The 144,179-nt window shown below is 42.0% G+C and overlaps 5 protein-coding genes and 1 long non-coding RNA gene across 12 annotated transcripts in view; 3 read left to right on the top strand and 3 right to left on the bottom strand.

Annotated features, from left to right (window-relative positions):
* The first annotated feature begins 8,020 nt into the window (after positions 1-8,020).
* cnih3 (cornichon family AMPA receptor auxiliary protein 3) lies at positions 8,021-24,363 on the top strand. Its single transcript, XM_063222270.1, has 7 exons — positions 8,021-8,152; positions 11,027-11,095; positions 19,123-19,170; positions 21,798-21,910; positions 22,592-22,735; positions 22,855-22,943; positions 23,865-24,363. The coding sequence occupies exons 1-6, from the start codon at positions 8,066-8,068 to the stop codon at positions 22,907-22,909; spliced, it is 516 nt and encodes a 171-aa protein (XP_063078340.1). The 5' UTR covers positions 8,021-8,065; the 3' UTR covers positions 22,910-22,943; positions 23,865-24,363.
* Positions 17,520-19,135, bottom strand: LOC134468330 (uncharacterized). The gene is made up of 3 exons (XR_010038756.1): positions 19,051-19,135; positions 18,638-18,772; positions 17,520-17,642 (listed from the first exon to the last, which is right to left on the bottom strand). It is a non-coding gene; the product is annotated as an uncharacterized LOC134468330 (long non-coding RNA).
* Positions 24,364-31,485: 7,122 nt separating the features above from the next.
* si:dkey-1j5.4 (leucine-rich repeat-containing protein 15) lies at positions 31,486-33,390 on the top strand. Its single transcript, XM_063222271.1, has 3 exons — positions 31,486-31,762; positions 32,117-32,815; positions 33,015-33,390. Exons 1-3 carry the CDS (start codon positions 31,579-31,581, stop codon positions 33,203-33,205), a joined length of 1,074 nt encoding a protein of 357 aa, XP_063078341.1. The 5' UTR covers positions 31,486-31,578; the 3' UTR covers positions 33,206-33,390.
* Positions 33,391-37,974: 4,584 nt separating this feature from the next.
* lbr (lamin B receptor) lies at positions 37,975-57,891 on the bottom strand. The gene is made up of 14 exons (XM_063222741.1): positions 57,743-57,891; positions 50,687-50,857; positions 50,176-50,370; positions 49,057-49,116; positions 47,339-47,513; positions 45,151-45,347; positions 43,909-43,963; positions 42,548-42,742; positions 41,812-41,915; positions 41,103-41,228; positions 40,796-40,964; positions 40,187-40,267; positions 38,935-39,057; positions 37,975-38,319 (listed from the first exon to the last, which is right to left on the bottom strand). Exons 2-14 carry the CDS (start codon positions 50,846-50,848, stop codon positions 38,159-38,161), a joined length of 1,803 nt encoding a protein of 600 aa, XP_063078811.1. The 5' UTR covers positions 50,849-50,857; positions 57,743-57,891; the 3' UTR covers positions 37,975-38,158.
* A 5,705-nt stretch (positions 57,892-63,596) lies between these two features.
* On the bottom strand, positions 63,597-105,481 carry enah (ENAH actin regulator). Of its 5 annotated transcripts, none has more exons than XM_063222745.1 (14): positions 105,366-105,481; positions 90,232-90,397; positions 87,273-87,450; positions 82,663-82,735; positions 81,680-82,023; positions 77,993-78,112; positions 75,713-76,023; positions 71,076-71,215; positions 70,100-70,148; positions 68,661-68,712; positions 68,442-68,508; positions 68,109-68,184; positions 67,205-67,262; positions 63,597-66,227 (listed from the first exon to the last, which is right to left on the bottom strand). In XM_063222745.1, exons 1-14 carry the CDS (start codon positions 105,368-105,370, stop codon positions 66,190-66,192), a joined length of 1,677 nt encoding a protein of 558 aa, XP_063078815.1. In that variant the 5' UTR covers positions 105,371-105,481; the 3' UTR covers positions 63,597-66,189. The 5 variants fall into 5 exon arrangements, with proteins under 5 accessions (XP_063078815.1, XP_063078814.1, XP_063078812.1 ...); XM_063222744.1 differs by lacking the exon at positions 105,366-105,481 and adding an exon at positions 98,624-98,825; XM_063222742.1 differs by lacking the exon at positions 105,366-105,481 and adding an exon at positions 92,670-92,924 and having other exon boundaries at positions 77,993-78,853.
* A 29,382-nt stretch (positions 105,482-134,863) lies between these two features.
* hivep2a (HIVEP zinc finger 2a) overlaps positions 134,864-144,179 on the top strand; it is a 39,266-nt gene continuing 29,950 nt past the window's right edge. The window contains exon 1 of one of the 3 annotated variants that reach the window (XM_063222751.1): positions 134,864-135,122. The gene's annotated coding sequence lies outside the window, so the exon portion shown is untranslated. Of the gene's footprint in view, positions 135,123-136,102; positions 141,387-144,179 lie in introns of those variants that run through there. The other 2 variants (XM_063222753.1, XM_063222752.1) reach the window with 2 other exon arrangements.

Genomic DNA, 144,179 nt, shown 5'->3' on the forward strand with positions numbered 1-144,179 from the left:
AAAATCTCAGGCTCTGACAAGTCCAGGGTAGTGTGAGCATTACAACTGCATGTTGAAATTGACCAAACTGTCCCTTTAAAGGACCAGTTCAGTCAATTTCAACATGCAGTTGTAATGCTCACGCTACCTGGACTTGTCAGTACCTGAGGGTTTTTTTCCCTTCTTCAGCCTTTTCCGAGATCTTGGTCATTGTAATGGGGGCAGCGCTTTGTTTACATTTCAAAAAAACATTTTTATTTATTCTCAAAAACATCTGAAATGTTATACAACATCAGCAGACAACTAGTAAACAGCGGTACCTTTTGGAAAAATATTTGGAGTAGGGCTATGTTAATTTTTTTAAAAATGTAAACAAACGCTGCCCCCATTAGAATAGTTCATATCTCGGAATGGGCTTAGCCAAAAATGTAGCATCACCGGGTACTGACAAGTCAAGGGTAGCGTGAGCAATACAACAGCATATTGAAATTGACTGAGCTGGTCCTTTAAGACTGCTTGGCGCAGGTCCATTATGGGGCTGCAGATGTTTCAGCTGAATAGTCAACTGAATTAAATGTTATGTAGTGTTAACTGGGCAGAGGCACTGTGGTCCAGGTCACTTTGTTTTCCCCCTCTACAGAGCAAGAAATGTGTGCAAGCAACACAATTTTTGGCTTGCACACAAAGATTTAAAAATGACCCTTGGAAGTTTATCTGAAGAAGTCTATTACATTGTAATTGCAGATTGCGCATTTAATTTGATGGTGCCATTACTGCCTCTGCTGTTTTGTTTGGTGTCCCATCCCTACTCCCCAGTGCACCCATAATCTGATTGCAGACAATACACATTCATTTGGATTTACATTGGCTCCTAAGCCCAGCATTGTTTTGCTTTCCATCTGGATGAGCAAGTTACTGTTTTCACTACTGAGCAACACACTGGAGTCAATTAGTATTACCAGTAGATCAACATGTGCTTGCTTTGTATCAAATGTTGCATTGTGTGCTCGGGGCAGTCCCTGGTTGATATAGCCAAGCCGTCGGCAACAGTAGCGGCTGCCCACGGACCTCTTCCCACGGAGCCCTATCTCACGCCTCTCGTAAAGTCTTCACGAAAAAAATAGATTAATTTTCGTGGTGCATTCACGTTATTGCCCGTTTTTCGTGGTAGGGCAACGAAACGCTGCCTATTCACTTGAATTGCCCCACTGCTGCTATGGTTATCCAAGCGTCTGTAGGGGCGGGAAGGGGGTGCTGACAGAACACTGCTGATACACTCGGGACTAACCCTAATTCGACGCACTTTCGGTACTTACGCCTTATGTCCCCTAAACCTAAACCTAAACCTAAACCTAACCCTAACCCTAACCCTAACCTTAACCCTACTTAACCCTAAACCTAACCCTAACCCTAACCTTAACCCTAACCTTGACCCTAAACCTAACCCTAAATTGCTTGTTTGAAATGTTTGATTATCATGTGACGGTAGGCTACCGAAAGGGCATCAAACTAGTGGGTCGCTAGGCAACAGTCGGGCAATTCGAGTGAATAGGCAGCGTTTCGTTGCCCTACCATGAAAAACGGGCAATAACGTGAATGCACCACGAAAATTAATCTATTGTTTTCGTGAATACTTCACGAAATGAGTGAGATATGGTTGTTCCACAGCCTGTTCTGCTGGTCCAACTGGGCCCTGGCATGGCACCCGACACCCTGTGCACACTGAGTGGGGTGATTGTCGGTGTGGATGAAGACACCACTTACTCCTGGCCGGTGTGCAGCCTGTGTAAGAGCGATTGCCTCGAAAGAGTTCTGGCTATCTTCATAATTTGTGGATCAGAAGTCATCGAACCCATAATCCAGATGCAACTTCCAGTGTTTCTGAACTGTCTTTCCATGACTGACTACGCCATTAAAATAAAGGTGAAGATTTTCATTTCCAATTACCTTTGTATGTAGCTTGTATGTATCATAATTACATTTGTATTACCTTTATAACGCGCGTAAGAGTAAGAGTAACCCAAATTACACCATGCATAACCAAGGGACTTTGGCAGCATCATTTCAGAGATGAATAACACAAATAACATCATAGTTATCTTCATTTCCTCAACTTTTTCATTTATCTACGATAAGACTGTGGACTTAATGCTGCTGTGGGCTTGGTCCTGGGAGTAGACTATGGTTGAGCTTTCATTGCATGGTTTTTTTGGAGACACATTCCAACTTTGTAAGCATTGTTGCTACACTATTCCGAAATGTTGCTACACTTCAAAGACATGGCTGCTCTGTGATGAGCGTGCGAAGAATATTTTGTGACACTCACAACCTCATGAGATGGTTGCGTATAGATATCCATAGCGCAAATATGCATGCAAGTGCCCCATTGAGTAGGGGGCCCTTTGAGAGGGAGCACTGCAGAATATCAATTTACTGAATTTAACATATCAACCAATTTCACCCTCACAACGATATTTCATTACATTGCATTTGACAGACACTTTACAAGCAAAACGACTTACAAACGAGGACATAATCGTTAGCCAACATCACAAGCAGATACAAAGTGCACAGGAAATATGCAGAACAACAAGAACAGATGCAAAGAAGGTTTAGGGTTTTTTAGGGGAAAGTAGAGTACGCACACGCACACACACACACGCACACACACACACATACATACACATCATGTCACGAGTCTAACCTGGGGCTAGGGCAGCTCAAACAGTCTAGTAGACAGTCACGAAAGAGGAGAGTCTTTACTTGCTTCTTGAAGGCTGCAAGAGATGTGCTTACTGCTTAGTCTTGCTGCCTCTGGGAGACCGTCCCACCACTTGGGTACAACAACAGAGAACAGTCTTGACTGGGAGTACCTAGAGCGAGCGGATGGCATAGCCAGACGGCTTTTGCTGGAGGAACGCAGTTCTCTTCCAACAACATAAGTTTTTAGTAAGTCCTTCAGATAAACTGAATCTGTTCCTGCGATGGTTTTGTAGGCAAGGGTCAAGGCCTTGCGCTTGATCCGGGCGGCGATCGGTAGCCAGTGCAACTCAATAAACAGAGGAGTAATATCCTTTCCTTTTGGGTTGATTGAATACCAAACCTCCTGCCGCATTTTGGACCATCTGCAGTGGTTTTAGCGCACAAGCAAGTAGACCTGTCATGAGTGAGTTGCAGTTGTCAACGCTGGACAGGACCGTGGCCTGAACCAGTCGTTGTGTAGAATATTGGGCCCAAGCACTGATCCTTGGGATACGCCTGAGAGGGTGAGAGTCGTTGACAGTTTCCCTTACCATGACACACATTGAAGGTGCGACCAGATAGGTAGGAGTTGAACCATGAGTGGACAACGCCAGAAATTCCCATGGCCGTGAGTATCCTCAGCAGTATCTTGTGGTTGACTGTGTCAAAGGCTGCAGACAGGTCTAGTAGGATGAGGGCCGAGGATAGTACTTCCGTTCTTGCAGTCCTTAGAGCTTCAGTTACTGAGAATAACGTAGTTTCAGTTGAGTGTCCACTTCTGAAACCAGATTGTTTTGTGTCCAGTAGTCTGTTCTGGTTTAGGAAGTTGGTGACCTGCTTTGCAACTGCCCTTTCCGGTGTCTTGGATAGGAAGTGAAGCAGTGAGACAGGTCGGTAGTTTTCTACGTGAGGCTTCTTCAGTAGTGGTGTCACTCTTGCTTGTTTGAAGGTGGAGGGGGCAGTGCTGGAGGACAGTGAAGAGTTCATGATGGATGTGACCGCTCGGACCACTGTTTGCTTTGCAACGTTTTTTTTTTCTTATATGTGTGACAATCTTTATTTAAGACTTTTAAGATTTCCATAGGCAACTTTATGTGGTTGTTTGAGCCTTGCAGCTCTGCAGGAGTAGACTCCGTCTACGCTACCAGGAGTCAATCTGCTGATTGATTAGTCTGTTTGACTATCTTGTGTGCAATGCTGCTAGGTTCTCTTCTTGCCCTGTAGCTGGCCCTATAGCTGGCCAAAACATGTTGGCAGTATTTTTTCTTTAAGTTGAACTAGCCTTTACATTAAAACGGATTTATCCTATATAACTTAACAACCTGCCTCAATGAAATTAGTAATTGGATGACCCAAAACTTTCTTAAACTTAATCAAAAGAAAACCGAAGCCATCATCATCGCCACCCCATCATTACTTAAAAAGATAAACCTTTCTCAGTTCTCTATCCCTGACTATTTTACCTCCACTTCCTCTGAAGTAAAAAATCTGGGCGTCATCATCGACTCTTCTCTCTCCTTTGAATCCCATATTAAACACCTCACCAAAACTGCGTTTTTCCACCTTAAAACCATCTCCCGACTCCGCCCTTCTCTTACCCCTACCTTAGACCCTCATTCACGCTTTCGTAACCTCCAGATTAGATTATTGCAATTCCCTTCTCACTGGTCTCCCTACTAAATTGATTAACCGTCTACAATACATTCAAAACTCAGCAGATAGATTACTTACACACACCAGACCCTGGCATCACATTACCCCTATCCTCTATCAATTACACTGGCTTCCTATCCATTCACGTATCCATTTCAAAATTCTCCTCCTCGTATACAAGGCCCAGCACAACCTTGCACCCTCCTACATCACAAGTCTCCTCACCCCATACAATCCCACCCGCACACTACGCTCCACTGACTCACTCCTCCTTACAGTTCCCTCCACACACCTGCGCACCATGGGCAACAGGGCATTTAGTGTTGTTGGTGTTGTTGGCCCCAAACTTTGTCCCCAAATTCTGTCACACTGTCTATTTTCAAATCGGGGCTCAAAATAAAATGTAGGCCTATTATTATTATTATTATTATAGGGTGCCTTGGTGCCGTGTTTTTTTGTAAGCCCTTTTCTTTGTGTCTCCAGAAAATACGTTCAGATGAAACAGTAGGCCAGAGGGTTCTCTCATCTGGCCAGTGATGGATCGTTTATGTATCGCAGGACCTCCATTGACACATCCACGGTGGAATTTCTTGCCATTCTCGCCTCAGAAGCATCTCGATCCAGGCTTTCCCAAAGGTCAATATCTGAAATATAAACATCACAGCAATGAGTAGGGTACTAAATGTCATTTTACAGTACATCACCTTTTAGTGTTCTCAACATTACTTGTAGCTGAGGGAATCTCAACATGTCTAGGAGCAGGTGGTGCAGATGAGGTGGAGGGTTGTTCCTGAGTGGCAGTGGATTGCATGAATAGCTGCAAACATTGAACAGTGAGCCTGTTAAAGTGCTGCGTATGCATTTGATTGGTTGTAAAATCCAATTGTCTTGGGTCAGTGCTGTCTGTTTTTCTCTATTGTGTCGAATTTGTTTTACATCATGAGGATCACATTTTTGCCCAGGGTGTAGGGTGTTTTTGCCCATTGTTTCAAATAAATAGAGCATCAGCATCTTGGTCATGGGAATTATCTTGGAGCCCGATGCTCTCTTTTCCTCTGACGGCTTTACTGTTGCTTGGTAAAAGGGAGCAAGCAATTTGAGGCAGGCTGTGATGGTATCAAAGTCCTGGGAAGACAAGTGCATCACATCAGTCCTCAGGCTGGGAAGAGCTGCTCTCACTGTCTCTCTTTCATCAAAAAAGCACTGCAGCATGTTATAAGCACTGCTCCATCGATACAATTACAAAGTAAATACTATGTAATACACATATCTCAAGAATTACTGTGTATTTTGCAACCATCTAGTCATCTAACCTCTCTCTGTTACCTTGTTGTTACCAAATTAATGGTTTTCACTTTTGTAATTAGCCTACCCCCTTTTTACCCATTAGAAACCATGTTATACCCTGTTGTTACCCAATACACAGTAATTACGTATGGTAACTGTACTGTAAAAGAAAGCGTAACCTGTTGGGATAACTTTTCCCTCCCACTGTAAATACTGAATATGAAATGAAAGTGCGGAAGCATATCTACATCATTCATTTAAAAGCACTAAATGATTTCAATCTCCAATGCTCTCTCAAAGAAGAGAAAATCATAGACTCAACATCATAGACAATGGACATCATAGGCTACAATAGATTCAAAGATATCCCTTGTCTCCTCTCTCACTGTCAAGGATGGATTACTGCACAGGCCTACCAGGGCCAGGTCCAGGGGCCCAAGAGTCCAGGGGTCCAAGAGTCAAGCCAAGCCTCTATATTTCCTTGTTCATATTGTTTTGTTGCAGGACACACCCCCAAACCCCCAACAACATCTGGCCTAAATCCCTGAATCCTTTTATAGAGCAATACCCATGGAGGGGGGCCTTTCTTGTTGTCCAGCCTAGGGGCCCACGGAGTCATAATCCATCCCTGCTGTGCTGACTGTTACATTTAGTGGAGCAAGAGAAGCAGCCGTACTCTATTTGATATCCAGCATTTGAAAGAGAAGAAGAAGAAGCTATATACTCATTTGGATGGCACAGTCCACTTCAAAAGCCCATTCACAAATTTGGTCTTTTGGTGAATTTTGAAGAATAATTACCAAGTAATAAACTAAACTACCGGTATTTTCAATTAAAACATTAAACTATATTATTACATCCAGTGCTCTGGGCCTATGTAGCCTATACGATGTCAACATGTTCTATGAATGCATTGCATTTCACAAGACACAACACTCTTTTCAAACACAATGATGATCCTAAAAATGTCTGATGGGTGATGCCAAATGGAGAGAGTTGAAGTGACATTCTCAACAGAGCCGGCTCAGTTGTCATAGAACTTTTCCTAATCCAACCCTCTGGCGGGGGATGGAGAAGTGTGACATCAGAGCCGTTTTTCACCAATAAGCAGACTGTAATTCAAAAGGGCCCCATGTTTATTTTGCCTAGGGCCCCCAAAGGGGTAGAACCACTGCTGTTTGACATGCAGAAACACTGAAGCAAGAGAACATTTTTAACCAACTGTCTTGTCATTATAGGGTCTTTGAATCGGTCAGATGCACAGCATTGTGCGTTTGATATTAATGATGCATTTTTTGGAGTCATTCATGCATTCATGCATATATTTTACAATGCTCTCTGTGTGTATGAGTGTGTGTTGGGGACGTGGGTGTATGAATTGTCTGCATGTTAGATGCAGTTGGATAAATAGACGGGGGTAAAAGCTATTGTTCAAGCTTGATTGCAGCTGTTAAAAAATAAAAAGGCCTACAATAAAATACATAATTATAAATATAATTATAATAATAATAATAATAATAATAATAATAATAGGAGTCCTAGTGGACTGGTCTACCAAAGCAATAGTATTGTCAGAGACGGTTTAAATGCATAGAATAGAGAATCTTTGGTATTGTATAGACTGGAATGAGTATTCTCATTCTATACAAAAAAGAGGCAACTGGGTTTGAATGGGGGTTTCTGCGTGGCTTTTAGATTTGAGCATAGGCTATACATCGTCATACTTTGATCTAAATTCACACAGAACATCAAGTTAATCCAATGGCACAGCTTCAGGCTACACAATGCCAGGCTCACAACAATCTGAATTAGCTGACATTGGCATTTCCTCGCCAGGCTGGCGCAATTCAGCTATGGAAGTTGATTGCGATTGTGTGTTATGCCTTATTTTAGCGTTATAATATATCGCTTCAACACAATGACATCGTCTGGATTCAAAATATTTCCCCGGTAGGCTATTTTGTAATAGCCTATGGACCAACTAGGTCCAGGTTTTGGTAGTAAAAAAAAAATTAGGTCGCAAGACCTGGGCTATTCATAATTATGTTGCCGTCTGCTCTATTTACAACCCATCTGAGCAGACCCTTGCGATATATAGCCCTTGGTAAAATAAAACTTCCACCAACATTTATGGTTATTGGTCATGTCAGCATGAATGCAGCATTATTGTTTAATGTTCAGCATATTATTCCCTGTGTCGTCGTGGTCCACCACCCAATAGGATTACACGCAGGTCAGAAAGAGACGGATCAGACAGGAGACTGTGCAGCGATGCTTTAGACGTGTGCTCTCCTCATCAAAGGGATCCGAGGTCCTATTTGGCCACCCCTGTCCCTTTTGCGTTCTACCTGCGCGTTCATTTGCAACGTTCCCCATTTCGGGGAGTCCTTCAGCCGGGTTGAAAATGTTACATGTGTTCACTTTCGCTGCATTCTGCTATCTGCTGTCACTGGTCCTATGTGCTTCATTGATCTTCTTCGCCATCTGGCACGTAAGTGTTTAAATTCGCCGTCAACTTTGTTGAATGACCGACGCTAAACAAAAAAAATATATATTGCGCAAAAATACGCACAAAACAGGATAAACGGTGATGCTTGTATATATGCCCATACACTGTCGTGTTGTGCTCCGTAGCCTACGTAGAAAAAGAGAGTTGCTGACACTCATTGTCGCCTTGACCAGCCAACCAGCCAACCCTGAAATACTGTAGGCTACTGAAAAGGATGTGGTGAAAAGTTCGTGTTAGATGCGTTGCAATTACTTTAAATGCCATCGTTGCGCATTAGATAAACCGAACACAGGCATTCTTAAACTTGTCTGTCTCTGTGCTGTCTCAGGTGTTGGGCTGAAAATCGCAGACTGAAGAATGACTGCGCAAGTGTTGGTTGTTGCTTCATTTTGCATCATCTCCTACTGCTGATGAATGCTTGATTATGTGTCCATGACTGTCTCATAATTAAAAGTTCAAACTTCTTGTAAGGTGAAGAGTCTGGCATGAGGAACTCCTATTGCCTATTGATTGATTTTGTCCAACTGTGAATGGTGCCCTGATGGCAACCTGGTGCCATGCAGTAGATCTACCTGTGAACTTCACGAACTCCCCTGCCAAGGCATCTGTCTGGTTGAAGAAACACCGGTCTCCAAACTTTAGTTGAGGGTGACCCGAAACATTAAGTCTAGAAATCTCTTTTCAAATGAAACTAATAGTCTCACATTATGGGTGCATGATGGTTTGCTTTTTATTGTTGTTCATGTTTGTCAGGCTAATCTTGAATTTAGCATGGAAAGAAAGGACAACATTATTATAACAGCCAACATTCCTTTCAGCATCAGTTCAGTCCTTCAGGTATGATGTCGAGGAAACCCAGGAGTTATATCTCTGGAGGTGATCCAGTAGACCTCCATATTGTCTTTCTAAACGATGAGGCTACCGCAAAAACGGACAAAAGATTATCAAAAGTCTACATGCCTGCAAATTCCTTCATATAGGCTAATCTTAAAGGTGCAATGTGTAGGATAGAGTAAGTAGTGCAACTATGCTGCTCATTGAATCTGTGCTGCCTATTGCAAAATGTAATCTTTTCATGAATATTTACTAAATAATGACCTAATATTTAGTAGTAGGACCAAAATATAGTAAGCTTCGCAGCTTAAGGTGTCTCTTTCTGGAAATTCAGTCATGTAGTTTTCACAAGGAAGAGCGTGACAATGCCTCTTCACGGTTCATGACCTTGTTGCTGAAACGTCAGCACCAAGAAAAATGTAAAAAGTGGTGAAGCGTGAAGAGCCAGTCTAGCGGTTCTTTGAGTTTAAGACCACAAATTTGCCAAACTGGTCGAGTTTGGCGATAGAACATCCCTCCCAAATGTTCCCTCTCGAAGCCTCATACAAATGTGATAGTGACTGAGATCTTGGCCTAGACCTTTAGCTCACTGCTGTCACACTTGTGGTCCATGCAGAAGAGCTGCTGTGGGGTCACAAGTTCAAGCCCTGGGATGACCTCTGTCACAATGGTGTAGGTCCAATGAGGTTTAGGGGGGTAAATGTGATGATGCCAACTATCAGTTCAGCAGTAGAATGTTAGTAAACCTCCTTCCCTGAAGACTTACTACACTACAGGTCAAAAGTTTAGGGTCACCACGCTCTCCTCCTATGATACTTTTTTCTTGCCATTTTGCTTTTCCCATTTAAATTTCGGTTTTAAAATCAGTGTATTGTGTCATTGTTCTCTTAAATTAATGCATTCAACAAATAAGCAATTTGATATTGAAAAAAGTCACTGAGGAATGAATTTATGGAAGATACATTACAATAAATTAAATTTAGCATTATTCAAAGCTGCATGTGGTATGCACAGAATAGACCAAAATGTAGCCTATCCTTAACTTTTGACCAATCATAAGTGTAGACAATTATTTAGTTTTGGGAGGGAGGTTTACTAACATTCCACGCCACACCCCGCTAGTTGGCCTCCGTTACACTTGGCTGTTCCGTGCTTATACCATTTCAAGCTATTCAATAGATATCTACAACTTGAATTGCAAAAAAATAACTGGAAAAATTAGGGTGACAAACTTTTAAATGGTAGTCTATCCAGATGTTATCGCGACTGAGCTCTCAGACTTGGCCTGATGGAGCTCGGTGGTTTCACACCTGTGTTCCTGCCAGAGCGGTGTTGTGTGTACGTAGTTCAAGTCCCAAGTGCCACACTGCGCGGCATGAGCTCTGTCAGGAGTACTGACTCCTCCATCAATGCAGTTTTTTGTGCCCTATCTAGTGATCTGTCCTACTGCTCTCCACTGAGACCTCACCTTGTCCAGAGAAGTCCTTCACCCATCGACCCTGTGCGCACAAACAGTTCGACCACCAAAACCACTTGTTCATGTTTCCTCAGATTTCAGATGGTGAACTAATGAAACCTGATAAGCCAGGAAAGTGTTTTTTGGAGGTGTCCGTGGTATGAAATGAGTTGCAACCAATTGGAATGCCTACCTGTCCAAATGTAGAAGTTTCCAGTAGCAGAGGTGCTATAGGTGTGGAACATTGCATAGCCTCCCTCCCAAAGCTTGTAGAGCCCCTGTTGAGTAACATTAGTGTAATGTGTGCGCTGACCTGCACAGCAACACGTGGTAATACAAAAGACTTGACTGTTTTAATCTCACTATACCCTGAAGAAGGCCCAACATACTATGCGTGGGCGATTTTAAAGTCCTCTGTGGACAATTCATCATAAATACATACATGTTTAACTTTATTAAGTACCCTGGTCTTTTCATTGGATTAATGCTTATTTTGTTTTTTGTTTTGTTTTTTTCTGATCGAAAGCAGTAATGCACATAACTTTGCAAATCTTGATTTCTTTCAGATAACAGCATTTGGTGAGCTACATTCTGATTTCAAAGTCCCCGTTGACCAGGACAACCCACTCCATGCGGTGAGCTAAGGGAACAGTCATTTTACAAAATGTTTACTTGGTGTTTGCATGTCTATAAGAGGCTGTAGAAAAGCAATATTTACCAGGCCTACTGAGCCAGGTGCTTGGAATACTCTCCTGGTTTTATGAGTTGGTTAGAACATGGGGTGCCTGGGCCCTGGGGTACCCCTTTCTTAACTAAACGACATCAGGTTTATCATGTTGTAGGTAAATTTAGCCAGGTTTATCACTTAATCATGTTTTTGGAAAGGTCCCCTGTACTCTTGTGTTTTACCTTGTGTGTGAGAGGGGGAGTGGCTAATGTCCGGAGTGGCAAAGCGACAAAACACAATGAACGTTTATTTAACTGATATCTTGGCCATTTTCTGCCCTAACAATGTCCTCACACTACACATACTGTACACCCGTGCCATCGTGATACCCTCCAATTTTGAGAGTAGTTTGCCGAGTGGTTAGAGAGTTATGTGTGGAACAAACAGAGCCACAAACAAACCAGCAAACCAACAGGAGGAGACACACACAGGCGTTCTCTGCATTATTAGATAGATAGACGATAGAGAGATGAATTAGATGAATAACAACTAGTCATGAAACACTGACTTTGAGTGGCAGTGTTCTTGCTTTCAATAAAACACAAACATCCAGGGCTCTAAATTAACACCAGCCAACGGGCCAAATGCTGGTGAAATTTTAGTTAGGCTGGTAGAAAACACCAACTTACTAGGCAATTTGACCCATTGGTTAGTGTATGTTTGGCTAGTGAGATGAACATCCATTAGCCATTTTGGCCGGTAATGAAAAAAGTTAATTCAGGGCCCTGCAAACATCCCTCTATTAGGCAGCCTATCTACAAACGTACTAAGCCTGTCATTAAGGTGCACTGTGTAAGGTAGTAGAGTAGAGTAGATTGATTGGATAGATTGTCCTGGATTATTGTTGTATGTAAAGAGTCTCAGTGCCGTTCAAAAGTCCAAGGTACAGAGCGGCTATCCCAGGGTATGAGGAGTTAGGGTATAGTGGGTAAAATGACTTTTGTAGTACTGTTCTGTTGTTAGGCAATGCTCAGTGCAGTAAGGAGTGTGCGTGTGCGTGTGCGTGTGCGTGTGTGTGCGCGTGCGCGCATGCTCGCGTGAGTGCATGTGTGTGTGTGCACGTGCATGGGGAGGGGGGGGGGTGGTTGTTGGTTCATGCAGTTCAGTCACCAATGATGAGCTCTTCCAGTGTATCTTTCTTCTTCTTCTGTGTGGTGTTGAACTGAATGGCCCTGGGGACAAAGGACTTCCGCAGTCTGTCTGTCCGGCAGGGGATGGCATGGAATCCGTAGCTGAACAGACTCCTCTGACTGGCCAGAAACGGGTGACTGTCATTGTCAAGTATGGAGTCCAATCCTCCCAGGGTCCTCTTTTTGCCTGTTGGGTTGACAGCCTCCAGTTCCATGCCCACCACAGACCCAGCTTTCTTCACCAGCCTGTCTAGGTGTCCAGCATCCCTTTTCCTAATGCTACCACCCCAGCAGGCAATAGCATAGGACAGGACACTAGCCATGACAGACTGGTAAAACATCAGCAGAAGTCTGTTGAAGACATTAAAGGATCTCAGCTTCCTGAGGAAGTACAGCCTGCTTTGTCCTTTCCTGTAGAGTGCATCTGAATTAGCAGCCCATTCCAGTTTATTGTCCAGGGTAGGTACTTGTAGGTGCAGACTGTCTCCACTGTCTCCCCCTCGATAGAGACAGGCACCAATGGTGGGGTGGTCCTTCTGAAATCAATCACCATCTCCTTGGTTTTGGTGGTATTCAGCTGTAGCTGGTTGTTCCAGCACCATTTGACTAAGTTCTCCACCAGTCCCCTGTACTCTCCTTCTGGGCCATCCTTAATGCACCCCACTATATCAGTGTCGTCAGAGAACTTTTGCATGTGACAGGTCTCCGTGTTGTAATTGAAGTCAGTGGTGTATAGAGTGAACAGTATCTTGACTAGCTTATTCAGTCAAAGCTTTCAAACCTCTAACATCCTCCGAATCTTACAAAAGAGCCTCTAAAAGTTCAAGGATGAGAAAATAATAGAGGGTGTGAATAAAACGAGCTCACGTAACAAAGACTGCTGTCGATTTATTAAACTCTGTGTTTCTGTAAACAGAGTGTGCACATCTTTACCTAAATCATGGGCTTTAGTTTCTAAAACTGTTTGCTCATTGTGGTCTCGTGTGGGCACAATGTATTATAGGATGGCCACGATTTTTCAAAACGTTTTTTTAACATTATGGCTCCTTCTTCCCGGCCTTGGTGCCTGTTTCTATTGGGGGAGAGAATGTGGAGACTGTCTGTACTTACAAGTACTTAGGAGTGCACCTCGACAATAAACTGGACTGGTCCACAAATTCAGATGCACTTTACAGGAAAGGCCAAAGCAGGCTCTATTTCCTCAGAAGGCTGAGGTCCTTTAATGTCTCCAGCCAACTTCTGCTTATGTTCTACCAGTCTGTCATGGCCGGCGTGCTCTTCTATGCTGTGACTTGCTGGGGTGGAAGCATTAGGAAGAGAGATGCGGGACGCCTTGACAGACTGGTGAGGAAGGCAGGGTCAGTGGTGGGCATGGAGCTGGAGACTCTCACCTCAACAGCTGAGAGCAGAGCCCTGAACAGACTGGACTGTATTATGGATAATCAGCTACACCCCCTTCACACCACCTTCAATAACCAGCTGAGTCTGTTCAGCCACAGACTCCGTGCTCTCACTTGCAGGACAGACAGGCTAAGGAGGTCCTTTGTCCCATGGGCCATTCAACTGTTTAACAGTATACAGAAGGACACTAAGAAGGACATCATTATTGGGGATTGGACTGAGATGCCACAGCTGGCCCAGATCGGGAAACCTCTTGGTGTGTGTGTGTCTGTGTCTGTGTCTGTGTGTCTGTGTGTTTATTTATGTAGCTACTTGACACCTGAATTTCCCCCTGGGGATCAATAAAGTTTCTCTACTCTCTACTCTACTCTTCTTTGCATTCAAAATGATGTTAACAGATTTTATAAAGCGTGGACACGCTTTAGTAAATTAGTAAATTGTGCTCAGGAGGTAGGTATACAACATGGTTGCGTAGCAGTTAGCGTTTTCATAAGACGAGTCGATAATTTAGTCAAACATATACACTCTTTATTTAGACGAGCACACGACAAAATGAAATGAGAGGATGATTTACAAACTCAAAGTGAGAGAACGCTTTCTTGACACCCCACCCTAAAAATGATATTACCTGCTCTGTCCCGGGCTCCGTAGAATCCTACAACTGTGAGTGAACTATCTCTCAAGATGGTCAGTCATATGGTTATTGTAAAACAAATATTATGTACAAATACATAATTTTTATTTGGATAGGATAGTGAAGAATAGGACAAGAAACAAGTGTGAGAGGTTTGGGAAATGACCTCAGATCGGGAATCGAACGCAAGTCCCTGGCGTAACAGTGTAGTGCCCTAGCAATTGAGCCATGGCAGGGTCACGAGGACTAATCAAAATGAAAACATGGTAGAAAATCAGTGGCTCCGTATGTGCTTACATAATGAAGAAATGTCTCTTTTAACACTTCCGTCTCTTTTTATATACGTACAGGCAGCTATATGTTTCTAGGTCAATTTGTCCTCTGGCCTTTTTTCATTATTAATAGCTAATCAATATGACCTCCCCCAACCACTCACCATTTCAATCAATATCTAGTGCGACGGTAACCTTTTGCCTTATGGCCTTATTTTTCAATAATAATTTATTGTAACTGAAGAGAGAGAGAGAGACAGAGAGAGAGAGAGAGAGAGAGAGAGAGAGAGAGAGAGAGAGAGAGAGAGAGAGAGAGAGAGAGAGAGAGAGAGAGAGATGATGGTTGTGTCTGTGGGATAATGCCATAAAAAGCTTCAGATAATCATAAGTGTCCAGGACAGGATGTTCAGAGTGAGAGAGTAGATCCTGAAGTGAAGTGAAACGTCTTTTTGTACATGGGACATCAAGTTGATGCATTTGGGTCGTGTGCAACCTTCTTCAGGTGTGATGGCATGTGGCTCTCCAGTTCACATTCATCTTCTATAGCATTGATTCCCAACCTGTGGGTCCGTAGCCCCTTAATGCACGCCGTACCTCCAGTGGAACGCTGTAATAGTCATTGAAAAGTTAACTACCATAGTACTACAATACTATGACATAACACAGGGCCTTTAGTAATGCACTACGACTTGGTCATTGCCATTCTGGTAACAGCAAACTTATAAAGATGTGTCTTACTGGGTTAAGAAGGTACTGCAAGTGGGCCATGAAATCATATGCTAAAAATCTAAATAATATTTGTGTTTGTGTGAAAGTAAAACAAAGTTCTCTCCTGATTAATGTGCATTAATTAATTTGCCTTTCAAAGCAGAGGGATAGCCTGAATGTTGCAACTAGGGGCCTATACTAAGGTTCAGGAGTAATTTATAAACCAGGTTAAGAGTTAAATAATCTAATAGAAGAGCCTGGTTACATCTTAGCTTAACTTGTTTTACTCCTGAACTAGCTTCTCAGTACACCCCCCCAGGGCAGGCGGAGGGATAGGCAGATAAGGCGGTCGTCTAGGGCGCCAAAGGTCTTGGGGACACTGGTTACACCCGAAAGTCCCTCAAAATCAAGAATATCAATTGAAATAAAACATTACAACTTTACATGGCTTATGATTATTCATAGTCACTCAGTATATATTTAAGGTCAGAGTGTTTCCCATAAATCACCTTTACACCAATTAGGAGTCCACCTCAGATTAGCCATTTGATCTGTACCAATTGGACAGTCAAGACTCAATTGATTGCAATGGAGAGACGATGTATCCAAAAGTTAAATTGTAAAATAAGTCCATTTTATGCATACAATCCCTTCATGTTGAGTAGTCCGGTCTTAGCAAGAACCTTAAAAGGGTTTTATTAACGCTGACACTTGCTTTGTTCCTGGAAAATTGGGTACTTTGACATGTGTCCATTATCGTGGATATTCCTGTAGTGGGGAAATATGTATTGGGAGTGTGCTGTGGGGTGTGTGTGTGTGTGTGTGTGTGTGTGTGTGTGTGTGTGTGTGTGTGTGTGTGTGTGTGTGTGTGTGTGTGTGTGTGTGTGTGTGTGTGTGTGTGTGTGTGTTGGGGGGGGTAGGAGGTCAGAATGTGTTGGTCAGCAATCCTCAAGAGAGGACATCAGACACCATGCAGCGGTTCTACGCACTTGGAGGCCCCAGGCGGACTGTAGATATGGGGCCCTTTCGAATGTTTTTTGCTGGTATTTGAGGTACTGACAGTTGCGGGGGCTACCGAGGGCCGATTTGATGGGGCCCTAGGCAATTGCCTGGTCTGCCAATTGGTAAAACCGGCCCTGTCACACACCATGCAGTGATTTTCTAATGGCAAGCATTCCTCAAGCCTCCTTTTTGTAGTGGAACACATGACCTCATTTACCTCAGGCAACAGTCATATAGTTACGGCTCGCTTAAACTACTGTTTGAAATGACAAATCTGCAATTATTTTTATCGTCAGCAAAATAGCACATTATGTGAGAGTTGTTACTGTTCTTTTGATAAACTTGCCTGTACCGTTCTGCGTTCGCCACATCAGAGTGCATTATTTAGAGGCACAGCAAAGCAACAAAGACTATCTGTAATGAATAATGCACTATCTTGGCTTAAGGGCCGCGCTGGCAAAGGTCTGCTGCTGTGGCCCCTCCAATATGCGTGCAGCTAAGGAATAGTGTTGCAGTATTTAAAAGGACTTAAAGGTGCATTGTGTAATATTTTTAGTAGTTCACTTCCATAATTCATGCTGCCCATTCCCAAATGTTACCTTTTCACGAATACTTGCAAAGGAAAACATGTTTTCCAAGAAGACGATTCAAGCTGCTCGAAATTCCTTGAGCATTACAGAAAACAGTATATGGTCGTCCTTGATACTCTCTTGGATCAGCTTTAATATTTTTTTAACTGGGAATTGTTTGAGCGTCTTCAATGCAGGACTATTTAGTATAGCGAAAGTATTTCCAGTAACTGGGCTTTCAAAATATCACATTCCCGTAGATGTAGTATGTAGACTCACATCGCAGATGTGTGGAATCTCCATTCATGACATCCTTCATTAAATTTGCTGACGATACAGCATTGGTTAATGGGACAAGGAGGACCGATTCCTTTACTCCTACAAGCTTTTCTTGGCTGGTGTAAGAAGTCTGACTTGCTTCTCAACACTTTAAAGCAGATGTGCTTTGGTTCCCAGGAGGCTATCAACCAAGTCTACTATCACTAGTTTCCAGCCCATAGTCACTGAGTACAAGTATCTGTCAACACATTACTGTTCAATATGTAGTATACTGCCAATCTATTGGATAGAACTGGAATTTGTTGTATTGTTTTATTAGTTTGATAGAGTTCAGTTTGAGGTGAGTTTGATTAGACTGTCCTATCCAAACATCTGTCGTTGTCTCGGGACAAATGTGTGATAAACTAGTGTGGGGTTTGTGAGCCTTTGCTTCCTGTCGCCACATTTGGTTTGGCCATACCTGTAGGAAGATAACAACATGCCTTCTGTTATATGCCTTATTATCTGGAAAAAAGTCCCCAAAGGGACAATAAAGTTTCTAATTAACTAGAGCAAAGAGATAAACCAGGCTGGTGGAAATTGCACACCAGCAGTTAGATAATACAAAAATGGACCCCACGAGGCCAGGGTACATGAAAGACAGGGAGAGGTTTAATTATTATAAGGTTGGTTTAAGTGAGGCTCAATTATCATTTCACACAGCCAATTAAACATTGTATGATGGCTGTAATGGACCCATTCCATACACACTATTGTGCATAGTGAGGAGGTAATGGGTAATTGGGTCATTGTCTTTTAGTAGCAGATGTAAGATGGTGCAATCACAGCTCATGCCACTTTAGTGTTTTAATTATAATTATATTTTACTGGATCTTAAAAAAACTCTCATTCCATGTAAATGAAACATTATTTACAATTAATTAATTAATTTTGAAGTGGTTCATGCGATCATGGGCATGTACCAGTCGTATTGTGGGAGGGGTGCGTTGTTTTCCCATTCACTTTAGATTTTATGACATCACTTGCTGTTGTAGGCTACTCTATACATAGGTATCCCGGTTATAAACACCCTGGCTGTGCAGAGCATCCAGTCCTTCACTCACCTGCTGAACCGGTGCTTCAGTCATTGCCTTAAACGCCTCGGCAAGCCATTGTTAATACACCAAATTGATTGTTTCCTTATCTAGTTGGAATTTGAAATGCTCTTGATTGTATGTTAGGCCTGCAAGAAGGGAAACTTTGTGCAGTGTCACAGTTATGGATGGGCCCAGTAAGAGCCATGGGATTCAGAGTTGTGACAACCGGGGTACAGAGTCGGCACGATTCATGCAGACATGATTCATGCAGATTCAAATAATTCTAAGCAGCGACTTCCTGTTCGTCAGAGACTCACACAGAATCACTTTACAACAAGCAAAGATGAAGTAAAAATAAATGAAAATGAATGACATTTACCTTTACTGCACTTTCTGTGCAAAAATTGACTAAGGTCCATGGGATTAGCCTAACTCTTATTTCCATGGCTCTCTACCCAGGTCCTTTCTCCTCTCTCCGCACTTCCCACCCCTCACTGTGATTGTCCATGAAAGACTGCGAGACAGGGAAAGGTTTTTGTTATATTACTCAATTATCGTTTCACTTTAACACAACACAATGAAATATCAATAACTCAATGAAATGAACATTTATTTATACAGCACAATATTACAACTGTGCAGCTCACCCAAATCCTTTCAAATACACACACTCATACATGCATACTGATGTTTACACACCAGCAGGAGGCTGCCACGAAGGCGCCAATTGTCCGAGGTTCACCTGAGTAAGTGCTCACACACGCACACGCACACGCACACGCACATGCACACCTTAGCAAAGGTTTGGGAACCACTGGTGTAGGCTGTATGTGTTGGATCATTGGTTTTTCTCTTTTTTTCCAGCGTGAAAGGCTGCGGAACATCGAGAGAATCTGTAGTCTCCTGCGAAAAGTGAGTAAAGAAGAAATCACATTTTTGTGTCATTTTCACTTTTTATTCACTCACCACAGAATTGACACTTATGATTGTGAATGCATGGCAAATGCACAGAGGTTGGTCGGTAAAGAAATCTACTTTACGGGTTTTACCTATCCAGTCCGAATAATATCTGCTATAGGCTGAATCCCATTTCACCCCTTAGCCCTTCGCCTTTCCCCTTCCTCTCAGTTTTGCACGTTCATGTGTAGGGGAAGTGCTTTCTCAATTCACGTTAAGACAGAGGGGAAGGGCTAAGGGTTCTACCCCTTCAAACAGTGATTGAGGCACACTTCAAACAGAGGGGTAGACCAATTTCCCCGAATGCACTGCGAATCCATTTAAAAAGAGGCAGCACTCAAAAGCACACAAATATCAGAATTTTTGCCATTATTTGTGGCTGTACAGTTGTAATAAATTTTGTACCAAGTTTAACATTGTCCCAATCTTGAATGGTCATTTTCTCCATGAAACGCACATGAAGAAAATCGCTATTAATGTCCACCTAATGCATGAAAGATGTGAAGGAACTGCGAGGGTCTTGCAACACTGTTGTCCTTTTTAAAATTGTCGCACAAGTAATTGCAAGCAATATCGACGGTTTTACTATGAGAAGCTGTTTTTTGCATGTCATTTGTGTCCTTCCTTGATTGTTGAAGGGGTGTCTCAATTCGCAGGGGTTGCATTTCAACCCTTCCCCTTACTGCTCCGTTTGAAGAGACAAGGGGAAGGGGAAGGCGCAAGGGTCGGGGTACAAGTTAGAAATGCGATTGGACCTTATAGTTTCTGTAGATATCTGTCTCTGTGCAAAACCCTGCCGAGTTTTCTGCATATCCATCACACCATAACACTATGAACTTGATGTCAAGTTGCTTTGTTGGTATTGGTGGTTGAAAGTAGGGCTGGGACGATTAATCGACTAAGTCGACAAGAGTTTTCATAGTCGACTAATCGTTTAATTTAATTCAGTGCTTTTTTACTTACTTTACTAATGCTTTATTACTTTATTGAAACCTAAAATTGCCCAGCACGTATGAATTGGACGTTGTATCTCGGAGTAAATAAGCTACTATCATGATTTAAAGCTCATTGAGAGCTCAGGGACCTAATTTTAACGGTTTCTTTCTTTTTTCCCCATTTTCTTTTAAGATTAAAGTGCAAGAGTACTTGAAAAATGTATCGTTTGACTAATCGACTATTCGAAAAAAAAAAATAGTTGATAGATTAATCGGGAGAAAAATAATCGTTTAGGACAGCCCTAGTTGAAAGTCGTTTCACATAGCATACATGTCCAAAAAGGTGAATGACGTTGTAAATTCGTGGGTGGGAAGGGTCATAGACTTTAGGGGAAGCTGGGATGCATGAAAAACATTCTGTCTGAACTTTCTTCTCACCACCATGCATTTGAGAACACAAAAGCTTGTTTGATCTCCTTTGTCTATGAAACACTTTGAAAAGTGATTTTTGGAGGGCTATTAGCCCACTAAGTTGAGACATTTGCAACCAAGATATATTTGTCATGCAGTTTTGTTAGCTACAGATATGACTGACTGATGAACTGACTGGCCCACTGAAAGACTTGGGACTGTCTCTGACTGTGTTTGACAGGCATTATACTGTATTTACCTTTGAGACAGACTGAATATTTCCCTCAATATTAGTGTTATATAACTTAACATGTGTGAAGACGGCATTGTGCATTTATGAAGAATGTTTGGCAGGTATATGCATATACAATCAAATGTGCCTGCTTTTCAACTTGAAATGGTGATGGCCATTTTCCAGGATATTAAGTATTTTTGAATATTAGCTGGATTTCGGTATATTAGCTTTTAGTACAAGTTAAGGATGGCCTCTCCAACCATCTGATTCTAATCCAGTACAAGTACAATAAGAAGTACAAGTAGAAGTTATTTGTAAGACCATGTTGAGTAAGATAATAGGGTGCAAGAAAGAGTCACGTGACAAAGCCATGTTACACACAGTTTGGGTAATGTCAAAGTGAGGACGTAAACGTATTGCCTTTCATTTCATCTTTGTACAACACAAAGAGAATGCTGCTTATGTGATAAAGCAGCCGTAGCTGTGTACATTGATTTCAGCTCAGGATTCAACACCATCATTCCTGTCTCTGAAAACAGAACGGAAACTGAGAGGGATATCAAATTCCTGTAGTCTAGTTGGGTTCCCTCTTACTGAAAACAGTGAGTCAGTATCTGCAACACTCTGCTTCATATCACAATTGCTTTGCTCGAGTCGACAGAGAATTGTGCCGGTGCATCTGTGCCCGTACCTAAAATTGAACTGACTGAAGTGTTCATGCTGAAAATCAGAGCGGTTAATGCTGACCAACAGCTGTGGTTAATTTGGTCCCTATCTCAGCATTACAACTGGACATCCTCTTTCGACCGGAGCTGGAACTCGCAGCAGCCACTCACACCCACAATGCAATTCAAATTCCAGAGTGACTTCGGAGTCACATTTTTTATCTGTCATGGCGTCACACCCACTGTCCATGCGCACCACATCCTCAGGCTATGCGGTTTTGTGTTCATATCATACCATTTTGCTCACAAGACAATTCTGTTGTTTGTTGGTTCCAGCTCGTCCTCCCAGAATTTGCAATCCACAGCTTCTTCTGCATCATGTTCCTGTGTGCCCAGGAATGGCTGACAGTGGGACTAAATGCCCCTCTCTTGGTCTACAACACATGGAGGTATAATCACACCTGACGCTGTATCATTCTCTTGCTTACACCTTAAAGTCACCATACTGGATTTTTGTGCCAAAGTGCAAAGGGTATATACAGAACAATAAGTGCAGATGCTAAGTAAGGTTAGTATTTTTATTTTTTTTTATTTTTTTTAGTACATTAGTGTGAGGATATACATCATGTCCATCATCAAAAAATATGTATAGCCCCACAGACATTTAAAGGAACAGTACTGTCCACCTCATTTCAGGAAATTGCTAATGTAGTTAGCACGGATTCTGGAAATAAACAAAAAAAAATATTACACATTGTACCTTTAACTAAGTAGGTAATTTGATGTTATAAACATAAATATAGAGGGTGGCCTGCACACCACATTTTTTCTTTGCTGCTTAATCACTTTTCGGATGTGGAAAAGGACAACACTGCTACAACCAGTCAAACCAAACTCGTAATAATAATTGTAGAAATGTTGCACTTTTACCCATTTTAAAATATGTTATAACAAGGGCCGCTGACAGCTTTGTCCATGCCCAGGACAAAAGTCATACGAAATGGCCCTTCTCCTATACACAGAATGCAGGGGGCTCTATCCTTGGGGCCAGGACAACAGACCCCTTTGTCTCCCCTTGTCGACCTCACAGGTTATAACATCAACATTTGTTTTTTTTTTTTATTTGACAGGTTCTTCTACAGTCCCACTGATACTAAAGAGCTTCTCTATGACCCTGCCTCGGTCATGACTGGAGACACGCTCAAGTTTTGCCAAAAGGAGGCTTGGTGTAAAATGTCTTTTTTTGGCCTCTCTTTCTTCTACTATGTCTACCTGTAAGTAAGCCTAGTTACGTTTTGTTTTGTCCAGTCGATATACTGTGTTCAATTACACTTTAATGATTTAAATGAATAAATGAAAATTAATTACCCTCCTCTACCACTGAATTCAACAGGTTTACAGTACATATTGAACCAGTCGTGGAGGAGAATTTACACAGAGATATTTAATCCAGGAAGCACATGACAACAGGACCAGACCCATGTGAGTGTTGCAATGTTGCTAACACTGTAGAATAACAGCTTTATTAACAATTATTAATGAACTATAAACAGCATTCAAAGTATAGAGCCTTTACAGGTGTTTGTAAATGAGCAAGAACCAACCTACGGCTGCACAGCAGAGTGGGAACTGACTCCTCTAGGATGAGTTTGATGTTTTTGGCCCACCTGGCTCTTCTATAGCTAGTGGTTTCATCTATTTTACTCTTTGGAGGACAAACTTCCAGAACTGTTGCATTTGTTCTGTGTCTGCTGTGTTAACATGGTATTTCTTACTTATTTAGAAACATTTGTAAAAATGTTATTGATTTTATTAAGTAGTTAATTCTTTAGAAAGTGTTTATAAAGTCTTTTAAAGACTGTTATTCGATAGGGTTGGCTGCGAGGGGGTTTGTTTATTTTATTTAAAAAAAATGAGACAAAAACATAGTATATACTAACATTGTGCCAACATACAATAGTGTATCACAGGATGGCATTTCCCAGAACACCATCTATGGTTTGCAACTACCCTTCTCGGTGCTTAGCTTTCACCAACTCTGTTTTTCAGAGTCTGAACTGCATTCAATATGATGGACTAATTGTTTCCCAGATGTTGACTTGAATTTTTACTGACTTATTTCATCTTATTTCCTTTAATAAAATGAGTTAAAAAATACGGTAGGCATTAGTATACTGAAACATCTGACTGTAGATTCCAAGTCTATTGTTTGGATGTGGTTCAACTGATGATGTCTTGATTTATTTCATTGTGTGGTACTGTATGTTGGTTGTAGTGTATGCCATATTCTTTTACAGTTTGTTGACTCAGGGGGCCTGCACAAGATTTCCAATGTGTCCAGACTACTAGTTTGCTCACAAATGGGAAATTAATAAAAACATTGAATTCCTTCTGTTTTCACAGAAACAATCGCCTCTTTGGTTCCACAATGTTAACAGAAGATGATGCTCTCCGGAGGAACATCATGAAACATCAGGGATCATTTGATTAAAATCAAGTATTAAGCAATGACAGTGCTGCCATTTTAAGATGATTGTTTAATTTTATGGATCCTTCTATTATTTATGATTAAGTATTATTTATTTTATATATTCTTTGTTATTTTAAACAAATGCATGCTATTCAATGCATGATGACCAACGTGTTTACTTAGACCTCATTATTTAAATATGTTGGTTGCTGATTTCTTAATGGTTATTCCTGGGACTATTTTTGTATATGTCCCAAGGGCATGATGTACCTCAATTAGTTGTTGTAAAACTCCTGCAGACTCTGATGTTACCCACACGTTGTTTAAGCACATTTTAATTAACGATGGGAGAAAATCAGGTCAGACGTCTTCCAAGTAATACTGCCACTCATGAATGCACTCAAAATGCAAAATGTAGCTCAAATAGGACTATTATCCTGTACATAGTAAAGCATTTATTCGGTAATACTGTGTAGTGTTTTATGACTCAAATAATAGATTTATAAACTATACTTTTCACTTGATATATTCATTTACTTTTATATAAGTATGACGCAATTCACTTTATATGTCTCAGTTGTGGCCTAATGAGATATGGGGTTTTGGGATCAGATGGCTGCAGGGTTGAAACACCTACTAGTAGGTAATATGAAGATGGGAGGAACAACTAAACGATTCTCTGCTGCAACTGTTTAGTTTAGTTAATTTTCTTCCAATAAGCATTTTTGGCACATCCTCAATTATAATGACAACAAACCACAAAATAACCACTGATGGGTTCATTCACCTCTTTCATGAAATTGCATGTACTGTATATACATCTAAAATGTTTTACCTTCATCGCTTTTTCATTTTCAATTTTAAAGATTGTACATCAACATTACTCTCAGTTGTTAGCTGCAAGAAAGAGGAATCCAGATGAGAGACATGGAGACTTGTGTGTTTGTTATAAATCAGTTCATATATGTTTGGATATTCTGACTCTTCATGCTAGACTGCACCAACCATTTAAATTATGTGGTAATTTCTTTGTCAGTGAGCAAACAGAGAAAATCAGCAACGGATCAAATACTTCATTTTTATTTGCCTTTTTATTGGCCTCTTCACCTTTATTCAGTCATGGGTAAGCGGTTAGGGCGACAGACTTGTAGCCCAAATGTTGCCGGTTCGACTCCTGACCCACCAGACTGGTGGGGGGAGTAATTAATCAGTGCTCTCCCTCATCCTCCTCCATGACTGAGGTACCCTGAGCATGGTACCGTCCCGCCGCACTGCTCCCTAGGGGCACCATTGAGCGCTGCCCCCTTGCACGGGTGAGGCATACATGCAATTCCGTTGTGTGCTGTGGAGTGCTGTGTCACAATGACAATCGGAGTTGGAGATTCCCAATGTGCTTTCGCTTTCACTTTCAGTTTATTAATAACGCAGGACAGTTGAGAGAGACAGGAAATGAGAGAGAGGGGGGTGGGGGGTGGGGGGGGATCGGCAAAGGACTTTGTGCCAGAATAGAACCCGAGTCGTCTGGCTAAATACTTATAATGTCTATTCTATTTCCATCACTACATTTGGCTACCTTCTGTTATTATAGACAAAACATAGACTGCAAACAGTGGAACAATTGGTTGGCAAAAACCTGTTGCTTTCAACACTGTGATTTATTTACTGTAAGATAAACATTCCCATTTATTCATCTTATTTTAGATATTTATGACTTGCAGAAACCATGCATTTGAAAGTTCACATTAGAGTTGCAAAATTTGGGGAATTTTCAAAAGTGGAAACTTTCCATGGGAATATTCAGGAATTTTGGGGAACTGAAAGGAATAAACTGGGATTTGTCAGTGTTTAAGAGTAAAGTAGAGTATCATTTATTAATGGTTAAAGGAGTTGACATAGTTGGTAGAAAAAAAACTTATTGTAGCATATTTTGGCCAAAATAATCAATGAAATAAATAAATTCACAAATATGTGACTAAAGTTAGGATATGCTGTTCCTTATGTAACAGAGCCCACTAGCAGAATGTGGAATGTCAGTAAACCTCCCTCCCGAAGCCTCATACAGTATCGGTAGCACTGGGCTATCAGACTGGTCCTTTAGCTCAGCGGTATCGTGCTGTGACCCAAACCGATGCGTTGGCGAGGTGGCGAGTTTGAGACTACAAGGGGGTACGGACTGCGCAGCAACATCTCAGTTATACGTACTCATTCGGACGGCACACTTTTTGCACAATCACCCCCTGCATGTTGTTCGATCCTCTAGTGTTATTTAAGTGGAGTTCCCTGGGGTGGTCAAGTTGGGAAAAAAGTATAGCAATACAAAATAAATAATTGAATGATTCATGTACATCCAAATAAACAAAAATAAGCTAAACAATATTCCCATTAGTTTAGAACTACATCATAATAATCCACTGAATCTCTGAACATAACTACTATTGGTGTTATTTTATATAACCCAATGGGGCACTGACACAGACATAGACTATGGTTGTGATAGGGGGTGCACAGAAAAAATAGCGTGGCACGAACCATGTAAGGGGGGCCTTGAATGGAATCTACCGGTATAGGGGGCCTAGTCATGGCTAAGTGGGAATAGGCTACTTGTTCTAAAGCAGGGGTGGGGGACCCATGTCTCGAATCAGTTTGTGGCCCTTGAGGCCGTTTTATCCGGTCCACGATATAATTTCAATTTTATGCAGCTTCACATGAGTATATGACATATTTTGTAAAGAAAATTTAGAAAATGCATTTGCAATTCAAGTTAGTTATATTCAGGGAGAGAATGTGGGGTTTGGTGGGGTTTGTTTTAAAGGTGGCTGCCTTCAATATAGGCCTAAGTGCAGGGGGATATTCTGGTTTGTGTTCATAGTACGGCCCTCGGAGGACTTTATGACCCTCGGATGAATTTGAAGTGGCCCTTCGAATGAAAAAGGTTCCCCATCCCTGCTCAAAAGTAACTTTTTTTTAGACAACATACTGAGTATGCTGAAACCACAAACAGTATTTCAGCCAAATTACTAATGTAGTCAATTTTGTGGCAATAAAGGGGAAGATTATATAATATTTGATTTATAATACTGAAGTAGGAGAACTAAATCTACACAGACTAAATACATATTTCTGTTTGCAATCTGTGTGCATCCAACTGTTTCCATGGACTATACTCAGTTGTAATAAATGTGCTATGAAAATGTGCAAATGTGCCAGTGCTATGCCTTAATGGAAAACCATATGCTGAAATGTACAGTAAGTTATGTAGCAACATTTCGGTTAATTCCCAAAATTTCCGTAATTCCTGTGCAAAGTTACCAATTTAAAAATCCCCAAATTTCCTCTATAAAAGTTTCCATAGAGATTTTTCTGCCCCTTTCCCCTAAATACTTTCCCACAAATGTACAGAAAGCCACATCTACATTTTAGTTGTCCCTTGTGATTGATAAAATTTAAAATAATGTTGCACACTGCAATGCACATTTATTCAAATATAGAAAATGAAACATTTTGTTTTTTTATTTTAAAACACCTGTCATAGTCACTGATATACACATTTACTGTTGTGTGTGTGATTAGTCATTGCCAGTGGACCATTATTGCCATATAGGCTACTCTGTATATTATGTCACAAATTTCCACTATATGCATTGTTTTTTAATTTAATAAAAAATATCTGTTTATATTTGTGTCTTACTGGTTACAGTGTGCTCAAACTAATTGTAACAAAGGGTATAATTAATCCATGCTTTTATGACTTGAGTTGACTATTGCAATACCCTACTAGGTCTTCCCCAAAACGAATCCAAAATGCTACTGGTAGAATTCTAACCAAAACAAAGAAAAAATACCATACCAGTAGGTTACTTAGGCCAATACACTGGCTAGCAATGAGATTTAGAATTGAGTTTAAAATTCTTCTGTTTATAAGCCTAGGCCCTAAATATATTGTAGATATGCTAAAGCAATATCATCCTAAAAGATGTCTGAGGTCTTCAGAGTCTCCTCTACTGGTTGTGTCTAGGGTGAAATCTAAATAGGGTGAAATGGCATTCATTTTAAAGGGAGCTAGAACTAAGAAAATCTTTTGTCATTATGCTGCAAAATCCTGGAACCAGCTTCCTGTACAAATTAGTATCATGTTTTAAAAAGAAAATGAAAAAATATGTTTCTCTTCTTTTCCATACAGTCATGTATGATAATGTGCTATACAAATCCTATTGCTATATAAGCAATTTGCAGGTTCCTCAAAGTGTGTCTCATAGGGCTTTGTATGCCTCCCTAGAATGACACTGCCACGATATGATAGGATAAGATGTGATGAGATTTCAATTCTCAACATCTTCTGAAAACAGAAATCAGAAGTTGCTCTCACATCAGGATATTGGTAGGGGTCAGGCCCTTTAAAAAGCTGCTCTGAGCTGCTTCTCATGTCTCAGAGATACTGCATACTGACACATTCCAAAAATGCATGGATATATCAAAAGTGTTTCTTTAGAAATTGAGGTTACATAATTCACTGAGTGGCATGCAAGATAACAGCATGGTATGGTACCTAAACTGCCAATGACGATGGAACAATAAAACTGGTCATATCTTCAGGTTACAGTGATTTTGTTACAAGATCTTGATTGAAATTGTTTTTTTTTTTACAGACCAGACACTGAGACCTGGGAATGGGTACCTTTCTGGGAGGAGAGCAAATGCCAGAGGCGTATCTTGCCACCAGGCAAGGCAGGCAGTCGCTTGGGGCCCCCAAGACCCTAGATAGTGAATAACAGCCCATACTGTACTACAATAGTGGTGATTTTGGTTGAAATATTCACTCTTTTGCATTTTTCGCTTGGGGCCCCACCTGACCCTAGAATCGCCTCTGGCAAATGCCTATTTATTTAATCACAAATTTGTGAAGCAATGCTGTGCCCTGAAAAGTAACATTTCCATGTAGGCCTAATGTTCTGTAGGCTACTGAAAACAGAGCCCTGTATAGGGAGAGTCAGGCTAATCCCATTGGCCGCTATGGAAAAGAGGGTGGAGTTTAGCCCCGAGCCATCATTTTTTGTGTTGAAATCAAGGACCATAGCGGTCAATAGGATTAGCCTGACACCTGACTCTATACAGGGCTCTGACTGGGGTGTTTGACCCCACCTGCTGTCCGTACTCCGCAACCTCAACCCGTAGGTTGTGTTCACAGCCTCCTTTGCAGCTCAATGACACGGTGTTCAGTTTAGAACATCATCAGACGTGAAAAAGCATTAGTCAGCATGTAGCCTACACATGAAGCCTGATTTGAGTGCCTGATGCCTTTTGAGTGGTGTCTGACACTTGAGGATGTTCTAAAAATGAACACTGTTCATTGACTCATTGCTAGAGCCTTTTACCCCTGCTGTTCCTGTAAAGGAACTGAAGAAGAGAGTGGGACAGAAAATGAGGAACAGAGAGATGGCGTTGGACAACTGACAACAGGTTGACTTACTCTAGGTGTCAGACAACAACAACAACAACAACAACAACAACAACAAAAAGGTCTGGGGAAAGTAACCATTACCACCAAACCATAACCAGAAAAATGTTTATGATGGAAGGTGGTGACTGAGTAGGTATTCTGTTCTCAGAGCGTGTTCCATTCTCCACATTCTGCACTGTGTGGAGCCCTATCTCACGCCTTTCGTAAAGTCTTCGCGAAAAAAATAGCTTAATTTTCGTGGTGCATTCACGTTATTTCCCGCCTTTCGTAAAGTCTTCACGAAAATAATAGATTAATTTTCACGCTGCCTATTCACTTGAATTACCCCACTGCTGCTATGGTTATCCAAACGTCTGCAGGAGCGGGGAGGGGGTGCTGACAGAACACTGCTGATACACTCGGGACTCACTAATTCGACGCCCTTTCGGTACTTACGCCTGATGTCCCCTAAACCTAAACCTAACCCTAACCCTAACCTTAACACTACTTAACCCTAAACCTAAACCTAACCCTAACCCTAACCTTAACCCTAACCTTAACCCTAACCTTGACCCTAAACCTTGACCCTAAATTGCTTGTTTGAAATGTTTGATTACCATGTGATGGTAGGCTACCGAAAGGGCATCAAACTAGTCTAGGCAACAGTCGGGCAATTCAAGTGAATAGGCAGCGTGAAAATTAATCTATTATTTTCGTGAAGACTTTACGAAAGGCGGGAAATAACGTGAATGCACCACGAAAATTAAGCTATTTTTTTCGTAAATACTTCACGAAATGAGTGAGATACGGTTGCTGTGTGAGATGCATTGCACTTTCCACCCTCAACTTAACGGCAAAATTTGAGGGTGAATTGCAGGTCCAATTCACGTTCTGTCTGATACACTTCACGGAAATGACGGTTGTCGCGTGTCATCAGAGTTTACCAACCGCCCATATACAATTCATCACGGAAGACACTGTTCCTTATGTTGACATTTTTTCTAAGTTACCCCTTTTTCTTATACACATGGCTATTGTCTTTGGAATCAAAACTATGCGGTCATCACAGAGATCTGGCAGTTTGACCAATCTGACACTCAACTACGTAACAAACATGGCGGCCGTTGAGTGCGAAAAGTGTACATAACTCCACACTTCAAAAAATGGCCGTTTTGAGAGCGTTATCCCGGTAGTTTGTTCACTTCACCGCCACGATTAGAAATGGAACTGCCCTGCGTACCCAAACACAGTGCGGGACACTTTTTAGGGGTTAGGGATGTCGGAATAGCGGCATGTAGGAATAGCGGCGGACGGTGGAAAACGTGTCGGTATTCCGACAATAGACATTAACGTCGGAATAGCGACATGTCAGAATAGCGCCACGTAACTGGAAAGTACGAACATTGGAACAGGCTCTCACAGTCTACAGCTAGCCCACCATTAGTGCAACAAACAAATAAATGAATAATAAAATATAAAAAGATTTATTTTCTTCTCTCTTCTCTTCCTTTCTCTCCAGTGCATTGAATGACAGTCATATATGATAATTACGATAATTCATTAAAAATACTGTCACCAGTGCCAGCTCGTTAGAATACTTCTTATACAGTACCTATCAGCCAGACATTTTTTAGGACATTGTATTCAGAGCCGCTGACAGCTCCGGCAAAGGCCTGGGACAGAGCAAGTGAAAGGTCCCCCCACCCAATGCATACATGTAATGAGGGCACAATTCTGGGGCCCCTCTCTCCCTGGGCTCAGGACAACTGACCTCTTTGCCCTACCTGTCAGCTTCCCTGATTGTATTAATAGGGTATTAATTAATTAGAAATGAACACGATATTGTAGGATTTCCAACACAGACTGCTCAAACGGTGTCGCCTTGGGGTCGCCTTTTTGACACATCAACTACAATTTCATAGATGCCCGTCATAATCTGAGTCGCTATTTCTCTCTAAGGTCTGTGATTTTGCAGGTCTGTGTGACCGAGATCCGAGGTTTTGGATAAAATACCCGCCCCCAGGAGGATGATTGGTTGTTTCAGATTACACCAAGAAGTAAGACATTAAAAGGCGTGTACTGCTAAAAGTCAGAGCAAGGGAAAAGGTCCTACTAAATAGCAGGAATATTAGAAATTAAAGGATCAAAATCAAAAAGGATCAAAATCCAGTTTGGGTTGTAAGAGCCATTGTAATTTGTTTTCTTAGGAGATGAGGCCCATAACATGGCTGTCAATTTTGGTTGTTTGTAGAGTGAATACAGCCGAAAGCTGTCCTGATAACTGCAGGTGTACTCAAAAAACGAGTGTTGAAAGGTCAGAAGTGGACTGCCACAAGAGAGGCTTTTCTACATTTCCAACCAGTCTGCCTACAGACACGTGGATTTTGAAAATGGGTAAGATATTATTAATGAGAATAGGCCTACTGTATATTGGTTTATGTACTTCGATAAACTAATATAATATATAATACAAAAGCCTATAAAAAATAAAAGAAAGAATGTAAGTATGTTTAGTTTTTACTGCACTTTGTGTGTGTGTGTGTGTGTGATTATTGTTAATGTCTTATCTAGGTACAGTATATGTTTAGTAGTTAGTTTAACTGCACATTTGAGACTGGTCAAACCTCTGTGCTAACCTTGTTTCATAGATTTCTAAAGTACATTTTGACATGGACTTTGACTCAACGCAACATTTTTGTGACAAAATATGGCATGTGACTTCAATGTTGTTTTACTTTTATTCCCAAGGGGAGAATTTATTGGAGGAAGTTCAGCCAAACATGTTCAGTGTGGTTCCGAACATCGAGAGTGTAAATCTTGAACGCAACATGATTAAATCACTACACCCCCAAGGTTTTTCTGGTGCCAACAAATTGATGCTCATGAACTTGTATGGAAACCAGATTACCAAACTTCCACCGAAAGCGTTCAAAGACCTCATCAGTTTGCGCTTTCTCCTTCTGGGACAGAACCAGATTGCCACAGTCAAACCAGACATGTTTGTCGGCATGAGAAACCTCTCCGAGCTCGACCTCCCGCTCAACTCTTTAACAACGCTGCCACCCAACGCTTTCAAGCCACTGATCGCCCTCAAAGTTCTGGACTTGGCTCTGAACAAGATTCAGAAAATCTCTCGCAAAGCCTTCTTCGGTCTCCAAGAGCTGCTCTTCCTCAATCTGGACAACAACAAGCTGAAGAACATCCCCACGGGGACGTTCAAGCCCATGACCGCCCTGGAGATGCTGGTTCTGGATAATAATCAGCTCTCCGTTCTCACGCCCTCCCTGTTTGATGGTCTCCACAACCTGCAGGAGATCTTCATCAGGAATAATGAAATCGACTCCCTGCCCGCAGACCTCTTCAGACACACGCCCAAACTTGTACAGGTGGCGCTGAGCGGCAACAGGATGCACACAATCGACGGCAACATGCTGGCCAACCTGCAGGGTATGTGCTTCAATGTCTTTGTTTTTCATTCCACATGACTTGATCAAACAAAACATTCTGCTTTTTTTAACTTCAAAGCTGAAAATCTGTGGGTTTTTACATTGCAAATTACAATCTAAATCTCCTTTACTGATTTCTGGACAATAGGGCCTACTACAGTAATCACCACCAATGTGATAACTCTCCAACCCCCCCCCAGGTCTAAAGGAGGCGTACCTTCACGATAACCCTTGGATGTGCGACTGCAAAATAAACTCCTTGGTGGAGTGGATAGCGCAGACACAGGCGTACCAGTCTCCGTTGAAAAAGATACAATGTGCCGACCCGGAGGAGTTCCGCAACAAGCCCCTTCATACCCTTGCATCCCAGGGCCTTCACTGCACAGCTTAAAGGGCCCTCCTTGGGCCATAATAACAATGAATTAATAAGTGATACAATTAAATGAAGAATTAACAAGTAACACATTAATTAATAATTCACACATAAATCAGGCTGAAGAGATACTTTGTTTAGCATTATTTGGGCAGAGAGCATTGTACTCGGCCTTCCCATTTGGTCCCCTAATTTTTCTTTGATTATTGGCATCAATAAAAAAGCTATTATGTGCACACACAGAGTATATGTGGACTTTATAGGCTAATGTCAATGTATATGATGTAATATAGTAATAATATAATAATTCATGTGTCGTGATTGTGGTCAGAAATTTTAACAGTGACACGACAGTGTTCTCTCCACTGATTCCCAGGGTATCCAAGGAGAAAAAAAACACTCAAGACTGTGGAGTGCTGAACAAACATTCCTTTGGCGTTCTATCTCAAAATTCCGTCTGGTGAATTTGGTACAGCGATCCATCCATCTACAAGATGTTAAGTCTTTCAATACAGAGAGGCCAGTCTTCCTCAAACGTACCCAGTGAAATCCAGTCTCTGTAGGCTACTTTGTACACTGGCCTCTAGGAAGCTGTATGCTCACTTAACGTATTTTTTGTGTGCAACTAATTTATTCCAAAAAAGATCAGGTTACATTTGTAGAATTACTGTAACTGAACTATTAGACTATGACTGCTACCCTGACAATCTGATGGGAGGGAGTGCGAGGAATTCAGGAATCTGCCCAATCTGGCAACACCGGCTGGCATCGACCTTGGTGTGCTGCACATGATGAAGAGACACCTGCTCTTATAAAGGAGTGCACTGTCCGCATCATAGCTTTGCCAGGTTTGCACACTAGGGTGCAAAAACCCCAACTTCTAAAAATGTCGCTCTGCTTTTGCAGTATGGTTCCTTTGTCCCTTCCACTCCCTTGTAAAATCTTACCGCCTGAACACACCAGCGGCAAGAATAAGCAACAGAGAATTCACTGGACAGTGTAGCAAGAGTGACACGAGTGATAGAAGCGACAGGCCATGACCATTAAAAGCAGAATGCAAGCATTCAGACATTCCAGTTGACTGCGGTGGCCGCCATAGTTTCCGAAAATGTATAAAAAAAAAAAAAAAAAAAAAAAAAAAAAATCCTCCTGGAGTAAATACATCCTTTAGAGAATCGCCAGCAACTCAAAACATAGTCAATTACTTCAGTCGCCAGAGTTGCTCAAGTCGCGTCTATTCATGCCATTAGACAATTTCATCAATGTTAAACGGGGGCACGATTTGGAATGGCAGTGAACCTAAACTGTAATTTAAATTGCGTTTTAAACCATTTTGATCAAAACTAGTTAGGAGAATCATTTGAAAGTTAAGTGACAGTAATTAGTTCGAGATTTGAAATTCCCCATGCATGTTTTTTGCAGTCTTCCTTTAGCAAGGATTTAGCCCCTATTTGCTAATCCCCTCAACTATGGTCAAACACCCATGTAGTTCAGTGTTTCCCATGCATTGAGGAAACTATGGCGGCCCGCCATAGTTTAAATTTGGCCGCCATAGTTTCCGAAAATGTAAAAAAAATAGGCATAGCCTACCCTCTTAGACCCTTTTTGTCTATGCGTTAACAATTTCACAGTGCTCTTTTAAATGCTTATCTCTGCTCCTATTTTGATTTATTATTTTTTCATTACATAGACCCCTGCATGAGGGACGAATGAAACTGTGTTGTAAACACAAATGATTCACTGTAGGCCTACTGCATTTTTATTTTATTTATAATATAAATGACAATGTACTACTATTATACATGTCATGGGTAAAATCTTATGTAGCCTTATTTCTCAAAATATAAATGGCTGAAATGTAGGCCTATGCCTATAGTTTCTCCATGCGCCAATGTCATACTGTACTCATTGTTTTGCTGTTTTGCATTTATGCTGCGTTAATACAACCCCCCCCCCTCCAAAGGCCTGCGTGAAAAGACCCCTCCGGAAAAAAAAAATCCTGGCTGCCCCCATAGTTTCCAAAATTTCTGTGGGAAACACTGTAGTTTAAGAAGATGGGTCTGCACAGTGCGAAATAAGCTCAAAAATATATAAACTTTAATTATATGGACAGTAAATAGTTGGCAATCTTTTTTATTTATTCTTCTCAGAAGTAAACTGTAAAAGACCAATGCAAAAAAATTATAAAAACAAACCCAACACTGGTCTCAAACTTTTGAGTGGTGTAAACTTTAAAGGTCCGGCATGCCATTTTAGCTGTTAATTTCCTAATTTTATGCAGTCCGTTCACAACTGTAGTCCTTTTCTCAAAGATGTTGAACTGAAAAATCAGGACATATGTGGATGGAATGCATAAATTCTGGAAATAAACTATGAAATAATGACACCCTACCTTTAAGAACAGAAATATTTAAACTCTTCAATCTACTGCAATGTTCTTAAAAATCTATCAAAACATGATTTATATTTACAAGTCATTCAGTGGTATAAACACCCGTTCACCTCGAAGCAAATTACACTAAAATACATTTATGAACTAAAAAATTTGACAATGAGGTAGCCAAATAAAATTTGAATAGAAAAAAATACTAAAAACACAACAAATCTATTCAAAATGTACAGAACCAATGAGACATTTCTAATGTTTTTCCATTGCTGAACACCTGTTAAGACCATCAGATATGGCTTTGACCACTGATATGGTTTCATGCACCGGACACAACGCAAAATAATACAAATTCCAATGAAATGGTTTAAAATTAAAGCAAGTGACTGATTGTTTTACATTTAAAGGGAAATTCCTTCCAATTTCAACATGCCGTTGTACAGTAGACACTCTACCCTCAATTTATTAGTACCCGAAGAAGCATCAATTTTTTTATTTGTTAAGCCATCTTCGAGAGTTTAGCCAGCTAACCAGTGGCATAGTTTGTGTAGTGTTTTAACTAGGGATGTACCAAATCCAAGATTCAGTTTTGGATTCGGCCGGATTCGGCCTTGTTGACAGGGTTTGGTTTTGGTTTCAGTGATCGGAGTAGGATTAAGTATCAGATTTGGCCAAATCTTAAGCAATAGATTCGGTATTTGGCAGAACCTTTAAGTTATTGCTCATAATTACCGAATCCAAGGTTCGGATTCGGCTTTGTTGACGGAGTTCGGTTTCTGTGATAGGAGTAGGATTTGGTATTCGGTTAAATCTTAAACAGTGGATTCAGTATTCAACAAAACCTTAAAAATCAGGATTTGGTACCTCCCTAGTTTTAACATATTCAAAATGTCACCCCCAAAAGGAGGTGTTCTGTTGTAAGGTGTCTACTGGTGTTGCATAGCTATTTGGAGGAGGTGAAGACATTTGAATCTATATGGAGACTAGGGCTGGGCGGTTTTGGAAAAAATTAGCATCACGGTTTTCTTGATGAAAATTGATATCACGGTTTTCTGCATGGTTTTTTGATATGCGACGATTACCCCCCAAATCTTAATCTTTCTGAGGAAAAGATCTCAAATTAAATGTTAAAATGAGATAAAATCATGAATTTAAATTAATCTCCATTTATATTTTATCATTTTTTCATTTCAATAATATTTTCTATAATTTATAGTTTATATTTCCCTATCCAAGAAAGTCTCAAATTAGAGAAAATGCAGCATTTTATAAAATAACCTAAAATCTTGACCAGGGTGCCATAGATTTTTCAAGGAAGAAGGGTTAAATGATTATAAGCAGCTGTTTTGGGCTTTTTTCCAAGACAGCCCAAAACAGCTTATTTCGTTCTACACCTGGCAACACGAATTGCTTATTTGTCGTTCTACACCTGGCAACACATCCGGCGCTTTGCGCTGCCGCTGGACTTTCTAGCGAGTAAACAACAGTGGGACAAAAACGAAACAGACTGAAGACAGACACGGAAAACAAACGGATTTACTTGACATTGTGTGCATATTGTCTTTGAATTAAAGTCCAAATCCAACGTAGAAGGTATTTTGTCCAGTAGTTTGTGTCATATTGCGATGTGTTTCGCTCCTATTTTGCCCCCAAATCATTTCAAACAAATATAGCAATGTAGCAATGTCTGCCCATTGCATTTGAAAGCTAGGCTACTTTAGCTTATAAGCAGTCTTAACAGCAGCGCGCACAACAGTTGGGATGGTAATTAAATACAGTTAAGAATCAGATAACTGTTGTAGCCTGTTAACATAGCACCACATAGAATTGCCTTTTATTTAACTTTGTGAGATCAAATGTAGGCTAAATGAATTGAAATGTTTGTCATGATTCATCACTCTCACTAGCCTCTAGCGCGTAACCAATTATTTTATTAGTTCAATCAACATCTTACATTATGGTGACATTCCCTAGTAGAACAGCAACAACAGTGGACTTAGCAGAGTTGAAATGAAGTGTCAGAGACTTATGAATTAGAAGAATCGTTGGAAGTGTGACACGGAGTATGAAGCTCACGCACATAACATAGGCTATAAACAACAACAACAAAACCGTCTCTTATCAAAAAGAGAACCTTGTGTAGTGTAAACCGAGATCACGGTTTTTAAACCGTACACCGCCCAGCTCTATATGGAGACAAAGTATGATCACAGTTAGCTGACCAGCAGCCCAGAAAGGGCTGCGTAAAAAAAATGACACGTTTTTGGATACGGACTAATCAAGGGTAGTGTGAGCAATACGATTGCCTATTGAAATTGGGACAGAATTTCAGAAAATGTCACTGAGAAGCAAAGTTGTGCGTTATCAGGCACAGCTGAAAAATCCTTCATCTACAACAAACCCTTTTTTTTCATATTTATTCAGATTTTTTTATCAAAAGCATTTAAAAACATGGCTTAAAAAAACTATAACTTTAAATCATTTTTTTTTTGCTTAAACAAACAAAAAGCTGAGTCCATTTTTAAATTACACTCAACTTGAAATACTGTTTCTTAAAGCGAGGCTCCTTCACTTCACAAGCTTCTTCAGTAGACGCGAGGGATGATGCGGTACGGCACCGCTTTGCAGTACTCGTCCCACGAAGAGCCGTACTTCCTCCGGCACTGCCGCTCGTCCCGAGCATTGCGGTGGATCAGCAGCACGATCAGATAGACCAGATAGAAGTACGGCACGGCATGAGTGAAGCCTAACAGAGGGGGGCAGACAGCAAGATTTAAACACATTACTATTAGTGAAGGCAATGGGCGAAAGAATCACTCTCAAGGTGATAAAAGCAACTTGTCACAAGTGTTCATCAGGACCTTCTTATCGATTTTCGGGGTGGAGCCACACAAAATTTGATTTTGCATACTGTAGTAACAGTTGCTAGGCAAAGCATTTTCCTTAGCAACCAACATTCATGATACAGTTTCTGAGCAAATTTGTGGTTTATCTTCACTTTGTGTCTTAAAAAAAAACCCCACAGAAATAATGTCTTCCGTTTCATATGAGCAATATGTGTAGCAATCAGAGATGGGACCAAGTCACTAATTTGCAAGTCACAAGTGATTCTCAAGTCCTTCCAATCAAGTCCAGGTCAAGTCACAAGTTACGACATAGTTGACCAAGTCAGATCCAAGTCCAAGTCTCATTTTTTCCAAGTCCTTAAAGGACAAGTGCACTATTTTGAACATTTTCGGAAATTTCTGCAATAATTTCTGCAATAAAGCCTCCACATGTCAAAACTAAGAGAGAGAGAGAGAGAGAGAGAGAGAGAGAGAGAGAGAGAGAGAGAGAGAGAGAGAGAGAGCATGCGACTCACCACAGGGGAGAGACCAAGCGATGCCCATGAGAATGTCGCCCAGGTAGTTTGGGTGGCGGACAAAGCCCCACAAGCCGCTCACGATCAGGCTCTTCCCAGTGGCTGTCGGGATGGTCTTCAGAGCTGCAGAAGTCAGCATTTCAATTTTTAATATTAATAATAATAATAATAATGATACATTTTATTTGTAGCACCTTTCAAGTTACCCAAGAACACTTAACAGTACAAAATTTAAAAATAGTAGCATGTTAAAACAACTGTAGAAATAAGTAGTGAAAGAGTAGTAGAAACAAAAGTCAGCAATACAAGTTAAAAGGCTTAGCAGCAAATATAAAGGGGGATTCATACTTGTCGTGACTGGCGCTACCCTCCTTCATACTTCACTCGCGACCTCACTCGCGCCGTCACGTGACCCAAAATGACGTCACACGCCGTGTCGCGAGCTGCCGTGGCGCGACGTCGTGCACCCCAGATTTTTTGTAACTTGTCGTGCGCCACCAGCGACCATGCAGGTAGGCAGACAAAGCAGGAGTTGCGAAGAGAGGCTACAACTACTGTAGGCTACTACAGAATGGATCCTGCATCATTTTGAGGATAATAAAATGTCCTAGAGAGTTATTTTATCTTCTCTCTTAAATGTTGTTCAGTGAAACAATTGTTTACTTTGTTCAGAAGCACGTTGTGTTCGGCGATCTATTTATAAATTCTGCCGCCAGAACAATGGTCTTGGAATGATCTGGCAATGTAGGCTACAACAAAAAATATATGTTTCAATGTGGTAAGTCACAAGTCAGACGTTCAGTAGCCCTACAGCAGCCGTGTTTGGCTTTCTATTTTATACATCCGTAGAACTCACGCTGCGAGTTGCGAAAGGTACTGCCGTTTCTCTCATGAACAGCAGAGGGCACTTCCGACAATGCGAGCAAGGGCGCTTTTGAAGTATGAATAGTCTGTCGCAAGTGATGACGTCATTAATGGTTCTCGCGCCACACGCGACAAAGTGCGCACGTGAAGTATGCAGAGCCCTTAAGTGAGCAGTACATGGAAAAGGCATAGCAGTACGACACAGAAATAACACCAAAGCAAGATAAAATTCAATAAAATTTTAAAAAAGGGAAAAAATAAAAACGTCAACAAATAATCATTGTGAAGGGGAAAATTAATGCATGTAACTAGACATGGGTGCGTAGTTAAAGCACATTGCTAAGCAATGAGTTATATTTCAATTTCAATTTTGAATGGCTTCACTCACTGGAATGAGATGGATCAGACGGGTTTCTTCGGAAGTTATTTTTCTGGGAGTTGGCTTTGCGGAATATGTAGTATCCAATGCCTTTGGGGGTAAAAACAAGACGTCATTTGGGATAATGTTATTATGTGACAACATGCACCACACATCTGACCCCTTGCTCCTGCAAAAAAAAAAAAAAAAAAAAAAAACCTTTATTTTCATTTTGGTTAAGGTTAGTTAGCTACTCTTCATAATATATTCTCTCTTCTCTTTCTTTCCTCTTAAGCACATAAATATAATAATATAAATTCTCTGCATGTGCGTACCTTTAATGGCGACAATAGCAGCAAGAAGCCATTGTCAAAATCCTCAAATGACACGTTTTAATGTCTGGGCTCTCAATACAACGTACAAAGTTTTGAACAAGGTTGGGCATTTTCATTCTGTGAATCCTTTTTTTCCGAGCGGAACCACATTCATCTGCAGGCGGAACCACATTCATATGCAGAGAACCAGGTTATACCAGTCGACCCCCTGATTTAGATTTAGGGCCGGATTCTAACCCGGGTCACCGACATAGCAGCCCAGTGCCCTACGGTCAGAGTCACACACATGGGGCCTAGAACATACCTTTGATGGCGACAATAGCGGCAACAAGCCACTGGGAGAGCTCGCTGGGGTGACTGGCCAGGAAGTGAGCTTGGCAGGTGAAGGTGAACGGCACCCACACCAGGTCTCCAAACGCCAACATGAACCCAAAGCCGTCATGCACTATGTCCATCGTGGTCAGTAGCTTTTCCTGAAATTCAAACGATAGGATGAAAGTCTGGGCTTTTAAAACCTAAAATTACAGTTTCAAAGTTCTAAACCTCAAGGGAACCCTGCTATGAAATAAACCATTGAATTTATATTAAAAAAACATTTAAAAACTCCTCACCTCGTGCCAAAGTCCATCGGCCACCCAGATGAACTGGAAGATGTTAACCAGCAGCATTGCAGGGGAGGGCCCCTCCAGTTTCTGGATTTTCATCTCAGCGAGCAGCATCGCAAAGTTGATAACCAGCTGGCGATATAAAGAAAACATAAAAATGGATGAATGGAACAACATAAACCGATAAAATACAAAAAGAATCTCATCAATCAGATGAATGAGAGTGACAATTTATACCACAAACGGTGGTAATTTCTATGTAAATGTAATAATCATTATCAGCAGCAAAGAACAGGTAAATACCATAGATGGGTATAGAGGTATATAGGTTCCTGACAGCAACTTAGCTTCATGAATTTGACACTTATGCATGCACACACGCACGCACGCACGCACGCACGCACACACACACACACACACACACACACACACACACACACACACACACACACACACACACACACACACACACACACACGCACGCACGCACGCACACACACACACACACACACACGCACACACGTGAGTGAGACTGCATGGTAACTACCATACTTGTAATATGTGGTCATAAACGATTATTACATTGAAAAACAACAGAGAAAAAAAATAAAAATAAATTACCATAAGTTACCATACAATTACAACATTGTTAGCGTAATGTAAAGTGTTAACAAATGGAATACAATAAAGACAGACATGAGAAGACACCACTCACCCAACCAATGAGACCCGGGCGCAGTTCACAGTAGAATTTCACATCAAAGCTGCGGATGCGTGGGTTCAACTCTCGACCCATGAAGAAGTCGTAAACAAGATATCCTACAGGGGATGGATAGAGGGGTAGAGAGATGCTGGAATACATCTATACACTGCCGTGGAAAAAATTAAGAGACCACTTCGAAATGGTCGGCTTTTCTGATTTTACTACTTATAACATTACTTATGCTGTTTTAAAGTGAATCTCATCTTGTTTTCTTTGCCTGAAAACACTGCATCTTTTGTGTTATTATGACTGTCATTTTCTGCAAATAAAAGCTGTAAATGACAATATTTCCATTTGTAATTTCATTCTATAAATTACCGACAACAATTCCTCTAAATTTCAATGTTCATTTTACTCAAATACATGCCTATAAGTAGTAAAATCATTTTGAAGTGGTCTCTTTAATTTTTTTCCCGCAGCTGTATGTTGGTCTGAATCCCCCCCCCCATCTTAATGATTGAACAGAATGAAGACAGATGCGGGGGCTTTTTTTGTTTTAAAAATGAAACAGGCCCTGCCATGGCTCAAACGGCAGGGAACTACACTGCTGCACTGCTTAATATTTGCGCTTCAAGGCATATGGGAGAATTTATTAGGAGAAGCAGCACACGTACCATAATGAAAAAGGTAAAGGTTGTCTTTGTTTATATTTCTCTATATGTACACTCGCCGCGCTGCACTCACTCACCTGAGTTCCCACTAGGGGCCTGTTCTTCCTCAGAGAGGCGTCTTGAGCGAACATAGAGGTAGACGCTGAGCAGAAGAGAGATCACCATCGCTGACGAGAAAAACTGGACAAAGTGCGTGTGGATGTACGTGAGGTCAAGCCCCTGGTGCATGGCAACGCCAACAGCCACGACACTGGCGAGCAGCGCATAGAAGCCTGAGAGAGAAAAGACAGAGTATTGGTTGAGAGACTCAATAGGAGGATCTTTGTTCACACATTTGTGTCGCATGCGCAGCCAAATCTGTGGCAAGAAAAGAGATGCAGTAACATTCCAAATTCAGTTAGAGAGTGAAATCCCTGGCACGACACCTCACATCTTTGCAAAAACGTGGGCATAATCATCAGATGATGTTTTATACAGTGTCCAGGGGATCTACCATGCAGGGACATACTGTGTGTATGTCTAATGTCTACCGTTATTATCACACATCAGTACGAATCTCAGGGAACAGTAAAAGACATCACCACACATCTGTAATTTCACCACAAAACTGAATATTAGCAGTCTGTCTGTTGAGTTCCGAGCTCATGCCCAGGTAAGATTTGGAATTGTGCTGGTGTTAAGACTACAGTATATGTTTAAGAGCAATCAGTGCAGTGATGCTAAAGACAGCACTTTTTAATCAATGAAATTTAGAGCAGAATGTTTGTGATGCCTTGAATTTTCTGTATAACAATGAATCATTAATACATCATGAACGAAAAAAGAAGACTCGTCCTAGTGCCTATTGAAAAACTACAACGTAATAATCAATATTGATTGCCATGTTACGTTGACCTTCATGTATAAAGTATTTCAAAGTATTCTACGATTGGTTATGGTATATCATACATTGTACATGTACTGCACAATGCATACAATATTACTAATGTACTATAGACCGCATAGACTACCTCACGGGGCGTGAGCGGCCCCCGGGCCATAGGTTCCCCACCCATGGTTTAAGATGAAGAGGTTTTCTGTGTAAGAATAGCCAAGTCAAAACACAGATCTCAATCCAACACAAAACAATAATTAAATTTTCTGCTTCAAAGCAGTCAAAGCAGTAACCAGAGTAGAGAGTTATCAAAAGTGACTTGCTGCTATTATTACCCCAAAGGTGTCACAACAAAGTATGGATTTATCGAGTAGTGCACACTGAATTTGGTATTGGTTTAACAACAACAACGGTCTTTAAAGTTGCAGATATTTTCTGCAATGAAACAAATTAGGTTATAGGGCAACAGAACCCGAAACATTCAAATAAAATCGGAACGGACAATATTTCAGATTTCTCAATTTGAAACTGCATTGTTCTCATTGGAAGCTATTCCAAGCTCACCGTTAATCCTGTACTTCAATGTCTTTCCGGTCTTCAAGGGCATTCCATCCACCACCTGTAGGCACATCATGACATGGGGTACATGAGGCATTGAATGTGATCTGATGTACTGTATAATAGGAAATCAAAGTGAGGGAGAAAAGCAAACTGTGAACCAACACTTGCACTGAGGACTGTGTTCACTAAAGCCAGGCTCAAACTACACGACTAGCGATTGTGTGTCCGATTTTGGCGTCGGGGTGCACCGCACACTAGAAGAGAATCGCAACTGTCAATCTTGTCGCTGCTCGCAGCCACCGAGACAATGCCCGACGTTCTATTTCCAGTCGCAAATATCAAACACGGTTTGATTTTTACGATTTGCGATCGGCGGCTCTTTGAGCTGCCAAAGTTCTATCTTAGAACGTCGCTCAGGACGAGGAAATCTTTCCCGACAATCGCTTGCGATGGTCCTGTGGGGTAACGTTCCAGCGATTGTCGTAAGGGGGGGTTTTCAGCCGAGAATCGGCGCGATAGTCGTGTAGTTTGAGCCAGGCTTAAGAACTGTTGGTAGCTAGAAGAGATGCACCGAAATGAAAATTTGTAGCTGAAACTGAAACCGAATAATAATTTATCATTTGGCCAAATACCGAAACCGAATATTACAGTTCAGTTAAAAGTGATCAAAAATTTGATTCTACACCATTTTGAATAGTGCTTAAATCTACAGATTACAACAAATGTTAAGACATGTTTTTCAAAGAAAATAAATGTTTATTTGAAATCTTCAAATGTTACAGTAGAACTGAAATTAGCTTCATTAATGCCCATTTTCAATTCATTTTCTATACGGCCTCCGATTCGGCCACTCAAGTGGTTTTCCTCCGAAAGCAGAAAATGTCTTTTTTGCATTTTTGGCCGAATGTTTTCGGTTGCCAAATTTTTGGTACACCTCTAGTAGCTATATGGGTGAAGTGATTTATACCATGTGGTGTGCACCTTGTATGGAGGCTTAAAATCACAATGTAATGAGCATGATGACATTGAAAGGCTTTCTATTTCTACTGTATTTCTATTTCTATGAGGCACTGCACACCATCTGATGTACAGTGCACAGCAATAAGGCTATAAGGTAATCCGTGTTCAATATATTGCATGTGTGCCCTCACTGTTTGTGTCATTTAATTATATTCATGAAATATCTCTTCAAAGCAAATAATTTAAAAAGCCCACCCCCACCCGTTACCCCTGGTCACCGCTTACCTTCCCCAATGGCAGGACACACAGCAGAGCCTGAAACAGCAGCCAGAGAAGAACCAGGCCGAACACTTGCCAGTCCCACAGCTCCTCCACAGCGGGCACGCCGGCAGGGACGTCCAGGAGGCTGCCGTCCTTCAGGGGCGTTTGGAGGACAAGATGCAGCACAAGAAGCGGCAGCAAGAGGAGAATGGCCAACGTACCTTCAAAGACCAAAATGAAAACAAAACAAACAAACAAACCAAAAAATAGACGTTTTAAAAAGAATGCAGGACGCTGAATTATGCCTGCTAGAACCGTGATTCTTAACTGGAAAACAAAAAGTCGGACAATGTGTGCACATCAGTAGCACAGGTGCAGAACCGGACAGAAGAGAACTGAAATGATGATAATAATTGTTCTCTCTGAAGTGCTGCTATTCCACAAAGCGACCGACTCGCCGAAAGTTAACCCGCTTATTATATGGATATACTTAAATGATTCACACATGCGGGGACATTTCTTTAGACCTATTTAATGTTAAGATTGTTGCTGCGCAAAACAAAACAGTGCCGTTGTGGAACACCGCTAGGCAACAGCTAGGTAGGCTAGCCAGGACAACAGGTGTTGTCTATCACAGCAGCTGATTAGAGTGACAAAAGACCGGACCCCCTGCGGAGTGATATGAAACATTCGCTTTAGCCACTGACTTGTATACAAGCCAGTGGCTTTAGCAGTGAACGTCTTGTTGCCATTGACAGCGGTAGCCAGGACAACGGGTGCTGTCTATCACAGCAGCTGATTAGAGTCTTGTTGAAAAGTCGCTTTAGCAGTGAAAAGTCTTGTTGCCATTGACAGCGGTCTGTTATAGACCAACCCGTCCGTTATCGAAAAATAACAGACGTCCGAACGTTGGGGAGCCCCGTTGAAATGAATGGAGCATTCGACAGATGACGTCACAACCATATAATAAACTTTGTTAAATGGCATCTGACATGCGACATGCTGATATGGAACATGTCTAGTGTAGGAGAATTAACCATGTTTCAATTTCTCTTTGACATCACAGACACTGACATTTATTCAATACCGCATCTGGTTTAAATTTTTCAATGGACAAGCAATGGATGAATTACTACATTTTTACACCAGAGCTCCGCAACCCTCCAAGGACCCCTCAGTGACTCACTTTTGAGTGCCGACCAACCAGTTAAGAAACACAGTGCTAGAACACACATTTCAAAACTGATAGTGACACTGTAAACATCAAAATTAGCCTTGGATGGAAAAATGTAGACATGGAAATCGTGAAGTCAAACTGCTAAAAATGTAGTTTACTTTACAAGGTGCACTGTGTACTGTGTAGGATGCTGGCCAGAGTAGGTGTTGTACCTATGCTGCTCATTCTGTGCTTCCTATTGCCAAATTTGATCTTTTTCATGAATATTTACTAAATAATAAACTAATATTTACTAATATGACCAAAGTAATTCAATTCAATTCCAATTTATCATCATGTGGTATCACCATAGCATGGTCTCAGAACACTTTACAAATGCATGATTAATATTACATAAAATATTGAATAAAAAACAAGATAATACAGTACAGTGTATTTCAGCTAAAATGTCTGGATATTTAAAATGGCTGACATAGAGAAGATCCACCTTTTCATGTATGAAAAGTGCAATCTTCCCAGTCATAATGAATATTTAGAATTTGATGGTCGTTATAACTATTCATTAGGGCTGTAACGATATTGTATCGAACCGAGAAATCGTGATACACAGTGTCACGATACTGTATCGTGATACAAGGAGGCAGTATTGTGATACGTTTTGATACATATCAGCCCAGAAAACAACCACAGGATATGACGTGATAGCGCTTCCAAGCAGCAATTATTATAGAAACTTTTAATAATCATTAGTAGTCTCTTGTAACCTATTCTACCTATAAACTATCATAGTTTTTATTCATAAAGTTTATAATGTTTGCAAATGTGAAATCGTGGGGTGTATCGAACCGTAGGTCATGAATCGTGATACAAACCGAATCGTGAGTTGAGTGTATCGTTACAGCCCTACTATTCATGAAAAAGAAACATGAAGTAGCAACATGCTTTCTGGAAATAAACGAACACAAATTTCACACAGTGCACCTTTAAGTCTCTGTGTTGACATGCATCAAGTATGCAGTAGGAAATTCCTCTCACCCATCCTGCCTCCAAACTCCAGGTCGACGCTCTTGGTGACGGCCGATGGCTTCTTACTCACAGGGGCCTCCTCCACCTTCTCCTTCGCTTCTTCCTCTTGTTTCGTGCCTTGGTCTTTGGTGCGTCGACGCAGATTGTAGCGACCACTGGCTCGCTGTTCGGGTTCCTCAACAGGCTTTTTTTGGGGGGAAATAGTCAACAGGGAATTCATTAGAATAAAAATGTATAGTGCAAATTATGAGATTTTGAAACCAATGGGGAAAACGATGCGCTACTGCTGTATTTTCTTAGAAATTAAACAGATAGTAATAAAGGCGCATTGTGCAAGGCGGTAGCCAGAGTAGGTATTGCAACTATGCTGCTCATTGAAATGGTGCTGTCTATTGCCAAATTTGATCTTTTCATGAATATCTGCTAAATAATAAACCAATATTTACTAGTATGACCAAAGTGCAGTAAGTTTTGCAGCTAAATGTCTATTTCTGGAAATTCAAAATGACAGACCATGGACTACATTCCCCTTCTCATGTATGAAAAGGGCAATTTTCCCAGTTAAAATGAATACTTACAATTTAATGGTGGTATTCATGAAAAAAATGTAACATTTTTGAATGGACAGCATGACTTCTGGAAATAAACTATTACAAATATTACACAGTGCACCTTTAACGTTTTTTTGTTTTTTTTAAACCCGCCAATGTATTTCCAGATCATTGATGATGAGAAGCCAACTTAAAACACAAACACAAATAGATTTCTTTTTTTTGATCGGCAGTGTTGTTCTTCACAACTGCACTTTGCCTTTGTAGGGAAGAGTTGTGAAAGGTATGCTCGGCTTTCAAAAAAAGAAAAAAGAAAAAAAAGACACACAGGTTCAACATATCAGAGGCACATGGCCATTGACTTTGGCCATGTCAGCTTTGTTTTTGTACAGCGAGGCTAAAGACCCCCCGCATCACGTGACTGTAAAAACAGGCTGAAGCACATGCCTATATGTTGTACGAATGTTTTGTTACATTGCTACGTAACGTACATACAAAACACTGTTTTCCCCCCCGGTCCTTTCTAGCATCACCACCTGATAACGTTTTTGAGTAATTTCATAATGGTTTAAGATTATGCTTATACCACAGTGGTCTCCAAAAGGCAGCCCACGCGCCAGATCCGGCCCAGGCATGGCATACAATTGGCCCGCCATGAGGTTGGTACAAAATAAAAACATGCATGTGTGCCATGTGTGCCCATACAGGCAGACAATTTGTTTGGCCCTCAGCCGCATTTGCAATACATAATTTGGCCATTGGGGAAAAATACCGCTGCATAGTGATTGAGGAGTTCAATCTGGGGATTGTTTGTTCAAATCCCACCTTATCTCTCCCTACACCTTCATCCATGGCTAAAATACCCTTGAGCAAGGCACCTAACCCCACATTGCTCCAGGGACTGGAACCAATACCTTGAAAAATAACTGTAAGTTGCTTTGGATAAGAAAGCATCAGCTAAGTGTAATGGAATGTAATGCAACATCGTTTGCGGAATGTACGGGTATCCAAACTAAAGGAAACGCATATCGATATATTTGACAGCCCAGCACAAAGAAGCTGGTAAACACAAATGCAATTTACATCTAGAGCTTCATCCATGACCATTCCAAAGAGGTCCGTTTAAGAAACTTACATTATGATATTAATGTTTATGCGTTTTCGATGAAAACTCACCTCACTGGTTTCCTCTTTCTTTTCATGTTTGTCATCGCTGTTGTTCTCAGTTGGAATAACCTAGAAATATTGTAAATAAAACCCAATGGGAATGAAAAACACTCATATTAGCCTTAGGGGAGATGCAAACAACATTCACTTGTGTTTTGAAGGTGGCTAGGAGGTTTCAGTGGCCTTCAGAAACCCCCAGCACTCACACAGACACACACAGACACTGTATTAGCATTAAGAGAAATATAAAGCACATCCACTTGTCTGAAAACTCTCCAGTCAAATCACACACCAGTAAACACGCATGGTAAGCAGGCATCTCGAGTGTTTTAGTCAATGCGCTTGGATGGGATGGACTGAAAAAGTGATAAACCAGGCTTAGCTAACCCACAAGAAGTGGTAAACCTGCTAATACCTTCAAGCATCATTTATTTAAACACAGTTAAAAACTCCAGCCTCTTTTTTTAGAGGATTTACCTCTACCACAAGGTTAACTGAACATGGTTTACTACTGAACCAGCTTCTTAGTATACCCCCCAGGTGTGATGAACCATCTGAGCTGCTCGGGGGGCCGTTTATACTTAAACGAGGCCAATTAGGGAAAGCGACAAAATATTTGATGAGAAGTGCCTTAACACGGCAACCCTGCCATAGGGGCTTGAAGACGCAAAAAAGACTCCTTCCAGAGTGGGGAATTTTGAAGACGACCCAGGGTTGCGCCGTCTAAACAGCAAAAAAAGCCAAAACATGTCCAGGTCCCATATAACCTTCCCGTTGCACTTCACGTCAAACAATATTTTTGCGTCTACAGGCCCCAGCCATGAGGTAAACGAAAGACACTTTGGATAAAATATTGTGTCGTTTCCACTCACAATCGTCCTTGTGGAAAAAAGGCATTGAAAAAATGAGGGCGAGGCGCCGCTTTTGGGTCTTCCGTTTTGATCGTCACCATATAAACGTAGCCTAACCCACTAGAGCTGTAGCTCCACACACACACCTTTCTTCTGCACACTTGTTTTGCACTGGCCATTCATTTCATTACATGTGACACAAACGTGTCTCTATGTATATGACAAATAAACATCCTTGTATTCATGTTTGCCATTTGCCTGCATGCCATCGTCTTACCACAGGTGTGAGTCTGACTTCTAGGACCTCCTTCAGCTTGTCCTTTTTGGCCTCGGTGGTTCGCGAAGACGTGCGTCGTGTGGTCCGCGCTGGCGAGCGTGAACGGCTGCGGCGGCGTGATGGCGACTGGGAGCGAGAGCGAGAGCGGGAGCGGGAGCCAGATCGTCCTGACCTCTGACGGAATGTGGTATTGCTCTACACAGAACAAAAAAACGCAAAACACCAACGAATGAGAATGGCTGTCACTGTTAAGAAAATGAACTAAGATAATAAATAAACAAATAAATAAATAAATGAAGTAGTAGTTGTAGTACTTTATTTTTCCCCATAGGATAAATTTCCTCCAGTAAGTGGAGCATGAGCCATGAGGACAAGGGTAACATTTGTCGGGGGTAGCCGAAAATCAGGCCAATAGTTGTGTAGTTTCAGCCTGGCTGACACATTTAAATAACAAATAATTTAATAATCAGATGGAGCAAACTGCGCATGTGCATTTAATACCACAGTATACCTTGATATCAACCTCCTTCAGTTCCAACTCGGTACCGTCCTTGTAGATCACGGTGTAGAGCTGGGTGTCTGCGTCGTGGCTCAGCACTTTCACCTCGTAGTACAGATTACTCCCGGGCCACCGCCCCATCACCGTGTCCCCACTCTGAAACTTGCTCGGCATCCTCAAAAACTTGTGGAGAAGAGGAGGGAAAAAAAATGTACTTTAAAAACAAATTAGAAGTTCTTCATAACGACCTAGGAGTTAGTGACAATGGCCATGGCAGGCAGGCGCACACACGACATCTGATACAAAGCCTTTTGGGATGTCAGCAGAACTGAGCTGGTGAGGCGGACACATAGGGGGAAAATTGCTGACTGACTGACAGCCCTGTGCGGGCTCAGCCTATCACAGGGGTGGAGAACTGTTTTTCATCCGAGGGGCCACTTCAATTTTTTTTTTAAACGGCCCGCGGGCCATAGGTTCCCCACCCATGGCCTATCTGAAGGAACCCTGGGTAGAGTGGTGACTTCAGCAAGGGATGTATTCATGTTGTGATTTCATGTTGTGTATTCATGGCCACTGTCAGACATTTTTTTCCAGCTCCAGAGCAATATGCAATCTTTAACAGGGCGCTTACATACTGAACAAGGAATCAACTAAGCTTAGATCATTGTTTCCCAACCTTTTTTGTCTTGCGTACCCCCTAAGCATCTTAGTTGAGCCATGAGTTCCCCTAATTCACATACTGTATCGCTTTTTCTGTCCTGATGTGACGGCTCAATACATTTCTTATAATAATAACATTTTTCCAAGTACCCCCTGCAATGGGCTCCCGTACCCCTAGTGGTACACGTACCCCTGGTTGGGAAACACTGAACTAGATCCAGAACATACAAAATCACATGATACAATTAAAAGACTGGAAAAAAATTGTTTTGATCAAACAAAGTACATCTAAAAAACTAAAAGCCCACTTTAAACAGACTTTGCTGACGGGAAATATTTGTGGTATTGCTACATCAAAATAGATGTCTACAAAAAAATAATTTCACTCACATACAGTGAATGTTAAATATAGCAAAGCTTATCATGACGCCTTTTACTAATCGCGATCAGGAACACAGACGCAAACACACAGACGCAAGCGCGCGCACACACACACACACACAAACACACACCTAATTGGAAATATGGAGAGGAGTGTTTTAGATAAATCCAAGTAATTATATATTGGGGATTTGGTGGGGATTAAATTAAAAGACTGTCGTTTCAAGATTGAGTATGACGTTTGTTATAGCAACATTACAGTCGTCATAGCAACAGTATCAATCAAATTTTGTCTGAGAAATCTGAGAATGAACACAAATACAGAAGACTGATATCACTAAAGAGGAGATGTGATACCGAAGTGTTTCAACATGGGACTACTTACTGTAAATAGCCCACACAAGCCTGGCATGGTTACAATGACACCCTCATAGACATTTCCTCTAGTTTTGATGATGCCAAAGTGTATGCTGATAAGAGTGTCAATGTCAACAATGTCAATAAGCCAGTCTTTTTGTCCAAGTGCTGTACAATGTTGTAGGTAAGAAAAAAATACAATAATTGATGATGGAATGCTAGGGGTGTGCAAAAAAGCAACATCTGCACATAAGTTAATATCTCATATTGGGGGATTTTCCCTCACAATATAATATGAAATGCCTCAACAAACATTGAAAAAAGCAAAGTCTGTAGTCATTACAAACAACTGAACAAAGTAGGCTAAACTTACTTGTGTGCACTGTGTACTTTGAAAACGAAAGCATCCAAATTAAGCTGTATGGAGGGCAAGGTATCGCAGCCATGTTCCTGTATCGATTCAATTTCGATTCTTAGGGCTTTGAATCTATTAATCACGATTCAATTCGATTCTATTCAGTCCGAATCGATTCAATCCGTTCCCTTCTTGGCGAGGATTTCCCCCAAAAGATGCTTTTGCCTATTTTCATATCAAAATGTCAAACCGGCTGTGGCTTGACAGTGTTAACAGATTGCTAATTTGTAGGCCTAGGATGCTATAATATAATATATCTGAATGCTGCCCATTCAGATATATTACCTTTCTGATTTTTTTTTCATGAAAACATTTTAGCGGCAAAAAGTAGGTCATACTAGTAATTATTAAGTTAGCTCATTATTCAGTAAACATTGATGAAAAAAAAAAATCAATTCTGGCAGTAGACACCTCAGTTTCAATGAGCAGCATAGTTGCAATACCTAAGCTTACTCTGGCCACCATCCTACACAGTGCACCTTTAATTAAGAGTGAAACATACAGCATCAACAGTAGGGGTGGGTATTGGCAAAGGGCTCACTAGTCAATGCTCATCACGGTACACATGCGACCACGATGCAATTCTATCACAATGCATTGCCATTCATGTACTATTACGATGCATTGCGATATTTACTTCAGTAAATGTGTAAAAATATAGCTCGTCTTTTGCTGCATTGCATTCATAAGTCAATATGTATTATTTAAGCATTTTAGCATCTGGGAGAGGGCTTCCATTTAATACAGAAATAGACTCTCTACTAGGGGTGGGTATCGGCAAAGGGTTCACGATTCGATGCGCATCACGATACACATGCCACGATGCGATTCTATCACGATGCATTGCGATTCATTGCAATATTTGCTTCAGTAAATGTGTGAAAATACAGCTTATTTGTCAGTTGCTGTGTAGCTTTCTTAAGTCAGTTCATTCTATTTAAGCATTCTATCATCTGGGAGAGAGCTTACATCACAACAGAAATATTACCTATTCTCTACTGAACAAAATAACCCGTGGCAAATCAAATTTTATTGTTATCAAATAATCAATTGTCATGAATCCATGCAGTATATTGAGAAAATAAGTATCACGATACCTTGTCATGAATCGATGCATTGTATCGTGAGAGTAAGTATCGCGATGCATCGATATGACGATTATTTTGCACACCCCTACTCTCTACTGAACAAAACGAAACAGTGGCAAATAAAAAATAATTTTTAAAAAATGATCGATTGTCATGAATCGATGCAGTAAGCGTATATCGCGAAAATGAGAATCAATACATTGTTATGAATCGATGCAGTAACTTATATTGTGACAAAAAGTACTGTGATGCATTGTCATGACAATTTTCTGCACACCCCTAATCACCTGTAGACCTAAACTATTTGTAGTTATAACTTACACATTTAATAGGCACTAGGTAGGATGACGTCATTTTTGGGGTGCCCAAGGCATGCCCGTCTCAAAATCTACACCGTAATGAAAAAATGCTGTTCACGGAATGCAAGCAGTTGATACAAATCTGAATACGGTATGTAAAGCGATGTTTCAAATGAAAAGTGTTTCTAGTCCGACGCTGTCAAAAGTTACATGTGGGGTTTTCTGACAGCGGACCGTGGAAGTGGTCACGATAAGCCATCGTTCAATTACTAATGACTCACATAAGCATCTGATTCGGGACGGTGATTAATTCAATTTTTAATCCTACCTGAACCCCCTTTAACAATATTAATGAGTCCACAGGCCACATAACATTGTAAGTGCAGTGCTGCACTGCATTCCGGCACTGGATTGCTGTATACAGCATTAGAAAATTGCCATATCGGAATGTACTGTATACCTGTAGTGTATCACAAAGTTTTGTGTTAGCTCCAAAAAAGCAGCTCACTAGCAGCCAAAAACATTGTTGCCTAGTGAGTTGTTCTAGCACTGGTCCCTGTAAAATAAGGCACAATTAATCGAAAATCGCGATTTAGGGCGCTACGATTAAATTTCGTAACCGGTCTTCGAGCGTTCTTAAAGCCAGAACATGTTGACAGACTGGTATTTCAGGCTGAAAATCTGAAGACCCACCTAAGCTTCATTCTATTGCCTTTTACAAAATGATTAAGTGATTGGTAAAATGGTAAAATGATTTATTGTTTAATAATTGTGATTTAAATTTTTGACCCAAATCATGATCAACACTGTTTCCATAATCAACAGCCCTACTGTAAGATCACTAGAGCTGTGTTGGAAAAAAAAAGTGATTCATCGATTTTAAATTGATTCACACACATTAATTTCCGATAATCGATTCGTCCGTCCAAAGATCGATTTAAAAAAAAAAAAAAAAAACTTATTTATTAAATTATTATTATTATTTTTGTTATTATTAATTTCCCCCGCAGTTAAGATTAACCTTTTCATCATGCCGCGATCACACTGAAGGCGTTGAAAGAGCCACAACCCTGCTGACTTCCGCCTGGAAAGCACTGATCAGGGGCGTTGAACGAGGCAAACGATTCAACCTGAAGCGTTCGGCCAGGAATCTCGACCAACCGAAGCTCGTGTTTAGAAAAATGTGAACATTCCATTGGCTGACGCCCTGCTGCCGCTGAGCTCATTGCATATTTTTAGATGAAGTTCAACTTCTGCCGCCCTCGGCTTTTGACGCTTTCGATGCCCTCGCCTCTACAAAACACTCCCGACGCGTTTATCCGTTCGCCGCCTGCTCTCCCATACAAAGTCAATTACTTCCGCATCTTTCCACGCGTTCAACGCCCGCGGTGTGACCACACGGTCAGTCTTCCAGCCATCAGTAACTACCAAATACTTGTAAGACGTGTTTACAGTAATATTGATATAATACTAGATTTAATATGTTGCTTCGCTAATCATGAAATGAAGGACACCGCTCAAATACGTTTTTAATAACATTAACTCCTGGATCGAATCGAAAACGGATTGGATGGATGGAATTGGAGAGAATCAAAAAAATTTGATTCTGAAACTTGAAAATCAGAATCGAATCGAGTCTTTACATTTTAATTGATACCCAGCTCTAAAGATCACCGTAACAGGCTCTAGCCTACCAATCAAAATGCAAGGTCGTGACGCCTCGTGCCGGGCAGGATGACAACGGTACAGAGACAGAAGAGTGGCTACAGCTAACGAAAAAGAGAGTAATTTCATTGGTAACAGTATTGGCCAATACCTTAAGGTAGTGCAGAGAAAGTCTTGATAAGGTGCAGAGAACAAGTAGGTTTGATAACATATAGTAGCTTAATTCAATGTGTTAGTCCAAGACGATGTTATAAGTATTTTTCATGCCACTGTCCTAGTTTAAGTCGCCATGATTCATGTGTGATGTGTGTTGATACTGGACCACCTACAAGAGACCAATGAAATGTGGGATTATAAATTATATAATATTGCTGTATTACAGCTTTTATACATAATGAGCTAACAATTAGTAGGCTAGGGGGAAAATACTCCACTGTTTACACTTCATAAGAAATGCTTGCTACACCCAATGGGTAAACAACACTGCACAGGAAATGTGTGTCAGATACAAATGTATGCATTTTATTTCAACACTCTCATTGAATGTTGTTTCCCTGTCCTTTAAAAAAAGGACTTTCATAATAAACTGCAGGTCACATGAATGTTACAGTGCACTTTAATTAAATCTTTTTCAGATAACTTAGTTACAGTATCACTATCACATGCTTAACGCTTCACAATCAGTTTAAACTACAAAATGTCACCAGATTTGAACCCACAGCTGATATTCTTTTCAAACGCTTAGCTACAACATGGAAAGATGTACAATAAAGTCCTCCAGAGAAAAAAAAAGATGAAAGTGTGCTAAAAGTAAAGCACTGAACAGATATTTCAGTGTGGTGCAGTCAACAACTCTCCTCCACAGGTCATACAAGCACATGAAAATGCAATTCGCAAACAATTTTAAGTTTGTCGTTTCGTGGATGTGTAATATCAACGAGGATATTGTTGCTCGTGCATTGCAGTTGAGATGCGCCAAATGCAGACTGTTATATTTGAAAACGTGTCGCCATCTGCTGACAGTAAACCAACTTGCTTGTGAATTCATCTTGTAGCAGTACACGCACAACGACAGATAAATGTAAGCAGTGAGGCATAATCAAAGGTACAGCCTATTCACAAATCAGTAATATGCATCTATTGATAACCGATCATAATCAAAAGACCCCGATTCAGCGCTTGGAAGTCGAGTCTAATTGCATGCCGTATGTCTGACAGGACAGGCCTCCTTGGATATGTTTCTGGCCAACAACTAGCGTCATAGAGTCATGAATGATAAAAGAATACTCCACGAAGGGAAACGCTAGCGGTCAATTAAATTAAAAAAATAACTTTGAGGACTACCCCCAGTTCAAGAAATGTACTCGAACGTTCTACCCGAGTGCTAGAACTAGAACTCGGTGTTTAAAATCCTGCAAAGTGCGTGTGACTGTGACCTCAGAGTGAGAACTCAAAATTTCTCTAAAATTCAAACTTGTGAGTGATGGTAATAACTAGTTACTTGAAAGGAGTTAAGACTTAGAGGTGCACCTCAACCGTGAATATCGTGCCTAAGGCTACGACTACAGTACAAAATAATTTCTGGTGAAGAGCAATGCCGTTATTTGCAGGCTAGAACTAGCATCATGGTGAATACAATCTTTCTGCTAAGCCAACCTCCGGTCATGACGGTAGCAAGCCAACTGACAGGGTGAACAGAACAATGTGAATAGAGCTTCTAGCGGCAACTCCTCAAGATGTTTGTCAGTTGGCGGTATCGGAAACCAACACAAATAAACAGCTATAGCTTGCCTGATGGGGGTATTTGATGACTTGTCCTGAACACACACAAACAACATAGGGGGCTATGTCGCATGGTTATAAACATTATGTATAACATTACACATACGCTTCCTTGATCAGTAGTAGTAGCCTGGTAGTTACCGTTACCTGATGTGACCTCGGTATACGGAACTTCTATCAATTTCCTTTAAATCCGCCCAGATTCTTGTCCATTTTTACTCAACGGGTACAACACCTAAACGCATTATGTTCTGATCTCTGCATTAAATAGCATACATATGATGACAGTGCGACAATAATTTGCTGTAAAACACCGGCGGTTCACATTTGGGTGGACTGATATTTACATATTTAACCATTCATGATACGGTCCTTGTGTTTTTTTTTAAACAACAAATGATCGAAAATACTTCGTTCTTACCTGTGTGTGCAGTGCAGTTGTTAGTTGGTAGATGATATTCTTTGCAAGAAACTTGATTAATTAAAGAAATACCTTTCCTGTTTAGGTTAACCGGGGTCACACACAGATAAATGTGTATGGCTTTGGTGCTAGCTTCTGTGATGGCGCGAAGCTCACTGATTGGCCCGAAGAGCGCTGTTTTGAAATTCAAACACCCTCCTGATTGGTCAATGTTGGATTTCAACCTAGCGATCATTGGCTGTTCGGGCCGTCACATACAGAGCAGTGAATTGTTAACTCCACCCACCCTCTTTGCTCCGAATGTAGTGCACATCCAAGCTGTTATTTACCCTAGGCCTCAGCTTATTTACCACTGCAGGAGGATCACCATCATCTACTTATTTACTTATATAGATATGTAGAGATGGACTAGCAACCCCCCCCCCCCCCCAAAAAAAAAAACAAAGGCATATAGGGCCCACTGCACATTCTCAGGCTTGGCACAATTTCCATAAAGAAAAGCCCTGGTTTTATCATGGAGCCCATCATCATTCAAAATACTAAAATAGGCAACAAAAAGTTTAGCCTACTTTAGGTATTTGCAATTAGAAGATACCTTTATTATCCCCAAGGGGAAAGTTGTTTCCTTTATGCCTTTCAGATACAATAATAATAATAATGCATTTTATTTAAAAGCGACTTTCAAAACACTCAAGGACACTGCACAGACAGAAACAAAAAATAAAACAAGACACAAACAGAATTATTTTGAAACAAAAATAAATAAAAAATTATAGAATATGAAATAAAATGAAATAAAACAAAACAGAGTTAAAGAATCATAAAGAATAGTCTAACTGAAACAGATGGGTTTTTAGTCTGGATTTGAACAGGGGCAGAGAGCAGGGCTGTAGTCAAGTCCACCTTTGTAGAGTCCAAGACAAGTCCAAGACCAGTACTAGTCAAGTCCGAGACGAGTCCGAGTCCGAAGAGGTTCGAGTCCGAGACAAGACCGAGTCCAAAAAGATTCGAGTCCAAGTCAAGTCCGAGTCACATGTCGGTCAGTGTTTGACAATGAAAAGGATGAATGTCAATAGTGTGAACCTTAGAAGATAACCTATATGGCATGGATGTGAAGACAAACTTGTTTGTTACTGGATTTCAAGCTCCACTTTATAGTCTATAATGGCCAGTGTTCTAAACAAAACTTAATGACAGACCCGGCGAGTCCAAAAGCCTAATTTGGCATGACCATTGTCCGAGTCCAAGACAAGTCCGAGTCCAAACAATACAGAGTCCGAGACAAGTCCAAGTCCATAAAAAAACGGACTTGAGACCGGACTCGCGCCGAGTCCGGACTCGAGTACTACAGCCCTGGCAGAGAGTCAATATTGCGGATGTCAGGGGGAAACACATTCCACAGCTGAGGAGCAGAGCAGCTGAAAGCTCTATACCTCATGGTACTAAGACGGGCAGAGGGGACAGAGAGGAGAATGAAGAGGAACAGAGGGGGCGGGAGGGAACAGCAATGTGAATAAGATTAGATAGATGGGGGGGGGGGGGGGGATTGTGGATGGCCTTGAAGGTGTGGAGAAGTATTTTAAAATCAATTCTAAATTTGATAGGGAGCCAGTGGAGATGTTGCAGAGCAGGGGTAATATGGTGACAAGAAGGGGTTTTAGTAATGAGCAGCTGAGTTCTGGACCAGTTGGAGCTTGTGGAGAGATTCTTGAGGGAGACCAAAGAGGAGAGAATTACAGTAATCAATGTGGGAGGTGACAAAGTGAAAAAGTGAAAGCCCATTGGGAAACTCCAACTCCCATTGTCATTATGACACAGCACTCCACAGCACACAAGTGAACACTGCACACAACGAAATTGCATTTATGCCTCACCCGTGCAAGGGGGCAGCCCTCAGTGGCGCCCCATGGGGAGCAGTGCGGTGGGACGGTACCATGCTCAGGGTACTGCAGTCATGGAGGAGGATGGGGGAGAGCACTGGTTGATTACTCCCCCCACCAACCTGGCGGGTTGGGAGTCGAACCGGCAACCTCTGGGATGCAAGTCTGACGCCCTAACCGCTCACCCATGACTGCCCAAACAAGACAACATGACAAGACAACATGACAAGACTGTGTACAAGAATGGAGGTAGAATGGGAAGTTTGAGAGGGGCTGAGTTAATGTTACGTAGGTGGAAATAAGCAGGCCGTGTGATGTTGTTAATGTACAGTAGGCCAAAGTAGAGTTACACAGCCTTCTTGTGCATTTTTGTGTTTTTATTTACTATTATTACCATTAGTGTGTGTGTGTGTGTGTGTGTGTGTGTGTGTGTGTGTGTGGTGTGTGTGCGCGCGCGCGTGTGTGCGTGTCTGCATGCAGGGGTGCCGACAGGGGTGGGTACAAAGGGGACAGTTGTCACAGGCCCGCCTACCCAATGCAAAGGAGTGTGCTCAAGTTCGGTCTCCAAACGGGGCGTTATCCCCTCCTTCCTCTCTTTCTGTGGTGGCTTGCATAAGATGTGCGCTACCGTCACTAAGGGAACAGCACTAAGGGAACTCCATTTGAAGAGTTCAGATGCAAAACCACCTAAGTGCCATTTCAGAAAATAATCTTAATTCATTTTTATTTAATACAAAGCTATCAAAATTGCATATTTTTTTATTTTATTTATGTAATATAACTATTTATATGTATTATCAAGTAAATGAATGTAAACCAAACCAACAACCGGGTTCTCTAAAAATATAGAAGTGCAGGTTTTCAGAAATGGAGTTAGGGGGTTTTGCATCTGAACTCTTCATTTATTCTCAATCTAAAGTCTCCAAAGGTCTCCTAACCCAAGGTCTCCTAAAGGGGCGTTCACCTGACATCACATGGATCTAGAAAGAGTATGGGCTTGATGCATCTTACTCTACTAGACCAAGACCAAGACCAGAGGAAGTAGATTGAAACCTCCATCCCGAAGCCTCATACAGTATTGGTAGCGCTGAGCTATCGGACTGGCCCTTTCAGCGGTATTCTGCTATGCCTCCCATACCCGAACCGATGCGTTGACTAGGAAGTGGTGGGTTCAAGTCCCGAGTGGGCTGCGCAAGCCTAATTATCATCGACTTTCAAATCTCTTCGAGACTTGGTCTGACCTATAGCATAACAGTTAACGTTTCTCAAACGGCATGTTTGACCCACCTCCCTTGGTTTGCTGCTGGTCGAGGCCAGAAAAGCCTGTGCCAAAGTTGAAACCAAACATTTTCTTAGTCCCAATAGAATGTATTAAACCACGTCACTGTTTTGAACACGCCTCTACCCAGGGCTGTTGGAGCTGCTTAAAGTTGATTGCTTACAGACAAAGTGGGTGGAGTTCCCGAGCTCAGAAAGTACTTGCATTGCTCTAGACCTGACTAGTAGCAACGCTGAAGGTGTTGTGTCACTAGGGAGCGGCCTGCTAGGACTGCACAGGAACACCTTAGTGACACTGATGCCGTGAGCTGGATGGGAGTGAGGTTTAGGGGGTTGAGTGTAAAGGAGGACAACTAGCAGAGTGTGGCATGGAGCGTTAGTAAAACTCCCTCCTGAAGAGTCAGCCAGTATCGGTAGCGCTGAGCTATCGGACTGGGCCTTTAGCTCAGCAGTATTGTGCTGTGCCTCCCATACCCAAACTGGAGCGTTGACTAGGAGGTCGCGAGTTCAAGCTCCGAGTGCCGGACTGCACAGAAACACCTCAGTAGACTTTTTAGACAAATGTCATGCTTGCTGCTACAGTGGACCTATGCCAAATTAAATTAGCACTCCTTGAACCAATTCAAACTGAAAGAGAAATCGGGTTTGTAGCCCAAGTAGTGTACACAATTTAAAAACATATTGAAATTACGTAACAGGCCATATGATTGTGATGATGATTTGTTGTGTCACAATTGCTGCTCATGTTAGCTATCGTTGTCATCGCAAGTCAAAATTGAAAACTGCGGCCCCACCGTGGCCAAACGGCAGGGCTCTGGGTTATACGTCAGTGACCCGGGTTCGGTTTCGGCCCAGGTCATTTGCCGATCCTTCCCCATCTCTCTCTCTCCCCACTCATTTCCTGTCTCCACTCTTCTGTCAAAAATAAAGGTATGAAAAGCCCAAGAAAAAAAATTAATCATGAAAACTGAGTACAGGGCCTCAGACCTGTCGTAGAGATTTCATCTTTCCTGCTCTCACAATAAAATTTGATAGATGCCAAGCCTTGTGCAGAAATGAACATTCGTTCAGTTTACACACATTTTCCGCCATACGATAGTATGGGAAATAAGGGCCATAGTATATAGCCCAGCACACATACTACATGTTCTCTCTCACACAGTTCATGGTCCCCACATCAACAACCCATAGCACTTTCAGTACCCGCCTCCTGGCACTTAGGCACTATTGCACTTCAACCCCCCTCACACTCTGTGGCAGTAGGCCTATAGAGCTCGAAAGTGACGTCACTTCCCCCAATTTCATGGGACCTCAACGGCGTTTTTAGCCAAAAATCGTAGCATGTAATCCAATGGCGGTATTAAAATGGCATTTCGATCCCCTTCGAGTTGTGCCACGAGCTCCATATATGTTGCTTCTGATATTTTTGCTTAATTTTTCGTATGAACCCCCACATTTTTTTGAAAGCTGTGTTTCTTCACATTTTTCATGCCGACGGTCTCGGAACAAAACATTGATACTTCTGCATGAATAATCTTTATCTATCATCTTAAACAGCATATTTGTAGCCCAGCGCATATCATGACTGAGATCAGAAGATATTTACTCGCTACCACGTTGTTAGATGGTCAGCTTAGGTCCCGTGAAACGCGGAACTAAGGGGCGGGACTTTTGAGCTCTATTATACAGAACGTTGAATGGGGAAACGTTTTCTCCAAGGAGACGTGGCCAAAGAATAATCTAGTAGACTAGTAAGATACCCCACCCTGCCTACCCAATGCTCAAGTTCGGTCTCCTAAGGGGGCGTTATCCCCTCCTTCTGTGGTGTTTTGTGGTGGCTTGCATAAGATGTGCGCTACCGTCACTAAGGGAACAGCACTAAGGGAACTCCATTTATTCTCAATCTAAAGTCTCCAAAGGTCTCCTAACCCAAGGTCTCCTAAAGGGGCGTTCACCTGACATCACATGGATCTAGAAAAAGTATGGGCTTGATGCATCTTACTCTACTAGACCAAGACCAAGACCAGAGGAAGTAGATTGAAACAAGTGGCATTTCCCGTTCCATGCTAGTAATGTTGGATATCATCAGATGATGAAATAAAGAGTGATAAGCGTATTTATCTCTTTCCATCATATTTGCAATGCAGAAAAAAAACGTCATTTCCGTAATATCATGACCAATGTCATGTCTCTCAAATTGAAATTGGTTGATATCATTTGGAGAAAAAAAATGATTCAGTGGGGTATGGTATTTAACAGTACACACTGTGGAACAAAAATGTAATCAAACCTTAACTGTCCTCCACAAACCGTTTTCACACACACTTTAAAGACAAAGTGAGATTTTAAGAGGTTTTTTTCCATTTTGATTGTGTATTGCAATTTATTTGATTCAAACAATTTCAAGATGTATGAAAATTCAGAATAAAACAAAAGCACAGTGAAATGAGACAATTAATAAAAGAATAAAGAGCAAGGACACTGAAAAAAAGTTTTTTTCCCAAAGAACATTCAACAGTGGTTCTCCAGTTTGACATGAAACTCACGTCATCACATCACGTCCTCCCGATATGGTCATAATTTAATAACGCCATCCAAATAACTCTTGCCACTATGTGGGACAAATACCAAAATCTTTAACCAATTCAAACCACTCTCTGACATTAAATAAGGAAGACAGAGTTATGGAAAAAAAGTCAAGCAAACCAAAACGTATTTATTTTTTAAATATGTAAAATCAAAAAATCCATTTGATAGAGTGTGTGTGTGTGTGTGTGTGTGTGTGTGTGTGTGTGTGTGTTTGTGTGTGTGTGTGAGTGTGGACAAAGAAATACGGTAAGTCATTTTTAAAATCATTTTTGAACATGAACTTCAGAACAAGGCACAAACCAGGGAAATCACAGATCCATTCATGTGTCAATCTATGTGAATTTAAATATTTCCAAAATAAATGCTATACATGTTCTTCTGTAATGATATTTCGTAGTTGGCTCAGAGGAGATATACTTTTTAGGGGGGGAAATATTTTTTTTGAAAATAACTGGTTCAGAAAACTTTTTTATAAACATGAAATTCCTTTGGTACTTTTATGTGACCCAAACAACCCATATCAGTTTTTGAGTGAATCTACTAAGTAAATAGAAGAGATAATATCTCTATAATATATCAATATATCTACTGTTGGACATCATTCTTCATTCCTCACCGGGCTGTGCCGTCTTATCATAAAGATCATCTATGATTGTAAAATCATATCAATAATCAAAGAATGTTATAATGGTTGAAGTTAAGTACACTCAGTTTCTTCTATATTTTTGTTCTCTTGCTGAACATATCTTGATGTGCAAGAAGGGGTTGTAAGTTTTGTTAACTGCTAACACTGTCAATAATTGTTTATGCAACAGCACGACTACTGCTGAGAGACCTTTGTGAGCTAACCAGTAAGGGCAATGGTGTCTTGAAATACTAGCAGTAGCACGATGAATTCCTAAGCCTATTAAAGTGCAATCAATGCTGTAAACACTCTTCCTACAACTTTCTTGATTTAAAATACTGTTTCAGGAAAGGGACAGCAACGGAGATTGATCATTTTTAGGGAGCACTACAGTACCTATGCGATGATGCGATTCATTAAACAAGGGTGACCGTGACATTGATCACTGCAAAAGCAAGAATGAAGGCATTGAACCAAAATTAAGGATATCGCAATTTGCATTGCTGAGATTATGTGCTCGTTTACCCCTAAAATTGGTATTTATTTTCCTGTCCTACACCAGTGACTTAGAGGCCAAGTAACTGAGTGATAACAGTCACCAGGTATTTCGTTTAATCACTGAGAATTGTTTATGTAAATATTACATGAACATGTTTTACTTCTAACAGGAGTTTGCCATCTCCTGTTAGCACAGCTCAGTTGAAAGCAGAAAGTATGTGTGCCTGTTTATAAGGTGAAAAAAAATAGATGCATAAAGATAGTAATAATAATTAAAAATAAATCACAGACACTGAACAAAAATGGCACAAAACATGCAGCCTACATCTCTGACAGTTACATCTCATTGCACTGATGTGGTACTCAGAAAGGGCATTACCAGTTGACACAGGTGAGGCTAGAACAATAGGATTTAGTCATTGTAGTTTCATTAGGGCTTTATAGAAATGAGCTTCCTCGGAAACTAAAGAGAACAAAATAAAAAATACATATTAGTAGATTAAGTTATCTTGGTTTAGACTGAGGGAAAAAACAGAACAAAATAATGCTACACTTATTGCTTTCGAACTGACAACATGAACGTAATGGACGCCGCTCCTTCACAAAAAGTAAAATATGACATGCATTAATTCTGACAGGTTAAAAAAAAGATATTTTCTGATACAAAAGATAACTCCCGAGAGCCCTATCCATAGATGTGTGGTTATGTTGAGAACCCATTACTCTTGATTTTGGTTAAAGAGCTACGCTGATTGACAGTAGAAAGGCATTGTCCCTTGTAAATATCCCATCAGTTATCAAAAAACAAACAAAAGAAAGAAAGAAAGAAACAAATAAGAAACATGGGAAGAGCTACAATGTCAAATCCATTACTTCAGATGTTGAGCATTCATAAATATCTCGTAAAGACACGGCATCGTTTAATAATGAGGTGGTGAAGCTACCTAATATGACCATGATTTGTGACATAGGTAACTCATTATTTTTCCCGAGTTTCAGTGATTGTTAAATCCATGTCAAAATACTATTTCAGGAAGACGAGCTTTACCAGTCCTAGCAGCTCAACTAACAACCAGTCAACTATCACCCAAGATGGCAAGGCTTTATTTTAACCGACTTGGTCCACCAAGCTCTTCCTTTTTTACCCATAGTCAGTATCCCGCTTGTTGTGTCACTTCTGATTTCCAACTGTACGCCTCATACCTCATTAGTCTCAATGCCTGATGGCTGTCTGCATAACAGCAACACCTCACTTGTCAATGCACCGTCATTTCCTCGTGACTTAGGTATTTCCAGTTATCCTCCGCACTGTTCAGTTCCACATGACAAATCCCTTGCTGTAAAACACTTGCTCCATGCTCCAAGGGGAAGTAGAGGTGTACAAAGGCATCAGATTCAACACCCCCACACAGTCCACTTGCCGCTCTCCCAGAGTCTTCCATTAATATGATATCAATATCACAAGCTGTTAAAATCCCAACGTTTAGATCTGTTGCTTCTTTTTGTCACTTTCAAATTACATCATAATAGATTACACACGTTAGGCAAATGAAAATGTTATGCCTTGGGGGAATTTTCTACGCAGAATTTGTTTTGCCCAGCTCCTCTCGGATTGCTGTGAAGGGAAAGGGAAAGGGGTATGAATCGCAACGCAACATCAAACATCAATTCACTTACAGTCCAGAAATTACTATAATTACAGTTAGATGTGCCCAAATATAAATCACCATCACCCAACTAAAGAAGATAACAATGATTGTACATATACAGGCTGCACCTCTACCGGTATATAAGCCAAAGATGTCCATATTGTAACATTTTACAAAATGTACAAAAACAATGCATGGTGGGGGAATGTAGTGGCTTGTAAGAGAAAATACGAGGTAATAATTACTGGAATTGCTGACATTATTATTCATTTTTTCTCTCTCTAAAAGTGTTTGTTTATCTGAAACCTGAAACATAACACTATGAAAAATGACATGCATTATTTAGAGAACAAACCTGTAGCTACTGCAACATAACCAGAATGGTCCAAATTCGAAATTCTTGTTTTACTTTAATATCCAAAGTGCTATGACCATGCTTTCTCAACAAAATTTGCCAAAAACTCTGGTCACATCAAAATTGTGTTTAGAGATTTAACAATCATATTTGGTAAATGGAACCAAAATCTGAGAAAGTACAGCACAGCAATTCCATGCGCTCATTGACACACATCATAAAAAATCGTATGATCGTACAAAAGTACAAAAGATTGATTGTCGTTGTGGAAATATTTTTCAAAGTTATAAGTCAAGACCAGGACTCGGTCTATCAATTATATGTGCTTGTTAAGTCATGATGTGCAGCAGAGGCCAGGATGCAAGGAACATTAAAATGCAGAAGTACTACGCTGTGTGAACAAAGACACTCTGGAAATAGTGTTCAAATTAAAGTTCAAAGACACTGAGCATTGGAATCTCATTATTTTTGATGCAGCTTTTTGTGTGCGCGTGCACCACGCACGTGTGATTTATTAATGTACAGTAGAATAACAATAATAACTAAAACGATTAATTAACCCAACACTGAGCCTATATGGTGACTTACCATCAATTAACTCTTCTTTAAGTCTGGAAAGTTCCTTCCTCATTTCTTCTAAAATATCCTGCAGTAAATAAAGCACATTGACATATAGACATATTGTTTACTTTACTCAAAAACAGCAATGCAAGGGGTGACTGGGTGCAGCACACTAATGCCCTGCTCCATAAGGCCAGGGATATGCTCGCTGTGGGCCTTAAATTGCACATACAACTGCGTGCGACTGAGTGCACATACTTGCTTCGGGACAACTGGAGCACGATACTGGAGGTATTGTCTAGGGAGCAGATAGCCAGCGGGGCTCTCAATGTTTTTCAGCATTGTTTGAGTCAACACAACACAACATCTCAACTCAACAAGTTTGGAAGTGTTCAAGTAGTCAAATGGTCTATCAAAACAGCTTCCTTGGCGGAGGTCTGCACTCTCGGAGTGCATTTCTAGTTACTAGTATGATCAAAGTACAGTAAGTTTTGCAGCTAAAAATGTCTATTTCTGGAAATTCTAAATGGCAGACTATGGAGAAGATCCCCCTTTTCATGTATGAAAAGTGCCAGTCATAATGAATACTTGGAAATTGATGGTGGGGGTAAGTATTCATGAAAAAGGTAACATTTGTGAATGGTCAGCATGAATTCTGGAAATAAATTACTAAAAATATTACACAGTGGACCTTTAAGTAAAAAACAAAAGAAAAAACAAAACAAAATAAGTTTAGCAATAATAATATTATTAACAATAATCTATTGCATCTCTGACAGAGCATAGAGTACTATCATGCTTCCCGTTGTACAGATTGGTGTAGGAAAGCACCGACTCCAGATGAAAATAGCCTGTTAACAGGCTGGATAGCCTCTTAACTGAAAAGTAGATGGAATGCAAAAAAGTATTCATGCATCTTAAAAGAGCATACCTGCTTCAATCTGTCGTAGTCAACTTCTGTGAACACCCCGTTCGTGCCGTATAATCCCGCGGGTGTAGTCTTCGGTCTGAAGACAGCAAAGACACAAAAAATGCTGTAGTGGTTTGCAATTTACTATTTATTTGAACTATTTATTATAGTACAAGCTCTATGTCTGTTCTTAAGCTGACCAACTTGAGAGACCAATACAGTTGCCATGTTAAAAAAAGAGAGAACTCGCTTCAGTCTCTCCAGTCAGTGTTGCCATTCCACTTTCTGCCACAATGTGTCGGCAGTGAACAAAACAGCGAGTCAAAGTCATGACAACATCTCCAAACCAATTACCTTCCTATAACTGGCGATTTGCTGCCATTCATAGTGTTTGTCCTGTCCCAAGGTTTTCGTGTTAGTTCTGTCAAAAAAAGAAAACACAAAATTCATTCTACATAGAGCTATTCCTTTTAAAATGTGCTACATAGTTCCAATTCTTACATACAGTGTATGTATACATTTCTATGGCATATTGGTTACGTTTTTATAAACGTACAGTATGTATTGATTTACCTGGAGTGCTACATAGAGGAGGTACTTTGGGAGCTGCCGTCTCTGCTTCATCCTGTTGTAAAGATACTTAAGTTGCTTAGGTTCCTTACAGCATGTATAACATGTACCACCCCTCGCTAATTAACAGGGCAATCAATAGCATTTATACAGATATTAAAAGAATACTATACTTATAATGTTGAAAACTAAATGTTATTTCTACGTTATTCGTTTTACTTTTCTCTAGCATAAAATTTGTAGTATTTATGCTATAATTTCTACACAGGTCTACTTCTATAATAATAATAATAATAATACTTTCGTTTTATATAGCGCCTTTCAAAACACCCAAGGACGCTTCACAGAGAGTTGTAAACTAACTAATGATGTTTTCAGGGAAAAACAAATGTGCAGCGAAGATGTGCAGAGTGGGAGAAAATCACAAAGGTGTTTTTCATCATTTTGGTCAACAACTGATGGGACACTGAAACAATGGGGGATTTTTTTGATGACGCTTTGGTGTTGTGGTAGAGTACATCAGTGACTGATGCAGCACACACACTTTTGGGCAGCAAACAATAGGACAGACACAAAGTGTGCTCTAGCCCAGTTTTTCTTAACTGGTGGGTCGGGACTCAAAGGTGGGTCGCGGAGGGATCCTGGGTGGGTCGTGGAGCTGTGGTGTAAAAATGTAATAATTCACCCTTTTTTGCCAGTCACAAAATGCTGTATTGAATAAATGACTGATGTCAAAGAGAGAGTGAAACATGGTTTACACTCCACTAATCTTCCACTAGTTGATGGATGAATATGTTGCATGGCAGCATACTACGTATACAAATTCTGATGCATATTATCAAATGCATGGATAGGTTTTTGATAATTATTTTAAAGACTTAGACAGCATGAAGCATTTGAAGATTCAGACAGCATGACAAACCTCCAGGTCACATTGTAATGAACATGGAAAATTGTGGGTCCCAAGACTATTTCAGTTAAGAACCCCTGCTCTAGCCGATGCATGACTACAAGGGCCAAATGTCCGTTTAGTGTCATCATGTCCCCCAGAGTTTTAGTGTAGCGCCAAGATGTTAACAAAAAATGGTGAGAAGTAACACTCAAATAAACAGACGCAAGTGCAGCAGGCAAGTTGTTACTGCCAATAGAAACCATCAGTAAGAAATGCATGAGATAGCATTGAGATAGAGACTAAAATTTACATCTCAATACTTTCTGTGAAAAAGTGACTTTTTTTTAACTGATGGACTTGAGTCACCTAACAATCTTGGTCATAGGAAGGAAAGCAGGAGAAAAGGGAGAAACAAACTGTCTGATAACATAGTAAGAACAAACTGTGAATGTCCAGAAAATACGGCAAATAGGTATTCTGCACATTTTAATAATCCCATGACATGTTTACATTTCACTCTTGATTGGCCCATCTGCATAAACAAACTTACACTTCTTTGCTCTGGCTCAGGTGATGATCCTTTTTCTGCAATTTTTCTCCTGTCAAAATAAAAATGCACAAGTCAGCAGTATTAAAATGAATAGATTTATTTAATTTTTGTCAAAAAGATATATGAAAAAAATGACTGCATGAATGTTGAAGGCTTAAATACTTATTATTTACTAAACTTACTAAGCTTACTAAAATGTTTAAATGTTTGCTTTTTCTACAACATGGGAACAAATTTTATTTCCTGTGTACCCTGCGCCCCGTTTTTTTTTTCTTTTACATTCAATTAATGAAGTTGAATTAAACTCACTTCCAGCTCTGTTAGTGACAGCATGGTGTAATATAGCCCATATCCTAAAATAGGTCTCAATTTGCCTATTTATGTAATGTCAGCAAATTGCTAGTGCATATATTCGTTGGTAATTAATACCCAGAAATGTAGTTCGTTTCTCCTTCATTTTGGCTTGTTATGTAGTGCTTCTGTGTTGGTCTATGGATAGAAAGCCTCTTCTGTTCACTGTTTCAATCTACATTGAAGCAAGTGGCAAATCTACTTCCGGGCACCCCGGTTGCCACAACTCTGAATTCCACGGTTCTGGTACCGTCTAGCTAGCAGTACGTTTATCAGTACTGTGTAGCCCAGGGCTATTCAATTAGAATTTCATCTGGGCCACATTCCAAAACCAAAAACTTCAGTTGGGCCGCACATTTTCAGCCATCAGTAACATGGAAATGGCACTTCAAATCAGTAGTCTACAAAATTTTTTAAACATGTCCCTCTAACCTAAAACCTAACCACATTTGATATGAATGTACAAGACAAGCAGGAGATTCGCAAGAAAATCATGTTTTGTACTGCAGTATCAAAACAGAAATGTGTACTGCTACAGTTGGGGGCCATGCCTGGGCCGCATGTGGCCCTCGGGCCTCCAATTGAATAGCCCTGGTGTAGACTACATGTAGAGGCAGCAATGTACCGTCTAGCCAGCAGTGCGCTCATCTCCTCCATCAGTCCGCCTCCTCCAGAGAGCGGCCCGTTGCCCCTGGTGGGGTCCGCTTTAGCCCCACCCACTGCGGCCACTGCTCCTCCAAGGCTGGCACCAGACACCTCGTCACCCTGGGAATACACATCGGGCACGTTGGAAATAGTTTATTTGATGGGGATCATTACCTTATTACCAGAGCTGGATTTAGATGGCCTGAAGCCCCTAGGCTACAGGCTGCTATGGGCCTCCCCCAGAAGACAAACTTTGCGACAAATTTGCATAGAGAGAGTCATAATTACAAGCTAGGAACTAACAATAAAATTTCTACCAACTGTACTTAGTACGACAGATTAATTTTTCAACACTGAGTCTGTCACAATTCTGCAATTTTTCACTTTTGGCTAATTTGGCCACGTGGCAGGTGGGGGCCCCTAGGCTGCAGGCATATCTAGTCTGTGCTTTATTACGGCCCTGATCAATACCTCATTACATAACATTTACATTAGATTGCACTTATCCGACACTTTTATCCAAAGCGACTTAGTTATTTACAAGGTAATGGTTACAGTCTCTGGAGCACTGTGGGTTTAATGTGCCTTGCTCGGCACCTCAGCAATGGATTGAGGTGTAGGGACATGTAAGGGTGGGATTCGAACCTGCAACCGTCATGCATATTATTGAACATTTTTTGCTTATGAAAATACAGTACATCCTTAATAGTGGGGTCGTAGGCATGTGCATTTTTTCTCAGTCATTTCAAATTGATGTTAAAGTTTGGTTTTCACTTCCAAGTTGAAGTTTAGGGTCTATAGAACAATTTGAGTTCGAGTGTCAAACACACAGATAACAAAATGGCCTGCAGGGGGCGCTCTAAAATGTATAAACTGCTATAAGTTTTGATTAGTTTAACCAAATGTAACATATGAGGTATGTATGGATTCAGCATTAAGAGGAGAAACTGGTGAGCTAAGTATTTGGTCACCAGATTAAAGACACACTATGTAATAAACACACTTTTAGCCCATGGACAGCACAATTCAGGGTTTTTTTTTAGATAAAGGGTGGAAATGCCCCCAAAGTTGCAATGAAACATAATTTATTGTTACAAGCTATTGTAAATAAAGCCTGGGATATCATTCAACTTGATTTGTTCAGAATATACCTGAAGCACAAAGATACCTAGTATACCTATACGCAAATATGGCTGCATAAAGCCTATGTTATACTTAGCACCCAACTTGCAACTTTGAGTTGATGAATTTAGGATCATGAGTACCAGCTTTTTTCAATCAAGCCATACTCTATTAACACATAAAATCACAAAAAAATATATCTGGAAGAAAATAAATCAATATTATTATTATTATTATTATTATTATTATTATTATTATTATTATTATTATTATTATTATTATTAAAACTGCATTTCCGGAGAGACAATGCTATTAGTATGCTTGCGGCTTCTGCACACACACACACACACACACACACACACACACATACAGAGCTGTCGTATACACACACAGAAACACGAGGGAAAGAGATAGAGCTGTGTGTGTGTGTGTGTGTGTGTGTGTGTGTGTGTGTGTGTGTGTGTGTGTGTGTGTGTGTGTGTGTGTGTGTGTGTGTGTGTGTGTGTGTTTGTGTGCTGGCACGTGCATGTATGGAGATGCTTCAGGTGCCTTTCAGCAATGGGTGGGTAGGGAGAGGTAAGGTTGGGATTCAAACCTGCAACCCTCTGACAGACCAACACCTGATCAGAGAGAGTAGAGAGAGAGAGGTTCCATTGGCCCATTGTTTCCTGGTTCTATTATGGCCCCCCTTAGGCAGACCTAGGCAGACCTAAGGACTGTTCTATTCATTGTAGGAGCATTATGACACGGCCCTTTAGGCAGACCGGAACCTGGTCGCGTTAGGTGCCCATAGAAGCCTATTATGTTGGCATATCTCTATATACATAAAGAATCTCTGACCTGATACCCAGTAGGCCACTGCCACAGCAGCATATTAGGCCACGGTTGTCCAGGTTCTACAAGGCTGCATGTGTGTGTGTATGAATGAAGATTCTAAAGGTGACAGTTTGGCAGTCAATAGCTGAGTATTATGTGCAGCCTTATCTCCAAAAGTTTTACAAGTTGTCAAATGATATTGACACACAAATGGCATAAGATAACCCTGTTCTTCATGTCAAAGCTGAGATCACTTTTCTAGGCCAAATGGTTCAGTCAAAAAGTGGACATATTCAGGCCTATGCGCTGAGCTGTTCACACATTTTTTCTAAGTGAATGGGGTCACATCATAGGGATTTTAAAACTGCTCTCTCAAACATTTTGGCTAATGATCTTAACACAGTTTGTATTCAGAGCCAATGACAATGCCTTTACCTAGTCGAAATGTGAAGTGGTTTATTTTATTCTATTAAAAACCCCAGGACGGGTCACCTCTTACTATAACTGCCACAGTTTGTGACATCATCATCTTGACCATTCTACCATTCATTTCAATGAGAGGGAACACAGAGAGAAAACTGAGGAAAACGAATCTGGTGAACGAATGAAAGGGGGTAGGCCAGCGAAAAATACACCACCTTGAGCCCTTTTCGAGCTGTTCGTTTTGGCACTCAAACCGTGTCTCTATCTCTAACGCTGCAACGATTCAAAGCCACCATACTAATGAATGGAGGTGAATGGAAAAACGTAGAATAATAATAAACTGTCGATGAACAATTAGTATGCTTTCCCGCAAGCATACTAAATAATAAACTGTCGAACAACANTAGTATGCTTGCTGGGGGCAGGCAGAGGCCTTTGGCAAGCATACTGAATAATACTATAGGACTATTTCATACATGGAAGACACAATCATCTGCTGTTATGAAGACATCTCTGTCATCTGGGAACTGTCCATTTGTTACCAGCACAGTTGACAGGAATACAAAATCTTATTATCTGCATTTGCCAGAAATGCCTGCCAATCTGGTAACAAATGGACAGTTCCCAGATTTGGACTACACTACCAAAGATGCCATTGCCAAAGATGTATTCCAACTAGAGGTGAAGTGCAGCTGTACTAGTACTTGTACAAATACACCTGCCAGATCTTGGTGCAAGTGCATGAAGGCAGAGTTAAAGTGCACACGTCTGTGCAAGTGCACATGCAATTTCTAAGACTGACCACTGACTGTTATTGTATCTGTTCTCTGTCATAGTTATAGAGTATTGGGATAAATGTTAGCCATATGTCTTCTGTTTGTTTTTGAATGCCGGAAAAACTGTTGTTCCTCATAGTATATCATCATCATCATTATCCTTATCATTATCATTATTATTATTATTGATTTACTTTCTTTTAGATATAAAGTTTTTTTGTGAATAAAATGATGGCTTGATTGAAAAAAAGCTGTTACTCATGATCCTAAATTCATAAACTCAAAGTTGCAAGTTGGGTGCTAAGTATGACATAGGCTTTATGCAGTCATATTTGTGTATAGGTATCCTAAGTATCTGTGTGCTTCAGGGATATTCTGAACAAATCAACTTAAGTGATTCCAAGGCTTTATTTACAATAGCTTGTAACAATAAATTGTGTTTCATTGCAACTTTGAGGGCATTTCCACCCTTTATCTTAAAAAAGCCCGGATTTTGCTGTCCATTGGCTAAAAGTGTGTTTATTACATAGTGTGTCTTTAATCTGGTAACCGAATACTTAGCTCACCGGTTTCACCTCTTCATGCTGAATCCATACATACCTCATATGTTAAATTTGGTTTAAATAATCAAAAGTTATAGCAGTTTATATATTGTAGAGCGCCCCCCGCAGGCCATTTTGTTATCTGTGTGTTTGACACTCGAACTCAAATTGTTCTATAGACCCTAAACTTCAACTTGGAAGTGAAAACCAAACTTTAACACCAATTTGAAATGACTGAGCCTAATACGACCCCACAATGGTTAGGGCGTTGGTTTAGGAATCACGTCAAATCTCAGCCTTACAAGTGCCCTTGAATAATGCACCCAAATTCACTGTAAACAATGCCATGTAATAAGAGTCTTTTTTTTTTTTTTTTTTTTTTACAAAAAAATTATAATGGAAAAGAATCCATTTTTGTGTGAGTTCAGTATTTGGAAAGGGTGCTTTACAAATAAGGATGTGGATGTCTGTTAAATAAAGTTCTTTTAATGTTCTTTCACTCAAAAACATTGACCATGTCTGGAGGGTTCACATACTTTTAAGCAGCACTGCGTATACCTTCCATTCAGGTCAATGCCAGTAATCAGTCACAGTGATTTAGACCAGTGCTTCTTAACCTGGGGTGCTGCGCCAGATATTGCAGGGGGTCCGCGGAATTTGTTGTGCATTGAGGTTGGTTTTGACCAAAATTCTGCTTGCGAACATTTTAATTAGGCCAAATACAAAACCAAATTAAAACATGTTTTAGTCCCCTTGGAAAGTTAGTCTTGAGGAAGAATCACTGCAATTAATCACTCAAATCATTTTTCAGTGCGTTCGTGCGTTCAGTGAAGTTCGGGTTGGATTGCGCTGCTTGTCTTGGGCACAGGTCAGGGGGGGCTTTAAAAAAAAAGGTTAAGAAACACAACTTAGACCGTATGACTATGCCATGTCCTTACCCTTGGCACCTTCCGCAATTTTGCCCCAGCGAGGGCAGCAGCCAAGCCCGAAATGGGCCGACCGTCCTCCGAGGTGGGCGAGGAGGCTGCAAACAGACTGCTGGGCAGGGGTGGGGGAGGAGGAGGTGTAGGGGGCGTGGGAGGGAAGGGTGCTGACCCAGGAGAAGCTAACATTGGGGGCAGGGGAGGAGGAGGAGGGGGAGGGGGAGGGGGCGGCGGCGGTCCGACAATGACTGGGGACGACACGTTCGAGCCAGGAGGCAGGGGTGGAGGAGGAGGGGGTGTCGGTACTCCAACGCTCTGTGCTCCATCTAGAGTGAAAAATGGAAGATTTGAAGATCACAATAGCATTTCACAATTGGGACAAAAAAAATGGTGTAACTACCTTACAGGCTAGAGTAGTACTCATATTTGCTACTGCATACATGTCAAAGACAAGAGATAAATGTTGCCCATCACATTATTTTATGCAGTCTGTGAGAGCTTGTGCACAAATGCATTATTTAAAAAAATTTATTGGCTAAGCGCATGCCGCCATAAAAAGGCATTCATCTCCCGCAGTGCATTTCAATTACTACCTTTCAAAACAGTGGAAGTGAAAAAACTCACAACAACAACAAAACATCAATCAATGAACAAAGGAGGATGTAAGTAACTTCAAATGTGAATGCTATATTTGCCTAGTAGCTATGTCATAAATAAACGTGTTTGTTTGGCAACTCTTCCATCAGTTGTCAACATAGGCTAATAAAGGTGCATGCCATGAGACATGACGAGAAGACACGCCATCATTGGCTGAGCAGGGGATTACCCCACGTGCTTCCTTTATTTAGCGTTAGTCTGTCTTGGTGCATCTCGTCTTTGCTACCATGAAATAAGCTTTTGGCAAGAATATACAAAAACTAAAGTAAAAAACTGAAATGCAATGAAATGCAGCACCACAATTAACTTTTTGTCAGTACCATCACAAATATGTGATTCGAGTTTGGATGGGGATTTGTGGGATTTGTGGAATGTTCAAATAAAAATTCTAGAAGAACTGGGGAATAATCCTTACTCCTCAAAGGGTTAAAAAAGTATATATGTATGTCATGGACAGATTGTTATTTTCTTATTATTCAATAGGCCCATTATGATCTCATCACCCTAACCTATTGACTTGGTAAGATGTTGAATGTTAATTTAAAACATATAAAATTGAAAAATAACCAAGAGTTTCAACAGGTTGTAGAAAACACCTTCAGTGATTATGCAAAAGTGACTGGTCATGGATGTTTTTGTGCCCGAATGCTTCCTACGCATGGAATATGATCAGTCATGTGGACACTGGCAAGAATCTACAGCATAAGGATAACCAAAACACAGTAAGTAAAATGGCCAGGCCTACCCCTTGGAGGAGATCAAGGGAACGGGACCAAATTCCACCTTAAGGAACTGATCAACCTCTCAAATATAATTCATTTTGTTTCATCTCAATAAAAAAGGAAAATAGTGTCAACTATTGTGTGTATTTATTCATGGTAACCAAAGTAGTACCACTAGCGGACAAACTATGCCCACAGGAGCAGAACTGATTCAGATTCTAAGTTCCCTTTGCGTTGTAGATGGCGGTAGCGCACATCTTATGCAAGCCAACACCCAACGCCACAGAAAGGGAAAAAGAAGGCGGGGACAATTCCTCTTTAGCAGACCGAACGTGAGCACACTCCTTTGCATTGGGTAGGCAGGGTTTGATTTATATTACTCGACCATGATGTTTGCTCGCATGTCCTGTGACTGTACACAAAAATGTAATGACCAATTCAACCTGGCCAAGCTAACTATCTCATTGCAGTGGTACCTTGTGGTTGATTGAAAAGCCAGGATATGATCACAATATGAAAGTTTTGATTGATCATGGCAAAGGAAAAAATGAAAGTTAGAAACACAATGATCCTTAGATGCATTAAGGTCATCAACTGCATTTTCATGCCAAAGGGGTTAGGACACAGTCCAAAAATGAATCGAGAATCAAGAACCAACACAAAGAAAGAGAGAAAAACTGGAAAGTTTTGGACTGACCAAAGCAGAAAAAATCCCATGGTTTTGCCACAGAGGAACAGAGTAGTACATGTATGCATGTACAGTACATAAACTATTGGACACACATGGATTTCAGCGCAGACTGGAGAAGCATAAGCAAGGGAGAGCCCTCTGCTCCCACCTCCTCCATTTAGTGGGGTTAAAAAGGTGGACGGACGGACGGAGGCGGAAGCAGACAAGAGAGGAGGGGGGCCTTACCCGGCTGACAGGGGACATCAGCAGCAGGCAGACAAGCCGACAGGTCTGTAGTAGGAGGAGTGGAGCGGGAGTCTCCAAGCACAACAGAATTTACAGAGAGTTCAGCGGAGGCAGGAGAGGCTGCGGAAGGAGAGGGGACAACAGCAGGCAGGGGTGAGGGAGAGGACACATGAGGTGAGGAGGCATGGAGCATGGAGGAGGAAGAGGGGGATGGAGGCGGAAGGCAGGGAGACGGGGGAGGGAGCGGGGGAGGAGGGGGAGTGGAGGAGGCCAGCGGTGGGGACGGGGCCAACACCGGTGACGGTGGCGCGTGGAACTTTGGCGAGGGCGTGCAGCGTTTTGGTGACGCTATCTGGCCATTTGGCATGGCGGGCAATGGCGACGGGGGCTTCTGGATGAGAGGGCTGGGGGCTGGAATGGCAATGAGTGGACGTGGGCCCGTGGCTTTCCCCGGAGGACTGCTGATCATCACCGGGGGCGACGGGGGCAGCGGGCTGAAGTTAGAGGCCGACCAGACCGTGGACTTTTGCGTGGCTGGCAGGGGGGCAGGAGGGGCGGAGGGTGGTTGAGAATGCGTAGTGGTGGTGGTGGTGGTGGTGGTATGGGGAGAAGAAGAGGCCAGGGCTGGCTGCTTGCGGGGTACGGTGGCATAATGTGGCAAGACTGGGTGGAATGCGGAGCCCAGGGAGGTGGCGAAACGGGAGGCCGAGTGGCGCAGGGGAGGGGTGGGGGGAGTGGAACAGGAGGTGAAGGGTGCGGAGGAGCCGGGACAGCTTGGATTGGAGGGCGAGACAGGCGAGGAGGTGCAGGTGGTTTTGGAGTGATCAGGGGCCGGGGGAGTGTAGAGGGTGCTTTCAAATGCTGAATAACAACACGTGACATGACAAGGAAAGGGGGAATAAGCAGCCATCGTGCAGAGGAGGAGAAACACACCAGACAGAGAGAGAGAAAAAAGAAAGAGAGAAAGGGGCAATGAAGCAAGACAACTAGCACAACAAGCTACACCTTTGTGTGTGTGTGTGTGTGTGTGTGTGTGCATGTGCTTTTCTTTGTCTTACAGAAAACACTACAATTAGTACTGTGGGTTAGTTTTTCAAAAAAGTACTAATACTAAAATGGTACCAACAAACATTTTAAAATGGATGTGACAAGGTCATAGCTATGGTCACAGTCTACAATAGTATCTTTGGAATACACCAGACACCGATTAAAGTGTATTCACAACCACCTATACATTGAAAAGGAAAAAAGATCATAGGTTAACATGTCAAGAATTGTGGCCTGTGGGACAACTACATTTACATATACCATGCAGAACATAATTGAGTTATCAACTTTATCAAGTTAGAGAATCTTTAGAGGCATTTGAGGTATGACTAGGTCTAGGGGGCTTTGATGATACTTCTCCAGCACTTGTGTCCTTAAGAGTAACTTACTCTGCTTAGCATTCATGTTAGTACTACTGCTGTTTTGAACTTAGGAGGAATTTAATTTGAAGAAAAACTAACCAGCAACACTATAAAACTTTATTTATTTACTTTCTATCTAACTAAACAGGGGTGAATTTCTCAAAACCAAAGTTGCTAACTACAGTAGTTACTTTGCTGTTTTCAATGCATTTTCCCATTGGCAACTACCGAAGTTGCAAACAGGCTAACAACTTCTCTTTTGAGAAACTCACCCCAGACCTGTTGAGATTAAAAATCTCTTTTACAAGGGCGTCCTGGCCAAGCAGCAGCACTAGTTACCAAATAAAAAAAATCAGTTGCATGGAATTAAATTACAAATAAACAAAGTACCAACTCAGATAAGACCACAAATGGGGAGCTGAGACACCAACAGAGGGTAACTAGGTGCCTATAGCCACCCTGAAATTATTCTTTAAAAAACACACTTTACCTGACGTGTTCCTGCATAACACATTCATAGCAGCTGTTATTAAGTCTGCACAAAGCTTTCATGATTGTTTCATGACCCATTCATACCAAATCTTTCATGAATCTAGTAACTTGTCAAAATAAAAGTTAAACAAAGCAGCATTGCGGGTTTTGTCTCTTTTCCCAGGTCCCAGTTTGTCTCTGTTCTTAAGGGCCGTCACAATTGTTTGTGTTGTTGTTGTTTTTTCTTCCCTTTGGAGACTGGCACACCATTTAGATGGGACAGCCCATTGCTCTTTGTAATACAAGACATGGACTGAACCATTCATAATGTCGTAGATAAACAAGGGGGCTGTGTGAGGGTCCCGTCTAGAGCAAAAATACCCAGACCATTTCTCGATCCCACTCCAGCCCTGTAACATGTGGTATCCAACTTAATATCCCGCCCATTGCACGTCTGTTTCGCGTGCTCCCACAGAATTTCTGGTCCGCTAGTTGTTGTGGTAGGCTGCCGTAACATTAGAAACTGTTACCAAAATAGCAATGGCGCCACCCTTGTAACCATGGATTAAAAGGTGGACAACGGGATGCCCTTCAGGATGGGCCTTCACAACTAATACAATACATGAGTTCTCAGTGTTTATCAACACGATGTTATGAGGAGGGGCAAGACACTGGCAGCCAACCACGTGAGCTAATTTTTTTGACTGACAACGGAATGCAACAATCAGAGGTTGAGTTGTGCGCAGCTAGGTTCGTGCAGTCAGGTTATAAACAAAATTTAGAACCCATGTATAGGAGGTGCTTTTTGTTTAGGGGTTCAGAAGACATAGATATTTACTCAACATAGCCTAGGCTCTCATTTTTGTCCTAATTCAGATAAATACACACATTCACAGAAAGCAGCTACAGCAGAACAACATCCATCACGGTCTGAGCAGCACACCTCTCAATTCTAGACATCAAAAGCATGCCAAGACTTAAAGGCAGAAACATGCTGATATATTATATATATAATAAACTCAATGAAATTGTAAATAAAAATGACATTTGTGAATGGGCAGCATAAACTGTGGACATACACTACAAAAACATGTACACACTCATACCATTGTGCAACAGACCAGTATCAAAATAGTCTGGTAAACACAGGTATCATACACACAGTCAGCTCATGCACCAAAGCAGCTTAGTCTCTAAATATCTGCATTTCAGCCTTCCAATGGTGTTCAAAGGTGCATACCATCCTTAGCTTTGGGTAACTGTGCAATGACATTAACTTACCCATTCTGAACATTGCCCACATAATAACATAAATCATTAGCATATTGTGTTAAAGTTCATTTTTTCCCCCATAATGTAATGATAAAAAATAAACTTTCATATGTTTTAGATTCATTGCACACCAACTGAAATATTTCAGGTCTTGTATTGTTTTAATATTGATGATTTTGGCATACAGCTCATGAAAACCCAAAATTCCCATCTCAAAAAATTAGCATATCATGAAAAGGTTGTCTAAACAAGCTATTAACCTAATAATCTGAATCAACGAATTAACTCTAAACACTGGTAAAATCGTCCTGAGGCTTTAAAAAGTCTCAGCCTGGTTCATTACTCAAAACCACAGTCATGGGTTAGACTGCTGACCCGACTGTGCTACAATAAGAATGCACATGTTGTATAGTGTATGTATTGTATATCATGCAACCGTGTATACGTATGTATACAGTGTATATGTATACAGTGTATGTATGGTGTATGTACACCATGTAACTGTGTATACCCTGTATATGTATGTAAGACTCACCAGCACTGGAGACGCGTCGGCCTCGTTCCCAGTCCGCCTGCTCTTTGTCGGAGGAGTGCTCTTGCTCCCTCTCCTGCTTCTCCGCCTCCGCCTTGTCCTTCTCCAGCCGCTCACGCTGCTCCCTCTCCTGGCGCTCGCGCTCCTGGCGCTCTTGCTCCAGACGCTGCTCTTGCTCCATCCTCTCCCGCTCCTCCTGTTCCCTTTCCAGCCTCTCGCGCTCCAAACGTTCCCTTTCTTGCCGCTCGTTCTCCTGTCGCTCGCGCTCCAGTGCGGTCTCACGCTCCTGGCGTTCCCGCTCTCGCTCCCGCTCTTGCTCCTTCTGGCGCTGAAGCTCCTGCAGCTGCCTAGAGTCGTCAGAGGATGCCGAGATCAAGGGAGTATTCCAAAAGGTTATTGCAAAAACATGATTAAGTGATAAATCTGGCAAAGTTGACAGAAAGAAAGTGGTAAGCCTGCTATTAGTTGGCCTGCAGGTTTCATTTAGTGAAGGAAGTTCATGGAACCCCCAAGCCCCAAAGAGGAATACATGCATATATAAACAAGGTTATAGATTAACAAGAATAACAAGGTTATTAGAAAACAATAGAATGACCAGCCCACAAAAATGACTTGGTGTTGACCTGATGGCCATCATTCTACAAATGTGGCAGTCACAATCAAATTCCATGTTGTGATAAAATGGTGAATCAAAAATGAGAAGTAATTAGTTGTTTTGAAAAAATAATATAACACGAAAATGTGATACTGCAATTAACATGCAATTTAACATTTGATTAACAGTTGAACACCAAAAACGTCATTAAAACCAAAGTAGTTTAGACAGACCGATTTGATTGCTGTTGTCATTTTGATGTTGCTCTTGCCAACACACCATCTCTGTGCCATTGGCCATTGTCATATAGACATCATTGCATTCATGTGTACATTTTTTTTTTACATAAGTGTGAGTTGGTCATACAAAAAAAAACCTTCAGAAAATTCACCTTTTCTGCATCTCCACATCTTCTGCTGAAGGGCCATTCTGAACCTGAGGGCTTTGTCGAGGCAATGTAGGACCTGTGAATGAAAATATACCATGAGTTAAAATACATATTACATACACACAGAGTTAATCAAAAAGACATGATTCTAATGAACAAAAGTATGAACACTTTGCAAAATTAAGATCTGCTCTTGCAGTACTGTTAATTTATACTACCATATCTTCCTTGCAAATTTCTAGAAAATTTGATCCATGTTAAAAGGGTGGCCCAATAGGCTTGAAATTTTGAATTTGAAAATCCGTGCAAAGTGTGTTTTGAGGCAAAGTATGTTTACATCAAAACTACTAAGGAATTTCATGTAATCAAAATTGTCTAAAAACACATTTTTAACCGATTTTGCTAAACATGCCTATTCACTGCCATTCAAAAATTCAAGCATACTGTGCCACCCTTTAACGTTGATCAAATTTGCTAATATTTTAAACGGAAGTTATATTAATACACAGGAACAATACTGCAAAAGGGTCATTTCACGTGAAATCAGACGCTTTGGGACCCGACCGATCCGGATTTCAATCATACTTGGTGTGCCTTTTTAGTAGCAAGGTAGCACCCCAGAACTGCATTGGTTTGAATCTGACACTAATATTAAGGGAGAAACAGACTAGGAAAGGTTCACATTTTAGGGTAGGACACTATACATTCAGCCTTGAATATATCAGTCAGTGTTAGTCACAAAAAGATGCCTGTGGTATTGTTTGAAAGCTCTTCTCTGGCTCTACATATTACACAATCAGCTTGGAATACAACAACTCTCAGAATATGAATTATGATAAATTGAAAAATTAAAAATTGAATATCTAAAAAAACTATATTTTAAAATGGCCAGTTCCTTGTCCAAACGTAGCCGGCAATGTCATTAGCAACACCTCAAATGCTGGTGTTCGGTTCTTTATTCATTTCAGAGAGAATTTGACTCACAAATATGGCATCATACAGACCACTTACTAATAATATGGTAATACCATCTAGAGAGTATACATGGATTTCACATGCTCACAAACGCTTGTTTGTGCACGCAGACAAGAATTCCAAAATGCTGTGTGGCTAGATGTTTAACATTTACATTAACATTGAACACTGCCGGTTTCATTCCCTTGCTCGAATTACTCTTGATGACACCGTTTAGGAGAATATATTGTCACGTCGCTCGGAATTATTTGGTATGCTCCCTAAATAATGTTATATTGTGTAGCAAAGTGGTAGCCATTTCTGACAAGGCAGGGTTTCAGGATCTGCAGCCTCTGATTGTTTGGAGGCTGCTGTCGGTCAAATGTTGCACTCACGTGTGATTGGTGTGATGCCATATACAGGAGTTGGAACTGAAACACCTGTCATTTTGGTGTGGGAAGTTTCCTGGATAAATTGGACCACCTTGGTGGCCAGTCTTCATTAATTGCTTATTGCACCAGCAAGAGTGTGAAGATTCAATTAACAGGGTAAGAGCATAGTTTAGCTCAAAATATTGCAATGCACAGCAAGTCTTTGTGATGTATCAAGAGCCACGGTATCAAGAGCCACGGTATCCAAGGTAATGTCTGCATACCACCAAGAAGAATGAACCACATCCAACAGGATTAACTGTGGACGCAAGAGGAAGCTGTCTGAGAGGAAGGTTTTGGTGTCTGGCCGTGTATATCAACCCTGTGGAGCCCCCGATGGACTGTTTTGGTGGAAACAGGAGAGTTGAGGTGCACATTTAATTCTACCGCGATTTTGGAAAGCTGTGCTTTTTTGTTTTTTTGGATACAGTCCGGGTGAGCACCAAAACATCCCTTTTAGACAGCTTCCTCTCAAATATCCTTATTACTTTAATGTCCAGCTAGTGTTTCCCAAAAACTGAATGGCCACACTGGCCACTGACTCCCTTATCTACATAGCGAAATCGAACAACGTTGGTATTGTAACCGTGGATCTAAATCATGACCCAAACCATGGGCACACTGCATCGTTGAATCTCTAATTTACAATAAAGTATGTTCAGTGGTAACTGCACTATGCACACTGTGTGTGTATGTGTGTGTGTGTATAGCCCTCTTTGCCAATCTGAAGACTCATAAGGACCATGAGGGAGGACAAACATACTTGACCATGAGTATCCAACGATGACAAGTGTGTGCGTGTGTGCGTGCGTGCGTGTGTGTGCTCAAATGCAAGCCTTTAGTCAGAGTTAGTCATCTACTCTCTCTAATACTTTCTACCTTCTACATTTCTTTCTTCTCGCTCTTTCTTTTCTCTTTAGCAGGGATTAAAGCAAAAAAAAGTAATCTGACTGAACTTTTTTACCGGTTAGGCACCCGATCGAGTATCACTCCGTAACCCTACGAAAACCAATGTAGCCAGGCTCTGCCCTCATGACGAAACATACATGCAAGGAATGGTGCCAGAGCCAGCGGCATAGGCAGACGGGGCAGTCGCCTAGAGCAGAATAGGCCTATGTCTTGAGGGCGCCAGTAATACCAAAAAGTGCCACAAAATCAGAACTTCAACCAACATAAATCTTTACACTTCACATAAACATGAACAATGAATATTCATTATACACTCAGTAGACCTATATAGACTCAGTATGAGTGTACCTGTAGGTACTAGATCAGATGTGCTCAATCAGATGTAGGCCTACAATGCTATGTTTACAGATGCCAATTTCTAAATACAAAAAAAAGGAAAGAGGGCGGGCAGGCCTAGGCCGCTCACCAGATTGACTAGAACTGGCCGAGAATGCAGGGATAATGGATACTATATCAGACTGCAAAGATTGAACTGAAATTTGGGGCATGTTTTGGTTATTTCCTCTTATTTCTACCCATTGTTTATGAATTGTTCACAACATCATGCAGAATGGATTCACAATGAATGCTGCTTCAAAATGGTAGCTGATCTCACAGAATTATTGACTTGGAATTGCAATGTGTTGATACAGTGAGTGATCCCATTGTGGGTTTTTTTGTTGTAGTAGTAGGCTATATTTTGTCTTTCACATTAGAATGGGCAAACACTGTTCTGGTGAAAGCACTGGTGCGCATTGCTTGCAGTTGTATTTCTGACATTTAAAAAGCCCTGATCATAGCAATCAGAGGGAGAAAACTAGCTTTAATTATTTGTATGTTTTTCACCCTTCGGCCTTTTTCAGTATTCATCCTGTTACAAATAACTTGTTGACGTTCACAAACAGGGTGCGGTATGTGTACCTCTGTTCTACCGTTTTGAAAACTACTGGCTACTTTTTTGCTTCTCGATGTGCGGTGCCAAGCACACGCTTACCATTGATTTAAAAAAACGTCCCCGATTCTTCCTATGCGCACGTGTTCTACAAGCTGACAGGACGCAGCAGACACGACAGTCACAGACATACGTCTATCGTTTACAAAAGTAACACACTTTCCCAAGCTTGTCGCGCAGCTTTCCACTCGAATCAAGGCAAATCACCCACCCATCACTCCTGAGTGCGCAGTGCGCAAAAAGGCTAACTGAACTCACGAAACGCATAGTCCGAGAAGATGGGCACAGACGTTGAGCCACTCAAAAACAAGCGCGCACACAACTGTTGCTGCTGCACACTATTCCAGTTAGCAGAAATAGCGTCACAGTGAAACAAACGTCGAAACGGCATTTGTCGACCATGAGTCCACCCATCAGAAGTTCAGAACACTGCTTCCCAGAACAAGACGTGGCATAAATTGGCTCTGCCAGGGATAGCTATATCCTTGACCCAAATGCAACCCATTTTTAACTTATTTCTATTTCTATTTATATATATATATATCGGCAACAACAAAGTTAATCTGCTATGAGTACAGATGAGACTGTGAATTATCCGTTGTCAAAAAGACAACTAGCTCTACACGCAGCCAGTCAAACGCGCTAAACTTTGAGGATGAAACGCATGGTAGGCTATCCTAGTTAGCTGCCATAGTCGTCCCATTGGGGCTATGAATAATGCTAGTAAGAGTCACAATGCTTAAAAGGCAAACCCTTCATGAAAAGGACATCATACGCAGTCGAAGTAAACTATTCATTTTTTTTTCTAAATATCTGCCACGGCAGGTGCAATGATATGGAAACGTCACTGCACTTTATACATTGTATTACAATTATTTGATTTTCTGCCATCAGCAACAATTTTGGCTATTTCTTTTTTTTTTTATCTCTCGCGTTGCGCTGCCACAGAATTGTTGACCGCTCGTGTACTTTTTTTTGGAACACGGAAGAACAGGGGATGACCCAAAACTAGGCTACTGATGAGTGAATGTTGTATCACATATTCTACATCCGTAGGCCTAGGCCTACACCAAACACACCTCTCGTCCCCTTCTCATGACCAGGAGTGCTCTCGATTTGAGTTCAGTTGGAAAGTAAAAATTGTAAATTAATTGACATAAATTATACGGACGGAAATCCGTCCAAACGAAAATCCAGTTGACGGAATTCCGTCGTAGCGACGGAAAACTTTAATCCCTGCTTTGGCACACTGAATGACATTTACGTATGATAATACAAATCCTATTTCTATTGCTCCATTTGACTGATTTTGGTATCGTTTCGCTCACCGGAATCCTGAGAGTTCAAGACCTCCAGGGCGTGCATCATGGCACTGGCGAACACGTTGGCGTCCTCCTTGCTTCCAAAGTTGAGGCCATACACTTGCCGCGCATCCCGCCACTGGTGGAAGGTCTGTGTGGCCTGGTTATATTTTAGCCCCTTGGGAATGGCACAGTTTATTACCACCTGCAAAAGCACAAAGTAAAAGGACACACAGAGAGTGGTGTGAGACTCAAGGGAAATGTTAACTGGTGTGACTGGAAATGCACAACATGATCTCACAGAATTCCATGGAATGGACACCCCGGTAGCCCGATAGCACCAAAGTTAAACATTGTATAGGATTCCAGTCTAAGTGTTCATGTCCGGATTCCAGCAGTTGCGAGGAAACATGCTAACAAGCTGCGCCGCCAGACACAGGGAGCGGCTGGATTAACGGAACAGAGGTAAAAATCATTTATTTAACTCAAGGAGAGATGGAAAATGGGCTTATTCCCAAAATTGGACAGTATTGCTTTAACACAGTATTGTGGGAATATAAAAAGCACTTCCGTGAGTCCTTGCTTCCTTATATTGCCTTCATTTATTTTATGTTCGGAAGCCCTTTTCCATTAACATGATACATACGTCATAGCATACAATATCAAATATACAATGCAATAAAATACGATACAAATGTACCATTTCAAATGTAGCCAGGTGATAATTATAACTAACCACATAAAAATAAAAGATAGATGAACCTGTATTAACAAAAAGACCCATTTCTGCCCCAATTAAATGTAATGCAATTTATTATTGTTATCAAAATCTACTTAAAATGTGGTCTTTGGTTTTTGAGCCATTAACAGGTGAGATAATACAAACCGGATTTTTAAAGAGTTGGGGCACCAGGGGCCTTGTACTGTGAACAGAGCTCCAATTACCTAGAGAACCTGGTTACCTCTTGACTGGTGGTAACCTGGTTACCTTGACAGGTGGTAACATGCACTACAACGCTGATTTAGATGTTGATATGTCTACCGAGTTGCCTAAACCAGAGTTGCGTTTGCGTAGCAGGGTGAGTGCGGCCAATCAGAGAGGTTCTGATCGCTTGCATCGCTTCTGCAGTATGCTCATTAAACTGGAATGCAGACACGGAATTAAATGTCTTTGCATAACAACTAGGTTATTTGTTTAAATTTTGTGCAAAAATGCACAGCTTCCCAACAGTTTAGTAACTTAACTTTTGTCATTAGATGCATAAAATAGCGCAAATTATAAACCAAGATTATTTTAAATACCGCAATCAGGTGCAGCAACTTAACGTAAACCTTCACCGCATTGACAGTTTGTTTAATATGTTACTCATGCTTTCCGGGTTTAATGTGTTACTCATGCTTTGCTTTGGAGATTATGTAAATAATTGAAGCTACAATTAATGTATTTGCAAACTGCAATGCTGAAGTTATCCGTGACAATTGAAAAGTGAACCATTCCACAGAAACATTCCACTTTGTGCAAAATTGGTCCTCATGACAATGAGCCACTTTCTTGTTCTAATCTAAACCAACAAGGTGGCTGTTTGTGGGAGCAAAAATGCACATTAATATTCCGTAACCCATTTTGACCTCAAAATGCTAAAAAAGGCCACTGTTTGCCTATGTGACATTATCCTATACAGGCTCCTAAAACCTGAGCACTGACTTTCAGACAAGCGTACGCCCAAAATCTGCAAAGAGGTACCCTATCTCCTTAAACTAGAAGACGGAGAAATCACCTCTGAAAGTTTCTCTTGTCCATAGAAAAGATATGACGTTAGCGCTTAAAGACTTAAAGAATGTTGTGGCCCACCACCCAAAGGGCATTTCCTGTGTCTCGTATCGCAAACTGTCGGTCAGTGCATAGTGCACACATTGAGGTCTTCAGTGCTTAGTGTCGTGGTAAAGTTTGGGCACTATGCACTGTGCCGTCACTGGAAGTAACAGGTGAGTATAGCATTAGCTCTGCAAAATATCGGTTTGCTACAATTTACATTGTCTCTCATGCTTGTATTTACATTTCCCTTACCCCAAATGTCAACTATCTTGCATACAATGTTTGACTTGGTATGAAAAGGTTTGTATCTCAGCAACATTACTTACAGAATTTAGACACTCTTGACCAAACTCTACTACTGAACTGTACACAGAGGCTATGTCTCAAATGACGCACTTTTGTCAGAGCATAGTGCACACAGTGCACTGAGGTCTTTAGTGTATAGTGTCATGGAAAAATTTGAGCACTATGCACTGTGCCCTCGCTGGAAGTGAAGGCTGGGCATGGCATTAGCTCGCCAAAATATCAGTTGGCTACTGTTTACAATGCACAGCGTCTGGTGCTTGTATTTCCATTTCCTTCACCCCAAACTAACTCTTCTACTGAACTGAATGCCACATTTCCTCCGTGTCATTGTCAACATGGCCGCCGTTTAGTGCGTGCAGTGTCCATCATTCAAGCACTGCATTTTTCCACCATTGTTAGGGGATCATCCTGGCACTTTCAGCGCACTGGCTCAACTGAAAATTTCAGCGTGAGCGCCCTAGGCACTGAAAAACAGTGCCCGAAGTGCAGAAGTGCAGCATTTGAGACACGGCCAGTGTTTCTTCCATTTCGTTAGCAACACGTTGGCCGATTGGTGCGTGCAGTGTACATCGTTCAACCACTGCATTTTTGACAGTTGGCACTTTCAGTGCACTGGATTTACCTGGATTTATCATTGTGGTCGCCCTACACACTAAAAATAGTGTCCAAAGTGTGCGATATGAGACGCAGAAATTGTTTCAATTTGTTCACTTGCTTTAAAGTCAGAGCAGTGAAATTACAATAACTGAACATGTCAAGAACATCTCTGGATGCCATCGGGCTTGTCTTGATCAAGTCAACAATAACTTCCTCCTGGCCTGTGGTCACAGTCTTAAGAGTCGAAGTGCAACATTCCCTAATCACCTGATGGTCTTGAATTTTGCGACCCACCACCCGGAAGGCATTGTTTCCCGTGTGGTGATAAATGTGAACCCTGCTGAAGCCGGTCGAACCTCCTGCAGGCACCCACTTCTTATTGGCGTCGTCATACACCATGACAGCGGCTCTGGCCTGGCAAATGCTCTGCTCGCTGTAACAGAATAGCAGAATTGAACAGATTTATTGGTCAAGTTTACTTTAGAGGACATACAGAAGAAATGTCAACATGATACCTTTTAATCCAACACATATAAGTCCCTCTGCCTGTGTAACACCAGACTCTGTGTGGCTACCTATGCAATTTCTCGTACGAAAGGTGTGGTTAACGATTGCCCATGGCTGTTGATTGGGCGTTAGGAATAGATCATTTGGCATATACGGATCTCATGGCTAATCATGGTAATATCTATTGAAACAAACTGCAAGCTTCTGTTTGTCAAGCTTTTCCGTCCCTCTCTGCTCTCTGACTTACTCCCTCGCTAAGGGCAGTTGCTATGCTGTCTTTCAGTTAGGAACTTGTGCAGAGCAGCATGGGATTTTCAGGTTCCAGGTAGCCTGGTCTTACCATACTCTCTCATACTAATTTCACTTGAACAGATGTTCTGGAACGGCCAAATTGGAAAATATAATAGGATGGAGGGGCAAACTTTATTGGTTAAAATATAATGTGCATTTCAGATTTCAATCACTAACATTTGGTCATGATATTGAAAAACAATTACAGTAATGAGGAGTGAACTCTGTTGAAGTTTGAAATGTGTATCCCTCCCGCTCGTCCTTCGGTTCAGTGACTGGCTGGTAAAACTGAAGGCCTCCCAGAACAGCTGGCCCAGAGTTTTTGGACTGGTGCTTGGCTAGGCTAGACTAGGGCTGAGGTGTGTGTTGGGATTGTACATGGTACTCAAGGGGTCCAATTCCAACGAGAACCTCTCCTCCCCTTATTTTGCTTGTGGCCTTGTGATGCTAGGCAAGCAGTCATTGACGATAGATTTTTTCAATATAACAATACAAAAAGGTTAATTTCTCGTTTGCAATCAAGATGTTGACAGCAGGGAAAAGTTTACCGTTTCGTAATCGACACCCAAGCGAGAGGCTTCTAGCACAAGATAAGGACGGGAGGTACTACTTTGAGTTAGGCCCAGGGCTAAACAGTTCTGGGCACTTCTGAGTGGAATGAGACCTGTGAACATCATGTCATAGGCCTATCTTCAACCTGCTGTTGCTGATGCTGTTTAGGCTTAAGGTTCTCAAGCACAGCATGTAACAAGAGGCTGTAACAAAACTGTTCCATCTAGTCAACCTGTAGATAAATGATCTTGCATAGTCACTGCTATCACTAAAATATCAGTGGAAATAGTACATAGAATTGTACAAATAATGTAGGAAATAATGTTCCTATAATGTTGGCAGTCAATTCTGAGAGGTATTATTCAAAAAGGAGTGCGGAATTGGCGTCAATAATGGGGTGACATTTCTATTTTCTAACTGTCCGCTGTACTACACCACCAGTGAAAACTCAACAGGCATTCACAGGTCATAACAAACTCACTTTATCAAATCCCACATTGTTACATTACAAACCCAGAAAACACTATTCATGATCTAAGACTTGAGGCATGGTAACAGAGCAAAGGCTATCACTCTGCAACCAGGATGTGTACCATACCAAATACTCTACACAATGATACATCATTCACACTAAAAATAAACCTCAAACAGTGTATGGTCACACATTTGTAGATCACCTACAAAGTAGGGGAAACCCACTCAAATTTAACACATGCTACACATATTAACAGGTGCTCACCTATAGTAAAATGCAGTGCAGTAAAATAGTGAATGCATGAGCAAAAAAGACAGAAATGTCCATAAATGAACAGCATGCAAAGAGTCATCTCTTGGGATATGTAGTACGTACACTGCACACGTGCGAATGTGACAAAAGCATGAATTATTCACGACACACACAAAACCCACAAAATGTTCAAAGAAATTGCTCAATTTTGGTAGTAAGATAATTAACTAATTTTAAAATCTCCTACATTAAACCCAAATAAAAATAACATGTTCATTGCCCACCCCATCCCCAACGAATCATCCTCCATTATTACTCAAATTGTTTTAAAACAAACAGCCTAAAAACCATGCCTTTGTGCAGTCGGAGGCTAGTTCACATGACAAAATGCAAAACGCCTGTGCATAATACATAGCTTTCCTTTCTCTACAGCAGCCCTTCGAACCCTCTCCGCTCAGTGAAAAGCTTTGATGCCGACCCAACCTTCTCACAACGATCACTCAACAGTTGCTGTTAATGATGAGAAGGGAACAACATCTCTTGTATTCAAGATCAGCTCCCTACAAAAGCTTCACCAACACTGCAGCAACAGCAGCAGCAGCAAGCAGAGAGCTCCTGGCATACATACCGATGGATTTCCATCTTGGATGCCAAGGTACATCTCTCCGCTAGAATGAAACCCGAAACCTTGCAGTTGGAGGCGGACTGAAGCTGCATGGCTCCACCGATGTACTCTAATGGCACTCCAGCACTGGCGTTAGCAAGGTATGAAAAGAGGCTAGTTAGTCCGCCCCACACAAAATAATGTTGTTCGCTGATTCATTCTCTTTTGGCTTTTCCGAGAGAACGCATCGGCGCTTCATTATTTAAAGAGTGTTGCCGCAGATCAACAATGTTGCTCCAAGCTGGTGGAGAGAGAGAGAGAGAGAGAGAGAGAGAGAGAGAGAGAGAGAGAGAGAGAGAGAGAGAGAGAGAGAGAGAGAGAGAGAGAGAGAGAGAGAGAGAGAGAGAGAGAAGAATCCCCCACATCCCCCCTCCTGAGCTCAATGTGATGAAGGGTAACCTGGCAACAAGCGCTGAGGCAGACACTAGCAGCTGTTGGGTGGGGGTGGGGTGGGGGCAAGCATGGATTACTGCACGGGCCTACTGGGCCCAGGCCCAGGTGCCCAAGAGCCAAGGGGGCCCTGAAGCCCAAGCTTCCCAATTTCCAATCTCATATTGCATTCATACTGCACCTTTAACAACTGTATTTTCACATTTTCTCTTGGGACACACCCCAAACCCCCTACAACATAGGTTCTCTGTAACATCTGGCCTAAAACTCTGCCTCTTTTTGGAAACTAGCAACACCCATGAGAGGGGGCCTTTTTTGCTGTCTGGCCAAGGGGCCCATGGAGTCATAATCTGTCCCTGGGTGGGGGGGGATCAACCTCAAGAAAGATAAATTCACTCCACACAGTATTATTACTGTTCAACACAACATCTTTTTCTCCCTGATATGTCTATTCCTTTTCTTGGCCACGCTCCTCTCCTGCATTCATCTGCTGTCCGAAGAGCGGTATCATATGTGTTGTCGATGAAGAGCATTTGACCGAGGAGGGTGGGCTGATAAACAGTGTTCCTTTTCTAAGCTGTTGGAATGCAGAGTCCCCGACGGATGTACCGATGGACCACCATCTCTCCTACCACACTCTATAGGCTTCTCTTCCTGTGGATAATTAGGGGGTGGGAAAGACTGACCAAAAAAATAAAACTGAGCCTTTTCAGGACCCAAGCTGAAGTGTAGTGGAAGGTGTAGCGCGCACATCCAACAGGAATGCATCAGCATGTAAATTACACACAGATAATGATTAAATAATAATATACACATGAATTACACTATATATTCCCAAGCCATGATGATCAAGAGAGTCAAAACGTGACTAAGTGTGTTTGAAACCAACCATACCACTCATAGAATGTCACAGATAAAGATAACACATGCAACTTTAGAACACCTCCTTCTCCTCCACACCCCCACGCCCAAAACAAAAAACTCTGAAGGGGTCCCATTACAATCACTAAAAGGGAAATACTGGTATCCCGTTGTTGTGACAAACAGCTGGCAGTGCACATAAGATTGCATTTATGACTCAACTGGGCTAAAGGGGGCAGCCAAACATGTGGGGTACAAAAAAAGGCAGTAGTGCAGCAGGACAGCACCATGCTGCTCAGGGTGCCTTAGTCATGGATGGTTAATCACTAACAAAATGTTATGCAGAAATTTGCCAAAATTAAGACCAGGGATGGGGAACCTAGATTCAGAAGTTACAGTCCAGCGCCACATATACCAAGAATGAAGATGATTTAAATGCAATTGTGGGTTAGTCAATGAATCCCTCAACAGACATTCTGAGAAAACAGACCTGATCACCTGTCAAATACCACTGACTGTGTGGAAATTGAAAACGTAGGACTGCTAACTGTAAACAAATGGGACTGGCTAGCCTTGCTTCACGGGCATCCATCTGGAGCTACGCCACAGGAGTAGGTCTCCAAAGGAGTGGTTATCAAAAACTCCTGACAAATGCTGGAGTATTCAGAGAAGGCAGGGTTGAAAGAATAAGCTCAGCAAAGGAATTTTCTAAATGTTCAAGCATCAAAGGGTATGTTGTAGCTGTATATGATGGCAACTAGTGGCTAGCATGTGTTTAGAAATGTATGCCGAGCACTGAGGTGAAACTGAACTTCCTGCATCCTCATGGACCATCTCCATCCTTCACATATTCCGATAGACATGCCGTCATGTGCTATTACTATGGTATTACCATATTATTACTAGGTGATTTCTATGATGCCATATTTTTGAGTCCCATTATCTCTGAAATGAATACGAACCAAACACCAGCATTTCAGGTGTTGTTCATGACATTGCAGGCTATGTTTAGACAAGGAACTGGCCATCTTAAAAATAAGTTTTTTGATATTACATTTTTAATTTTTCAATTTATGATAATTCATATTCTGAGGGTTGTTGTATTCCATGCTGTTGTGTAAGGTTGTGCGGCGTAGAATACAGTAATAATCATTTTAAATGGTCAAATAACAACAGTATGCTTGACGCATGGCAAGCATACTAATAATTATAGAATCAATATCGATGAGTAAGTCTATGCAAGCAGACATTTTTGCTGAAACAACTATTGCGTTTAAGTATTTTTTTTCCCTTCTCTACTACCTTTAAATTTTGACTGTGTCACATCTCTGGAAAAACCTGCAATCCTGATTCTGCATTTTGATTTGGGAACAGGGTGAATCCTAATGTCCTCTAGGCCATCGTGTGGAATACTGCTACACAGTATTGCAGCACAGTATACACTAGTGTTATAGGGGCAGCACCTCAGCATCTGTGTTGCACGTGGTGTGTGTGTTGTCTAACAGTCTATACTGTAGGTTGTGAGGAGATCATGCAATGTGGACCACTTTAATTTTCCGTTGGAAATAATAAAGTTTACCTCGACTAATACTATATGGGCAGCACTTGGGCATTTGGAGACTCCCAGGACTGGAACATGCGTACATCGCTGAAAGCTTGTTTTTTTTTAGTGCTGACTATGCTTATTTATGTCTATAACATTTTCTTTTATGTTTATATACACTCTTTCTGTCTATGTTTGTGTTGTGATATTTGTGATGTCCGAGTATTTATTTTATTTTCTTTATTCTTTTTTTATTCATATATTCTTTTAATGTGTTTTTATACTTTTAAATGCAGCTTATATGTTGTTATTGCCTGGATAACTTAATTATTTAATACATTTATACTTGTAAATTCTCGGCTGCATCGAAAAAGAGGGCCACCCTCAATGTATTTCCGAGAAGGAAAATAAAGGTTCAAATCAAATCAAATCAAAAAACATACCAGGGCTTGACATTGGCACCTGCCAACCAGCCAAAAATGGGTAAAACTTGGCTGTGGCTCGTAATAGTTTCAGTCTGACTAGCCGCTTTGGCAGGTAACTTATTCTTGGGTATGGCATATCTCGGTAGCATACATATCCTACTTTTGCCCCTTGTGTTATATTCAAGTTCAAGAAAGATCATTCAGATTGTATTTCATTTAGCACACTATGTTCATATCACTGGTATAGTGACTGCACCTTGCCTTTGTAGGCCAGACTAGCCACTGTGGCCAGTGAGAAAAAAGTTAATGTCAAGCCCTGGTACATACCGACAAATATCGTCAGAATAGAGCTTTATGATGAAGTAGTGTTCATGTTACTTAAACAGTGTTGACGTAGGATCATATCATAAAGACTATATACAAGGAGCAAGAACAGAAAGTCTCATGCCAAGTCAAAAGTGTTCTACTCAATATATGAACAGTTTTACAGCTCTTTAATGTGCCCATATCACGATAGAGGCAGAATTAAGAGGTTTTTTTACCAGCATACGACTCCAGTCCATCAAGTTGATCACTGATTGAAAAATAAAGAACAAATAACTGAATAGTTCTGGTGGAACAAAGTGACTAGAGAACACATGTAGCTCCAGTAGGAAAGAAAAGCTGGTAAGAGTTTACGTCTACTAGCCAAATTGGCGAGCGATGAAAAAGTTAATTTATAAACCTGGTGGCAGGCCATGAAATTAAGTCTGCCACTAAACCAGTGAAGCTGGTGAAATGACGCTTGACACTTAAACCATACTTGTACGCTTACAGTTAAAATGGTTACACTGCCCCTAATGACCAGCGCAGTGACTGCCATTGTAAGGGTTGAAATAATGCAAAAGTTTAATATCCAGGGCTATGTACCAAGTCATTCCTCTTGTACTGCACCAATGCCAATGACAAGCATAAAGCACTCACTATAAGACTCACCAAGACAAGGTTTCTCAAAGCCAGGGACACTGAAAGTGTTTTATGAGTGAAGGCCAATTTAGGGCCACCAAAGGGGCGGGGGCAGAAAACGAAAATAAATTAATAGGCAATTTGTAATCATTTTAATGTTATCTGAACACAAAATCCCTTGCATTCTCTACCCTCAAGACACAATTTGGATAGTCATTCACAAACTTAGACCATCTGAAGAAAAAGACAGCTTTTCTAGTTTATAAAGAAAGAGAATCAATTTCACATTTTAAGTTTAGCATTCACAATAAATATTAATAAACTTGGACCATTGGAACATTTGAATAAAAAAACCCTGCCGGTTTAGTTTTTTTTTTTTTTAAAGAGAAGGTTACTTACAAAGACTTGTTAGGTGTTATTATTTGTCAACTTACTTATTGCAATTGTATTTAATTTATATCATAAATATAAATAAATAAGATGGCCATTGTGGTCCATCATAAATGTTATCATGGGCTACATTTTGAGAACTGCTGTACTAAGGTATCAGCATGCTGAAGAATAGAAGCACTCTACAAATATAACAACAGACCACACTGTTCTAAGTCAAGGACACACCATCACCTTCATCAGTAATACAAAAAGTTTCAGCGTACAGAATTTTGGGTGCTTAATATTACAATTTGTGTCGCCAACTACTTCCCTGAGTGTTTGCCACCACACCATCAATTTCAAATAACTTAATCTTACATCCCTTAGATTTCAGATTTCGATGAGCATTGTCATTTGACAGCCTATTTCATTCACACAAGCCAGCCTGAGAAAACCAGTTAAAATCAAATTAAACATTTCTAAATCATAACTGGTAATAAAAAGTGACAAATGTCTTGCTTCCCATAACAGACCATACTATATTACAGGCCAATGGGGTTGTCGCCTGGCCTGTCTCTGAGACAAATTGCCTAAAACTGTTCCGAGGGATGACCCACATTCTTTAAACCTGTCATCAGATACAGCTTCAAAACAGGTGACCCTGAAACGCTGTGATTACAGAAAACAGGTGGCCAAAGACCAACTGTCTCAGCACAAGTGACCCGACACTCAATACTGCGGATGTAATGGAAGCATAACAAGAACACAGTGCTTAACCCAGTTATTGCTTTCCACTGCTAAATTTCTTTTTGGAATATATACTATAAGAGTCAATGAAACAACCTTAAGTTTCTTATGCACGTTACATATTTGGTACTTTCTTAACCCACAATAATTTTTCTTCAAGAAATGTGGTCGACACCCCTACTTGAACATACGTGTTGTGGGAAAGAGAGAAGGCGAGAGTCACCCAGTATCAGGCACTTAGAACAGGCATGCCGTGGAGATTAAACAGAACAATAATAAGAACAAAAGGTAGCCGAATGGACCGGATGAGTTTTAGACACAAAACGTCCTCCTTCCACAGATTGTCTTTGGAGGCAGACTAGACAGCCAGATTAATAAAGATATTACTTTACATGTTAAAGCATTTAAATTCACAACAGAACATGAATAGTTCACACGCAATCAACAGCAAAATGCAGAAGGTGGCAATGCCTTTAAAACATAGAAAAAACACAAAAAGGTATAACCATACTATCCACAGGTAATTACAGGAAAACATATTTCCTGACAGGACAAAGAGAGAGAGCCGTACAGTAAATACAAGTTATTCATTTCCAAATAATTGTTTGATGACCACACTCAAGAGCAACACTTACACATCAAGTGTCATCTTGGCAGTATGTCCAACAAACTCCACCAGCAAGGAGTTTAAGGCTGCCTTCAAAAGAAACTCCTGAAATGATTCTTCCTCGTGTCCTTACTGTAGTTTTTCCAAGGTGTCTCTGAACTACTGGGCGAAACAGAGGGGGGGGATGATCCTGTCACCGCTCTGACCACCCTGCCACTGAATCCCCTCCCCTCCTGCCTCCTGGCTCCTGGCTAAAACGGGCAACTAGGCAGCCGGAGAAGAATGTCTCTTGACCCCAAAATAAACTTGCTGACTGAAAGGCATTAAGGCTTCATGAGCTCACATGCAGGAGGGGGGGGGTGTGTTGGAGGGTCTCTGACCCCTATGAGACGGGACAGGAAGTCTCGAAACACAATAAAATCAAAATCACAGATGGCAAAATGTACATAAAGGCCAACAGGTGCACACAAACTACACAGCCTGACGGGGTGTGTTTGACTGATTCGCTAACCCCCAAAACCACTTCTAAATCCTCAGTGTGTGTGTGTGTGTGTGTGTGTGTGTGTGTGTGTGTGTGTGTGTGTGTGTGTGTGTGTGTGTGTGTTGGGGAGGGTGGTTAGTCAGGTTAGATCAGGTTAGTCAGACTAGCTTTGTAGAAAAAAAAAATCTGAAAAACAAAAGTTCAGTAAACTAATTTACATCTTCAAACTCACCCCAGCTTTCAGACATTCTGTGTTGCAAGAGAGCAGGGGTCTATTTTAAGAATGGGGTAACATCAGAAAGGCCTGTGCTTACGCAACGGGTGAGGTGCAATATGGGAAATAATTTGGTTGTTGCTAAGGGCATTTTTTTACATTTAAAATATTTAGCTTTCACCGAGTAATCTTGTCCTAAATGGACTCTAGTCAATAGGTCTTTTCCCCAAAAAAGCTGTCTAGGACCACAAGACGTCATAGGAATCCAGTGAAGTGATCACTGATCACTTCAACATCTACAAAACTGTGCATACACACACATTACACAGCAATTTCCCTTTAAATACCACAATAAATTCTGAAGTTTCGGCCCCTATACGCACGCCAAGCCAAATTTCAGCAAAAAAGGAGTACTCGGTGAATATCAGTATCAGTATTGATCAATATCATTTGGGGATACAACTTCCATTTGTATACTATTCTTGCCCTCTTTCAGTAAAATGTTAACAAAATGTGACATTACCTTACAGTGCACTGAGCGGACATGTTTATCCAAAGCAAGTTAGTTATTTAGGTACAGGCTATTGGTTACAGTCCTTGGAGCAATGTGGAGTTAGGTGCCTTTCTCAGGGGCACTTTAGTGGCGAGTGAGAGCGGTGAGAGTGGGAGACCACATTCTTCCTATTGCTGCAACAGGACTAAAACCAGCAACTTTCTCATTTCAAGATCAACTCCTCAACAGTCTCAACTGTCCCCCACAAACTTCCATCCATACTGGATTTGCTGAGGAATTTTTTCATCAGTGCAGGCTATTTGGGATCATTTCATGCCAGTTGCCAAGTATGTTATATAAATTATATATTATGAAAGGGCATTGAATCAGACTTCTAGAGAATCTAGATAATATTCCTGACAGGCCTTCTCCTGATCGTCCAGCTGTTCTCCGAGTCTGTCAATATCACTTCTAGCACCGAGCTAGTGTGTGGTAAATTTCCCAATGTTAAACAGCTTAGAGAGACTATTCGACATCTAGATTGTATTGGGTCCCATGGCACTCTTAACGTGTTGAATTAACAGTGCCTTTTCACATACGTACATGCTTGCTCATTTGCCGTTTTTGAAAACAGTACCTAAAGCCACTTGACAAGAGAGTTTTTGTGCTGCACACAAGGGTGGATTAATGGGCGGCCCAACCAGGCCCAGGCCCTGAGGTTGACAGGTCCCAAGAGGCCTGATCCCTCCCTTCCACACCCCTTCCCCGAGGGGCCCCTCACGTACCTGGTAGGAGTCTGCCCATGCAAAAAAACAAACAAAAAACAGGAGGGTCCAGGAGAAATTAGCGCACTTCCTTTTGGTGGTGAGAACGAATTTCCCCTTGGGGACGATAAAAGTCTATCCATCAATCCTTAGATTAGATCAATAGTTCCCATTGGGGACTCCCTTTTGAAGCCAAGAATATTTTTAAGACCTGATTTTAGACTACTGTCATTACCGCATTAGAGATGGCTGAAAATGTGCAGCCCGATTCAAGTTCTTGGTTTTGAAATGTGGTCCAAATGAAATTCTGATTGAATAGCCCTGGTCTACAGTATAGCCCCCCCTGGAGCACTCAGCTTTGTCTGAAAAAGGAAAAAAAAATCTATGCGATGGCAAATACATCCAATGGTACAGTGGTTCTCTGCCTTTTTTGAACAAGTGACCATTGACCTCATCACTGGCGTGCACAGACATTTTGGGAGGCAGGTGCTGGGGAATGTGGAATTTATGGCTGCCTTACAAGGCTATATAGGAATTATATTGAGGCATTATTATCACACACTTTTCCTTGTCAAGCCTTTCTAGATCATTATGTCAACAAAGACCACAATTCATTATGGAGTAAAACAACAAAAAATAACTTTCAAAAAGCGCACTTTTTGTTCTGGAGGGCAAAGGGGCAGGTGCTTTAGCACCACCTCGTCCCTATTTATGCATGCCTATGGACCTCATCATGCCAATGCCACCCTTGACTTCATCATACGCCTACCAACACCCCCTTAGTATTAAAAAATAAAAGACTACTAATGCCCCTTATTGGCAACTGATCATCCCCCCCCCTCTCAACTATGTCCTTCTCAACGCCCCCCTAGGGCTCCCCAACGCCGCCTGAGGGACTGTAGATCCCTCGATGAGAAACACTTACAATAGAAGAACATATCCAAAATTCAAATCAAATGTCTGTGCTGTGGATACTTTTTTCACAAAAAGTTATTGGCAGCACTGAGCGACCATGTTCAGACTTCTTTATCTTGCCCTACATCAGATCCTTGTTGTATATTGTACATAGTTCTTTAGCTATAAGCTTTGTGAACTTTGCCGAAAAGTAATCTTATACTTTGCAAAATAACAAAATGAGTACCCTGTTCTACCTGTAAAATTGGCTTCAGGGGACACCTGTTCATTTTTCTGTTGAATTAACATTGAATGATCTTGCCCTTTTCCTCAGTAACTCACAAATGACAGTGGAGGTAGGCTCACTATGCATATTTAAGCCAGTTGTTATGATTTATGATTTGTGGAAAAAACAAAACTGATCCTCGGGATTGTGTCAGGTTCTCATCATAATCCGTTCACGTAAGCTTACCAGAGGTATAATTTTTATAAAATTTTCAGAGCAAAGATTATAATTTGTAAAACATTACTGTATGAACAGCAGTGCATATTTTCGGCCATGCTGTCCTGCCTTAGACCACAGTGTTTTAGTGCGGTAAAGGTCCAATGTGTAAGACGACTCCCCCTTTGTGCAGACTCAGGCTGAAAGGGGACAATATGATACCCGACAGAGCAGGGGTGAAAAAGAAATTCAGTACAGGGGTATGTCCCTGATCACATGGTTCAGGATGGTGCCTGAAAGAGAAGTTGGAAGGATGAAAGTTTCATGATTATCGAAATGGACAATTGAAGCTCATATGATTAGTTGAAAATGATAGTGGTGATACGAAAATTTGAGGCTTACACAATTTTGATTAAAGAAAAATAGAAAAGGTTCAGTTGTATGCCAGAAACATTAGTTAATCCAAAAGATTAAACTACAAAAGACTTGTTTATCCAATATCGCTGTAATCCCCCTTACTCCATTGCATTACTTACAGATACTTCAAAACTGATGGTTGAAACGGTGGAGGAGGCCCCTTTCCTCCATTTCAATCTAACCTACAAACATCAGCCTTTAATTAAGGCTGGACTATTTCAAAGGGTTAAGAGGCAGTGGAGAAAGAGAGGCAGTGGAGAAAGAGAGGCAGTGGAGAAAGAGAGGCAGTGGAGAAAGAGAGGCAGTGGAGAAAGAGAGGCAGTGGAGAAAGAGAGGCAGTGGAGAAAGAGAGGCAGTGGAGAAAGAGAGGCAGTGGAGAAAGAGGTTACTGTGCTATGCAGAAGCGTCTTGGGACAAGATCAGGAAGTAGGGTTTCCCCACAGAACAGGCATCTAGGAAAACTCTTTAAAATGTGTCAGTATATCACAGCACACAGGACTGTGGCCACAGCAATCTTCCCAGGGAACCCACAGTACAAACAACAACAAGTAAATCCAAACATGCCAACAGGGACGGTTCACTGCACTGGCCAACCGGGTAACCGGCACAGGGGCCCAAGAGTCAAGGGGGCCCTGGAGGCCAGGCATCAACATTTCCATTTCCTTACAAACATTACATCAAAATCACACTTAACAACTGCATTCTGAATCGTTATACGTTTTATCCTGAATCTTTATAGGGGGGGGAGAGACTTTCTTGTTGTCTGGCCCAGGGAAAACAACAAGCAAAACCTGCATACATGCCAAGTCATACTGTATGCACATACACAGTATACATTTTGCAGTTTTAATTCAACTCTTTACTGACCACATATGGTCCCATTCCATACTGTTGAATTGAACTCACCAGGAAATATGAAATGGGACAGCCCATAGGCTACCTACTCAAAACAGTGTTGAAATTAACACAGCAACATCTGACCACTAACTCTGGAGAACAAATGTGTGTTGTCGACCCCAGAGAACCTGACATTTCCAAATGAGTCTGTTTTTCTCAGATTGTTCTTAGTGTAGAGACACTGAAATGACCAGTCACGCAAGCAACTATTTCCTCAGTCTTCAGAAAATGTGACTACACAGGGGGTGGAGGGGTATGATAAAGAAACAATCCATCAAGCAGATGGAAATAAAACAATGCACTTAAAATTCAAAACAAAAACAAAAAAATATCCCAAATGAGTCATCTTTCATCTAGGCCTAATACATTTGCGTTCATATTACAGGCCTATCCGAACCTGAGACCAAAGTGACCAGAGAAGCCAAACAACAACCTTGTTGTCTATGAGACGATATTCTGTATCATACTATATAGGCCTAAGACATGTTGTCATAGCCTACTAAGAAAGTATAGTTTGTGTTAAAGGTACACTGTGCAGGAAATGGTCACAAAAGGTACAACTATGCTGCTCATTGAAATTGTGCTGCCTATTGCCAAATTTGATCTTTTCATGAAAGTTTACAAAGTAATAAATTAATATTTTATAGTATGGCCCAAGTACAGTCATTTGCAGCTAAAAATGGCTATTTCTGGAAATTCAAAATGTCGGACCATGGGGAAGATCCCCCTTTTCTTGTATGAAAAATGCAATTTTTCCAGTCATAATGAGTAGGCCTACTTAGAATTTGATGGTGGTGGTAAGTAATCATGTAAAAGGTAACATTAGTGAATGGGTAGCATGAATTCTGGAAATAAACAACTACAAATCTTTCACAGTGTAGGCCTACCTGGAATGGTGAGCATCATACCTTCAGAGTTTTGTTTGGCTTTGAAAGTTTAGGCCTATGTGATTACAGGCCAAGTCAATTCGAGATAGGCCTACACGAATCAATTCATGATCTACAACGATTTGCCTGATAGTAACTTGAATGGAAGATTTCTCACAGATTTGTGCCTATGATATTACCACCCCTGGCTGCCAAATAATGACAACAACGCTGCCACAACTAAGGAAAATCGTGAAAACAACACTCCGTTACTTTCTTGTTCATCTATGGAAAGTTATGGTTCAGATAACTGTGCGTTTTCTTCACAGATTCCTTGCAGGTAGCCTATATAGGCCCTGCTCTTTGTCGACTTCTTAGGACAAATTGGTCTCCCATCTAATCAGCGTTTTGGTCAGCAGAAGCCTTCCCTATCGACTAAACCGTTATGGATGCTCCAGACCCGTACGTTTCGTGTGTATTTTTGTCTGAATTGTTTCGTTGGTTAGCCTAGTTTGTATAGAGCGATATCCTGCTGATTGTGCGTTTTGAAAGACAGATGCGTAACACCAACTCCTATGCACTCGAGTTTAATGGATCGCACTTCTAAAGACGTAGAACTAGGCCTATCTTTTTTCATCCCTTTTTTACGCGCCGGCTGACTGTTCATCATCATTGTAAACTCATGTGAAAAACGTTTCTCGTCTGTAGAGTTGTTTCTTTTACCTATTCTTTATAGACCTTCAGGTACAAACAGTGGATTATCATTTCATTTCAAGATGCTTTTGTACGACATAACCATGGTGGATAAACTTTGATTCACATCACGTCACCAACAACGAAAGGGGGGTCTACAATTAGAAGAAACTGGTTCATTGACTGTCAACAATTTCGAAGCTACCCAAAATCACAAACGCGTTGTCGACAATGTTGTAGCTGCTACAAGCTGAAATTATTTCCAGGGTGTGGGTGACGGTCAAATCTTTTACGGGTGGTTTGCTGTACATGCGGCGTGATGGGAATTTCAAACTCCATTCCTTATTTCCCCACGGCTGGGATATCGGCATGGACGGAATCAAATGAGGTTGAGGAAGGCAAGGATGATAGTTGACAAATACCAAGCGACTGATAATGTGCAGCCATTTTCGTTAGTGTAGCCTGCTGAGAACTCGGTTTGTGAAAGTTCACGTATTTGCAGCCAAAAGAAGGGATTTTAGATATCCATTTGTTAGATAAGGATTATCCATTTTAAACCAAAGGTGAATGTGCATTACATAAACCTGGAAAACGTGCGAAATGCCTTACCACATCACGGCAGATTTGGCTGGAAACTGTAACCCTATGTTAATCCCCAATCACAATTGGCAAAAATGCGATCTGAAGTAAGAGCCACCAGGCAGCCAGCCCCCCGCTCGGTTCTATCCCCAGAAAGACGCAGAGATTCTGTGAACTACGTGAGTCACGCAAAGGACGCACAGAGTGTGCGCCACGCCTCCTCGCGGTGTTCGTCGTCCAGGCAAAAAGAACCCCCCTTACAAGAGTTGGTTTTCTGCTTAGTTGCCTTAGATCATATGGGGTGTCGTTAATAACATAAGTCCTAAATCTTATATTCAATATCAACCTACGGTAGACCATCAAAAGCGTTCCCAAACTTTGCCCAACCATCACAATACTCCCTATAGGCTACATGGCTGTAAATTAACACCAATCAACTGGCCAAATGCTGGTGAAAATCCAGTTTGGCTTACTTGCCACTTTGACCCATTAGTGGGGGTCTTTGACAAGTAAGATAAGCATCTAGCCTACTAGACTGGTGATGAAAACACAAATCATTTAGAGCCCTGGCTGTCCCCAAATATACCTACAGGTTCAGCTAAACCCCCCTAATAGAAAATGTGTTGAATCGGCATATTGCCACGCCACTAGGTGGCACCGATGCCTCTTTTGGGTTGATTACTGTAATGTACAGATTATATAGAGGAAGTAAATGATGCAGTGATGCAAACCCTCTGTGCAGACATGCTGCGACTCCTGACATTCTTGGATAAACATAAAAAATGTGCAAATGAGTCATATGTCCTTACTACCTTACAACTTAACAAATTGGTGACAAGGAACTTACTCATGCGTTTCCATACTTTTCGGTCAACCTGCTGACTTTTGCATATTTTTACGATGGCTACAACAATGCCTCCACCAAGTTTTTCATTCCCGCACAGGGGGAGCCCGGCAGTCCTTTCAAGACATGGGAGAACATGTTAATCAACTACTGCCTGGTCATCGATGTGGAAGGACAAAATGGACTGAGGCAAGGCAAAAAGTTATTTTACTTCATTGTCTGGGCACCAAAGGCCAACAGATCTTCTACATTTTGCCTGATACAGGGACTACACTAGCCACGGCGCTAACGGCACGACTACTTCACACCAAAGATAAATGTTGTGGAATGACACATTCTCAGAAAGCAAGCTCCGTGGCCAAATATACATGCCGCTGTCCACAATGCAGCGGGTGAGCGGGATGTCGGGGAGCGGGACTCCTCCCATGACATAGACATACTTTGTGCAGAGTGACCTCGAACACCACGAGGTACAGCTTGGCCATAGGCAGCGGCTCCCTGCATACTGTCCAACGTTGGGTCGTCACTGGTCCTGTGTGTATAACGCCTAGGATCAGCCCAGCATCTCTGCAGTTCCTCCCCATAGGGTCCGACAGGGGCACACTAAGTGCTGCCAGGGCGATGGGCGACTGTAAAAATAATGCACTTTGGGAGGACGGCTCCGCAGACGCCACATCTAGCCCCACCTGAAGGGCCATCTTCAGGGTGGGCGTCACCACCGACCCCTGAGCCCTCACAGAGCCCCTTGGGGAGCTCTGGCCAGAGGCAGGGTCCTTGTTGTCACCACTGGTACTGGTAGACCGACCGTCTCCTTCATTACAGCCAGACTCTCAGAACCCCTGGTCGAGATGACATCCTCCTCAGAGGCCGCCAGAGCCGGGGACAGCACAGCGGGACCCACATTTTCAGGCCCACTCTCAAACAGTAGTCACTGTAGCAGAGGTGCAAACACCCCCGGCCAGAGAAAAAACTTAGGGAGGCGACGCTGGGAAGTTGCTGATAGTCCACAAAAAATGTGAAACAGAGAAACGAAGCGGGAACACTCACGCACTGAAGCAGTAGCCGTAGTGGCCGTAAACACCCACAGTCTACCAAACTTAAAATATAGACAACGTGTAACAGTCGGAGGATAATCAGCACTCAAGAAAAAAAAGACAACAAAAACAGCAGCCACAGTGGCGGAAACACCACAGGCATCAGCGGGTAGCCCACTGCGAAATCACCCACAGGCAAACAAACCCCAGTGCACGACTGTTACCGGTCGGAAAAAAACACAAAATAGTGATGTGGACAAAGTGATGAGGACACGGATAATGACCAACCCCGCCATATAACAAAGGAGCAAAAGCACAGAGTTCTCTATTATGCAGTCATGAGTGCATTCCAATATGTGACCTTGCTTCCTCCACTTGTGCTTGTGGCCTTGCCCCGCCTCCTGGCCCCTCCTCTGTGGAGAAAACAATAAAGTTTCCCAGCTGTCAGCCTAGCCACAACAACTTTTGGGGGAGTGTTTTTCATTCACCATCCCAATTGCAAATGAGAAAAAGACTCTACAATTGAGCTTTTGCAAGATATTGAAATATAATGCTGTTGTCAGTGATGTCATCATGACATATTACTTCCTGGTAAGAGGCCACAAGCACAAGTGGAGGAAGCAAGGTCGCATATTGGAACGCAGCCCATGTCTTTAAAAGACACAATACAAGTCAAATACAAGGCTACTGCTAAAATGACGTGGCCACCCACAGCCCAGGACCTCAACATGGGTACAGCCTTGAGCGGGGTCATCCCTGTTTTCCCCGGGTCCTATGTTCCCCTCTACCGGGGAACATATCACACTTTTTTCAAAAAAGGGTTCTATGTTCCTCACTGTTTCAAAGTAGACTGCTGCCACATGGCAAAGTGAAGGTTGCTGTTGCAACTGTGACAGGTTAGGTTTAGGGATAGTTTTGGTCAGGGCGCAAATTGAAAACTCAGAAACATTGCATTATGACAGGTTAGGTTTCGGGATGGTTTTGGGTAGGGCACAATTTGAAAACTCGGAAACATACAATCCGGGGAACTTATGACCCTTTAAAAAAAAAAAAAAAAAAAGGATTCTATGTTCCCCACTGCTTCCAAGTAGACTGCTGCCGCATGGCAAAGCGCAGGTTGTTGCACCTCTGACAGGTTAGGTTTAGGGATAGTTTTGGTCAGGGCACAAATTAAAAACTCAGAAACATTGCATTACGACAGGTTAGGTTTAGGGATTGTTTTGGGAAGGGCACAATTTGAAAACTTGGAAACATACAATGCAGGGACATAGAGCCCTTTTTTTGAAAAAGGGTCCTATGTTCCCCGTTTGCATACAAAGAAAGGGGAACATAGGACCTGGGGAACATAGGACCCGGGGAACATAGCATGATACCGACAGAGCTATACAACCTTATAGCTTGGGCTTGCCCCTGCAGTTGCTTATCCCCGTCGATGCTCGTCTGCAGACCGCCTCCGAGGTCACCCTCCCATGAACTGGTTGGTCAACAACTCACTCACGTGTGTATATGAGTCTTGTCTCACACCCATACACAAGTTTGCACTGCTCCCCACTTCAGCTCCTCCTCTCCACCTGTCCCCCCACACCTCACACATGGTGTCTTTCTCAAATGCAAGGCCAGTGTCCTTCCAAGTGTATCAGCCTAATTAGGCACGCCCAGTGATTGGATACCCTTTATTAGTCATACCCAGTGATTGGATATTCTGTAGAGTTCACCAAAAAGTATCCAATCACTGGGCGTGACTAATTAGGCTGATACACTTGGAAGGACACTGGCCTTGCATTTGAGAAAGACCCATGGTGTGTTAGTAGATCAAGCTGGTGCAAGCTCATCGTCTCGTGCATATTTGTGGCCAACTTTAAATGTGCTGTGTTTAACCCACAGCACATCGTGACAACAACCTCTCGCTGATGTGGTTTGTCAACATCAACCGTTGCCAACAAAGTCGTCTGAGCCTATTGTCTACACAAGAGCACAAAAAGTCAAACCAAAAGCTTTTGGAGAAAAGGTTGAACTTGGCCATGACAAATACAGTGGAGCAGAGATCCATGCTCTCCTACTTGACAACGCCTACTTCTTCTTGAAGACATCAATAATTGATCATGCCTTGCCTGGTTGGGACTGGCTGGATCTGATCCACCACAGTCAAAGATTGGTTATCTGCCCGTCATTGACGCCAACCTAACAAACCTCAACACAGTGCACTCCATACTCGCTTAGTAGAAATAGCAGACAAGCTAGAGTTGACAGAGATTGTGTTGGTCATGGATCAGGCCATATATGCAAAAACCCAAGAAATCAGGTGGGTAAACACCCCATCATGGAGCATATTAATTCCTTAGAATGGGGGAATTTTACACAAGTATGGCATACCTGTCCTGCATTGGGAAGCGTTTTGGGGATGCAGGATTTCAAGACATCATCACTGAAGCTGAGGTTGTGGAAGCAGCTAGGGAGGGCATTTTAACTGGATATCAGTACAATTGCATTATTCATACTCACAAGTTAATGTGTGAAGATCTCCAAAGACCGCAATGGCAAGGATATCTGGACCAACTGCCACAGGATAGTCGAGAAGCAGCAATGAAGCTCGCCATTGATCTGGAGACCACTTTCCCTGGTGCTGATTTCGATGCATTGGTCATGTCTGAAAAATTCACAAAACTTTTGAGAGAATACAACAGTTAACATTAAAGACAACAGTACAAACAAAATATTTACATTTTGGAACTCGTACATTCAAACGGTGGATGACCTCCTTCTCTTCATCAGAGAGGCAACCTCTAAAGTGTGCGTTGCATCATGCCATGGTTTTTCTCGTATGACAGGATAAATTATGCTCGCTACCTGACAGCCCACTTGGTGGAGATGGCTAATTTGGAGAACACTCATCCAACTGCAAGCTATCAGCTTCAATCAGGAGATTTTGTGGTACAAAGACAACAGCTACATGGCTTCACATGCACTGGTTGTGACCAAGTGATAGAACAGACAGTGCACCATGACTCAAAAACGAGCAAGGGCCTCACTGGTTATTCGTTACATAAAGGTGCAGTTCACAGGTGAACACTCACACACCGAGTGCAGGGAAATGTCTGGTCATAAAACAAAGAGCTGAGCTATATGACACCCGAAGCCAGCAAGATGAAACGGATGTGAGAACCCAGGTGAAAAAGTGGTTCAAATTAGTACAATAAAAGCACGACTGAAGTGTACTTAGCATGTTAAAAGCGCACTCACACTTTTTGTGCTAAGAAAAAGTATGTTTACAATATGCTTATTTAAAGTGTACTTAAAATTAGATGTAATTAAGTTGCTCTCAAAGAAAGTACACTTTGCGAACCATACATAAAGTGCACTTAGAAGATGTTTGGCTAAAGTGTATTTAGAGGAATATACTAATAGTGTTCTAATAGTGAACTTACTAAAAGTGTATTTTAAAATAACATATTGCAATTGCACTTTTTTGAAGTGCACTTTGATTATACTTCACCCAAGTGACTTCGAAGTGTGATTTTCTATAGTGCGCTTTAAAGTAAATCACTTTAACATATTGGAAGTATACTTTTTCTAAGTGCACCATGATTGTGCTTCATCCAAATATATTCAAAGTGTGCTTACACAAAGTGCATTTACCCATCATGCATCATCATGCATGTACCATCATGCAATGCACTTCTTGGAGCTAAATTTCTCAAACAGAAATCCATTTACCTCTAAGGAATATCTTTGGTTTGCATGAAAATATTACTCATTGTTATATTCTGCATTTATTGTAGGAGTTTTAACATTTTAAAGTGGTACACAAAAAATGGCCATGTTCCCACCGTCATTATGATGGTCACGTATATGTTCTGGTATATATAGACTCACACTTCCCATGATGTCATGGTGAGAGGTAAGTTGGAACTAGTTGTTCAAACAAAGAATCAAGGGTCACCATTCATGATCAATTCAAATGATCAACTGCAGGAAGGTGGAACAAGAATGAAATAAAGTGAAATGTGTATCTGAAATCTCTGTAACAATGCAATGATTGTAAATGTCAGTCGTGCTAGGCATGCATACTGTATCACTACTGTGACATGTGGCTGTGTGTAATGTACAAGCTCTGAGAACCAGCATGGATTGTAGTATTACATTTATATTATTCGTTGTACTTGGGAGTGTACTGTAAATATACTTCAAGCATACCTGTTATATATTTACAATACTTAATATGATATACTTTTTACATACTTAAAATGTTCCAAAGTAGTCCAAAGAAGCATGAAGTTAATATACTTTTATTGTACTTCTAGTAACAATAAAATGTTATAGAAGTGTACTCAAGCACACTATTAATGCCATACGAATGCATGAAAAGCGTGTTTGGAGCATACTTTCAAAAGTATGCTTGTAGTGCACTTAAAGTTGTCCAAAAGCGGTGCCAATTTAGCATCCTCAGTGTGCTGCAAGTGTGCTGAAGTACTGCTTTAGTAGTGCTCAAGCACACTAATAGTGCAATGACGTGCACTTTAAATTGCCGAAAATAGTACACTTTGTACTAAGTACGGTCAAAAAAAGTACGCTTTAAGTATATGGGTTTTTCACCTGGGAAGCATCATATCATTGCTTCAGGAGAGGAGGCAACTGCATGTGTTTCTACAGAGCTAACGGTAGGGACACATACTGTAGGAGGCGAAGCAAGCGAAGCGAAGAGAGGAGAAATCCAACCGTCATCAGGTCGTTGCGGCGAATCAAATGGAATGGAACAGTTATGTTGTTGATTTGATTGGGCCGCGGCAGGCGAATTCGCTCCTCATTTGCATAACATTAAACTTTCTTTAATAATTTCGCTTCGCTCCTGTTCGCTTGCTTTCGCTTGCCATCGCTTGCCTTCGCCTCTCTCATAGGAATGAATGGCAAAGTTCGCAAATTCGCTTGAATGTGTCCCTACCGTAAATGAGGCAAAGGAGAGAGGAGAGACCGGTTTTTTTTTTTAATTCTGTGAGACAAGGTTACAAAGCAAGGAGGTAGCGATTCACCACCCTTTGAAGAAGATGAAGTTAAAGACCTAAAGGCAGAGAAATTGCTCTGAAAGCTGACTGTGATTGTTTTGCCCAGATGATGGAATGTCCCGAACGATCAACATGGATGAATGAATGAATGAATCTTTATTGTCATTGTACAGGTACAACGAAATTGGTCAAGTGCAGATGCTCACGGTGCTTAAAAATCAACAAAGAAACCTATATATATACTGTATAAAAATAATTAAGATTTTAAAAAGTCAGCTGTGCAAAATTAAGTGTGTAGATTGCTTTTGGATAAAAACAGTCTTTTAGCCTGTTGGTTTTTGTACCCAGAGCCCTGTAACGCCTGCCTGATGGCAGCAGCTCAAACAGTTTATGTCCAGTATGATAGGGGTCTCTGATTATTTGCTTGGCTTTCTTCAGACAGCGACAGGAGAACAACTCCTCTAAAGAGGGCAGGGGACAGCTGGTGATCTTCTGAGCTGTGCTGACCACTCTCTGAAGAGCTCTTCTGTCCGTTGCTGTGCAGCTGGAATACCACACACATAAACAGTACGTTAGGATGCTCTCTATGGAGCTCCGGTAGAAGGCCACCAGTAGACTTTGGGGTAGATGGTTAGCCCGTAAGACCCTAAGGAAGTACAGTCTCTGTTGTGCCTTCTTGATGGTGGCAGTGGTGTTGGTGTTCCAAGTAAGGTCGTCCCTCAGATGCACGCCAAGGAAGCGGAAATCAGAGACCCTCTCCACACAGGCCCCATCGATGATCAGCAGTTGAATGTTAGCCGTTGTCCTCCTGTAGTCCACTATCTGCTCCTTTGTTTTTGTGATGTTTAGGAACAGGTTGTTCTCCTTGCACCAGACCGATAGACGCTGCACCTCTTCCCGGTATGCAGTTTCATCTCCCTTGGAGATGAGACCTACGATGGTGGTGTCATCAGCAAACTTGATGATACTATTGCTGGAATGAGAGGGGGTGCAGTCGTGAGTGTATAGGGTGTACAGGAGTGGGCTTAGCACACAACCTTGGGGGGAGCCTGTGCTGGTGTTTATGGCTGAGGACAGGTGGGAGTCAGCTCTTACCCTCTGGGAGCGGCCTGTTAGAAAGTCCAGGATCCACTGACCACTGTCCAATAACTTGGTCACCAGTCTGTTGGGGAGGATAGTGTTGAAAGCCGAGCTTAAGTCCACAAAGAGCAGCCTGGCATAGCTCCCCTGCTGCTCTAGATGGGACAGAGCAGCATGAAGGGCTGTTATGATGGCGTCGTCTGTGGACCTGCCGGCCCGGTAGGAAAACTGATGAGGGTCAAACCCAGGTGAGAGACAGGAGGTGATGTGAGCCCGAACCAGTTTTGCGAAATCACTTCATAATGATGGGACTGAGTGCCAATGGTCGGTAGTCATTCAGCCCACTGATGGTGTTCTTTTTGGGGAGCGGGATGATGGTGGAGGACTTCAGACAGGGGGGGACAGCAGCCTGGCTCAGGGACTGGTTGAAGATGGTATTGAAGACCCCAGCCAGCTGGGCCGCACAGTCTCTCAGGACCCGTCCAGAGACACCATCCGGGCCCGCAGCTTTCCGTGGATCCACTGCCCGTAGCACCCGCCTCACCTGCTGTTCCTCCAGCACAAGGGAATGACTGCTGTATCCTGGTGGGTTTTGGATGGCAGTGTCAGGTGGCTGTACCTCAAAGCGGGCAAAAAAGATGTTTAGGTCCTCTGCCAATGAGGTGTCCATGGAATCTGTTGACTTGGTACTGGGTCTGTGGTTCGTGATGTGCTGAATGCCCTGCCACACCTGCCTGGAGTCGTGGCTCTGGAAACAGTCCTCTATTTTCTTCCTATAAGCAGCCTTGGCTTGTCTGATTCCCCTCTTGAGGCTGGACCTGGCCGCGCTGTACATCCCCTCATCACCACTCCTGAAGGCAGGGTTCCTTTCCTGAAGGAGGTTTTGTCCCTCTCTGGTCATCCATGGCTTGGTGTTTGGATAAACTCTGATATGCTTCTCCACGGTGACACTGTCTGTGCAGAATTTGATATATTCCGGGACAGCTGTGGTATGCAGTTCCAGGTCCTGGTGTTCAAAGACTTCCCAATTTGTTGACTCAAAACACTCCTGCAGCTTTTCAGAGGCATTATCGGGCCAGGTTATGACTGTTCTGGTGGTTATGGGAGTGCTTCTCCTGAGGGGGGTGTATGTTGGTAACACAAGCAGTGACAGGTGGTCTGACTGGCCCAGGTGTGGTAGTGGTTTCACTCTGAAGCCTGACTTGACATTTGAATATACCTTATCCAATATGTTGTTCCCCCTTGTGGCGCATTTAACATGTTGATGGAATTTAGGCAGTGCCGTCTTTAAATGAACATGGTTAAAGTCTCCTGCTACAATGTGGACAGCCTCTGGATGAAGGCTCTGTTGATCGTTAACTGTGTCATGTAATAGTCCCAGTGAATGAAATGCTGACATACAGCTTGGGGCCATTACCAGCATTACTTGCTCATTTTGATGGCTCAATCATGAAAACCGACAAGTCCAAACTGCTACATCATCTAGAAGGTGCCGTTCACCCCCAACAGCAACAGGGTCAACTTCGGTGTGGGATGGAATGGTACTTGTCCAAACGGGGTCATCCCTATGTTCCCCGGGTCCTATGTTCCCCTCTACCGGGGAACATAGGGCCCTTTTTTCAAAAAAGGGTTCTATGTTCCCCACTGCTTCAAAGTAGACTCAAAGATTCTCTGTTCTAAAGCAAGCAAGTTCTGCATTAAGAACGTCTCTGGTAGACTGCTGCCACATGGCAAAGTGCATGCAGGTTGCTGTTGCAACTGTGGCAGGTTAGGTTTAGGGATAGTTTTGGTCAGGGCACAAATTCAAAACTCAGAAACATTGCATTACGACAGGTTAGGTTTAGGGATGGTTTTGGGAAGGGCACAATTTGAAAACTCGGAAACATACAATGCGGGGAACATAGAACCCTTTTTTAGAAAATGGGTCCTATGTTGTTCCCCGCTCCCATACAAAGACAGGGGAACATAGGACTCGGGGAACATAGGTACGCTCCCGTCCAAACAATGAAACCAACCAACTTTTGGAATGTTTGCTGACAGCATCTTAAAGGAAAAGTCCAGTTTTTTTAACATTAAGGCCATTTTCTGAGTGGTCTGCAATGTTTTAGAGTCCCCCTCGCCGTTTATTTCATGTTTGCTGCAGTCTGTATTATTTGGCTGATTTGGATTTGATCTCAACCAGCTTTAGAATGGCCGTCTATGGGCACCTGCTGCAACTCTGTTCTTAAAATTACTTTTAACATTTGTTTTCAAGAATATGCAACTCACCAAGTGTTCAGCAGTATTCACTGGTGTTCCTTAACAATTTTTGTAGCGAAATAGGGCATCTGTCGTGTTTTATGTATGTTTTATGTAGCAATTTGTAAATTAAGTTTCACTTTCACTTTCACTTTCTTTCACAAAATGGCAAATAAAAAATGACAGAAGCCATATTTCGCCTTGAAACTTGTTAGGGACTGCTAGTGAACACCCCTTACCACTTTGTGAGCTGTAGACTTTCGAAAACAAATGTTTAAGGTGAGTTTAAGAACAGAGTTGCAGGTGCTCATAGACGGCCATTCTAAAGCTGGTTGAGATCAAATCCAAATCAGCCAAATAACAGAGACTGCAGCAAACATGAAATAAACGGTGAGGGGGACTCTAAAACATTGCAGACCACCCAGAAAATGGCCTTAATGTTAAAAAAACTGGACTTCTCCTTTAAGGATGATGGTGCTGTGAAGGGATGCCAAGCGCTGAAGATCCAAAAAAATCCCAAGCAGTGGTCATAGTTCCTGGCATGTGGGGAAAACATAGACAGCCTGTTAGAGTTTTTCCACACAAGTTAGCTGACATCACCACGGTGTACGTAACTCAGTCGAATACATGTAGTGAGGGTGAGCACTTCAGTAAAAGTTGGCTGAACCAACGGAATCCAAAGTGTGGACATTCCTTGTTATTTACTTTTACTACATGGTGTCAGAAGCGTTTTCGGACCTACGATGCCGAAGTTCAACCCACCCGACCCGCTGAATGGAGCGACTGGAAGAAACGCTTCATGTGCTACCGGACGGCTACGAAGCTAGACAAAGAAGAGCAGGTGATTCAGGTTAGCACCCTCATCTATGCCCTGGGTGGGGAAGCAGAGAACATATACGGATCGTTTACTTTCGACAATGTGGATGATTGTGATACTTTTGACATAGTTATGGGCAAGTTCGATGCATACTTCATACCCAAACGTAACGTAATTCACGAGACTGCCCGCTTTCATCAGCGAATACAAAGCGCGGGGGAGAAGGCAGAGGCATATATTCGCGCCCTTTATGAACTCTCTGAGCACTGCGAATTCGGACCTAATCGTGACTAAAACATTAGAGACCGGCTAGTGGTGGGCATCAGGGATAAAGAGCTCTCCCGAAAACTACAGCTCATGGAAGATCTCACATTAGAAATAGCAGTGCAGGAGGTCAGACAAGAGGAGGTTTTACAGGTTTTGTGTGTGTGTGTGTTTTTTATGTCAGATTTTGTTAGTTTGTTAGTTCTTACTGTTTAGTGCTTGATGGTCTTACTTGTTAGTCTTGTCCAGTGTCTATTTTGTTTGCCCCTATGTCTGATATGTCTTATATCCTTACGTGTGCTTTTTTTAAAATTTGTTTTTATGTCATAAAATGCATGTGCCTCCTCTGTCTTAATGCCGTCTTGGCCAGGACTCCCTGGAAGAAGAGGTTTTTACCTCAATGGGACCTTCCTGGTTGTATAAAGGTCAAATAAAATAAATAAAGGAGGTAAAAGCCCAAGTTAGCTTGCAAGGTGGTGAAGCAGCGTGTTCCGTAGAGGAGGTCGCACGGGGGCTCAGAAAGTTCAGAATGGAGTCGCGTGTACAGCGCAACGACACTGAACAACAGACCAGACACTACGATCGCGGCAATACTTGCGGTAGGTGTGGGAAAATGATGCACAAGAGGAAAGAGCTCTGCCCAGCAGTTAAGTCCACATGCCATACATGTAACAGAGCTGGACACTGGGAAAGAATGTGCAAAAGTAAGGTGGTAAATGAAGTCTGCGAGCACGAAGATGATGACGATGAAGCTTACAGTGTAGCCCACTTTCTAGGCTCAGTTAAGAGCACAACGTCAAGTAGCAGCGAACAGTGGACTGTCAAGCTGAACATACACAATACACCAGTTAGCTTCAAGATAGACACTGGCGTAGATGTGTGCATTCAGAGTGAAGAGACGTTTAATACGCTCAAAGGGGTGACACAACTTCACCCTTCAAGGGCCATGCTCTGTAGCCCAGGAGGCAAATTGAACTGCATCGGCCAATTTACAGCGAGCACTGTGCACAAACGCAGACGGCACTCATTCACTATGTACGTTGTGAGGGGAGAGAGTGTGAGCAACCTTCTGAGCAGAGAGACAGCACAGGCAATGAAGCTCGTTAAAAGAATACATGAAGTCAGCAGTGCAAGGGGAGAGCTTGGTTTGCTGAGAACACAGCCAGTGCGAATTGAGCTTCAAGATGATGCAAAACCCTATGCCGTCCACACTGCACGCAGGGTCCCCATCCCCCTCATGAAGCGGGTGAAACAAGAGCTTGACAGGATGGAGGCCACAGGCGTCATAGAAAAAGTGACTGTGCCCACGGAGTGGTGCGCCCCTATGTTGCCCGCTCCCAAGAAATCAGGCCAGATGCGCATCTGTGTCGACCTGAGAAAGTTAAACAAAAATGTTAAGAGAGAGAGGTTCATTCTGCCAAAAGCTGAAGAGATCACAGCAGAGTTGAGTGGGTCCACTGTGTTCTCCTCACTGGACGCCGCGTCAGGGTTCTGGCAAATACCACTGGACGAGGGAAGCCAGCGACTCACCACGTTCATCACGCCTTTTTACCAGGTACTGTTTCAAGCGCCTTCCCTTTGGGATTTCTAGTGCCCCAGAAATATTCCAAAGAAAGATGGTGGAGACCCTGGAAGGCCTACCGGGCACTGCAGTGTTTATGGACGACATAATAGTTCATGGGGAAAACATGGCAGACAGTGACGGACTGGGATAGAGAAACGGCCCTGGCATTTTGACCCACAACGCGGCCCCGCGGCCCCAAGACCCCCCAGTAACCCCCCCCCCCTCACGCACAGAGAGAGAGACACACATTCACACACACACCACTTCGTGGAAGTTGCAACAACTTGGTGACCGCGCACCACATTAAAAACACATTGGTAAACACAAGGTGCATCCTGATCCTACTAGAACTAGGTGCATGGTGCATCCTACACGTCGAAAACGGTGCGTTATAACAAGCGCACTCTGCACTCGTTGGCCCGCCCCACACAGAGAGAAATTGTGACTATTAATAAAATAGTAGGCCTAGTAAACACTGAAGTTTCAGAAACCGACCTTTAAACAACAGGCACCAGGCAAGCATCAACGTGCCTACACACACACACACACTATAAAATCAATGAACCAACCACTTTTGATGTCCGCTTTGCTCTTGCACCGCTTCTTTACGCAAAAGCCCCTTCTTCCAGTGTCCAGTGGACAGTGGCCCAGCTAATGATGACAAGACTATGAGTGGGAGTCAGTCCAACTTCTATGCTAACCAGTCCAGAGCTGAACGCAAAACAACATACCGTAGGCTACATCGATATGGCTACTAAAATGTATTTCAGCAAGACAAGCCACCAATTCGAGAGCCCATTACCAAGTCATGAAGTTAAGAATAAGCTTACAGTACGAATAAGAAAAACTATAACAGCCCCCAGATTACCACAAGCTAAAAAGGTTTACAGATCACATCACCTTGGCTAGTAGCGAGACTAGCCACGGACTGGCTTATGACAGTAGAAACGCGACCTTACGTGAAATTAAAAAAAAGTGTCACGGCGGACACAAACAATGATTATTAATGGAAATCCTTCAGCCCTACCTGGTCTTATTCGTAGCGTCGGGCGGTGCAACACATCTTCTAATATCCATATTTGTGTGGGCGAGAGAGCTCTGCGTGCTATTCCATGTGTGAATGGCCTTGTGATTTCTTGGCGATTGCAGAGACAAAACAACACACTTCTTCATGGTCTTCTTCCAAGCAAGCCAAGAAGCTGGCATAATAGATACTACGACATAGATTCGAACAGAACACCGTGTTTTCAGTGACAACAACCTTGAATTTATGGGACACTTCTTGTCCGCCACACACCGCAATGCTCACAGGAAGTTTATCGTCAGTCACTAGGGAAACGGAGGACTGAACTGATTAAGAAAATACCTGAAAAGACCACAAGATGGCAGCATCTCACCGCGTAGTGACCACCAAACACCACAAGTCAAGTCAAATGTGCTTTATTAACAATTTCCATTGCCGCTCCCCCTTCTTTCGTTTAATTCCTCCTCTTCCTGGACCTTCATTCATTTTTCTTAATAGCTATAATTGTCCATTCGCGTCGCGACATCTACCGTCAGTTTTTCTCTATAACAAGCTTCAGAATGTTGATGAATCTTTTAGGCCTACGTTCTTTTTCTTTTGGCGGGAACCGAACGTAAATAAAAAAAAAGATCCCACAAAGCAATGCTTTACTACAGTTGTCTCAAACAAAAGCAAAATATAAATAGGTAGGCTATAGTTTTTTTTTATTATTTTGAACACTTTTACATCATTGGAATATATATTCAGGAAAAATACAACATGAAACATAATGAGACCCACCCATCAATATGCCACCGTCCGTGTGTAATGTATGGCAGTGTCAGTGGTATAAATAGCGAAACGACGATGTGAGAACGTTGGTTGAACAGAACTTTGAACGCAGGTAGCGTGATATTTGCTTGAGAAATTCCAAATGTATGATTGTGGGGCCGCAACGAGCATTGGAAGGGCCGCGATGGGTATTCTAAAGGGCCACAGCCCTTCTGGCATGTGCCCAAATGCCAGACTGTCCAGTCCGTGCCTGATGGCAGAGCATGACGACCGCCTTCAGAAAGTGCTGGAGCGCCTGGAGACAGCAGGGCTCATGCTGAATATGGAAAAGTGTGCACTGAGGCAGCAAAGACTACACTTCCTGGGCCACGAAATAGATGCAGAGGGCACACGACCGGACCCAGCCAAGGTGTCTGCAATTAATAAGTAAGAATCGCCAAGCAACGTTGCTGAGCTAAAAAGGGTGTTGGGCATGGTAAACTACTTGGGGAAATACATCCCCAACCTGGCCTCAGTGGGACAGCCCCTGTACAAACTTTTGAAATCAAAGTCCTCCTGGACTTGGGGTCCAGCGCAGCAGACAGCGTTCCAGCGCATCAAAGAGCTCCTTACGACCCCACCTACCCTGGCGTTCTATGATGTTGACAAACCCACAGCTGTCTCGGCAGACGCAAGCAGCTACGGCATCGGGGGTGTACTAATGCAACAGCACAGTGAAGGGTGGAAGCCGGTTGCCTACTGCTCACGACGTCTCGGCGAGGCAGAAACCAGGTACGCCCAGATCGAAAAAGAATGCCTGGCGAGCGTCTGGGCCTGTGAACGGTTTGGGAAGTACTTACAAGGCCTAGAGTGGTTTAGGTTAATCACAGACCACAAACCTCTCGTCCCACTGATGAACTCTAAAGACCTGAATACCGTCCCCATTCGCTGCCAGAGGCTACTGATGCGACTGATGAGGTTCAATCCCACCGCCAAGTATGCACCAGGGAAAACACTCGTCATGTCGGACACTCTATCCAGGAGTCCTATTGGTGGCACACCAGAGGCGGGCAACATGAATGCAGATGTCGAATGTTACGTGGCATCCATCATCGACAACATGCCAGCCACAGATCGGAGAATGGACCAAATCAGAGCCGCCACCGCTGCAGACGACACGCTACAAGTCTTGGCCCGATACATACAGTCGGGGTGGCCCGATCACACGAACCAGGGTCACCCCACTGTCAGCAAGTACTACTCTATGAGAGGTGAACTGTCAGTCTACCAGGGCCTAGTGGTCAGAGGCAATAGGATAGTAATTCCGGAGAAACTAAGAGCTGACATAATAGAGCGCATCCACGACGGTCATCAGTGGTTGACTAAATGCCGTGACAGAGCGAATGCCTCCGTCTGGTGGCCGGGCATCTAAGCCAAAATCAAAGAGAGAGTCCTGAACTGCCACCATTGCAGAGAGCATCGCAGGGCCCAGTCAAGGGAGCCCCTGGTGTCCACGCCTCTTCCAGACAGGCCATGGAAAAGAATAGGAATTGACTTGTGTGAACACAACAAACAGAGCTACCTTGTCATTTCTGATTACTATTCAAGATTTATCGAAATTCTGCACATGACCACCACCACCAGCACCCAGGTAGTCACAAAGTTGAAAGGCACCTTTGCCCGTTATGGAATAGCAGATGAAGTGATCAGCGACAATGGGCCCCAATTTTCTAGTGAGGAGTTCAAAGACTTGGCTCGAGAACTAGACTTCACACATGTCACATCCAGCCCACATCACCCTCAGGGGAACGGGCACGCTGAAAGAGCAGTGCAAATTGCAAAAAGCATCCTGAAACAAAAAGACCCCCTCTTAGCCCTGATGTGTTACAGAGCCACTCCATGCAGTAGCACAGGGGTGAGCCCAGCCGAACTCTTGATGGGTCGTAAGATCCACACCACATTGCCATCCATCGACCGAAACCTGCAGCCCAAGTGGCCCAGCAAGCAGGTAGTTGCAGCCAAAGACGCAGCGGAGAAAAAGAAACAAGCACATTACTACAACCAGCGCCATGGCGTGAAAGATCTCCCGCCACTACAACCGGGGGACCGTGTCCTCACTGGACTGGACAGCCAGAAGTCCTGGACCACACAGCGCTAACCCGAAGTTTGACGTTGGCATGCACGGAGCCCCAAGTGTATTTGACGAAGGTCATCTTGCCCCTGTTCGCCCCCTCAGGGCTGCGAACATGCGACCTCGTCAACTACAACGGTCCGGCAATGGGAGACACAGTACGATACTGCTGGGCCAAGAGACTAGTCCCTCGGCCCAACGGCACGAGACTTTATGAGGCTATCGGAGGGAGGTTTTACCAACGTTCCACGCCAACTCTGCTAGTTAGCCTCCATTACACTCTCCCCCTTAAACCTCACTCCCAATCCAGGTCACGGCACCACTGTGATGGAGGTCATCTTGCACCTGTTCGCCCCCTCGGGGCTGCGAACGTGCGACCTCGTCAACTACAACGGTCCGGCAATGGGAGACACAGTACGATACCGCTGGGCCAAGAGACTAGTCCCTCGGCCCAACGGCACGAGACTGTATGAGGCTATCGGAGGGAGGTTTTACCAACGTTGCACGCCAACTCTGCTCGTTAGCCTCCGTTACACTCTCCCCCTTAAACCTCACTCCAATCCAGGTCACGGCACCACTGTGATGGAGGTCATCTTGCACCTGTTCAGCCCCCTCGGGGATTGAACGTGCAACCTCGTCAACTATAACGGTCCGGCAATAGGAGACACAGTACGATACCGCTGGACCGAGAGACTAGTCTCTCGGCCCAACGGCACGAGACTGTATGAGGGTATCGGAGGGAGGTTTTACCAACATTCCACGCCAACTCTGCTAGTTAGCCTCCGTTACATGTACAGCGAGGGCACTGGTTGAGACAAAGTAGCCGCTAGTAGGAATGGATAAAGGCTTAGCCGGCGTGCAGACAGTGGATAACACTTGAAGCAACGCAGTCGACTATGAGACCACTAATAGGAGCAGGTACAGGCTGAGCACCGTGGCAGCCGGAGTGCAGAAGACGAACACTTGAGACGTTGTAGCTATGAAACAGCTAGTAGAAATGGATAGTGCTGGGTACCGCTGGAGATGGCAACGTCATCCAGAGAACATCACCTCCAAAAGGACCGGTGAAAAGACACAATTTTCGGCGAGAGAAGCAACGACAGCCACAGCCGCATGAAGCCAGAAGTCGGAAGACGCCCAAGGACGAGCAGAGTGTGCTTGACTGCCTCCATAAAGACCGCTTATTTATGAAGAAATGCCAGACAAGAAATTAGGGAAGTGACGCACCCATGACGCTGAGTGGTTCCTGTGCCTTAAAGGGGCCAGCACCCCACTACACATAGAAGAAAACAACAGCCCGAACACCGGCAATCCCCTGATTGTTTTTGACAATGCAGTGAGAAGAGCAGGCAAGAAAGCAACTCGCGCATTGAGCGTGGAGTACAGGTAGTTTACTTAAATACTTCGATTAGATTTCACAGGCACGCGAGCGCAGGGAGAGTGAAGACTGTGTTTCTGTTTATCTTACGTACGCGCGTCTTTTCAAAGGGTTTGTTTGGGGCGACCGCTTGAGAGTGCGCTTTTCGGTTTATGCAGTAAATGTCTCCCTTCATTAGTTTTTGGAACTTAGGGTGTCTGTAACATCCACTAAGACAATATCCACGAAAACGCAAACGCCTGCAAACCGCTGTTCTGTCAGAAAAGAGTGTCAAGTGCACCTGTTGTTTACTCTGTCTACTTCCCACAGCGGCATTTAAAAGTCTTCCATGAAATCCAACATCAACGTCACTTCAAATAGGTGACAGCAAGCATGCACACATAAAATAACACTCAAGTGAGGGGGTGAAATCACTCTGCTCTCATATTAAAGTGAAAAGGGGATAACAGAAAATTTCACATTTTGGTTTGTTTAACCACTTAACTGTCACACACATTTTATACATTTTTGGCTTCTTTTACGCCAGGGGTTGCAGTCATATCCCTGTTTGTGCTACACTAACCCCCGTGCTCTTGTTTGAATGCTACGAGTCTGGAGTTTATCACTAAATAGTCAAAAGAGCACTCTTATATTTTGTTACAAATCTACTTAGAATAAAACACATTTCTTGAAAAAAGGAGGAAATGAATGTTAATCCAAATAAATGTCACTCTGAAAGCAGTTCTCCCGATGAAACAGGAAAAAAAAAACTTGCCTCAAGTCTTATTAAGGTGCCGTTTCCACGTAGCTGGATATTTTTATATGTGGATATTTTTTTCTCCTGCTTGTATTGGTTTTGCATTGGTTTTGGCCTTCCGTTTCCACGTAGCAGATATTTAAAAATCCAGGTGCAGGAGAAAAAAATAGCAGGAGAAAAAAATATCCTGTTTAGGGGTCTGAAACGCATTTGTTTCAATGGAGGATTTTTTTTATCCACATGTTGCGTTTACACCTAGCAGGAGAAAAAAATACCCTGCTAAAAAAATATCCTGCTACGTGGAAACATCACCTAAAAGTCCAGGACAAAGGATCCACTGAAAACACGTAAAAACAGGAAAAATGTGGATGTCTTGCATCCTACCGAGACCAGTCACATCACAAGGGCTGACGGTCGGGCTGACGGTCCTCGGATTCTCGGTCCTGGCTGTGGTGGTCATCAGAGCTGGAGCTATTGTGCTTATTGTGCGAGGTGTTGTGGCTCTTCAAGCCCAGGTGTGCTTTTCGCTGGGGCACCCTGTGGACACATGTGGGATTTTTTTTTTTTTTTTGATCAGAAATGACTACAGCCCGGAGACTACACCCCCCGCCTCCGTCATGGAGGTCAATGTACTCACCTTATTCCCCGTTTGCCTGGCCTTTTATATGCCAGGACTTGTAGCAGTTCCTCGTGGGTACCATGCACAGGGCAACGTCGCATGTGGTGCATAGACGTGGTGTCTTCTGTCTACAATTCACACACTGTCGCCGTCCTTCTGTGCCATCTTCCCCGAAGTGTGCGGGCATATGCAAGGCATCAGGTGGTGGCGCTGGTGGTGGTGGCGTTCGTGGAGGAGAGGGGACAATTTCACCATGTCCAGCACGCCGGAGCTCATGAACCAGCTTCTCATGGAAGGCCTTATGACATAAGGGCTTTCCCCCCCTGTTTTCCATCATGTCTTTGTGGAGGACGAACGCGTTCACTATGGCAATGTCAATAAAGTGGTAAAAGAAAGATCTGTACCACCTCCTCGTCTTGTTAAGAACTTGGTAGTAACCGATCAAACTGTCAGACCAGTCAACTCCTTTTTTGTTAAAATTGTAGTCTTGTACTGCAGTAGGTACCGGCAATTGTTGCACATTCCATATGCCATCTGTGTTCACCCTGTGCTGTATCGTGCTGCCTTCGCTGTGGGCTTGATGAATGCTGGAACACATCCGAACTAAATGAGTATGTCATGGTCTCTCTCCCGACTCCAGTTAACTAGCACTTACTGCTTTCAATTATCCCTCCTGCTTACTCTGCTCTGCTTAATTGCGACACCTGTGCTCACTCTGCTCTGCTCAATTGCTACAAATGCTCTCACTCTCCCTCCTCATTGGCCAGCCAGCTACACCACATTCACTCTGCAATTAACCCCTGTATTTAAAGCTCTGGTTTTCAGTTCCTCTCCGTCAGACCGTCTTCGAACATACTCCTGATTCCTGTTCCCTGGCAAATCTACTCTGACTCCTGTTGACGAACCCGGACCTGCTCTGAAACCCTGCCTGATCTCCAGTCCTTGAAAGCCGACCTGCCTTCTGTCCTCGACACCTGCTCCATCCTCTAGCCCGGTAAATCTGACCTGCCTTCTGCCATACGAAAACGATTTTGATATTGCCCTGAACTGTGCTTCTGCCCCTGTTAATTTGCCCTGTTGTGTGTGTGTTTCCCCCCCACCCCAGGACTTCCGTACCCTCCACCACCGGCTTCTGCAACGCTTCTCTGCAACTGGGGGGGGCACACACACACAGGCTCCTGGACGCCTGGACTCTTACACTTTCCTATCCCCTAAAGTAAATAAACAATCTAACGTGACGCAACTGTGGTCCTCTTCTGTCTGGTCCGTGACAGAGTGTCTTTCCAGTGTACGAACAGCAGACTTCCCTCCTGTATCCAACGTATCGTACCCCTTGGGTGGCGATTGTTAATGCCATCGGATCTGTCTTCTGGAAACCAGATCCTGTGTTTGCAAATGGTACCGCATGCCCATCATCCAGCAGTTGCTGGAACAGCATTGGGCTTGTATAAAAATTGTCCACAAAGAGCTTGTAGCCAGTCCCCAAAACTGGGGAGGACACTAACTCCATGACTACGTCAAAGCTCAGCCCTTTTCCAAATCCTGCTTTGTTTTTCCCCTCATAAACAATGAAGTCCCAGGTGTACCCAGATTGTGAGTCTGCTAGCACAAACAATTTTTACCCCCATTTCGATGGCTTATCTTTGCAGTATTGCCGGATTCCTATCCTGGCACGGGAGGCGACCATTCGTTCATCAATGGCAATGTTTTGGCCTGGCTGGAAGTTGGAAATGCAGCTTTGCCGGATATCAGTGTACAGGGGTTTAATCTTCTGAAGGCAGTCAAACTCAGGGGTGCGTCTTCGAGCTGCATTGAGCTCGTCATCATCAGGGTCAGACAGATGGATATTGGTGGAGATTCGTCTGAATTTACGGCCAGACATGGTTGACCCAGCCCAAGGAAAGCTATACAATTCTGCCCTTCGCCAGTAGTCTGTAAGAGCTGGTGTGTGAACAAGACCCATGTACATTATCAGAGATTATCATATATACGAGTTGGTCTAAACACTGGTTGTTGTGGAAGTATATCTTGTACCTCTGTGTCCCGCCATCCACGTCCATCTTCAGTTTGGGGCAAGTCTCTCCCCCTTCCTCCTGGCCTTCCAGACGGGCGGCCGACTCGTTGTCCTCTGCCTCTGCCTCTACCTCTGCTTTTACCCTTTCTTCCTCTACCTCTGCCACGTCCAGGAGGCCTACCGCGTGGCCGGACTACTCCTCTGCCCCCAATCTTCTTCGCTGGGGGTATGTAGTCATCTCTGTAATAGAAAACAATGCAAAGAGACTTTCAAAACATGTTAACCCGACCGAACAGCTCTTGGCCCGGTCTGACTCATTAAAACATTCAGTAATACACAGAAATGCAGTCCATGGTACTTACCCAGAGTCTTCGTCCAGGGATGAATTCAAAAGCGTTGTGTCTGTTTGTTACGTAGGTCTAGGGTTTAGGCAACGCAACAATAACCGGAAAACTGGGAGAACTCCCAAGGAGCCACAGCGAGTCGGGGAAAATGGTGCATGAGTGAATTTATTTTACATGTGCAGGTGATAAAGTTTTAACAAAAGTCAAAAACAGAATAGCCAAGAGGCAACATAAATTCGGCTAGCCAACCATAGAAAACAACGTCAAAATCAAAATCAGAAAACAAGAGGTGCTCCCGGTTTAACGCATGGCAGAGCAAGTGGAGGAACCCCCGCGAATCCCTCCACCCCGTGGCAGGTGAAGTGGCTCCCTTTTAAACACCCGTCAGATTGGTCTCAGCTGCAGGAGGAGGAGGAGCCGGCGAGATTCAATCAGGACTCTTTGGGCAAAAAAGGTTCAGAACGGGCATAGACGGACGCATCTGTTGTCCACATGTCGGACTTGTTAACCTCCATTTCGTTTTTGAGGTATCAAGAAATGTTCAATTATGCAGCTTGTGGTTGCCAAAATCCTATGGTCACATTGCGTAATTCATGGGCACGTTATGCAACTGCTGCAAAGCGGTCAGCTGGCAGTTTGATTGTTTCCTCCGGTTTGGAGTCAGTCTGGCAGATAAAAACTTGGATCCAACGCGTGTAGTGAGAAAATAGAGACTGAAAAGACACAACCAAAAGGCTCTACTCGAAGGCTCCAGTTAACGCTGTTGAACGATTGTTTGCCTCTTCCGCTCTCCCTGGCTATCTGAATGAGGGGCTTTTATCAAACGTCATACCAAATATTATTTACATAGGCTAATTTTGGTACTTATGTTTATATTTGATCTGGCTTGCTTGAGCCGCTCTGTTTGGATTACTTGAAGACTTTCCATGGATTATCCTGCATCGTTTCAGTGTCGTGACTAGGCTAACCTGGAACATTAGGCTCAATTCGAAACAGGGAAGGCAGCTGTCCTTCCAGTGAGCTAACTGGACATCGAGTCTTGAAGTGTGGATCGAAGATTGTAGATTGCTTTATTTCCTCCCTCGGCAGTTGACTGCATTTGTGGGCGTAACGGGGATATTTGAGGTCAGCATCAGATGCTGACTTCGCTGCCTTGGTACCCAACATGCTGTGCGCCACCTCCCTCTCAACCGGAAACCTGAAAAACAAACATGGCTACTACCCAAGCTACTACCTTATCATACTCTTTATTCTAACACTTATGTATGTAGATATTGAAAATCGAATGGATAAATCAACATTGTAGTATCTAAATATGCTGTCGCTAGATCTATTTATAGCCTATTTTACGATTCCGCCGTCTGACGATCATTCACCGTTCAAATAGCATGTGTAAGCTAAGCGCTAACGTGATAAACGTAACTCCCGCCATAGAATCGCCGTAACATAAAATGCGCACGGCAGCGCACTCATTAGTGCCGTTCGTAACGGCTGCCTCATCAGCTAACTTCACCTATCTGATCAGTGACCTGTTTATGTAGGAGAGTCATCGAGTCACTGTCTCCCGTTTCGAATTGAGCCATTAGTCTATCATCAGAGGTGAGCTCAGTCACTTTTGGCCGAGGGATTTGTTTGGAAGGCCTAGGCTACATTTCTTTCTTCTATGAGAAACTTTTTTGTTTGGTATAATTACGAACAGTGCAAAGAACTGATTTTTGTGACACTGACATTTTTTTGGAAGGAATATAATCGAAATAGTCCCGCCGCCGCGTGGGTTATGCTATTGATTTGTGACACGCATGTGGATGAACTTTATTGAAGTTGCATGTCATAGAACATTCAAAGGAAATTGAAAATAGGCTATGTCATTTTTACAACAGTGGCATTTTTCCTCGGGTGCTGTGAATGACTGTTTTGCACCTAGGAAAAGTTTGACGCCATGCTGCTCACAGTGACCACATTATTTCTCATTATGTCGGCAAAGGGTACAACAGTACCCTATAGTAGGATATATTTTGGTCTTTTTAGTACGTATCCCCTCGTGAAACGGTAACTTCCCTGCCGCGATTTCAGCACCACGGACAGTTACTCAACAGTCGGGCAAATAGCACCACATTTTAAGCAGATAATTTCAAGAGACCCGTTTGTGCCGTTTGTAATTTAGGTCTTGCATTTAGCTGACATGATATTGCCAGTTAATGAGCATTTTTAAGTTTACTGAATAGTTCTTCTACTTTGATCGACCGGCGTCTTACAAGCAAGCCCAAAATATGAAGCGACAAGTATAAAAAAGAAGCCCATGTCGCTCATTATAGGCCTAAGCAGAATTTGCAACCCTGCGTGAATAGCATTTCTACAAAAACTAGTTGGCTCAATGTTACTAAATCATGTGGAAGTTGTTACAATGCCCTAGGCCTATATGAGAAAAGCTGCACGGCTCAAAACTACCGGTAGTTGCGATTTCTATTATAAGGCAGGTCACGGGCCGTTATATCATTATCGTCACCTCGCCTATGTAAAATTCCAGGCAGATAAAATTAGAACGTTCACCCATGGACTCGTCTGACGCAGTCGCCAGTTACGATAGAAAACCACATTTGCCACAACAAACAACAAAAAACGTTGTTTAACGTCTTTTTGGAGGGGCTTATATGTGTGGAGGATCATCTATTGAATACAGTGTGTACACATTGATCCAAAGTAGTGGTTAACCTGTGATATACACTTAAACTACATATAGACTAGGCCTATATTTTGAGTACAATTCCTGATGATAGGCTACAACATATTTAGAAATTAGCCTACATGTAGGCCTAATTAATATAGGCTATTTATTGAAAACGTTATTCAATTTGACTTTTCTTCAATAGTGAAAGCCCAACTGGGAAACTCCAACTCCCATTGTCATTGTGCCACAGCACTCCACAGCACACAAGTGTGCACACTGCACACAACGTAATTGCATTTATGCTTCACCCGTCCAATGTGGCAGCCCCCAATGGCGCACCAAGGGAGCAGTGTGGCGGGACGGTACCATGCTCAGGGTACCTCAGTCATGGAGGAGGATGGGGGAGAGCACTGGTTAATTATTCCTGGCGGGTTGGGAGTTAAACTGGCAACCTTTGGGATACAAGTCTGACGCTCCGCTTACCCATGACTGCCCTAAATAACTGTTGGTGAAATTGAAAATTCCCTCCATATTCAATTTCTGCATTGCTTTCAATATACTTTCCCATTGACAACATGCATTCGTTCAAATGCTCACAATTTTCTTTAAATTGACCATTTTGATGCTGTGGTGGAACGACACTACAGTATGTTGAAAAGTGTGGAAATATCAAAATAGAACAGTGTTATTTTTTTCAGAGGTGGGTTCATGGTAAAGTTAACATACTAATGAAATAATTCCAAAATTATGTAGGCTACATTTTAAAGAAATGGTCAGGGACAATATTACATTACATTACATTACATTACATTACATTACATTGCATTTGGCAGACGCTTTATAACCAAAGCGACTTTCAAAAGAGGACATAATCAAGCCAACATCACAAGCAAATACAAAGTGCACAGGAAATATACAGAACAACAAGTGCAGTTGCAAAGAGGGGTTAGTTTTTTTTTTTAATTAATAAAGAGTACACACACAGCACACACACAAACACATACACACACGCACACACACACACACTCAAACTAAACTAAACTAGACTAAACTAAACTGAACTTAACATCATGTCAAGAGTCTGCCCTGGGGCTAGGCCAGCTCAAGCTTTAGTTTAGTAGCTCCTCTCGAAAGAGAAAGGTCTTTACTTGTTTCTTGAAGGCTGCAAGAGATGTGCTTAGTCTTGCTGCCTCTGGGAGACCGTTCCACCACTTGGGTACAACAACGGAGAACAGTCTTGACTGGGAGTACCTAGAGCGACTGGATGGCAGAGCCAGACGGCTTGTGCTGGATGAGCGCAGTTCTCTTCCAGTAACATAAGGCATTAGTACGTCCTTCTGATAAGCTGGGGCCGTTCCTGCGATGGTTTTGTAGGCAAGGGTCAAAGCCTTGTGCTTGATCCGGGCGGCAATCGGTAGCCAGTGCAACTCAATAAACAGAAGAGTAATATCCTTTCCTTTTGGGTTGATTGAATATCAAGTGTGCCGCCACATTCTGGATCATCTGCAGAGGTTTTAGCGCACAAGCAGGTAGACCTGTCATGAGTGAATTGCAGTAGTCAACGTGGGACAGGACCGTAGCCTGGACCAGTCGTTGTGTAGAATATGTATGGAATAGCTGCCGACGAGGTGTCCCGATATCAAGGGAAATAATGGACGAGGCGGAGCGTTCTAAACAGCCCGACAGCGCAGCCGAAGGGCTGTTCGCTTCGCCAAGTCCATTTTCCCTTGATATCGGGACACCTCGAAGGCTGCTATTCCGCTTATCACCCGGTTACCAGCATTTAAGTATTAATTTATTAATATGTTGATCTAAGGCTTCGTGAGAAATTAGATTCACCACTGTGCTTGATACGTTGCTATGGGCACCACTTCCTTCCTAATCTAGTGAGACGCGCCTCTATCGGAGGCATGTAAGGACGCGCGCAGAATGTTGGAGTGACTTGACAACCAAATGTGATAGAATTGACGACTGGGTTTTTGACTTGACAACCAGATGCGATAGAATTAGTAACGGGGTCTTGACTAGACAACCAGATGCGATAGAACTAGTAACGGCACTTTGCCAGAAAGTTAGAAAAGAAGCAACTTGGACGCCCGCATGCCCGCATGACATCATAGGTGTCCTGCTACCGGGGAATAAATGACACCTGCTCAGCCAATCAGAAGACGTTCCGTATGCTCACTGGGTGATAATGTTTCAGCACAGGTCTGATATTCCGTACGTTGGACATCTGGAATCGACAGGTCCAGGTGACTGAGTTGATGTAGTTGGAGCATGACAGCTCATCATCAATCATGACGCCAATGTTTTTGGCAACATTGTTTGGGGTCAATACAGACCCGGCTTCAGAACCAAGTCATTGGACGGGCATTTGATGGAGTATGGGGGGCACTTTAGCAGGGGGTTATGGGGGTCCTCCCCCAGAAAATGTTGTACGTATTTCTCAGATGCAATTTCCAAATTTTAACCAAATTGTGGGCTCAGTTTCAGCTCTATGGAACAGTACTTTTGTTTCTAAATATGGGACAATCCCATTATTTCAAAGGATCACTGTTCACTTATTATTTCACAATTAGGTCTACTGACAATGTCTAAATAGGGTAGCCTATTCATTTATTTGTTTATTAAGGCTATGGTGGTTAAGCAAAGGTGGAATTTTATCTTATACTTTATATTAGCTGTATTCAGAAAAAAATACTCATTTGTTGCATATTAATGACCATATCAGCATGTTTAGGTGAATAATCCCTGGGGGGGGCACAGCAGCTTGGCTGGGGGGGCAATGCCCTCCAATGCCCCCCCGTGGCCCCGGCCCTGGGTCAATATAAGTGCATAAATTCTAACAATCACCCATACGCTAGGCCTACACATCCACACTCAATGGACATGATCACACATGCCCTAGGCTACTCATTCAATTCATTCATCACTCTCTATCGATGTTATAGGCCTCTCAATAAGATATGAGATAATATGCTAGTCTAATGTTACGAGAAAACTATATTATTCTTCAGACAAAAATTATGATAGGGGTCATTCTACGATTCAGCTGTGCTTTAAGTCCATGGATTTTATTTGCCAATTCCACTAACTATTAACTGCATCCAATGATGTTTTGGACATTAGCACACATTTATCTTTCATATAATAGAGAAAGTGTAGATAAGGCATTATTTCCCTCAGCCAGAATGAATATTTAATACTGGTTTTGGGCGTTTTCATGCCGTCCTGTTTTCCAAATGTCAGATTCAGTCTTCATATTAGCATGTAAAGAAACTTGTTTTGCCCAATACTATTGCAAATGTTGATTCACAGTAATCATCACAATATGACAAAACTGTCAGAAAGACCACTGTGCTTTCCATTATACATTAAATTTGCCATTTTGTGTGTGTCCACGAAAACTGTGTTAACCGTGTCACGGTCTGAAACCCCCTCCATAAATCAGTAATGGTTGGTCTTAGGCCATACGAATAACATCAAGTGATGTCATAACCTCTTTGGCAGGATATGGGAAGACTTTTTGGTAATTTTTGAGCTCCATACTGCCATAATTGAATCCATTCTTTTTCATGTTCTCATAGCGGGAAAATTGCCTGTCAACTGTGTTTACAACATATTCATAATAATCTGAATTAGAAATCACATGTGGAAAAACACAGATAAAGCATACAAATACATGAATTGATTAAGGCGTTGTGGTGGAACTTCTGAGGTCCTCAGTTAGCACAACACCATAAAAATGGCTGAAATGTCAATCCGTGTTACCCTCAATGGTGTTATGCATCAGCTATGACAGTTGAGAAGGAGTATGTTTTTGCCCATTTATCTCCATATTGACAGACAAACAAACAAAATAATTTGTGTTCTAGGGAGATGGGTTTGTCTGCTCTGTTTTTTTCTCCTAAAAAAGGGCCGACTTGTTCCCCTGCACTGTTGACCGTAACACAGTTTGAGTAACAGTTGACTGTTTTGAAAGTGTTTTTGTGCTTGATCCCTTATGTGTTGGAAAAATCCTATGAACAGACACTAGGGATTATCTATGGAGAGGGAAGTCTTGTGTAAGGAAGGTGACTAAATTCAAATCAGACATTACAGGGATTTATAATAAAAAATGTGTCAGTCTGTATCACAGTGAATCATAAAATCCTACTTGTGAAGCTTAACAATCACATTTTCTATATGAGTTGCACAGATTAATGACAACATTATTGTTAAGGGACATAAGCACTTTCAAACGTATGTTGTTTCAACTCTGTAGTATTTTTATATATGTTTGAAATGATATAGTATTTGTCCATAACGCTGTTGACAAAATAATCGAGTAAATGTTAGCTTTCATTAGAGTATTTATCAAATGATTTAAGATTAAGCTTGGCAATTTGTTTGTTTGGAAACTTTAATACACTATGTAAACATCAAGGTAATTTATTTGAAAAACATACAGATAATTGACATTTTGCGTTTGCCAAAAGTGCACTGGAAACGTAGAATGACCCATAGGCTAATCCAACAGACTGGCACGGTTTACCTGAAAGGTATCCCAAAGGTATCCCAATTTACCTGAACACTTTGTCATAGGCTGAAAGTAGGCCTATGTGTAGTAGGCTGAAAGTAGGCCTAAGGCTATGTGTCTCACTGTCTTTAAATTTAGATTTTAAAATATTATACTTCTAAAAATAATTCCTATAGGCTATGGACGTGTAACACGTGTAACATAAAATGAATAGCCTATAGTGTCTTTCAAACTTGTGTTTTATTTTACTAAGTGTTTTATTTATTTATTTTCCTTTGGCAATTTACCAAAAAGTGTCCCAATTCACCCTACGGGCCATATAATTTAGCTACACACACGTTTTTGTTGTTGTTTTCTGGACAGTACACCACAGAGGGAATTCCCCTCGTGCAGTGCACCTTGACACCGAAGCTCCTGAGCTCTCCTGCCCTCACATCTTCTCGCCTCTGTCTGGGATACGCTGGGGGATCCAATGACGTCACGCGCGAATCACTCACACTCAGACACAGCAGCAAAGCACAGACTGCTATTCTGGGAAGTGGCGCTAGGAATAGAGGCCGATTCTCTCTGCTGTGTTTTTCCGAGTTCGTTCACCTTGCCTTCGTGTTTGGAGCACACACGAGTCAGAAATGCTCACAACAATGCTGATATGGGATGTTTATACTGAACACCGTGTTTAACATCATCGTTGGGATGCGAATGTGTCGAGCATTTGGTACTTGAGAGAGAATTTTCTTGGTGATCCTGGCACCTTCCAACACAGGTAGGCTACGTAAACTGACTCGGTGTCATATCTGTTAACGCGTACTTTCAGGTAGGCTACAGAAAGTCTGCTGCTCAATTGAAATGGACTGAGTGTCTCATTATAACGTAACTATATAAATTGGGGTGTCATTGAAATAATAAACAGTTCCATGCGTTTAGACATTAGTTGTACTTGAGGAATACCCCGCTCCTTCCCTGAACAGTTGGGATGTTGCGTAATATCCTGTGGAATTTGCTCTAATGGGCTACTTTCAGATGCTGACGGCATTGTATTGTTTTTATCGCGACTGAGGGCTCTTTTACAATACATGTTCTCAAGTATCGTTATGTTATCACCGTATACTCTGTTTTTGAGCGTGGGTGTGTGTGTGAGACGGCGACTATGGTGTGGGGAAGTAAAGTGTTTGTTCACACACTGTAGAGTGGGAGGGACGTTGGCTCGTTCCGGGAATGTTCCATGACGTATACGCCGTCAGGAAGGGCTGCTTGAAGGGGGTTTTCAGCTAGGCGATACTTATTTTTTTCCCTTTTCTTTCTTTCGTTCTTTTTTGCTTGTTCAAAATGTACTGCGGGACAACATTATACTTGCGTCCAAACTCCTTGACCTTATATTCGACACTGATTAAAAGCGTCAAAGTAAATGTTTGGGTAGGCTATTTAGTTTGGAACGTCATCAGAATTAAATGACTCTAGGCTGTTAGGAGATTGTAGTGTAATGGAGGTTGGTTTTTGTTTTGTTTTAGGTGAACATGTTCAAGATCATAGACTAGCCTAGTAAGACTATGATACTTTGGTCGAGACGCAATAATGTATCTCCACTCTGGATGCACATTTGGCCCACAGCACCCTCTGTTCACCCCTCTGTTGGGTATCCACTATTATGGAAAAAAATCTGTCTGAGACATTGTATCTCACCAGAGCACCTTCTTGGAGATCTGTGTTACAGTAGTCGTAGGTCTATGTGTTTATGTGTCTTTAGTATAGCGTAACACCTCTTCCTGCTCCTAAGAGGTGAAAATGATATGTGCATTAACTATTGCACTACCCTTAACTACTGCAAAATAGTGTAATGTCAGTGAGGTTAAAATGAGAATTGAAAAAACATAGATTAAGCTGAATAACAGTTTAGACAAGGGAACATAATGCCATGTCAAAGACTGAAGTTCTCATGTACGTCTCTGGCTGCCTCCTCTGCAGATGGGCCCTGGTGTGATCATGGTATAGTTCTAGCCTATAAATACATATGTTTACGTGGGCTAAAGACAAAGGTTTTTGCATTCCTGGTGCCTTTTAATTGGCAACAGCAATTTTCTGTTCCCTCCCTTAAGTGGAACCTGTTGAACAATCTGCTTGTATTTAGCTATCAGCTTGGTGACTCAAACGTTGGGCCTTGAAATCATTTTCTAAAAATCAAAACAATGTCTGTGTGCGCGTGTGTGTTGTAGATGACTATTTATTTGAGTTGTATTGTTTAGTGGGCCTCGAACATTTGTGAACATTTCAAGCGGGCCTCAAGTCGGAATCGGCTGCAAACCCCTGATGGGTGGTTTGAAGATACAAGGTGTAACAGATGTCAACTAGCAGCAGTGTTGAGCATAGACCGTTAGTAAATCTCCCTCCCGAAGCCTCATACAGTAGCGGTATAGCTGAGCAATTGGTCTGGACCTTTAGCCCAGCGGTATCGTGCTGTGCCTCCCATGCCTGAACTGGAGCGTTGACTGGTAGGTGTAGTGGGTTCGAGCCCCAAGTGGCGAACTAGCGCAGGGTCACATCTTGGGGTGTATGCAAGGTCTGAGTTCATCGGCACACACCACCAGACCTGGAAATTGTAACTACCCTATTGGCATAATATTTTCATCTATTTTCCTATTCATGGCATTGACTGTAGTTGAGTGGTTCTTAAGGCCAGGGACATACTTGCTGCCAGACACGCCTGCGCGTGCACTTTTCGTGCATGCGTCGTGCACGCATCGCCATGTGTATTTACGTCAATTTTGCACACAGAGCACAATGTACGGGTACGCAGACGTGTGTGTACGGTGTGATATTGTGCGCATTCGTGTCGGTGCATGCAGAAGCAGTCTGTGCACAGTGCATGTGCAATGAGAAATTATAATGCATTCTGAATAGAAATGTGCGCTGTGCAGGCGGTGTCTGTATGCACCGTCACGAGCACGCCCCATATCGCACCGTACCCACGCGTCTGCGAGTCAAACAATGATGGAAAATATTAAGGAGAGGCCCATTGTCTATCTGCGCCCTACATGATACCTGCAGTATGGTGCGTAGTGTGCTGATAGCCCTATTATACAAGTATAGCACACGGCCGCACACAGTGGCATGCGTAATTTAAGCCAAAGAGCAAGCATGTCCCTGGCCTAACCTGGGTTCTGGTCCCCTTTTTTAAAAAGATTTTTTTGTTTTTTTTCGACTTTTTATTTGACAGAATAGTTTGAGAGGTGGTCAGGAAGCGAATGGGGAGAGAGACGGGCAGGGGTCGGCAAATGACCCGAGCTGGGAATTGAACCCGGGTCGGCCGTATGGCAGACGAGTGCCCTACCGGTTGGCCACAGCAGGGCCAATAATGTGATTTAATGAAGGTTTTTTAAAATGATTATTATTATTCCACTTCTGTTCAGGATGGTCATACAGAGACGGCCCTAGGGTTAATGCTCATAAAACTTGGCTAGTAATAATTTAAATCACTAGCCACGTTTTAGGTAGTTTATTCCTTGATTTTGCCCTTTGTGCATCAATTGTTTGTGTTTAAGTTCAAGAAAAAGCTCAGTTATTTAGTTTTTTTATTTGTTTGATTTCAAATTCCATGTAGAAGGCTATGCACCTTGCAACAAAAAAACAAAACAATCAAATTTGTGGCTAGTACAAAGCTGAATGGCTAATGACTCAGGAAAAACCACTAGCCATAGTGGCTGGTGAGTGAAATAGTTAATGTCAAGCCCTGCGTGTGTGCCTATGCAAAACACATGAAAAGCAGTCTCCGGAGCAGGAGTGTGTAGTTGGTGAGCAGACAGCACAAGCGCAGAGCACAGAGCACCCAGTTTTCCATTTCCTCTTTGCTGCTTATGCAAAATAATTCACAGAGAAACGAGTCTGCACTGCACACTTCCTCTTGTTCAGAGTGGGTATGTTTTAGCAGGTCGATACAGACGAGGAAGCGCGGTGCTGTTTTGCTGGTTTCTTGTACACCAAATTCACATGTGCTCTGCAATGCAGGTGGCAAACTGATGACAATCTTATGTTGACTGTTGTGTGTGCATGTTTTGGTCTGAAGGTTGGTCTAAGTGTGCAGTGTTGAACTGATCACAGAATTCTAGACTTCTGGGGTGTAATACTAAGAACATAGTTAAGTTATAAACCAGCTTAGTTAACCTACAGGAAGTGGTAAAGGTGGTAATAGATACACCTGCAGGCATCATATAGTTAAGAAAATGAGGACTCCAGGCTCTTCTATAACATGATTTACAGCTACCACAAGGTTAACAACCTTGTTTACTACTGAACCAGCTTCTTAGTACACCCCCCTGTTTAGCAGCAAACCTGTGTAGCCTACTCATCAACATATCATCGATGTATCTGTCAACATGTTAATCTTGTCAACCTCAACTCACAGAGTATATTTTTTCCACATTTGTCTGGCCCAACTCACAGAATATGTTTTTGCACAATTAAGTTACCTTTTATTTATTTCATTTTTATTTTTCCCCTCCCTGTCCATTACCTGTGTTATGTGTCTTAAATGTCCATGTGGGCATTATATGTATTTATCTAAGCTACTTGTTACCTTAATTTCCACCTTGGGGATCAATAAAGTTACTCTACTCTACTCTACTGTACATTGTTCAGCCTTTTCTACTCCATCGGTACAATGCAATGTAAGACAGCTGTTGCTTTTTACTCAGGTAGAAGCCCATGATGATTAGATGCAATGTGCAATGGTCATACACATGCTTCATCTTGTTGATGCTTATTGTGTAGGTTTTATTTGTTTTGTTTGACAAAACAATGCATCATACAGGCATACACACTCGCATATTGTGTTCAACAAAATTAATATCGGAATTACAGAGAGCATAGCATTGTTGGCAGTCAGATTCAGCGGATCAGAACTTTTTGGCCAAATAAAAATCTGTTAATGCATGAAAATGCACAATCTTCTGATAGTTTAATTAGTTGAATCCATCAGTGGTAAATACGTTGTAAATAAGTTGACCATTGAAATAAGTGGTAAATAAGGTGACCATTGAAATCTATCTCTGATAAGGCCATATATGTACATATAATGGCATATATGATGGTGAGAGGGCATGAAATATTTCTACAGAAAAAACGTTTTACATCAATCAAGTTGTACTGTGTTAGAGAGAATTAATGACATCCCAGCGAATGGCATTGTCAGTGGTATGTTATTCTCTTCCTAATTCAGAATAAACATTTTGCCTCACTGTCCACATTTTCATAAATACAGGTAGTAGTATGTAGCAAAAAAGTCGTGTTTGTTTGATTTTCTTGTTGTATGGCTGTAATCAAATTTGATAAATGTTTAGACGATGTAAAGGCATTTTTACTCAATTTGTTTCTCCCCTTAAACACCCATGATGATGTATGCTGCCTGCCACCTCTTTTTTCCGTCTTTTTACCAGATTAGTTCGATGTAGGAGAACAGGTGGTCAGGCTCTTGATGCACCAGTTGGTATCGCCATAACCTTGTGTGTTGGCAGGCAGGGGACAGATTATGACTCCATGGGCCCCTGAGCCAGGCAACAAGATAGGGCCCCCCTCCATGTTGGTTCAGGAAAGATATGGGAATTTACCGTAGAAGTTAGATACCCTTATGTTGGTGGGGTGAAGGCTCATTTATAGATCAATAATGAAGGCATGGTCTTCAGGGCCCCTTTTGCCCCTGTGTCCCTGGGCTTGTGCCCGATAGGCCCGTGCAGTAATCCGTCTATGGTGGCAGGCTGTGAGTCAAGAGCCTTCTCAGTCCACCCACGCGTGAGGGAGCCAGTGGAAAGGGTGCCAGTTCAGTCATAAAAATGTGAAGTGTTAAAAGAATGTGTTTTGCAGTGTTTTGCAGAATCAAGTTAAGCCTACAGGCAGATAATATGCAAACCTTGTTGAGGTTTATTACATATTGTTTACAACTGATTAGGAGCACCCTTAACAGTACATTCAGATTTCCATGCACAGTAACATGTTTCTCATCCAGAACGATCATTAACGTGATGCAGACTTTAAGCACTGAAATCTGTTAGGGAATGGCTATATCTATAATGTGGTGTTGCAGCTTTGTACTACAGATAAATTATACTCTACTGTAGAATGAGTCATTCTAATTGTGCATTTTATTATTATGTTTGTTTTCTGTCTTTTTACCCTGGTCACTCTGAATCATTTCAGATCAATGAAACTGAAATGGTAGATAGAGATACCTCTCAAGTCAACACAGAAATATGTTTTTATGTCAATTTCATTTGTTAAAGGGAGAAAGATATTTGAACCTACATGACCTCATGCAAAAAAAGTAAAGCCCCCTCAACCTAATAACTGATTGTACCACGCCCAGCAGTAAACATTTTTGTGTCAAGTGTTTTCAAATTTTGTAGTGTTCACCAACCTCCCCAGCCAATCCCAGCCCCCACCCGCCCACCTCCCATTTGAGTGGAAGCTTACAGGTGGCTAAGGCCAGGCCAGAAATTACATGAAAATAAACAGAAACCTGAAGAACACTTTAATTCAATGTATTCAAAACATTTGTCGTCAATTGAGTCATCAATCAGCCAGCTATTGAAATGAGACACTGATTGATCAACTGCAATTGATGGTCAGTAAAATATAATATTGACTATTCCTCAGCTGTAAAAACATTTAAGTGTAAACAAACAGAATTTACTGTACATGAATGAATATGAGCGCAGCGTATGTATCAGGCATCGAGACTGTGTGTGTTTTAGGGGCTGCTGAAAATGTGTCTAAATGTAGTCTGTTGTATAATCCCTCAGGGGCCCCTTTTGCTATTTTTGTTCCTGGATATGCGTCAGGACCGACTGGGTATTTTCTCTGGTGACTAGCTTGCATCAGTAGCCTACTGTGTAGGTTTTCTAGTGTTGAGTGAGAGCGGGGCGGCTTTAAGTTGATGCTGCTTCTTCTTGCCATTTGGTGTATTGGTGATCCCGGAGAATGGTGGAGATGAAATGGGGCTTGAGGACACAATGTTGTGGACCAGAGGCATCAGGCAAAGTAGGTCAGCATTGAAGCCGATCTCTCTACATCTTATTGTATTAGGCATGTTTTGATGTTTTGTTTATATGTTGTATGCATTAGAATAGCTGTGTTGCTCTTCTGGCAGATGTGCAGATGTCCATCTGGCGTTGAGTTGTGTATGTATTACTTTAACTCATCTTTCTGGGAAACTAATACATGCTTGATGTACAGTAGAGGGGTGGTTTGATATCTTTGGGCAAAAAACGATGACAAATACTAACCCATGAGTTCTTGTACACACGTCACCTTTACTTGTCTGTGACCTATTTACCATGTTTATTACATTATATCATTCTGTTTGTACATGATTTTTTTTGGCTACAATATATGTCTTTTTGTGAATGAGTCACTTGTGGAAAAACCTGACACAAAAATGACACAAGAATGATCTGTTTCTCACTTAATAAGTAATAATCAGATATTTTGGCCTAAACAGGTGTCAGAAGGGGTTGTCAGTTCACTTACCTGAGCATTCAGACTACGAGTGACCACAGAAGTTTAAGATATTTTTTTAACTATGGCTTGACAGCATTTTTGGGTGAACGTGAATTTGACATCAGGGAAGCTTGTTGGGCAAGGACAGCGAAAAAGGGAAGTTTTGTTCACACGTGGTATTGGATCTATACATTACTATTTACATACAGATGAGATTTACTGTAGATCGGTCTGACTCAATGAGCTGCTGTAAATACTTGTTGATTATAGCCATGTGTGTTAGTTATGTAAGCTCAAGGAGTTGGCTGCAGACACAGCTTGTCTTTTATACGAATGTAATGATGCCCTTCAAGAAGTCTTTGTTACTTCTGTTGTGTGTGTGTGTGTGTGTGTGTGTGTGTGTGTGTGTGTGTGTGTGTGTGTGTGTGTGTGTGTGTGTGTGTGAGAGAGAGAGAGAGTGTGTGTTGCATACAGCTTCAATAAAGAACATTACTGTTAATAAACATTTTCAAATCATGCACGCCGGTTTTACAAAATGGTATGCCATGCCATGCATCAAATTGTCAAAAAAAAAACCACGGTGCAATTTGCTTGTTTCAAGAAAACAAAAGTGAAAGTAAGACTAACTCGTCTGAGGATGATTCTCTTTTCACCAGGAAATGTGGTGAACAGGCTCTCTACTTACATAAATATACTCAATCAGTTTTATTAAGTTATTTCAAATAAATTAAGATTTAAGGCATAGTGCATTTACTCAGCATAGAACTCACATTAGACAGAGGCCATGAAACAATGGAATGTACACCACAATCCTAGGAACCACAAGTTGTATTTTTGCCACATGTCTGTAGAATCATACAAGCGCAGAACAGTAACATTTAAAACCGCAGGCTCATATTTTTCAAACAAATCAATAACCTGTTGTGCAACATGTGTATAGTGCAGTAGCAGAAGTGGAGAGGTGCAGAAGTTACTGTAAATAAGTGTTTGCACAGAAGTGTGAAGAAGCTAGAAACTAGCCCGACTGTTGCAAAGGCTATGAGGTGGGGCGATTGGGGTTAAGGTTGTGTGAGGCTGTTTTGGAGGCTGGGTGTCCACTCCTATCATGTGCACATCCCATTATCAATTTTATAGATAGGTTTGGGCATTATACGGTAGTTTCCAGGAGCTTGTGTTGATTACAACTATAATAGAATTGAAAACCTCTATTGTAGTTACACCCTGTGCAGAATTATTTGGCAAGTTGTATCTTTGAGGATTCATTATATTATTGAACAACGACTGTGTTCTTTGTCAACCCAAAGTACTCATGAAGCTCAAAGCGTTAATATTTGTCGAAGAGTGGACCCTTTTTGTTTTTTGCTCTCTGAGAAGGATATCGCTATTTCCAGGTAACTATTAGTGTACAATGCAGCTATACTACACCTGTTCCAGTGATCTACTACTCGGTCAACATGTGCACATGAACATTTACATTAAAATAAGTGGCAAATACATCCATGCATGCATTCTAATGGTTTCTTGATCTGTAGACAATTAAGTTTTTGTGTAGTAGCAACCGAAACCTCCTAGGCAGTGTTCAGAGAGATGTTCTATTTTTAGATGCGTCCTAGCATCTCTGTAAGAGGTTATGTCCGTCAGTTGGTCCGTCCGTCTGTACATCCGTCCGTCGATCTGTCCGTCTGAATTGCTTTGTTTCAATTGTTATTCCCTCCTGTGTCCACAAGGCAGCAGTGCATAGGGGTGGTTGATGTTTAAGTGCGTAATGTTTAAGGGCGTTTTTTCAATTCCTGAAAAAATAAGAAAAAAATTGAAAAAAATAAAGCACTTAGTGGTCCGTGGAATTTCGCCTGATTTTTGCCATTTTTGAGAAAATGTGTCCTGAATCAACACATTGCATAGGCAAGTCGCACCACAGGAAATTCACTGCATTATGGCCATTTTAATCCTTTTGTATACATGACTGACATCTGAGCTCATGCTAACTTGATAATGATATTGTGTTTAATCTTAATATGTGTTTTCATTTATTAAAAAACTTTTTTTCCTTCTATAAAAGCAGTCACACCACAGGACACCATAAAATGAACCTAAGCATTGCGTGACAGAAACATTGCAATATGAAGACATATTAAGAGGTTAATAGTCACCTTAAGCTTCCACAGCACTCTCCAATAACTGAGGTACTGATTGGTTAGGAGCCAGTCTTTAAGACCCTTGTAGTTGGCCTTTCAGCTGCCCGTTCACAAACATTGACATACATGTCACGCCACAGGACGCAATTTGTGTTACGAAATTTAACTTGTAGTCTGTCTTGAGTTTTTTTCACATTCACATA

The sequence above is a fragment of the Engraulis encrasicolus genome, chromosome 18, assembly GCF_034702125.1.
Source record: "Engraulis encrasicolus isolate BLACKSEA-1 chromosome 18, IST_EnEncr_1.0, whole genome shotgun sequence".
Lineage (NCBI taxonomy): Eukaryota > Metazoa > Chordata > Actinopteri > Clupeiformes > Engraulidae > Engraulis > Engraulis encrasicolus.

Excerpts from the sequence above, each read along its gene's own strand:
- cnih3 (XM_063222270.1), top strand. The coding sequence starts at position 8,066 with ATGTTACATGTGTTCACTTTCGCTGCATTCTGCTATCTGCTGTCACTG. Across the intron at positions 21,911-22,591 it reads TTGGTCTACAACACATGGAG|GTTCTTCTACAGTCCCACTG; the intron begins GTATAATCACAC and ends TTTATTTGACAG. Across the intron at positions 22,736-22,854 it reads TTCTTCTACTATGTCTACCT|GTTTACAGTACATATTGAAC; the intron begins GTAAGTAAGCCT and ends TGAATTCAACAG.
- si:dkey-1j5.4 (XM_063222271.1), top strand. The coding sequence starts at position 31,579 with ATGAGGCCCATAACATGGCTGTCAATTTTGGTTGTTTGTAGAGTGAAT. Across the intron at positions 31,763-32,116 it reads CACGTGGATTTTGAAAATGG|GGGAGAATTTATTGGAGGAA; the intron begins GTAAGATATTAT and ends TTTATTCCCAAG. Across the intron at positions 32,816-33,014 it reads CATGCTGGCCAACCTGCAGG|GTCTAAAGGAGGCGTACCTT; the intron begins GTATGTGCTTCA and ends ACCCCCCCCCAG.
- lbr (XM_063222741.1), bottom strand. The coding sequence starts at position 50,848 with ATGCCGAGCAAGTTTCAGAGTGGGGACACGGTGATGGGGCGGTGGCCC. Across the intron at positions 50,371-50,686 it reads TGAAGGAGGTTGATATCAAG|AGCAATACCACATTCCGTCA; the intron begins GTATACTGTGGT and ends TGTTCTGTGTAG. Across the intron at positions 40,268-40,795 it reads CGCTATTGTCGCCATCAAAG|GCATTGGATACTACATATTC; the intron begins GTATGTTCTAGG and ends TTACCCCCAAAG.
- enah (XM_063222742.1), bottom strand. The coding sequence starts at position 92,758 with ATGCAGCTTCAGTCCGCCTCCAACTGCAAGGTTTCGGGTTTCATTCTA. Across the intron at positions 68,509-68,660 it reads TCCTCTATGTAGCACTCCAG|AACTAACACGAAAACCTTGG; the intron begins GTAAATCAATAC and ends TTTTTTTGACAG. Across the intron at positions 67,263-68,108 it reads ACTACGACAGATTGAAGCAG|GATATTTTAGAAGAAATGAG; the intron begins GTATGCTCTTTT and ends TATTTACTGCAG.